The 125,165-nt window shown below is 44.6% G+C and overlaps 3 protein-coding genes, 1 non-coding gene and 2 pseudogenes across 4 annotated transcripts; 3 read left to right on the forward strand and 3 right to left on the reverse strand.

The window, feature by feature from the left end:
• Positions 1 to 29,612: 29,612 nt before the first annotated feature.
• CMKLR2 (chemerin chemokine-like receptor 2) lies at positions 29,613 to 30,700 on the forward strand. Its single transcript, XM_049773281.1, has one exon. It carries the CDS (start codon positions 29,613 to 29,615, stop codon positions 30,684 to 30,686), a length of 1,074 nt encoding a protein of 357 aa, XP_049629238.1. The 3' UTR covers positions 30,687 to 30,700.
• An 11,974-nt stretch (positions 30,701 to 42,674) lies between these two features.
• On the reverse strand, positions 42,675 to 45,565 carry EEF1B2 (eukaryotic translation elongation factor 1 beta 2). The gene is made up of 6 exons (XM_049773298.1): positions 45,410 to 45,565; positions 44,775 to 44,897; positions 43,984 to 44,110; positions 43,657 to 43,723; positions 42,996 to 43,121; positions 42,675 to 42,884 (listed from the first exon to the last, which is right to left on the reverse strand). Exons 1-6 carry the CDS (start codon positions 45,487 to 45,489, stop codon positions 42,730 to 42,732), a joined length of 678 nt encoding a protein of 225 aa, XP_049629255.1. The 5' UTR covers positions 45,490 to 45,565; the 3' UTR covers positions 42,675 to 42,729.
• Positions 43,440 to 43,564, reverse strand: LOC126009967 (uncharacterized; annotated as a pseudogene).
• LOC126009958 (small nucleolar RNA SNORD51) lies at positions 43,796 to 43,872 on the reverse strand. Its single transcript, XR_007496108.1, has one exon. It is a non-coding gene; the product is annotated as a small nucleolar RNA SNORD51 (small nucleolar RNA).
• A 530-nt stretch (positions 45,566 to 46,095) lies between the features above and the next one.
• On the forward strand, positions 46,096 to 78,684 carry NDUFS1 (NADH:ubiquinone oxidoreductase core subunit S1). Its single transcript, XM_049773334.1, is given in 28 exon segments — positions 46,096 to 46,131; positions 52,556 to 52,620; positions 54,211 to 54,302; positions 56,642 to 56,651; positions 56,654 to 56,756; positions 57,920 to 57,988; positions 59,349 to 59,430; positions 59,616 to 59,652; positions 59,655 to 59,680; positions 59,683 to 59,747; positions 61,245 to 61,430; positions 62,003 to 62,085; positions 62,088 to 62,136; positions 63,945 to 64,059; positions 64,848 to 64,993; positions 65,504 to 65,632; positions 69,485 to 69,619; positions 71,077 to 71,226; positions 72,817 to 72,886; positions 72,888 to 72,929; positions 72,931 to 72,954; positions 72,956 to 72,977; positions 73,518 to 73,529; positions 73,532 to 73,663; positions 73,666 to 73,691; positions 75,436 to 75,570; positions 75,658 to 75,730; positions 78,369 to 78,684. Coding segments are annotated over 27 exon segments (2,166 nt in total). The 5' UTR covers positions 46,096 to 46,131; positions 52,556 to 52,559; the 3' UTR covers positions 78,461 to 78,684.
• LOC126010353 (uncharacterized) lies at positions 72,201 to 72,405 on the forward strand (annotated as a pseudogene).
• Positions 78,685 to 125,165: the final 46,481 nt, after the last annotated feature.

The following is a 125,165-nucleotide window of genomic DNA, read 5'->3' on the forward strand; positions in this document are numbered from 1 at the left end:
ATGCACTGACCCAGGACACACTGTGGTTCAATCCTTGGGGTCCCATATGGTTCCCCAAACCAGGAGTCATTGCTGAGCACATAGCCAGGAGTAACCTCTGAGCAAAACTGGGTGTGGCCCAAAAACAACAACAACAAAACAAGAATATTGGAAGAACAAAAGAGAAACCAAGTAACATTGTCCAACTATGAGACCAACTCAAGCATGAATTAGACATTCTAAATACTTATAACAAATAAAGAAATTAAATTAGTAAAATAAAATCCCACAAAGAAGGAAATCTCGGAACTAGAGGCTTCATTTATAAATTCAATTTAGCATTTAACATAGCATAACATAGTTAGCATAACACTAGCCTGGAGCCATAGTGATAGCACAGCAGGGAGGGCATTTGCTTTGCATGTGGCCAACCCAGGTTCGATCTTTGGCATCCCATATGGTCTTCAGAGCCTTCCAGCAGCGATTTCTGAGCCCAGAGCCAGGAGTAACCCCTGAGCACTACCTAATGTGCTCCCCCCAAAAATAACACTAACTCTTCACATAATCTCCAAAACCCAGGAAGGAACTGGAAAGAGTACAAGGGTCATGGTGCTTACCTTGCATTCACCTGCTAATCAGTTTGATCCCTGGCTCCACATGAGCACTTCTGTGAGTGACCCCCAAACACAGAAGTGGGAATATGGCCCAGCACCAGCAGGTGTGGCAAAACAATCCCTTAAACAATTGTAAGGAATATTTCCTTACTAAGTCTGGACTTTCAGTTATGAGGCAGATAGAACAGCAAAAACAGGGGCTGGAGCTAGAGCACAGTTTGAAAGCATTTGCCTTAGACATGGCTGATTCAGGTTATATCCCCGGCATCCCATTTGGTCCCCCGAGTCTGCCAGGAGCAATCCCTTCAATGCAGAGCCAGGATTAACCCTTGAGCACTGCTCTGTGTGGCCCTCAAAAAAAACAAATGAACAGAAACAGCAAATAAACAAATAAACAAAAAGTAAATACATCACAGGAGAGAAAGCTACTGATTACTTCTAGTCTTTATAAACAAAAATTTTTAATTTTCTCAAAAAGTATTAGCAACAAGGGGCCAGAGCAGTGGCACAAACAGTAGGGCATTTGCTTTGCACGCACTAACCTAGGATGAACCTAGGACAAACCCAACGTCCCAAATGGTCCCCCAAGCCAGGAGCGATTTCTGAGTGAATAGCCAGGAGTAACCCCTGAGCATCACCTGGTGTGGCCCAAAAAGCTATATATATATATATAATATATATATTATATATTAGCAACACATATATAGCACCATATCAAAAAAGTAATACACCGGACTCTCTACCCAGCCTCCAGACCATTTAGATTCCAGCCTTCCTTCCCTCTGACAATCCAGACTGGGCTCTGACTGATTCTTTTCACTGGTTGATTTGGAGGTTGAGGGTTGGTTTTGAAGCCACACCTGGCATCACTCTGGAGTTACTCCTGGCTCGGCACTCAGAAATTGCTCCTGGCAGGTTGGGAGACCATATGGGATGCCGGGGACTGAACCTGAACAGGTAGCAGCAGCAGCAGCAGCAAAACACCCAGTGGGCCGGATAAATGTCCTAGGAGACCCACACGTGGCCTGTGAGACGTAGTTTGAGGACCCCTGCTCTAGAGATCCACTGAAACCCAATCCAGAGTCATGAGAGAGGTATCACACATAAACTCTGTCCCAAACCCATTCATCCCTTCTATGTCACTTTCAGGATGTCACTGTTTCTTATTTTTCCATGTGGGTTTGGACTGTTTTATTTTGACAGTCTGCTGAGCAAATTTATTCTCTTTTCCCAGTCATCCAATTACCTGGGGTTATGACTTTAGTTAGTCCATCAAGGTGATGATTCAATGGCTGCTTTTTTCAGAATTCCGGCCTCAAATTATCATAAGTATGTTGATCATAATGATTCGTGTTATTCATCTGCATTCATTGACTCCAAATAAAGGTCCTTTTAAGCATTTCATTTGAATTCTTTTCTTTCTGTTTTGTCACTGTTAATACTTTTTTTTTTTGCCTTGAAGTCTATTTTTACTGGTACTATGTTTGTTTTTAATTTTACCACTAATTTTGCTATTGTTGGCCTTTGCCAGATTTCTTATTGTTCATCCTTTAACTTTCTATTTTACTGTGTCCTTGTGTGTTTTCTTGTAAATGAAATCCTCATGGATTTTGTGTATCATGCAGGCTGGCCAGTCTTGTACTAGCAAAGTTTGTCAGTTTACATTTTTTTGACTAATACTACAGATAGATATGTTTCTAACACCTTAGTTTGTATTTTCTTATTCTCCTCTTATCCATGTGTCTTCTTTTCTTGGTCTCTATTAGTATGGAAATTGCATACTCTAATTTTATTGTTTATGAGTTACTTAAGTAAGTATATACATGCTTAACTCAGAAATGTTTAAACTTAGTCACTAAATTGACCTTCCTCTCAAAAAGCAAATGGCTTAATAATGCCTTAAGGCTGACTATTTTCCTTGATTTTATATCTGATGACTTTTATTTTGTATTTTGACTCTTTTCCGTTGCTTTTAAACTTCACAATATATATTCACATATATTATTGAGGTCAGAATATAGTACAGGGGGTAGGGTTCTTGTCTTACAGTAGCCACCAAGGCCAGCATGTTTGATATTTAGCATCCTATATGGTTCCCCAGTACTATCAGGATAATCCCTTAGGGTAGAACCCAGAGTACCATTGGGTATGACCAAAAAAATTGGACAAAATAAAAGTTAATTATAAATTATTATCATATCATGTTTATTTTATTAATCCACCTGCCTTTTCCTTCACCATTGCTTCTAGCTTTGAATTAAATCTGAACCATCAATTTGTAATTTTGGGGAAAGCTTACGTGATTTTTTTAATACAATCTGACTGGTGTGGCCGATAGTGATAAATCTAAGGGTTAGAGTTAATTCCTGACCCTAAACAAAAGAAAAAAAGTAAATTTTTTTTTTTATTGTCACACCTTGCAGTGCTCAGGGTTTACTTCTGGCTCTATCTCAGAAATCACTCCTGGCAGGGTCAGGGGACCATATGGAATGCTGGGACTCGAACCACCAACCTTCTGCATGCCTTACCTCCATGCTATCTCTCCAGCCCCGAGAAAAGTAATTTTATAATAGTGACTTTTTTTCATGAACTGTTTCCATTCTTATTTCTGTATTTAAACATATAAACATGCTTAATTCTTAATTTGAGAAACTCGGTCTCTGAAAACTTGGTCAATCTGATTCTGTTGGTAGTTGTTTTTCTGTTTACTTTTCCTAATGACGCATTCTCTTGTCATGTAATTTGCATTTATTTTTAGCCGTAAGCTTATATTCAATTGAGAAAGAGGTTGAAAATATGTTCTTCCAACATTGATTTTTTCCCCTGCCATTTGGCAGGAGTCCAAGGACATTGATGATTCAGACCTATTTCTACTTTGTGCTAGGCTTAGAATCCTGTGTAAATGTGTGTGGAGCTTGGAATCAGAGCCACAGTTTCACACATGCAAAGAATATGCTCATCCTGAGTCACATCTTAGCCCCTCATCTTCGGCTTTTTTCAAGCAATAATTTGACACGAGAAAAGAGTCCTAGTAACAGTTTCAGGGGACAAGTTTTTTGTTTTTTGTTTTTTTGTTTGTTTGTTTTTGTTTTACTTTAACCTAGTTGAAGTAGTCAGGAAATTTTACTTGCCATACTTCTTATGATAATCAGTTTTTCTGACTCTCAGTGATTTCTATTTCATTCAGGGGTCCCTGGCCTTGTGGCCTTGTAGTCTGGGTGTCCCATTACCTCTGGATGCTATTTGCAAAGGTTCTTTGGGCTCTGGGGTAGCTAAGTGTTCTGGTGTTCCTCTGGATCCTTGCTTCTGCTTCAATACAGGCCAGGAAGGATTTTTTTTTTCTTGTTAGCCATTTATTTCAAGAGTTATTATAGCTTTGCTCACCAAAATCTCTCTTTTTGTTGTTTTGTTTTTTCCTTTTATTTAAACATAGTGATTACAAAGTTGTTCCTGATTGAGTTTCACTCATATAATGTCCAACAACCTTCACCAGTGCTCATTTCCCACCACAGTGTTCCCTGTTTCCCTCCTACTGTCTTCCTGTCTGCCTCTGGGGCAGACAGTTTTCTTCTCTCTCTCTCTCTCTCTCTCTCTCTCTCTCTCTCTCTCTCTCTCTCTCTCTCCCTTTTAGACACTGTGGTTTACACTATTCTTTTTGTTTTGTTTTTGTTTTTTTGTTTTTTTTATTTTGGGGTCACACCCGGCAATGCTCAGGGGTTACTTCTGGCACTACGCTCAAGAAATCACTCCTGGCAGGCTGGGGGACCATATGGGATGCTGGGATTGGATCCGCCGTCCTTCTGTATGCAAGGCAAATGCCCTACCTCCATGCTATCTCTCTGGCCCTGGTTTACACTATTCTTACTGAGAGGATATCATGCATATCACTTTCCCTCCTTTCTGCACCCAGGGTAATCATCCCCAACTCTCACTATCAAATGCTCCCTTCTCTGCCCTCAAAGAGCACTCCTTGACTTTTTGTGGCAAGCTTCCTGCCAAGGATTTTTCTGATTTTCTTGCCAGCTCAGATACACATTCAAAGATGCCTTTTTACATTTAGTCCAGTACCTTAGGGAGTCTTGCAGTGGATTTTTTAGAAAACTATCTAGATGTCAGGGAGAGAGAGACAGAGAGAGACAGAGAGACAGAGACAGAGAGAGAAAGAGAGAGAATACCACACTACCAAAACAAAAACAACTCCACCCCAGCTTTGAAGCTCTGACTCCATGTTCTTCAGAAGGGCCGATTTACACTGTCATTTCTGATCTAAATATAGAGGAGCAGGGTTCCACAGAATGCAGCCTCACATTTTCTGGATTTCCAATTTCCACCCCTCACCCTGTCCTGTTTCTGTAGTGACTCTCAGACTCCTTCCTTTAGCAACTCCAGAAATGTGCAATGCCCCTTTCCTCTGTAGCTGATTCTTCCTTCCCACCTCTTTTTCCAAAAACCTCCCCAAAGTCCATAGTTTTAAAAATTAATTTGAGGTTGTTGAGAGAATATAGTGGGTTAGGGGCTTGCCTTGCACATATTCAAACCAGGTTCAATCCCCAACAACCTATTTGGTACCTGGGGTCAAGCCCCTCCAGGAATGATTCCTAAGCACAGAGCCAGGAGTAAAACCTGAGCACTGCTACCTGTGTCCCAAACCTTCCCTCCAATAAAACAAAATTAATATACTATGAAGGCTTTTATTATTTTAGCATTATTGAAAAAGAACAGACATACATTTACAAGTATTTCTTTCTTTTTTTGGGGTGGGGTCACACCTGGCAGCACTCAGGGGTTACTCCTGGCAGGCTCGGGGGACCATATGGGATGCCAGGATTCGAACCACCGTCCTATCTCTCCGACCCCCAAGTATTTCTTTCTTTCTTTCTTTCTTTCTTTCTTTCTTTCTTTCTTTCTTTCTTTCTTTCTTTCTTTCTTTCTTTCTTTCTTTCTTTCTTTCTTTTTTCTTTCTTTCTTTCTTTCTTTCTTTCTTTCTTTCTTTCTTTCTTTCTTTCTTTCTTTCTTTCTTTCTTTCTTTCTTTCTTTCTTTCTTTCTTTTTTTTTTTTTTTTGTTTTTTGCCACACCCGGTAATGTTCAGGGGTTACTCCTGGCTATGCGCTCAGAAGTTGCTCCTGGCTTGGGGGACCATATGGGACGCCAAGGGATCAAACCACGGTCCCGTCCTAGGCTAGCGCTGGCAAGGCAGACATCTTATTTCTAGTACCACCACACCGGCCTCCCCAAGTATTTCTTAATTTTACAGAAGATCTTAGAGCCATGGTCCTGGGACTTTCTGAAGTGAGTTTTCCCTTTCAACTCTATTCTTCGGGGGCTGAGGGTTTGGGGCCTTACTTGTTGGTACCAAGGGTGGAGGAGAAAAATAAATGGTGCTGTGATTTGAACTAGGTCACAAACACAGTCACCAGTACCTTACTCATTGTACTCTCTCTCCAGTCCTTAAACTCTATATTCTCTTAAGGAATTGCTGCACGGGCCCCTGCTTTATATAAAATGTCTCTTTGCAGGTTCAGAGAGTTAGAGCATACAATTACTTTTTATGTCCATTCTGTTGGGTGGCAGCAACTCATGCCTCCACAGCATCCAGAGCACTGTTGGGAGCCATCTCCAGGTCAGAGTTAAAAGAAACCCCAGTAGACCCCCCACTTTCCAAAGGCTCTTTTTTTCCAAACCAGAGATGAACTCAAGCATCAGCATGTTAGCACCAAACAGCAATAGATGTTTGTCTTCTTGCCAGAAAACACTGGAACCTCTGAAAATTACCAAACTAAAAGATAATCAAGTCACTCATCCTCTGTCCTAATAAGGAATATTAGGAGCTTTAGCTAAGCTATGCTCATTGGTTCCAATATGTTCAAAACACTCTAATAGAAATTAGATTCTGAGTGTGGCCCACTTTTACCCACCTTGTCAACTCAAGCCTATATCTGGAAACTTTGGAAACTTCAATAGAAGTGAACCCTTACTCTCTTCTCCAAAGTATACCACCCTTTCCATCAGATTTATATTTATTTTCTTCCTAGTTCTCTCTCATGTCACCTTTTGGGCAAGTTTTTTCGTTTTTTTTTTTTGTTTTGTTTTGTTTTGTTTTTGTTTTTGGGCCACACCCGTTTGACGCTCAAGGGTTACTCCTGGCTATGTGCTCAGAAATCGCCCCTGGCTTGGGGGAACCATATGGGACGCCGGGGGATCGAACCGCGGTCCTTCCTCGGCTAGCGCTTGCAAGGCAGACACCTTACCTCCAGCGCCACCTACCCGGCCCAAGGGCAAGTTTTTTCCATCTGCATGCTAAATTCCATTCTTTCTTCACCTGGGGATGTTATTATCTTAAGCATTCATTAAATTCAATGTTTATATTGAGATTCTACTTGATTTTTTTTATTTTTGGGGGGTTTTGGGCCACACCCGGTGATGTTCAGGGGTTACTCCTGGTTATGCACTCAGAAATTGCTCCTGGCTTGGGGGACCATATGGGATGCCGGGGATCAAACTGCGGTCCATCCTAGGTTAGTGTGTGCAAGACAGATGCCCTACTGCTTGTGCCACTGCTCCAGCCCCCTACATGTTATTTTAAAAAAAACTTTCAAATGTACATGTTCTCCCTAAAATCCTAGTGGTTTTACCTTTCGTAGTTGTGTCTTTTTAAAATTTTTATTCGGGGGTTTGTTTCAGGGCTAGACTCTCTGGTGCTCAGGGTTTACTCTTGGCTCAGGGGACCATTCCTAGTGGTATTCAGGGGGCCATACGGGGTACCAGAGCTCCAGGTTTAAGCACATGCAAGGTAAGCACCTTGCCTGCTGTACTGTCTCTCTGGTCTTTGTTGGTTTTAAAGATAAATTTAGGGGCCAGACCAATAGCCTACCTTACAGTGGTAAGGTGTTTGCCTTGCACGTGGCCAACACAGAACATACCCCAATTTGAATCCCGGCATCTCATATGGTCCCCTGAGCCTGCCAGGAGCGACTTCTGTGCGCAGAGCCAAAAATAACTCCTGAGTACCACCAGGTGTGACCCAAAACCAAAAAAATAATAAAATAGGATTAATAAGGTTGAAGGCAAGTTCTTTTTTAAAAAAAATAAAGAATAAAGATGAACTTAGAATTGCTAAGTTTTTTTTTACTTAACAAGTAAGAAAGTTCTTAAACATAGTTTTAGAAAGTGAGATCAGACTAAAGGTTTGAAATAAATGTTCTCATGTTACCTTTTGTCATGAGCAAAATATAAAATAGGAATCTGTTTCTTTCCTCCTTTCCTTCCTTCCTTAAGAGAAACATTAAAAAAAAAAAAGAGGAACATAAAAAGGAATTTGTGCTGCATGAGGCAATGTCTTCTCTCCCTATGTTATACAAATATAATCTGAAGAACAATTTAGGAGGTGTGGATCCAGAGTCTGGAAAAGTGATACAGATTTAACATGCAAATCTTGAAATCTTACAAACATGGGTCAGGAGTTTAAATTTTAGAGTCCAATATACCTTGAGTGAGATGCAGGAAACTTCACTGTGACCCTGACATTCCTGCTGTGCGATCCTTGAAGGCAGAGGAAAAAAAGAAAGAAAGGGGTGGGGGGCGTCCAGCTAATAAGAGATTTTCTCTCCACATTCTACAGCTGTTTGAGTACTGCTGCTTGTTTATAACCTTTTTTTTCCCCACAGATGTTACATTTTACAAAATGTGACTCATTAGGGTGGTTCTAATATCTGAGAGATGGAAATAAATCCCAGCGGGCCAAATGATTACATAAGTCTGGTTCACTCAAAACTTGAATTATTTTAATACATTTGTCCTGGATTTAAAAAAAATAAAAAAGACAAATTTATATGTGCTGTAACAAATAATGCTAAATAAATTTGTTTGTACTGCAAGTGGGTAGGCGAGGATGTGGGTGGGAAATTGGGGACACTGGTCACTTTGATGGTGGAGTTGGTGCTTGAACATTTAGTGATGGAAACATCTGTATTATGAACAATTTAGTAAATCATGGCGTTATAATGAAAGAAAATTTTAAGGCAATCAAACACTGCCCTATGTAAATGATTCCAAGAAACCAAGGATTTAAAGTATATTTCTGCATTTTTCTAGAAAAAATGAGGGATGGAAAAATAACCATGGAAGGGGGCCGGAGAGATAGCATGGATGTAAGGCGTTGTCTTTCACGCAGAAGGTCATCAGTTCGAATCCCGGCATCCCATATGGTCCCCTGTGCCTGCCAGGAGCAATTTCTGAGCATGAGTCAGGAGTATCCCCTGAGCACTGCCGGGTGTGACCCAAAAACCACACACACACACACACACAAAAATAACCATGGAAGGTTTTGGGTTTTTTTTTACAAATTTTTTTAATTTGAACAAGGCTTTTATTGTGGACCTTGGTTAAAATACATACATATTTTATTATATATGTACATATATACATACATACATTTATATGTGTATATAAATATGTATGTATAAATATGTATGTATGTATAAATATGTATGTGTATATATATATATATATATATATATTGGTTTTGGGGTTACACCCATCAGCACTTAGGAGTTACTCCTGGCTCTATGCTCAGAAATTGTTCCTGGCAGACTCGGTAGACCATATGGGATGCCGGGATTTGAACCACCATCCTTCTGCATGCAAGGCAAATAAATGCCATACCTCCATTCTATCTCTCCAGCCCCTGGTTCATAATTTTGTTCCAAAATGTATACTTTACCTGAACAGATTTTTGAATGTCCAATTCTACCACATCCTTGAATTTGGTGCTACTTGGAAGCATGGCAATAAGAAAAGAGCTAAAATGCATTGTCCTCCCTTTTTCTTTTCTTTATTTTGTTTTCCTAAGTCCTCCCCCCCCCCCTTTTTTTTTGTTTTTTTTGTTTTTTTTGTTTTTGGGCATACCCGGCAGTGCTCAGGGGTTATTCCTGGCTGTCTGCTCAGAAATAGCTCCTGGCAGGCATGGGGACCATATGGGACACCAGGGGATGTCGAACCAACATCTTTGGGCCTGGATCGGCTGCGTGCAAGGCAAACCGCCGCTGTGCTATCTCTCCAGGCCCATGGTCCTCCCATTTTTAAGGGCATCTTAAAAAGTTTAAAGTTAGGGATCAGAGAGATAGCTCAGCCAAATAGTGTTTGCCTTGCACACTGCTGACCTGGTTTTATCCCCAGCATTCCATAGTCCCCTGAGCCTGCCAGGAGCAATTGTCTGAACACAGAGCCAGGAATAACCCCTGAGCACCACCAGGAGTGGGCGGCGCCACACACACACACACACACACACAACACACACACAAAACAAAAACAAACAAAAAACAAACAAACAAAAAAGCCAAACCAAACAAAAAAAATTTTTTTTGTTTTGTGTTGTTTTGTTTTTTTGTTTTTGGGCCACACTCAGCAGTGCTCAGGGGTTACTCCTGGCTGTCTGCTCAGAAATAGTACCTGCAGGCACGGGGGACCATATGGGACACCGGGATTCGAACCAACCACCTTTGGTCCTGGTTTGGCTGCTTGCAAGGCAAACGCCGCTGTGCTATCTCTCCAGGCCCCAAACAAAAAAAGTTTAAAGGTAGGTCTCACCTACATTTTCCACACAACACAACTGGGGTCTCAAGTAGGTAATTCAAACTGTACAAGCTTACCAACTAGTAACATAGAAAACTAAAACCCAGAACCATCCCTCCTGGGTTCCAATAATTTTTCTTTTTCTTTTTTTCTTTTTCCTCTTCTTTTAAGAGGAGAGTAAAGGGAAGAGGGGAAAGAGGAGAGAAGAGGGAAAGGAGGAAGGGGAAGAGGGAGAGGACAAGGGGAGGAGAAGGGGAAGAAGGGGAGGAGTAGGGAAAAATGAAGAGGAGGGGAGGAAGGGGAGGAATCTTCAATACTGTTTCAACTTATCAAGCTACCTTGTGCTTCTGGCTTACATGGATTCAAGGTCACAACAAGGTTAGAAGTAAAGGGAGATATACTAAAACAAGTTCTTATTAGGCATCCAACAGAAATCTTAGTAATCAAAATTAATGCAAAAAAATATATATAAGCCCAGGCTGAATTAAGTACAAAAAATTTTTCACCCAAGGCAGCATCTCACCCCTGAAGTTCTATGATCTCATTATAATTTGCGTCATGGTATTCTTGGATCTACCATCATTTATTCTAAACTTTTGGTTGACCAAGCAGGAAAAACAAGAAAATATATCCATGATCTAAGATACTAGTAAATTACATTAGATGGTTACCAGGGATAGAAACTGGGCTTGACTGCACTCAAGGCCAGTGGATAATACCCTGTGCCCCTGCTTATAGAAGAGCTAGGAGAGAAGGTATTAGGAGATGAGGCCCTGGGGACCCTGCCCTGCTAGGCCTTGGTCCTTTCCTTGATTCTCCATACAGGACCCTGATGAACTGGTTAAGGACAAAATGCAATTCTCAGGCCTCATGGTGCAGTTTGATTGAAGGGCTTCAGCTAAAGTTAGAATCTAAAGGAAAATTTTTCTTCCCTTTTTCATTTTCTTCTATCTTCTCTGTGTTTTGTGCCTGAAGGATTAAGTCAAGACCAGGATGTACACTCTTTGAAAGAATCCTTGGTCTGAGAAGGCCAGAGAGAAAATTTCACAGTGGTGTCCAGGAGGAAAGAGGCCATGAGCAAAGGTCATCCTTCTATGTTCTTCTGTGTCCAGACTAACGAGCAAACAAAAAGGCTTTGGGGGCTTAAGCTAGTAAGCTGCAGAAAAGAACATTGCATTTTCATCAATGTTCTTAGGGAACCGGCTGCTAAGGGCTGTATGTTTAGGATCTTGGCCTAGAAAGCTGGTTCGCCTCAATATTTTGCAGTACTTGACAGTGGAGTCAAAACAACCCCAGAAATCTACTGAATTTTGGATAACCGCAGTATAAAGCTGTTCTAGGCTGATGAAGTCTGAAGATGAGGTTGGGAAGTGTTGAAGAAAGAACCAAAGTTCTTTCTTCAGCTGCTTCTTTCCTTGTTCTGAGCTTCCCCTCGGAGGCATCCTCATTTGCCAGGAAGAATGGCTTGTTTTTGTTTTGTTTTGTTTATTTTTCATTAGCTTAGGCACCCCTCTTCAAAAGAAAAGAGAATTATTCTCTAAATTATGCATCATGCTCAGAAACACCACTAGTATTGGAAACACTCTTTTGAAAGGGCTTCTATACTTCATGAAGGTTAAGGCTAAGAATAAGGATATTTTTACAAATATGGGAAACCACGCTAGCCATGTGGACAAAAGGGTGCTGAAGAGAAGGCACCGCAGGTAAGGCCTTTATCTTTTTCTTTTCAATTTCAACATCATGAATTTAATAAGCATAAATTATGCATAATCATAATCATAACAGGCCTGGTGCTATTGTAGTTACAGAGAAATTTGAGACAAGCAGTCTGCCTTTAAAGGCCTCCATTTTGAGAGTAAATATGAGATACAAAATTATGACATGGTGCGGAATATACGAGCCCTTAAAAGAAAATTTAAGATGGTCTTGCCACCTTGCCAACTGGATAGTTTCTAAAAATCCTTTCACTTTCTTTATCACGAGTCTCTCAATGACTAAAAAAGGGCTTAAAAGTGACACCCAAACTCCCTAATGCAGCCCAAGTTCTCCCATAAACAGGACTCTTACTTGCTCATCTCTGCATCTCAGCTTACTTTCTTTTTCACCTTGGAGAAGCCCAAGTTCTCTCCTGAATGCATTTTTTGGGGGGAGGGGTCACACCTGGCAGTGCTCAGGGATTAATCCTGGCTCTATGCTCAGAAATCGCCCCTGGCAGGCTCAGGGGACCATATGGGATGCTGGAATTCAGGATTATGAACCACATTCCGATACCGGAACTAGCTCCAAAGGACCCCCACTGCAAGAACTCTACCCAAGACCTCCCTGTCTGGACCCCACACCTCACAAGGAAATCTCAAAAGACAAGGGGGAACCCTATTCTTTCATCATAAGTATAGACTTATATAACATTACCTCTTATCCTGTTTCTCTCCAAATATAAAGTGATCTCCTGTATCACTTTCTCCCCTTTTTCTTTTTTCTTTTCTTTTTTATTCTTGTTAGATTCTTTTGTTTGTTTTGTCTTGTTTTAGTTTTTTTATTTGATTTGATTTGTTTTTGCTTCTTTTGGGTCACTCCTGGCGGCGCTCGGAGGGTGCTCCTGGCTCTATGCTTGGAGAAAGTCCCTGGTGGGCATGGGGATGCCGGGTTCTGAGCCACCGCCCCTCTACAGGAAGGGCAGACGCCTGATCTCCATGCTATCTCTTCTGGCCCCACTTTATCCCTTTACATATTTTATTTAATCTTTTTTTTGTTGTTGTTGAGGGGGCACACTCGTTTGATGCTCAGGGGTTATTCCTGGCTAAGCGCTCAGAAATCACCCCTGGCTTGGGGGGACCATATGGGACACCGTGGTCCGTTCCTTGGCTAGCGCTTGCAAGGCAGACACCTTACCTCTAGCGCCACTTCACCGGCCCCTCTTTTTTTTTTTAAAGAAACTTTTTTTTCCCTTTAGATATGTGTGAGCATATATATTCTTAGTTTTTGTCGGGAGTCTGTTTTCTTTTCTTTCTCTCCACCCCCAAAATCCACCAGCAATATAATGTAGCACCACTTCCTCCTGCAAAGACATATTAAACAAAGGGGAAATTGTACGTATAAAAACAAGCTCTTATTTACTAGGGATAAGAACTCATACTTGTTTACAACACAGGGACATCTCCCACCCTGAATGTATGTCATGTGGAAACAACTTAGGCTCCAGGGAACTAGACACTGACTGTTCAGCCTGAACTCCTGGATCCCAGACATAGATAAGACAGAGTTCTCCACAACAGCTCCAGGAACCAAATCCCCTCCAGGGCATTTACGAAGCTGCTCTGACACCAACATGAGCCAGTTCTAAATTGAACCACCTTCCGTTCTGGGTCGGCTGCGTGCAAGGCAAATGCCCAACTGCTGTGCTATCTCTCCGGGCCCCTCTTGAAAACATTCTTTTCCCTTTCTCTCCTCTCATATTTTTCTAATTCTATCTGTGTATCTGTTTGTTTGTTTTTGTTTTTTGGTTGTTAGGTTTTCAATACTTTTGTTATAAATAACTATAAGTTTTTCAGCCTACACAAGTAAATATTTGCTTTGATGACTTCATTTTTGAACCTCACCCCAACATTAGAATGCCATGAAATAAGTCTTTTTTTTTCCTCCTCTTAAAGATCTTGAAGACAGATGATAGTGTCGTTCATCTGATTTTCTCACTGGTGCCTTGGAACCATCAGAAAAGTCATTTGCAGCCACTTCATTCTCCCCAATACTTTCGCTAACATTGCTTTCGTTTGATAAGGTCTTCTCAAAGCCTGTCTCAGCTGAACTTCAGCAAACCTCCTAATATAAACTGACTGACAGATGGAATGCTGAGATGGAGAACTTTATTTTCATTGAAAAAAAAAAAATTAGTGGGGCCCGGAGAGATAGCACAGCGGTGTTTGCCTTGCAAGCAGCCGATTCAGGACCAAAGGTGGTTGGTTCGAATCCCGGTGTCCCATATGGTCCCCCGTGCCTGCCAAGAGCTATTTCTGAGCAGACAGCCAGGAGTAACCCCTGAGCACTGCCAGGTGTGGCCCAAAAACAAAACAAAACGAAAAAAATTAGAAAAAAAAAATTAGTGGCCATGATAAATATCTTCAAACCACTGTGAAAATGGTTCTCGAACTTTATTGTTTTATGATGATAAATGCATGCATCTCTCAACTGTGTTTTATTGTAGGTCCTACTATTATATTTATTGCCAGCTCCTTCCTATATTCTCTAGGAGGACAAAAAATAGATCAAATCATTTTAGACATAATTTGGAATGAACAGGAGGATTATAGAATTGTTTCCCTTAACACACACACACTTTTGCTTCTGTATTGAAAACCCATTATTGTTGCTTTTCAAACAAGTTACCCAGGCCAGAGTCATGGTATTGTGGGGAGGGCCTCTACTGACCCAGGTTCAATCCCCTGCACCCCATATGGTCCTCCGAGCCCACCCACCACGAGTGGTTCCTGAGTGCAGAGCCTGGAGTAACCCCTAAGTACTACTGGATTTGGCCCAGAACTAAACAAAACAAACAAAAACAAAAACCCACTAATTTCTCTTCCACCAGACTGATTTACCAAATTAATGTACTCTTCTCTGAATGATGACCTGTATTGTCTCATAAGTGGTTGCAACTTCACTGACTTCTACAAGTTCTTTGATGATTGTTATGTCTGGGAGAAAAGCTTTCTCTTTTTTAAGAAAGGTAATACCAGAAAAAAGGTAATGTCTTAGCATTAATGACAATATAATCATAATAGCTGTTAATCCAGTTTTCCACCATAAACTGGGAATTTTTCTTGGATTTCCATAATGTCATAGATAACAGACAACTGAGAACCAACATGTTATTATAATAATAAAGGAAATAAAGGTTGGTAGTTTCACAGACTTTCACGTATTGGTAAGTTCTGAAACATGCTTTTATCTACAGAAATTCAGGTCATGGGTAGAGATTTTGTGCTCTAATAATTAGGACCTTATTCAACCTTTAAACATATCGCTACATAATAATGTTTATGTTTGAGATGATGTATAATCTATTAGTTACTCTGTTACAACTGCTGTTTTCAAAGTCACACATTTGCAAACATAACAAAGCCAGGGAATATTTCAAAGGGCTAAAGCTTTAGTTTTATTTTTCAGTTTTTATGTTTGCTTGGTTTTGGTTTTGACTTTTAGGCCACACTAGTAATGCTCAGGTGTTATTCCTGGCACTGTACCCAGGAATCAGCCTGGTTGGCTCAGGGAACCATATGGTATGTGGGGAATAGAACCTGTCTGTTGCATGCAAGGCAAATGCCCTACCCACTGTGTTATCACTCTGGCCCCTAAAGCTTTATTTATATGAATTAAAATATCAGGAATATAAACTGAAAATTAAGATCTCCATTGTCTAGTCATTTTTTTTTGTTTTTGTTTTTTGTTTTTTGTTTTTGGGCCACACCCAGCGGTGCTCAGGGGTTACTCCTGGCTGGCTGCTCAGAAATAGCTCCTGGCAGGCACGGGGGACCATATGGGACACCAGGATTCGAACCAACCTCCTTTGGTCCTGGATCGGCTGCTTGCAAGGCAAACGCCACTGTGCTATCTCTCCGGGCCCTCTAGTCATATGTTTTACACACACACATCACACATACATATCACACACACACACACACACTCGCGCGCTCATGCAAAGTTCTAGAAATTCTTGTGACTTTCAATTCAGTCCCCACATTCTGCTGGCTAAAGACTTACTACATACATAAAAATTTCTTTTTAAGGAAATACGGACATTTCTCCCTACAATGGTCTTGGCACTGATGTAATACACTGTGAATAGTAGTGATTCTTTGCTAAGATGAAGTTGGGGAGATTCTGTAAAGACCTAAATACAGAACAGATTAGGTAACTCGTGGGCTGAGAGTTGGCAGAAAGCCTGTGTTCCCCCACCACACATAGCACATGGTCCCCCAGAGCGAGTAGGAGCAAACTTCAAGCACCAAACCATGAGTAGTCCCTGAACATTACTGGGTGTGGCCCCAAAAGACAAATAAAATGATGTAAATAATGTCCTATAATTGAGATAAAGAGCTACTTTTTTGAAGCCATAAGGACCATAAGATAAATGTATTATGTTGCAGTATTTATTCTATGCTCTCACCATTCCTCACAACATGGAGTCAAGGTCCCCCCCAATTAGGGTCAGTCTCAAAATATAGTTTTCACAAGAATTCACAAGGATTTTAGTGTTTTGTTTCGTTTTTAATACAAAAACCTGGAGCCAGAGTGATAACACAGTGGGAAGGGTCTTTGCATTGTATGAAACCAAACCTGGGTTCAATCCCTGGCATCCCAGATGGTCCTCAAGTTTGCCAGATGTGATTCCTGAGCTCAGAGCCAGGAGTGTGGCTTAAAAACAAATACACACACACACACTCACACACACACACACACACACACACACACACACACACACACACAGACTGAGACTTATCGATGTCCAATCCCAGTGATTTCCCCAAATCTGGTAATGGGGGCCTGTATTTATACTCTCCCAATAAGGGGAAAACAAAAGAAAAGAAAACAGGGAACTGAGAACTAGTCCAGGAGTTAGGATGTTTACCCTTCAGACATCCAACCCTGTTTCTATCTCTACATCACATATGGTCCCCTGAGCACTGGCAGGATGGATCCCTGAGAAGAGAATAAGGAGTAGCCCCTGAGCACGGCCAGGTTTGGCCCAAATCCCCTTTCCAACCCACCCACACCTGTCATTTACAAAACAAAATTTCTTTGTAGCTTTCTACTTAGAATCTGTCAAGCCCCCTAACAATGCACCCTGTTTTCTTTCTACTTACCACTCACGGATGGTATTCTGTGTGACTTTTTATTTTTATTTTTTCATATACTTGTGTATATATATATATATATATATATATATGTGTGTGTGTGTGTGTGTGTGTGTGTATGTGTGTACTTGTATTAGCACAGTGACTGGTTTGTAATAAATGCTCAATAAATTTTATTTTTCATTTCTATTTTTCTTTCTTTTTTTTTTTTAATTTTTGTTGTGACTAATGTGAATTACAAGTTTTTCACAGTTATATTGAAGGTACAATAGTGACAGTGAGTTAAGGCCATTCCCACCACCAGTGTTGTCCTCCTTCCTCCCATGTTCCCAGCATGTGTCCTATACCTCCCACTTTGCCTCCTGGAATGCTAGTGTAACCAGTCCCATTTGTATATAACTCATTGTAGATTGGGTATCTTGATTCTATTGTCATTGACTTTGGGTTTGGTATTTAGGTTTGATCATTTTTTATTTCCACTCAATGTTCATGTGAATTTAAAAGAAGAAAGGGGAAAGAAAAACAAAACAACAAAAAAAGGCAAAAAAAGGCAAAAAAGCAATGACTAAAAACACAACAGCAACAATAAACAACAACTAAATAACAACATTAAGGAATTAAAAAAAAGGAAAAGGAAGGGGGGCTGGTGTGGCAAGGTTTGTGGGATTTTGTTTGTTTGTTTGCATAGGCACAGTAAGTATTGGGGAAATTAGAAAGGGAATTCCCTTGACTGAAGAGATATAGAGTTTTTCCACCCTTGAAACATAATGTCATGGGTACAACTACAGGCTCATTGACGAACCCCAAGGTCTTTTTATGGTGTCAGGAAATGTTCTGCTCAATTGTGTTTGTCAAAAATCAGTCTTTTGTCATTAGAGATCTTGGTATTTGCACAGATCCTAGGACGAAGTCTAGGATAGAGTAATTTTAGTTTTATTATACTGGATTCCATTCTTTTCACATCCTAATATTCAATTGATCACAGTTTGTCTTTTTTATTTTCTTTTTGGGCCACACCCAGTGACACTCAGGCTATGCACTGAGTGGCTATGCACTCAGAAATCACTCCTGGCTTGGGGGACCATATGGGACACTGGGGGGGGGGGAAATCAAACTGCTGTCTGTCCTCGGTTAGTGCATGCAACGCAAACGCCAGACCACTTGTGTCACTACTCTGGCCCCAGACAGTTTGTCTTTTTTAACCTATGTTTTTATCCATTTTCCTAAAAATGTCTTTCTAATTTATTTCTTATGTCCCCATTGCTAGGATTTTATTTACATCACTAGAATTTTTCAGGCAAATTATTAGGCAAAAAATCCTTCATAATCATATATCTGACCACATAATACTACTTATAAAATCACCCCATACACCATATTTCCAAGCCCAGGTGAATGAATCTGAATCAGGGTCGCACATGAAATAATCCAAACCAGACTGAGGGTGAAACATGTGAAGTCTGGCAGTCTTTTACCATGTATCTCCAGCCAGCTGCCTGCCAGAACTGCCATTTTTATTGAGTACAGAGACCACCCCTGGGTGGGGCTGTAAGAACAGATAGCTCAGGCTATCCTGAGCCAGTCCCACCCAGGTTTACAAGTAAAACAAACTGTTTTGGGGGTAAAGCCCAGTAAACAAATATACAAAGGAACCAGGGATGATCTTTTTTTATGTAAAATTTGGTGTAACCTAACAACTGCTATCTAGAAATCTTACAATTTTCTCCTGTTCTAAAGATTCCAATGTCTTTTGTACAGTCGCCCTGGTCTGGCATCTGCTTTTTAATTCCCCTTCATCACTTCAGGTCCTGCCACTTAAAGCAGAAGTGGGGATCATATAGAGTCCTTCCTCTCAATGAGAACTGTGCAGTTAAATGTGTGTCCTCTTGACGTCTCTTCCCCCTTTCTGTGTAACTTTTCAATCTGACACTGGTGGCAATTAATAGCTATAGATATCACATGTTCTAGCCAGGTTCTAACCACTTTTTGAAAAATACCTTCTCATCAATATTCAGAATATTGAATTCGCAATTTTAATAGTTCCACTTGACAAGTGAGCAAACAGAGGTGTGGAAGGAGCAGGTGGTGTGCCCATGATTCCTCAGTGATTCCACTGAGGTTTCAAGGCAGACAGCCCGACTCCAGCACTCCTGGAACAACCTTCTGGCCTGATATTTGAATTATGCCTGGATGCTCCTGATCCTAACGGTTTGCAAAGCAATTAAGCCTAAAAGTTCCTTCCAGGCCCAAGCTTAATCATTTATTCTGTTTCCTCCTTGCAATCAACAGAGCAAAAGGACTGGACGAGTCAGCAGGGTGAAGCATCAAAACAACTCAAAGTAAGTGGGCGTTGGCGTTACACATTTTTCACACAAGATGCTGTGTTCAAGTGGCCTCAGAGAGGCAGGGCCAGGGGTTTGGACCTGAAGGCCGGCCAGAAATGCCTTTTAATTAAAAAAAAAGGCAATAACAACATTGATCCCCACAAAATAAAAAGGTATTTTGATTCTATTTTATTCCATTGCTGTTGCTTTTTTTTATAAAGGCAAAACTTTTGTCTCCCAACAAAACCCCTGGACTTTTTTTATTTTATTTTATTTTATTTTATTTTATTTTATTTTATTTAGATTTTGGGGCCGCACCCAGCAACACTCAGGGATCACTTCTAGCTCTGCACTCAGGAATCACTCTTGGCAGGCTGAGGGGTGAGGAGCATATGGAATGCTAGGAATTGAACCCAGCTCCATCCCCCATCATCAGCATACAAGGCAAACGCCCTACCACTGTGCTATTTCTTCAGCCCCACCGCTGGACTTTTAAATGAAATAAAACATTGGCAAGTCCATAATTAATGAGCTGTTCTGAGGTTGATTTTTAGTGCCACCTCAATTTAAAAAATTTTTATTGTAAAGATTAGACTCAAGTCCTGAAGGATTGAGCTAACCGTCTATTAATGTCTCTCATGGCTATCTCCCTTGTTTTGATTCTAACAGCTCTCATGGTCCAAGGCACTTTGGTCTTTCAGCTTCGTCTTTGCAATATTCTCTGAACTAATGTCCTTGCTTCCTTTCTCAACCTGTACCAGGACCACTCTTGGACTGGTACCAGATGATCTTGACAGAAACAGATGCACTCCCTGTTACAAACATTTTATTTTGCTCCCAACTGCCACTGAAATAAATTCCAAATACTTAGGCATGCCATTCAAAATCCTTCATTACAAAACATGCATGCCCTCTTTTTCAGCCCAACTGAAATATTTCCATTCTTTCCTGCTAAAATGGGAAATATTGTGATTTGTTTTAATGCCTGGTGTTCAGCAATAAGTGGCAGAGAGCACATATTGACACAGAGACACTCTTCTCGATTAAAAGATTCATTCTGCAGTACTGGGCACTAGAAGATACAATCTGATAATTACTGTTCTGCCACCTCCCAACCAGCAGCAGAAACCACAGCATCACTCCCAATCTTCAGGTCCAATTTAAACTCCTTCTATTCTCTTGGGTGAATAAACAGGGAATTTTTATATGAAACATTGCTGGACTAAATCACCTTCCAAGCAGAGGTCATTTATCCAAAGGGCAGTGAAGTATTCAAATATCTCCGGAACAACCTGGGGTAAGGGATATATTTGATAGTGAGAAACAACCTGAGCAATGACCCCAAATAACATCCTACTGTGCTCACCTGCTTCTCAAAAACCCCTCTTTCCTGTGAAGACAGACCTTGTGAACTCACTCACTGACCACATGTCTTCCAATTGGAAGCAGAAAATATGTTCCCTCAAGAACAGTTATGGCTTTTAGGAGACCAGAGCAATAGCACAGCGGGGAGTGCATTTGCCTTGTATGTAGCCGACCCGGGTTCGGTCCCTCAAGCCTGCTAGGAGTAATTCCTGAGCACAGATCCTAGAGTCATGCCTAGGAGGACCTTCAGGTGTGGCCCCAAATCAAAACAAAACAAAACAAAACAAAAAGAGCAGTTCTGGTTGCTGTGGGAGATATTCACACAGAATTATATTAAATTCTTAAGTTGGGGGCCAGAGAGGTGGTGCTAGAGGTAAGGTGCAAGCGCTAGCCAAGGAAGGACCACGGTTCGATCCCCCGGTGTCCCATATGGTCCCCCAAGCCAGGGGCAATTTCTTTTTGTTTTTTTTTGTTTGTTTGTTTGTTTGGTTGGTTGGTTTTTGGTTTTTGGGCCACACCCAGCAGTGCTCTGGGGTTACTCCTGGCTGTCTGCTCAGAAATAGCTCCTGGCAGGCACGGGGGACCATATGGGACACCGGGATTCGAACCAACCACCTTTGGTCCTGGATCGGTTGCTTGCAAGGCAAACGCCGCTGTGCTATCTCTCCAGGCCCCCAATTTCTGAGCGCTTAGCCAGGAGTAACCCCTGAGCATCAAATGTGTGTGGCCCAAAAAACCAAAAAAAAAAAAAAAATTCTAAAGTTGTATTCAATTCTTAAATTCTTTTTAACAGGGCATACGGGAATGCACTGCACAGAGACAGGCACATACCAGAAGTGAAGAAACAGCAGCATCAAACCTCTGTGGTCAAAACTAGAGCTAGGGCCAAAGATATGGCTCAATGGACTAAGCACATGCAATAATACCCTTGCTTCGCACCAGCGGGTTCTTTGCATGCAATCCTCTGCATGCACACGCTCCCTCAAACGCCTCTGAGGTGTTTCCTCCCAAAAGTAAATTACAGTTTAATTTTTCCTTAAGATGCCGTTAGTGCTATTTTGCAGTGCTATCTTTTTAAAAAAAAAAATTCTATTTCAATCAACATTATGAAATGAAATGAAATCCCTCTGCATTTGCCAAACATTCTGTCAAAGGAATCTTTTAATTTTTTCTTTTTTTCCTTTTTTGTCAAAGTAGATAAACAAACTCTTTCCCTCTGTGGCCAACCCTCATTTACAGCTACATAAAAATTTCACGAGGCTCATTTCTCCCAGATGTCCTTCCCCACCACCAAAATCATCTGGATTTTATACACCATTTATCTTCACACTTAGTGTCAGAACTCTTGCAATCAAATCTGTTTATTTAGAAGGGAATTTCAGATTTACCACCTATTAAATCCGATGAGATCAGAAACCAGTTTGTGGAATTCAGTAACTAGTTCTGTCCTTCAGCCCTGACAGTTGCCACTTGTCGCTGGAGTTCCTGTAAGCAGGAACATGATAACTCGGGCCCTCACGGCAGCTGAAACACTGAAGTAAACATCTCTCCCGGCATTCTCTGGACATCAGAGCCCCACTTTACTCTTTCTGGATGGTTCTCTGAACTCGGTCCACACCCAAATTTTTCACACATTTCTAGCAGGTTCGGACGGGCCAGTGCAGACAGTCATCTCTTCAGTGAGGCCCATCACCTCCTGAAGTGGCTCCTGAAAAAATTGTCAAGTCCTCCTGTTCATCTCCACACATCCTATTTCAGTCAAGAATTACTTCTCTGCCCTTCAGCTGCACAGTTGGTGGAAGAGGAGCCCAGTAGGCATTTCCTCCTTTCTGCCAAGTCTCCAAGCCCCCCTCCTGGCACTGTTAATGTTCTCTTCCTGGTACTTCCAAACTGAGCAAACTCTAGGATGACTCATGGCAGGCTCACTGCTAGTCAGGACTGGCTTAGACAGGCAATGTCTCCTTGAACCCTGGCTTTAAAGTGCACTGTCTGCCTGCTTTGTTTCCTTTCTGGGTACGGCACAACTGGCCAGCCAGCCTGCTCTTTCCTAAAGGGCTGTGGTTCCTTCAGTCTCCTCAAGAAATCCTTACACAGGGGCAGGAGCGATAAGCACAGAGGTAGGGCGTTCGCCTTGCAAGAGGCCAACCTGGGATGGACCCGGGTTTGATTCCCAGCAAGCATCCCATATGGTTCCCTGAGCCTGCCAGGAGCGATTTCTGAGCAGAAAGCCAGGAGGAACCCCTGAGTATTGGCAGGTATGGCCCCCCAAAACAAAAATGAATAAAAGAAAGAAATCCTTACACACATTCTCCCATCTCTTCTCCGAAGGAATAAAACAGCTAAGGTTTTGTTTGGCTCAGTGGAAATGCAAATCCCTCGTGTTGGGGTGCGACTCCCAGCACTGCACAGGGAAAGGGTATGTTTCTTTTCTGTTTTGTTTTGTGTGGAGGCCACACCCAATGAAACTCGGGTGAGTCCTGGCTCTGCACTCAGGCATTACCCCTAGTGCTATATCCCAGAAGATATCGGAGATCAACCTCAGGTTAGCGGTGTGCAAGGCGAGTGCCCTCCCCACTCTACTATCTCTTCAGGCTGAGAAAATATGTCTTGGGCCAGAAATATGGTACAGGTAGCAGATAGGCCGCCTGTCTTGATCACCACGAACCCAGGTTTCATCCATGGCACCCCATATGGTCCCCCTGAGCCCCACCAGGAGTGATCCCTAAGGGCATGTTCAGGAGTAACCAGGTATGATCACTGCAAAAAGTATGTGCAAAAAGCACAAAAGTATGTCTCTATGTATACATATGCATATGTATTTATACACATAACATGGCTACATGGAAGAGTCTGTCTGTGTGTCTTTGTGTGCTGAGAACTCCTAAGAAGTGCTCAAATGGTTGGACAATACTCAATCTCTCTGCTTAGTGCTTTGGCCCACGATGTTCAGCATACATGGGATCGTGTTGGTGCTGTACTCACGTGTGTTGTCACCCCCCACACTCACACATGGTGCCCGGCACATGTGGACATGTCTTCCCTCCTAAGATGTAATTTTCCTACTTTAACTTGCCTACTTTAAGCCCATCCTCTCTTTTGAGCCTGTTTCCTTCTTTTTCTCTTTCTTCTTTCTTTCTTTCTCTTTCTTTTTCTCTCTCTTTCTTTCTTCCTTTCTTCCTTTCTTTCTCTTTCTTTTTCTCTCTCTCTTTCTTTCTTTTTCCTTCCTTCCTTCCTTCCTTCCTTCCTTCCTTCCTTCCTTCCTTCCTTCCTTCCTTCCTTCCTTCCTTCCTTCCTTCCTTCTTTCTTTCTTTCTTTCTTTCTTTTTTCTTTCTTTCTTTCGTTTTTGAGTCACTCTCGGCAGTGTTCAGGGGTTACTCCTGGCTTTGCACTCAGAAATTGCTCCTGGCAGACTCGGGGGGACCATATGGGATGCTGGGAATTGAATCAGGTCTGTCCTGGGTTGGCTGTGTGCAAGGCAAACTCACTGTCACTGTGCTATCGCTCTGGCCCCTCTTTCTCTTTTTTTTTTTTTTTTTTTTTTTGGTTTTTGGCTGCACTTGAGTTACTCCTGGCTCTGCACTCAGGGAATCATTCCTGGCTTTGCTCAGGGGACCATATGGGATGCTGAGGATCGACCAGGTTGACCGCGTGCAAGGCAAATGCCCTCCCCACTATGCTCTTGCCCCATTCTCTCTGTTTCTTGTGCTCTCTCTCCCCTTCTTTAGAATGCCCAAATAAAACCTGTTTTCACTTTGAAATAAATAAATAAATTCACAACATTTTGAGGGGAGCTCCAGGACCATCTGAGAGGTGTTCAGAGAACCATATAGAGCCTGGGACTATGAGATCAGAACGTTCCCTGGCCTGGTAGACACTCCTGCCCTTGAAGGATCTTCCTGGGCCTCCATATTTCTTCTAGCTCTTGTATTTGTCTTTTCTCTCTTACACCACCAAAAACAAGCAGATGCATATTAAAAATGTCATCGAAGAAATATCCAAGTGTCAGGCTTTTGGGAAGCCACACCCTGCGCACTGAGGGAGGAGGGTTCTGGAATACATTCCTGGCCTTACAAAGTTTAAAAAGAGGTGAACAAGGGGCCGGAGAGATAGCATGGAGGTAAGGCGTTTGCCTTTCATGCAGGAGGTCATCGGTTCGAATCCCGGCGTCCCATATGGTCCCCCGTGCCTGCCAGGAACAATTTCTGAGCCTGGAGCCAGGAATAATCCCTGAGCACTGCCGGGTGTGACCCAAAAACCACAAAAAAAAAAAAAAAAAAAAAAAAAAAAAAAGAGGTGAACATTCTGAATTTTATTTTTAACTTGTTTGGTTGGGGGGCCACACCCAACAGTGCTTAGGGCTTACTCCTGGCTCTGTACCCAGGGATAATTCCTGGTGGGACTTGGGGAACCTAATGAGGTACCGTGTCTCAAACTCTCCTATAAATTACTCTGGTCCAAAGTCTTTCATTATATTATATTTTTTATTTTTGGGGCCACACCCCTGGCGGTACTCGGGGGTTACTCCTGGCTCTGTGCTCTGAAATCACTCCTGGCAGTCTCGGGGAACTATATGGGAGCTGGAGATCAAATCCGGATCTGTCCCATGTCAGATGTGCAAGGCAAATGCCTTACTGCAATGCTAGCAACATCTTTAATTTTATTTAATTTTATTATTTATTTTTTATTTTTTTGTTTTTTAGGCCACACTAGGTGACACTTGGGGTTACTCCTGCTATGAGCTCAGAAATCGTTCCTGGCTTGGAGAACCATATGGGATGCCAGAGAATGAACCGAGGTCTGTTCTGGGTCAGCTGTGTGCAAGGCAAGCACCCTACCGCTGTGCTACCACTCCCAACATCTTTAATTGAAAATTGGTAGAAATGTAGGATGTAGAGAAGGCCACATTTCTCCTGGAGCTTGCAGATATTGTGAGAAGTCTGGATCACCCATTTTAGTTTTACATTTCATTTTTGTTTGTTTGTTTTGTTTTTGTTTTTTTTTGTGGTTTTTGGGTCACACCCGGCAGTGCTCAGGGGTTATTCCTGGCTCCAGGCTCAGAAATTGCTCCTGGCAGGCACGGGGGGCCATATGGGACGCCGGGATTCGAACCGATGACCTTCTGCATGAAAGGCAAACCGCCTTACCTCCATGCTATCTCTCCGGCCCTGTTTGTTTGTTTTTTGGGGCCACACCGGTGACAATCAGGGATTACTCCTGGCTATGCATTCAGAAATAGCTCCTGGCAGGCTCGGAGGACTCCAGGGTATTGAACCTCGGTCCATCCTAGACTAGAGCAGACAAGGCCTTATCACTTGCGCCATCGCTCTGGCCCTGTGTAATATTTCTTATATGTGTCCTGTTTTAATTTAATCAGTGATTTGATTTATTATGGCACAGAGGCATAAGTTAAAAAATGACAATACTTAGGGCCGGAGCAGTGGTGCAGTGATAGGGTGTTTGCCTTGCACACTAACCTAGGATGAACCGTGGTTCGATTCCCTGGCATCCCAAATGGTCCCTCAAGCCGGGAGCAATTTCTGAGCACGTATCCAGAAATAACCTCTGAGCGTCACTGGGTGTGCCCCCACCCAAAAAAGGCAACACTCAACATCTTGCAACTCCAAGTGCTGACAGTGGTCTAGGAAGAGTGATTTGGGAGTGGTGGTCACCACAGCAATAAGAGCACCCACATGGGTCATCACAGAGACAGTACCAAGCTTACGGGATTTGCCTTGCACCACCCCACCTCACCCCCATCTGTTCCCCAGAACCACCTTGTCCTGCCAAGGTGGATGCACAGAAACAAGGAGCTGGAGAGCATCACAGAGCAGAAACAGCATTGAGTGCTCCCCAGAAGACTGGAACAAACCAAGGTGCAGTGACCGAACACTGGGACCCAGGAACAGGCATCAAAAACAAGCAGTACCCAATCCCTCCTGAATGAAAAGAACCGCTAAGTGTTCCTTTGCATTAAGAATAAAGTTCAGGGCCGGAGAGATAGCATGGAGGTAGGGTGTTTGCCTTGCATGGAGAAAGTCGGTGATTTGAATCCTGGCATCCCATATGGTCCCCCAAGCCTGCCAGGAGCAATTTCTGAGTGTAGTGCCAGGAATAACCCCTGAGCACTTCCAGGTGTAACCCAAAAACCAAAAAAAAAAAAAAAAAAAAAAGAATGAAAGGAGGGGGAAAGCACAATTTACAAAGTGGAGAGTACAGATGTAGAAATTTATGCCTCAATCAAGCAGACTTAGAAGCAGAGAGTTCTGAAAGCAAGGGGAGGCTCATTCTTCAGTGCCCCCGTCCCCTCTCCCTTGCTCAAGCAGCAGTAACATGGTCAAAGCTCCAAAGAAAGTGCTAGTTCATCTGGAGTCTTTATTTTGCTTTTCTCCTCCATGTCATCCTTGGGAACTCTAAATGAACCCCCCACCCCCAGCTAGAGTCATGTCCATCACATTTTGTTTTTCTGGTGGGAGAGTTATTCCAACTTTTAGATCCTGTCTACTTTATATAATTGTCAGAAAGCCAAAATAGGGGTCCCTCCAGAGGCCTGGAGGAGCATGAATGACATTGTAGGGTTCCTTCCCTAGGACATGGGGACCAATCAATCAGTCATTAACCAAAAGCCACTCTGAGTTTCTTTACTCATTCTTTTGTTTTGGTTTGGTTTTTGGGTCACTCTTGGTAGCTTTCAGGGTTTACTCCTGGCTCTGCCTCAGAAATCACTCCTGGCAGGCTCGGGGGACCACATGGGATGCTAAGAATTGAACTAGGTCTGATCAGAGTTGGTGGTGCTTGCAAGGCAAATGCCCTACCACTGTGCTATCACTCCGGCCCCTCTTTTCTCATTCTAATGTCTAGTTTACTCCTTCTCCCTTAAGAGGTTGCCTGCCTCCTAGGTTTGAATCTGTGCTGAGGGTTGCCCACAGCTGTTTTTGCTTTTAAACAGTAGCCTGCAAATTGGAACCTTTAAAAAATACATATAGCTATGCAGCCAGTCTTGTGAAACTGGCTACACTGAACCCTCATTTTCCACAGGGAACAGTTGCCGAGAAACGCAGCCACTAAACGCACATCCACTTCTCATCTGTCCATCGAAACCCCATTGTTTCCCTGGCCTAGACCATGCACCCATTAAAGCTGCCTGCTCCTGGTGACACTGAAATTATGAAAGGAAAGGGCAGAACATGTTTAATGCTACTGAAATAGTATCGGCCTAGTAAATCCCCAGAAACACGGACTATTATTATAATCATGGCAATTATTATTGCAATTATTTGAGGGAAAGTAGTTTTAGAAAATGTGGCACTTGAGCTGAATACTAAGAATTTAGATGTCTGCATCAAGTGTTGGGAGGATGTTATAAAATTCTTTTTTAACGTGATAGTACAAGAGTAATGTCCCCAGTACCTCAGTGTATCTTGAGCATCTCCAGGTGGAACCCAGGAGCCCTCCAGCTTCCCCAAGTATGACCCAGGAGACCCTAGAACACCACTGGGGTGACCCTGGTGGTCCCTGACCCTTCAGAACAACCCCACTTTCTGAGGACTACTTGGCAGTGGAAGTGCTTTTTTTCAGCGGTTGTGTTTCTGACCAATTGTTCCCCTGAGGCTTAGCATAACCAGAGTTCAGAAGAGTGGCTGGATAGCTATATATAAACTTTTTTTGTTTTTATTTTTTTGGGGGCCACATCCAGTGATGCTCAGGGGTTACTCTTAACTATGCTTTCAGAAATTGCTCCTGGCTCAGGGGACCATATGGGTCACCATGGATCATCTATCCTGGGTCAGCTGCATGTAAAGCAAACACTCTACTGCTGTGCTATTGCTTTGGCCCTATATATCTATATCTATATCTATATCTATATCTATATCTATCTATATCTATATTAAAGGTTCCAATTTGCAAACTACTGTTTAAAGCAAAACAACCATGAGCAACGTTCAGCACAGCTAAAAATCAGCGACCTGAGACCTGTCAGGCAGGCAAAGTCTTTTTCATGCTGATCTTTCAACAGAGGAGGAGGAAATTGTTCATTACAATGGAAATAGAGTGCTCTCTTGGGCTGCACCTGTACTGGACCGGAAATAGAAATCTAGTTGACCTAATATTGCCAGGGGTAGCCTCAGTACTGTTTAGGGGGATTTCCAAAACCAATGGGGAAATATATATATATTTACTTTACATGTAAAATAGTAAAGGAAACTTTTCAGGGCTTGCACATGAATCAAAGTAGGCTGGATTGAGGAAATAAGTTTGTCTAGAGTTTAAAGGGGCCAGAGAGATAGCACAGCGGAAGGTAGGGCATTTGCCTTGCATGCGGCTAACCTGGGAGGGACTCGGTTCGATTCCAGCATCCCATATGTTCCCCCAGCCTGCCAGGGACGATTTCTGAGTGCAGAGCCAGGAGTAACCCCTGAGTGCCACTGATTGTGGCCCAGAAACAAATTAACCAATCAATGAATTAAAAAAATTAATAAAGTTTAAAAATATATTAGAGTTTAAACAGTTCAAGTTCAAATACAGGTTTTCAAGTCAGCACTGGTTCATACTAACCTGCTTCCTTTTGCACCTTCCACTGAATAACAATGCACAGTAAGAATGTAACCTATGTTCAGTTTTTTGTGAACCCTAGAAGTCTTACAAAGAAAGATATTTGTCTCTATAGAATCCATCATTTAAATTAGCACATACTAAATATTTGGCAGAGCATTGTTAATAAACAGAAGGAATGCAAGACCCAGCAGGACTTCGACAACCAGAAATCCTATTCCAAGTTTGATCATGTTCATAAAAAAGAATATTTTCATCTGTGTGTTGTTTACCATTTGCTAAACATTTGATGTCTTTCACATTGCTTTCTCTTCACATCTGCTCCTGTAGAGTTCATACTTCTCTGCTTAGCAAGATCATGGAAGATCTCGAAGAAATTTTGTTTGAAGACTCGGAGAACTACTCCTATTTCCCAGACTATCGTAATGATAGTCCAGAGCAGGACTTGGAGGAAAGTGTCCATTTGGGGGCTGCCCACTGGGTCTCCCTGATGCTCTATTGTGTGGCCTTTGTCCTGGGCATTCCCGGAAATGGTGTTGTCATTTGGTTCACCGGATTCAAGTGGAAGAAAACTGTCAGCACTCTTTGGTTCCTCAATCTGGCTATTGCCGATTTCCTGTTTCTGCTCTTCCTGCCCTTCTACATCTCCTACGTGGCCATGGATTTTCACTGGCCCTTTGGCATCTGGCTGTGCAAGGCCAATTCCTTCATGGCCCAGTTGAACATGTTTGCCAGTGTTTTCTTCCTGACTGCCATCAGTCTAGACCGCTACATCCACTTGGTCCATCCAGACTTAGCTCATCGCCACCGCACCCTGAAAAACTCCCTCCTGGTTTCTCTCTTGATTTGGCTTCTGGCTTCTTTTTTGGGGGGTCCTGCCCTATACTTTCGGGATGTTCTGGAAGTCAATGACCACTTTATCTGCTACAATAACTACCACAAGGAAGATCGTGCCCTGGCTTTGCTGCAGTATCACATTCTGACTTGGGTGAAAGTCACTGTCGGGTATCTCTTCCCTCTGCTGACCATGAGCACTTGCTACTTGTGTCTTATCTTCAAGGTGAGGAAGCGTCATACCTTGATCTCCAATAAGCATTTCTGTACCACCTTGGCTGTGGTCATGGCCTTCTTTTTCTGCTGGACTCCTTTCCACCTCTTCAGCATCTGGGAACTGGCCATTTACCATACTGGCTCTTTCCACCCAGTGCTGCAGGCTGCCATCCCTCTGTCCAGTGGCTTGGCCTTTCTCAATAGTTGCCTGAACCCTCTTCTGTATGTCCTGATTAGTAAGAAGTTCCAAGTGCACTTTCGGGCCTCCATTGCCGAGATACTGAAGTACACCCTGTGGGAAGTCAGCTGTTCAGGCACAGAGAGTGAGCAGCTCAAGAACTCTGAAACCAAGACCCCGCATCTCCTGGAAACAGCCCAGTGAAATTACATTCTCCCCCAACCTCAAGCTAATATCAGGCACTTATGGGGGGGCCCTGACAGATGCTCTCAAGATGGTTTCGCTTCCAAGATCTACAGCTGACCCTGACTTGTTCCTGTTTGAGTCCATTTTTCTTTGGCAACCTCTTTTCTAAGACGCAAGCACAGGAGCAGACTTTTTTTTTGGCAGCTTCAAACATCTGTGCCATTCTAGCTCAGTGGACCAGGACTGGATTCCTCAGCATGGTGGAGAGTATCGGTTGTAGGTTACTTTAACTTAACTTTCTTAGATGTTTAAGGTTCTCATGACATAGATGAGGAATGAACTTAAAACACACTAAAGGATATTGCTGTACACTAAGAGCATCACCAATATTGAGCTGGGGTCTTCCACAAGTAAGGCCAGTGTTTTTTTTATACCACTGATATCATCTCTGACATCCTTAAAATTAAACTAGTGTCATTCATTTCTTTAGTTTGTGCAATTATTTCCTTTATGAGATGGCATAGAGACACTGAATTAGACTAGATGGTCTACTTGTTTAAGACAGTCTATGATTAGTGCTTAATAAATTGCCCCAATGAGGTGCTTGTCTTGCACACAGCTGACCTAGTTTTTTCCCTTCCTACCTTCCTTCCTTCCTTCCTTCCTTCCTTCCTTCCTTCCTTCCTTCCTTCCTTCCTTCCTTCCTTCTTTCTTTCTTTCTTTTTCTTTCTTTCTTTCTTTCTTTCTTTCTTTCTTTCTTTCTTTTCTTTCTTTTTTCTTTTCTTTCTTTTCTTTCTTTCTTTCTTTCTTCTTTCTTTCTTTCTTTCTTCTTTCTTTTTTCTTTTTGTTGTTTTTGGTCTTTTAGTTTTTGGTTCACACCTGGCAGCGCTCAGGGGCTACTCCTGGTTCTGAATTCAGAAATCACTCCTGGCAAACTCAGGGGACCATCTGGAATGCCAGAAACCAAACCTGGGTCCATTCCGGGTTGGCTGTTTGCAAGGCAAAGACCATGCCTCTGTACGATATATCACTTTAGCCCCTGACCTAGGTTTGATCTCCATATGATGCCTTAAGTCTCACTGAGAGTGATCCCTGAGCACAGAGTTAGGATTAAATCCTAACAGCTAGGTGTAGCCCTCCCCACACAAAAATCTTCCCCAAATCTAGTTAAGTCAACAATTTATTTTGTGCTGTTATTATTATTATTATTATCATCACTACTATTTTATACTTATTTTAGTTCACAATTCTGATGGCCAAACACCTTTCATCTTCATAAATGTCTGGATCCCGTGTTTACTGAACTGACCCAAATGATTGCAGTTTGGCATTGGGGGGACAGCTTTCTGAACATATTTCTTTCCCCTTCCAAGGCCTCCTCATACCCACTCTGCTGGCTTTCTCTCCCTTTCTTCTCTTCCATTTCTGCATATTTATTCTAACATAGTACTTCAGGATAGCCAGACAAGATTTCAAGTGGAAACCGCTCCCCTCCTTAAAGGTTAGGCCTATCTATGATCAATATTATTATTTTTTTATTTTTGGGTCACATCCAGAAGCGCTCAGGGGTTACTCCTGGCTCTATGCTTAGAAATCGCTCCTGGGGCTAGCTCTAGCTGGCATGGGGTTTGGGGAGACCCCATGTGAAAGGCCTTCTCCCTAATTTGTGTGCACTGGGAGCCTTGATAGGCCCCCAGCCTTCCCCTCTAGGGTGGGAAGGGCACAGGGTGTAAGGCGGGCAGATCCTGGCTTCCAGCTCTCTCTCGATCCTCTCTTGAGCTGGAGGCTAGCTCTAGCCGGCATGGGGTTGGGGGGAGACCCCATGTGGAAGGCCTTCTCCCTAACTTGGGTGCGCTAGGAGCCTTGATAGGCCCCCAGCCTTCTTCTCTTCTGCCCCCGGCCTCCAGGCCTTTTGGGGTGGCAGCCCAGGCAGCCAGAAATGGTTGGTCCTAACTTGGGGTGTGCTGAGTTTTGCTCGGTTGCGCTGTTTGTCACTGGCAATTTCTGACCACTCTGCATATGGGAAATCGTGTGGGGCGCTAGCCCCTGCGTGCACTGCATGTATTAAGAATATTCCTGGGGCCGGGCGGTGGCGCTAGAGGTAAGGTGCCTGCCTTGCCTGCGCTAGCCTAGGACGGACCATGGTTTGATCCCCCGGCATCCCATATGGTCCCCCAAGCCAGGAGCAACTTCTGAGCGCATAGCCAGGAGTAACCCCTGAGCGTCACCGAGTGTGGCCCAGAAACCAAAAAAAAAAAAAAAAAAAAAAGAATATTCTTTATCTTTACGTTATGTTTTGCGTATCCAGAATGTCACTTTTGTATTCTGCTCTTTCCCACACCCCTACAAAGCTCATTTTTACTCCTTAACTCTCTCACCCCCCCCCCCAAAAAATCACTAACCCACATTACTCTTTTTAACTTCAGTACTGCACAATCCTAATCACAGACCAAAGCTGTGCATTGTGTCAACCCCAAACTGTTTCAAAAGACATAAAAAGGACACGTATTTCTTTAGAATATTTTGCGGTTTTTCTCTGACAGCTAAAAGTCTTCTTACTAAATATTCTCTTATACAGTGACAATTCTAACCACTTTTTATCTTCTCTTTATGAGCTGTTCAACAAGGAATTTTGGTGAAAGAGTTCCCCAGGTTAATGCTTATGATTAAACCATGTCATGGGGATTGTTGGACTTGTTCTTACAGCCACCATATGCGACAATAACGCCACATGGCATTGCTCCTTTTTTGCATAGGCACATTAAAATTGGAAAATACTATACATACAAATAAGATCCTATCTAATAGAGATTGGAACACACAAACCTTGTAGTGCAAAGGGACCTTACACTCTGAACATTGACATAACGACCTGGCACAGACCTCAGAAGAAAGGGCATTTTCCATTCACCCCTGAACCAGGGAAGCCATCCACGAAACATCCAGGTTTGTCTATAACATCACCTGGAAGCAATCCTCTACCACAGAAGACACTACCACTGCTCAGACATCGACCTGCTCAAAAGAGACTTCCCTTAACACTGAGAAGACTTAACAACAACAACGACCTGCTTACAGGACAGGGCTCCCTGCATTGCCCTTTAATGGTGAGGTGAAACGAGAGGACACTCCACATCCTGACTTCAATGTAGGATATGCAGATTCCAGGATCTTTAATACAGAAACATGATACCAACAATAGAGACTGTGTGAAAAGTATGTTGGCACTACAGACAATGTCTTGGATTGGACAATCTAGCTTGCCTGGAGCCTAGAGTTGGTCTTATGCCAGGAAACTTCAGGGGTAGGGTCTCTTTGTATTTAGGCCAAGGTTATTCCTTTCCATGCCCATCATATTTTGGTGGGCCTATGCAAACAACAATTGCCACTCTAACACCGTTTTTTACTGTGCTCCTTTGACTCTAATCCTTAAAAAAAAAAAAAAACACTTAAAATTTGAGGTTAACTTAAGCTAATATGAATGTACATGGAAAAGTAAAAAATACTATGCCTCTAATGTTTAAGGAGTTACATAAGTTTTATGGCTTTAGATTGCCCTGTGTGCTGTTAAGAAATATTATAATGTGTTACAATCTGGGGACTTGAGGGACAAAGTAATTGTACATGGATTCTGTTTTATTTATCTTAATGTTCTTTGGCTGAAAGTTCAAAGTTAAGATATCAGCAAGGGGACTTCTTCTGAGAATTATGTTATGGGTGATTGTCCTTCCACTGTAACTTTACCTTGTCCTCTTTCTTTGCATCTTTGTTCTCATAATTAAAAATAAATAAAAAAAAAAGAAAGAATTCGCTCCTGGTAGGCTCGGGGGACCATATGGGATGCTGTGGTTTGAACCACCGTCCTTCTGCATGCCAGGCAAATGCCCTATCTCCATGCTATCTCTCTGGCCCAATCAGTATTATTTCTACCAAATTCCATTAGTCAAAGAGAACACATGATAACTTTGATTCAATAAAAAGCACAGACCCCATGGCACATCTTTACTTTAATGATAAATGTAACTTTTTTGAGGAGGCTAGAATTTTGGGTATGTACAAGTATATATAAGATCATTATACCAGAGGCCAAAGAGATAGCACAGTGGGGAGACATTTGCCTTGCACATGCCAACCAGGGTTCAATCACCAGCATCCCATGAGGTTCTTTGAGCCCTCCAGGTGTAATTTCTGAGCCTTTAACCAAGAGGAATCCCTGTACACTAGCAGGTGTGGCCCAAAAACAATTATTATAACAGAAAACATGAACTTCATGTTAGAATATTTCCCAGACTAATCTCAGAATGATTTCATAAAAGAAAAAACATACTGGGGTGGGGGTGAGGAGCAGGGTTGGTAGTTCAAAAGATTGGCATACAAGTCTTGAGTGCAGAGAGGCTGGGGCACTGCTGGAGTGGGTATTCCTCAAAAGTTGCTTTCTAAAAAATTACCTAACAGGGGCTAGAGCAACAGCACAGCGGGAAGGGCATGTGCCTTCCACAAGGCTAACCCCAAGATTTGATCCCTGACATCTCATAGAGTTCTCTGAGCCCACCAGGAGTAATTCCTCAGTGCAGAGCCAGGAGTAACCCCTGAACAAAAAAAATAATAAAGTAAAAAAAAGGTTAAAGTATAAAGAAAAGAAAGAAAAAAGAAAGATTAGAGTATTTGCGTCATAGATTTGAGGCCCTGGGTTCAATCCCTGGAAAAAATACCTTTATATAAAATTTTAGGGGAGATAATACAGAGGGTAAGGTGCGTGACTTGCACGTGGCAGACCAGAGATTGCTCGCTATCACTCCATATGGTTCCCAACCCCGCCAAAAGTGACCTCTGGGTGCAGGACCAGAAGTGAGCCCTGAATACCACTGAGTAAGGCCTCCCAAAAAAAATAACTACATAAAAATGTAAGAAATCCCTAGAAGCCAAGCTAAATCCTCTAATTTTTGTGGCTTCTGAAATAGCTGAGAATGTATTCAAGTCCACTAGCAGAAAGTAGCAACTTCCCAACAGGAACTGGGATTAATTTTGTTATTATCTGAAGAGAAGATGCAAAACGTAGCATAAAACTTGTTTGGATCCAGAGTTGGGAATCCCAACTCTTCCATTCCCGCTGAAATCTGATTAGTAAAACAACTCACTTGTGTCTGTGTTCATAAACTTATCTTTTCATGGTAGCAGTCAACAACAACAACAACAAAAAACACCCCAAGTATTCTTTAAGATCACAACATCTCTAGTGCTTCTGAATATAGTTGAGTTTATAAAATGTCATTGAGTTTACATGCTATTCAGGTGCCGTTTTCATGGAAGATAAAATGATCCTTTTCTTCCTTGCTTCCATTCATTTCTGTCTTTGTCTTGTCTTTCTCTGGCTTAGGATGACAAGACCTTCAAGGTCCACAAAGCATGAGTCAATTTTGACAACTGGATTATCTAATCTTAATCCAGGTCCTACCAAGTGCTTTACAACCTGCAAAATCCATTCAGACTGGTCTAATTGCTCTTTAAATCTCTAAATCTTTTACCTCCTCTCAGAAGCTTCTCCACCTTCTTCCCTCTACCTTCTCTTCAAATACACCCTTTTAAAAATACATTACTGGGCCTGAGTGATAGGACAGTGGTAGGGCATATGGACAACCCAGAACAGACCCAGGTTTTGATCTTTGGCATCTCATATGGTCCCCCAAGCCTGCCAGGAGTGATTTTTGTGTGCAGAGTAATGAGTAACACCTGATCAATGCTGGGTGTGGCCCCAAATCCTCCCCCTCAAAAAAAGATTACTGATTGGGTCAGAGAGGCAATATATTTGCCTTGCACAAGTCAACTTGGATTTGATCCCCAACAGCATACATAGAAGGTCCCCAAAACTTCATCAAGAATGATCTCTGAGCATAGCTTGCTGTAAAACTGCCCCCCATACAACAACAACAACAACAAAAAAAACACCCTCCACATTACTGTAAAAAATCCATCCAGTTCATTTTGCTTCTTCTTTAAAATTTTCTTTAATTCTAGCATTTGATTCTGAACTTCTGAGGTTTAACTTGCTTTGTCTCCCCAAATGGCTTTGATTTTTAATGATTGTATGAGTCTTTGAATCATCTTTATGTGTAATTTTGATTTTTTTTGTGTTTTAATAGCATCTAACTGTGCTATTGAATGAATCAATTTTGCACTCTTAACTGCCCAACCCTAAGGCTGAATGGATATGATCTGTTCATGCTGAATATAAAAATTAACATGATTTCTGTCACAGAATCACCTATGGAGTTCATGTGTGCAAAAAGTGCAAAAATTGGGCTCTATTTTTTTTCCTCTTCCATTTTAAAGCCAGAAAACCTACACACACACACACACACACACACACACACACACACACACACACACACACACACACACACTTCTCTCTCTCTCTCTCTCTCTCTCTCTCTGGGTACTGGGTAGGGGTGAGTGCATCCTCCTGTGCTCACAGCTTATTTGTGCTCTGTGTTCAGGAACAACATGAGGTTTGGCCATTTGCATAGAAATTGCCCTACCCATTGTACTATCCCTTTTTCCACAGAAAATCTTTTATTTTGTATATACCTATCAATGCCTTCTGAGTTCCTAAGCTTTTCTGTATCCAGCCTCCCTTGAAAATGTGAGCATGATTTTTAACAGCAAGACAATGAGAAGCAACCTAGAGAGCAAGTGGCAAGTTAAAAAAAGCCAACAGGTGATGTCACTTTAAAAATAGGTATATTGTTGGGACCAGAGTGATAGCACAGCAGTGGTGTATTTGCCTTGCATGCTGCAGACCAGGGACAGACCTGGGTTCGATCCCCAACATCCCATATGGTTCCCTAATCCTGCCAGGGGTGATTTCTGAGTGCAAAGCCAGAACTAACCCCTGAGCTCTGCCAGGTGTGGTCCCCAAAAAACAAACAAGCAAAAAACACTAAATAAATAAAATGAAAATAAATATATTGGGGCTAGAGCAATAGCACAGCAGGTAGGGCATTTGTCTTGCTTGCAGCCGACCTGGATTCGAACCCTGATATCCCATATGGTCCCCAGAGCCTGCCAGGAGTGATTCCTGTGTACAGAGCTAAGAGTAACCCCTGACCACCACCCGTGTGCCCCAAAACAAAAAAGGTTCATTTTTTAAATGTATGGTATGAAATAGTTAAGATACAATTTATCCGTTATTCCAGCCTGTTTTTAGGGGCCAAATGCAAGATGCAGACAGCATTTGTTGTATGTTATAGAAATCTTGGCTTAAGCTTATCCTGAAAAGATCGAAGAATCTGGTGATACTGGTCGTGTTTATGAAGGTGAACTGGAAGCCGGGAAGACAAGAAAGATGTCATTTATGTAACCAATTCAATTCTGAACTATATTAATGAATTGTTCTAAAATAAGAAATTATCATCAAATATTTCACTCTAGGTCGTGGGCTCTAAATTGACATCACATGGTTCATCATTCAATACTTATTTTACAGCTTAATTTGATTACTATTATTTGAATCTATAGCTTAATTTGATTACTCTAAAATTTCACATTCAAATAAACCTTTTTCTTTTTTTTTTTTTTTTTGGTTTTTGGGCCACACCCGGTGACGCTCAGGGGTTACTCCTGGCTATGCGCTCAGAAGTCGCTCCTGGCTTGGGGGACCATATGGGACGCCGGGGGATCGAACCGCGGTCCGTCTCCTAGGCTAGCGCAGGTAAGGCAGGCACCTTACCTCGAGCGCCACCGCCCGGCCCCAAACCTTTTTCTTAATCCATTTTACTATCAGTTTTGTTTAAGCTCTCTGTGACTCAATAGCTTTACTATATGCGATGGTGAATTCTTTTTAGTTACAGTTCACTGGATTCAGACCCTCTGTTGCAGTGCAGTGAAAGGAAATTTCCAGAAGCCACTCTTGTTTTCTAGAAAGCAACGGACTGCCCCCTGCTGGTTTACTTGAGTAAATACCGATCAGTGAAGATTTCATTCAATACTAGCAATCAAATTAAATTTTCCTTAGGAGTTAAACAATTTGCCATATTTAAGGTGTCACATATACATGAAATAAGATTAAGAAAAAATAAACAGGAGTCTGAAGTGATGGTACAGTAGGTAGGACGTTTGCCTTTTGGTGTGGCCTCAAAACAAAAACAAAACCAGAACAAAAATAGGGGAAAAGCAGCATCAGCCTTTTCTGCTTCTCTAAGAATTTTCTGATATTTATTTTTGGTCGACATTAACTGCAGTGAGATTATAACATAAAATCTTTAAGGTCAGATATTCCCATTCAACTTATTTTTATTTCTTTTTAGGCCACCCCTGACTGTGCTCAGAGATTATTCCTGGCTCTGCACTCAGGAATCACACACCTAGTGGTGCTTGAGGGGGCTTTATGGGATGCCAAGGACCAAACCAAGGTTGGTACTATGCAAGCCAAGCGCCTGACCCGTTGTACTAGCTTTCTGGCCTCTAACCCCACTCTAAAACTACTGTAAAAGAAACAAAAAACTGGGCCCGGAGAGATAGCACAGCGGTGTTTGGTTCGAATCCTGGTGTCCCATATGGTTCCCTCGTGCCTGCCAGGAGCTATTTCTGAGCAGACAGCCGGGAGTAACCCCTGAGCACCGCTGGGTGTGGCCCAAAAACCAAAAAAAAAAAAAAAAAAAAAAACAAAAACCTACTGTAAAAGGGAAGTTACTGGGGGCCAGAGAGATAGCATGGAGGTAGTGTTTGCCTTGCATGCAGAAGGACAATGGGTCAAATCTCAGCATCCCATATGGTGCCCTGAGCCTGCTAAGAGGCCCCTATTCAGTGCTAGGTTGACTGCAATCAAGGCAAGCACCCTACTGACTTATCCCCTTTCCAACAGTACCCCCAAAGGAACTGTTTCTGTGGATGTTTGTAGCATTTTACTACCACTTGATTAGATGTGCTGCCTCCACCTGAATTCTTTTGCATTTTTCATGAACACTTCAGTATTAGATGATGGGAAATTATTCCTATCTGTGGGGTTTGAGAGATGGGGGGCCATTTGGGACACCGGGGGATCGAACAGTGGTCCGATCGAACCTGGCCAGGCAGGCACCTTAACTCTAGCGCCACCGCCCGGCCCAAAAATGTACCTATTTCTGAGTGAAGATTTCCCAAGTCCTCATTTTTAGCAGCCTCATGTTAAGCACTTTAGGTTAATTGGTATAAAACTTTTCTCCTCAAAATGTTAAGAGTCAGGCCTGTCTACTGCAGAGTTCATAGAGGCCGTCTCTGAGCTCGAATTAACATGTATCTTAACTACGATACTCCATTATCTTAGACCCTCAACTTAAAGCAGTGGTTTATAAAGTGAGTTTATACTGGAAGCACTTAGTAAAACCACACTGGGGTTTCACTTCAACTCCCATCATTCTATCCTTAATGTTAGGCGAAAGTTCAGCACCTGATACTCCTGCCAGTCCCATCAGGTTGATTTCAAATTCAACCAAACTTCCCCTAAATTTAAGACCAGTCTAGGACTCAATGTAACTTACCTCAAAATGATAATGAGGGGCCGGGAGGTGGCGCAAGAGGTAAGGTGCCTGCCTTGCCTGCGCTAGCCTTGGACGGACCGCGGTTCGATCCTCCGGTGTCCCATATGGTCCCCCAAGCCAGGAGCGACTTCTGAGCGCATAGCCAGGAATAACCCCTGAGCGTTACCGGGTGTGGCCCAAAAACCAAAAAAAAAAAAAAAAAAATAAATGATAATGAAATCATTCTCTCCCTCAACTTCCAGGGGTTACTCCTGGCTCTGCACTCAAAAATTGCTCCTGGCAGGTTTGAGGGTCTATGTGGGATGCCAGGAACCGTACCCAGGTCTGTCCTGGGTTGGCCACATGCAAGGCAAACGCCCCATCACTGCCATTTCTTTGGCCCTGAAATCATTCTAATTTAAGGCTTAAATTCTTTCAACATCTTCCCAGATTATAATTCATGATTTTAAATGGGGGTGCATTTGAGTCATACCCAGTGGTTTTCCTTACCAATAGGACAAGGAACCAAGTCAGTCCTGTGTAAGTAAAGTGCTTAACCCTCAATACCATTACAAATTTGAGAGACCCTTCTCTGGCCAGGCTTTTTCCTTCCACATTAGGTAGAATTTTGTTTGTTTTTAGGCCACACCTGGTGACACTCAGGTTACTCCTGGCTATGCGCTCAGAAAATTCCTCCTGGCTTGGGACATCGGAGGTGGGGCTTGAATCTTGCCTTACTCCCTTGTGCCACCACACTGGCCCCACCTTAAGTAGAATTTTTTTTTTGTAGTCATGGTTCTTTAATATATTAAAACAGTAAGTAGATTTTTTACATAATTACACAATGTACACAACTACTGTAATACTTAAAATATCAGGTCTTTGGGCCCAGAGAGATAGCACAGTGGCATTTGCCTTGCAAGCAGCCGATCCAGGACCTAAGGTGGTTGGTTCGAATCCCAGTGTCCCACATGGTCCCCCATGTCTGCCAGGAGCTATTTCTGAGCAGACAGCCAGGAGTAACCCCTGAGCACTGCCGGGTGTGGCCCAAAAACAAACAAACAAAATATATATATATATATCAGGTCTTTGTTTTTTTTTGTTTTTATTTTTGGGCCACACCTGGTAATGCTCAGGGGTTGCTCCTGGCTTGGGGGACCATATGGGACACCGGGGGATCGAACCGCGGTCCATCCAAGGGTAGCGCAGGCAAGGCAGGCACCTTACCTTTAGCGCCACCGCCCGGCCCCAGGTCTTTGTTTTTTGGGTCACACTCAGCGGTGCTCAGGGGTTACTCCTGGCAGGCTCTGGGGACCATATGGGATGCCGGGATTCGAACCACCATCCTTCTGCATGCAAGGCAAATGCACTACCTCCATGCTATTTAAGTAGAATTTTTAAAGTGACAAGAAGCCCTTTTTGTTTTGGCCACACCCATTTGATGCTCAGGGGTTACTCCTGGCTAAGCTCTCAGAAATTGCCCCTGGCTTGGGGGAACCATATGGGACAACGGTGGATCCAACCCCAGTCCTTCCTTGGCTAGCGCTTGCAGGGCAGACACCTTAACTCTAGCACCACCTTGTTGGCCCCAAGAAGCCCTAACTTGATGTCAGATCACTTATCTACATTGGAAGTACAGAGAGCAGGGTGCTTGCCTTGCAGACAACTCAGGTTTTATTGAAGGCATCTCATCTGGCTCCCCTTACCTCTGTACTTCACTATCCAGCAATATGACCATCATGTATATAATTCAGTGTTCAAGAATTCCAAACCTTTCAACTAAGGAAAACCAGCTCAGAAATCACTCCTGACAGGCCTGGGGAACCATATGGGACGCCAGGCTTCAATCCACTGTCTGTCCTGATTGGCCATTTACAAGGCAAATACCCTACCGCTGTGCTATCTCTCTGGCCCCATCCATCCTGTAAATTAATGAATGCTCTGGGGAAAAATACCATTGCTATATATTATTATTATTTTTTATTTATTTTTTTTGGTTTTTGGGCTACCCCGGCGTTGCTCAGGAGTTACTCCTGGCTGTCTGCTCAGAAATAGCTCCTGGCAGGCACGGGGGACCATATGGGATACCGGGATTCGAACCAACCACCTTTGGTTACATATTATTAGTGAACTGAGCTACTGTACTAAAATTAAGATCACTTTTATGAATATTAATAAAATCTGCTCACACTTATGTTATACTCAGCTTATTAAAGGGCAGTTTGATCTTTTAGGTCTATATACTCAAGAATGTCAGCCTGTATTTCTATTATTTGAAACTGCACACAGTGAAACTTTCCTTCATAAGGAAAATGGTTCTATTAAGAATCAAGAGTTGGGGCTGGAGAGATGGCATGGAGGTAAGGCGTTTGCCTTTCATGCAGGTCATCGGTTCGAATCCCGGTGTCCCATGTGGTCCCCGTGCCTGCCAGGAGCAATTTCTGAGCATGGAGCCAGGAGTAACCCCTGAGCACTGCCAGGTGTGACCCAAATTAAAAAAAAAAAAAAAAAATCAAGAGTCCAGAAATGCCTTTCAAGCATTTATTGAAGAGCCATGGCCCTAAGATTTAGATCTTGTTGAAAGCAGCCACATCCATGGACTGTACGTAGTCCTCAAAAGCCGTGATCTGCTCCTCCAGCATGTCTGTCCCTACTTTATCGTCTTCAACCACACACTGTATTTGAAGTTTTTTGATTCCATATCCCACTGGTACCAGTTTCGCTAAAAAAGATATCAGGAAACCTCAAGTTAGAAAACTTTAGGCAACAATTGTTCAAAGAAACCACATGCCAAGCCCAGATGCCAGTTGTGGAAAACAAATACCGAACTTACAAGAGCCCCAAACCAAGCCATCAGCTTGAATGCTTCGGACGCACTCCTCCAACTTGGCCATATCTGTCTCATCATCCCAAGGTTTCACATCTAGTAAGATGGAAGACTTGGCCACAAGTGCAGGTTCTATAAAAGAAACACAATTATTCAAACCCTCTGGGGCCGGAGAAACAGCAGAGCAGTAAGGCATTCGCTTTGTATGCAGGACAGTGATTCGAATCCCGCATCCCCCCCCCCCCCAAAACAAAACCTAATTATTCAAACCCTCAATCATCTTAATTACATTTCTATTTTTGGGCCACACCCACCGCTTACTCCTGGTATAGGCAGGGGGACCACATGGGATGAAAACGCCCTCCCCACTGTGCTTTCAAACCGACCCACAAATCTATTTCTTAACCAACTTCCAATACTCACTAAATTCTATTTGAATTTCATTATCTCCAGTGTTTGTCACACAAGTCTATGCCTATTGTTTGGCTAAGAAAGACTTGTGCAACAATTTCTTTCCCACAGAGGAATGCCACAACAGCCACTTTTAGAGCAGTTGCAGACCAGTAGCCGTGGTGAGTTTGAAGACACTGAGCACCTCACTACATTGGGGAAATGGCTTTGTGGGGCAAGAATGCCAAGCTTTAAGATGAATTATACAATAACCTACTTTTGGCTTTCTTTGATTCATACTGTGCAAGGCGTTCTTCTCTTAGCTTTTTGGCTTCCTCGCTCTCCTGTAAAGGAAAAACAAAAGGAACTTCACAAAGCTGGCCGTTTCTCAAATGGTGTAACTACAGTAAAGACCACTGCTCTCAGAAAAAAAGCAAATCCATCAGGTACTCAGCCGAAAGATGGTGATTTGATTTTATTCATCATGAATCAGTGGAAACTTTTAAAAGGCAGGTTAATAGTGACTATGCCAGGAGGAGCCAAGTCCAGGCCATTTTAATTACTTAGCCTAAGCTCAACAAACACCTATCAATTTAAGCAATACCTCCTCGTCATCTGAGCCAAAGAGATCAATGTCGTCATCATCTTTACTGTCCCCAGCTCCACTTCCGGTGGTGTCCTCCACATTAGTAGGGCCATACTTGCCCAGTGCTTTCTTCACCCCTGGCAGACTTGGGTGGGGGAGGGGGGAAAATATGTAAATTCAAGCACATAAAAAAAAAAAAACCGACAGATCCTCCCGTTTCTAGACTACATAAACTTGCTCTCAGAGTAATTTAAGTAAATTCCCTTTTTGTACTACCAACTCACCCAGGTTAAAAAATGCTTTTGCTTACTCGACTCCTCACGAAACAAAACATTAGCAGTAGCACTTCAACGACAGTATATGCAATACTCACTATGGTTTACTCTTTCAGAATCAAAGTTTGAGATTTCGTTAAGTATGCTCAGTTCCATTCCTAGTTAATTGCAGTCCATTTCCCCAAACTTCCACCCCGGTTGGCAGTTTCAGAAGGAATGGCCAAAAACTGAATGAAAGAGCCTCTCTCACCCCTAAAGGGTGGGGAGCCCCGGACAGGGTGTAGGCAACTGGCAAGGCAGTGAGGGGACAAGTTTGCATGTCTGCTGTCCATGTTCTACCTGTTCTGTGGAGAAAACGGATGGCTTCAGTCTTTTGGCCTCCTAAACAAAAAGAAACTCTGCTTATAGTAAACCCCATCAAAAAAAATAGTAATAACCCTAAGGGGACCTGGGACCAATCCTGGCAGGTGGAAACCCTAATTCTTGAAGGTTTATAACACAAAAGACGATTGAGATCCCCAAAGCCAAGTTTACCTGGACTTTTCCTTCTCGAAGGACTTGATGTGGTTATACCAACGGAGGGCGTGACACAGGTCGGCAGGGGGTGGGCCGGACACAGCTTCGAACACAGCCACATCTGCTTGCGATGGGACATAGCTGTTGAGGGCAGGAAAGGTCAGCGCACACTCCCCCTTGACCCGCGTAGAATCTGGGCCATATGGGACGCTTAGCTAAGTGGCTCCTCCCTGGCCTTTTGCATTCATGAGCTCGTTAAGAACAAACGAGTAATCAGAACAGGGCCCGTGGGGCTGGAGCATTCGTCCAGAGGGGAGGACGTTTGAAGATTTGCAGACCGGGGTTCGATTCCCAGCTCCCCAGATGGTCCCGAGCACCACCATGGATTGATTCCTGATGGCACAGCAGGACTGGGCCCTGAAAAGTGAGATCTGGCCAGAGAATTAAAAAGACAAAACAAAACAAAACAAAACAACTAAACCCCAGGTTTGCATCTTCGCACTGGCTAGGGGGCACAGCACAATTTAGGCGTCCCCTAAATTGAACCCTGTAGGGCTGCCTGGGAAGCCAGGCGCGTGGATCTAGACGCTGCAATGAAGCCCCCCGGATCCCAGCGGCGGCGCCACGTGGTCCCCCCCCGCCCGGCCGCTCACCCCTCGATGTAGCTCTTGTCCGCCAGGTAATCGTTGAGCACCTGGAGGCCCGCGGTGCTCCTGAGATCCCCAAAACCCATGGTGCAGGCGCAGAATCGGACGCGGAGGGGCCGGAGAACGTGGCCCAGGGATCCGGCGCGAAGAGAAAAGGGCCTCACGCGGCCGGAAACGCCCTTATATAGACGCGGGAGGCGTGTCCCTCCGCAGCATCCGTCGGGTCGGAGGTCAAAGGGTCAAAAGCAATGCTCATCGTCGCCGCGAGACGTTCTCCATGCGAGCGCCAGTTCCTCTCCGGGAATGATTCCCCGAGGCCCTTTGTCTTCTCCGAGTCGGTACTCAGTGAGTGTTCTTCGGGAATAGTATTTCCTGAATATCGCCCTTCGCGCGGTCTCCGAGCACTACGTGGCAGACTACCGGAAACGATACGACGTCCCCGCTCACTTTCCGCGGAATGCGCAGCAAGGCTGCTTCCTTCGTCCGCGCCGTGATGTCTTAAGCCTTAAACCCGCTTCCTCTACGGCGGCCGGAAGGTGTCAAAACTAAAGCCAGCCGGCTAGCATCGAATGGCGAAAGTTTTTTGGTTCTCCTGGCTTTCCGTCGGCCGGCCCGGCAGACCGGAAACGCAGAGGCCGCCATATTAAACTAGCGGCCCCCGGCCTCGGTAGGAAGGGTCCGAGGCGTGACTTGGCTACCTGGGCGGCTCCAGCGGCTCTCTGGCGCAGGTGAGGCCGTGTTCGGGCCGAGGGTCGAGGGGCGCGGCTCCGGGCGTTTGCTTATGGGCCAGGAGGTTCCTTCCGGCCCTGGCAGCCCTTTTCTGCCCTTGTCCTTGACTGCACCGCGTCCCGCCCCTTGGCTGGAGAAGCCCGACCTCGGAGCCGGGAAGGAGAAAGAAAGGCCGGAGGCGCGCGGGCAGCTTTCGGGGTGCGGGGTACGGGGGCTGGCTGGGTCGTGCCTGGGCCTCGGGTGGGGAAACAGGCCGCGCGTTGCAAGCAGGGTGCAAGGCGCGCTGCAGAGGCGGAGCCCAGCCCCGGCTGCACCCAGGGTTCTCCCGTGCAAGGAGGGATCGACCTTTCATGCCGAGCGGAGGGCACCGTCCCCACCCCGAGAAGCGCGTGTGTGCTGGAAGGGCTCAAGGTGAACCCTGGCCATGAAATGGACTCGCTTTAGCAGTGTTTGGACTTGCCCTGGAACTAAAATCGTGACCCTAGGGGAGTCGTCAGGGAGTGTCAGACGTGCTGAGTAGGAGGAATTGGATCTGTCTCTGCCAGGAGGTGTTGTATTGGTTGTGGGGGGGGCCACTGGAGGACGGATCAGATGTGGTGCCTTGGTCCAAGCTAGAGTTGGCAACGCCCTTGGACCACTTCACTAGCTCCAGCTATTTGCGTCTAGGTTAAAATCCAAGCAGAAAAGTTTTGCATCCTTACGTGATGCCTACTGGGATCTTTCTAGTTCAGACTTTCTTTTACTTACTAAAATTCTTCAATTCACAATCTGTGATATCGAACTTTTTGCTTTCTTTAGGTTGGGGATGTGGGTCATACCCGGTGGTGCTCAGGCTTATTCCTGACTCTGTGCTTCAGGTATCATTCTTGGCAAGGGTTTGGGGGACATAAGGGGTGCAGAGGTATCAAAGCAAATCAAGGTTGGCTGTATGCAAGGAAAGCAGTCTGCTCACTCTACTATTGCTCCAGCCCTTTGGTAATGAGCTTAAGTGCATCAACTCTGTCATCTACCAGTGGGACTCTTGATGAACTTGAGTGTCTGCTTTATACATTAAGAAGAAAAATTGGGCCCCAGAGAGATAGCACAGTGGCGTTTGCCTTGCAAGCAGCCAGATCCAGGACCAAAGGTGGTTGGTTCGAATCCCGTGTCCCAGATGGTCCCCCGTGTCAGCCAGGAGCTATTTCTGAGCAGACAGCCTGAGTAACCCTGAGCACCGCCAGGTGTGGCCCAAAGAACCAAAAAAAAAAAAAAAAAAAAAAAAAAAAAATTAAATATTTCCTAGGCTATGAATTATTTAACGTTAAATCATTCGAGTCACAGGAGAAAAAATGTTTTTTCACACCTGGCAGTGCTCATTACTCAGGAACCCTATATGATGCCAAGGTTGCTATGTTTAAAGCAAGTTTCTTAACTCTTATACTGTATCTCTGCTGCCCCAAAGAAAAGTTTTTAAGTGTTCTTCCTCAGTCCCCCCTTGTCTTTACTATCAGAAGACACTGTATCTAAACTTTATTCTTCCTCCTCCCTCAGCTGCAGGCTAGTAATCAACTCCAACGACTCACTGACTCCTTTATGTTGAATGTTGAACTCTGATCATTTCTTTTTTTGGAGGAACTAGCCACTACCTTAGCAGAATTTATCATCAAATATGTCCTCCTCCCCAAGTTCCAGGATTAGAGCTCATGTCCCCTGAGAATCTAAGGGTGTTAAGCATCCAGGTCACCATAATTCGCTGCACTAGAGCAACCACAATTCAAAACCAACCATCAGTATTCCTAGCCACAGTGTGAAAACTTGAAAAACATCCTTTTGTTCCTCTCAACTACAGTAGACAAGCTGTGAGCACTGCCAAGAAGTCACACCCGATAACCCAACATCAGACATAATGTCATAGTCCCCTGGATAGAAATACAGAACTCTCAAGTGATGCACACAGGTCTCACATAGGAACAGAAGTAATCGGCTCAGATGGGGATAGTGTTCTCAAGCAGTTGTTTGGGATCCGTGACTGAACATGACTGACATGACACCCCACGGTCTCCCTGTAGCCCACTGCTGTTGGCTTCTCCCACCAAGAGTCATTCTGTTCCCAGTGCTGTACCCTCCTGCTTCACTGCTGTGAGCTCTGCCAACACCTGCTCTTGACCATCTCCTTCCTCTTTCCACTAGCTCTGGTCTCAGTGAAATCCTCTTGCCCTTCCCAGTATCTTCTTGACCTTTACATTTGGGCAAAGGACTGGAGCATTAAAGCCAAAATTACTGTATATAAAATACACAAAATATAATCTGTATATTACTATCTAATCTGTTTTAGCCAAAATATAATCTGTTCTGTACCTTTTGCTTTTTAGAATTCTTATTTATTTGGCTTTTGAACCACAGCAGTCTGCACTTGGGTTACTTTTGGCTCTTGGTTACTCTTGGTCCAGGCCTCATTCCAGGCTCAGAAGTAACCCCTGAGGGCTGGTGGGAGGGACCCCTCCCCCAGCAAACATCAAAAAAATATCAACTACACACGCTGTTGAGATTGCCCATTCTAGCTTAGTTCTAAGTTTTTTTTTAAAAAGTTCCAGAGTTGTAGAGTTCAGAGGGTCTGCTTACCTTGCCACGCAGCTAACCGAGGTTCAATCCCCAGCAACCCCAGACCTCTTCAGGAGTGGAGAGCCTGGCATAAGCCCTAAGTGTTACTGGTATGGCCCCAAAAACAAAAATATAAAGAACAAAAACTAAAGCTTAAAAGCTCAAGTGATCAGCAGGGAAAAAAGAAGTTCAAGTGATAAGTAATTTTTTTTTTTTTTTTTTTTTTTTTTGATTTTTGGGCCACACCCGGTAACACTCAGGGGTTACTCCTGGCTATGTGCTCAGAAGTTGCTCCTGGCTTGGGGGACCATATGGGACACCGGGGGATCGAACCGCGGTCCGTCCAAGGCTAGCGCAGGCAAGGCAGGCACCTTACCTTTAGCGCCACCGCCCGGCCCCGTGATAAGTAATTTTGATGTTTTAACTCTACTGTATTTTAATGCATGATCACCACAGATCTCATACTCCCCTTTTTCTTGGCAATTAAAAAAGTGAGTAATCGGTATATGATGCTTTTTCTTTTTCCTTTCTCATTTTTACAAGCTGTGTTTTACTTAAAAAGCAAGGTTCTATGATTGTCTCTCCTTTTTTTTTTTTTTGGTTTTTTGGGTCACACCCGGCAGCTCTCAGGGGCTACTCCTGGCTCTATGCTCAAAAACCGCCCCGGCAGGCTCAGGGGACCAAGATGGGATGCCGGGATTTGAACCACCGACTTTCTGAACGCAAGGCAAATGCCTTACCTTCATGCTATCTCTCCCGGCCCCCTATGATTGTCTCTTACCACCCTGCTACTGACATTTATACAGTAAAAGATGGTGATCGATTTTTTTTTGTTTTTGGGTCACATCCGGCAGCACTCGGGGTTACTCCTGGCTCTATGCTCAGAAATCACTCCTGGCAGGCTCGGGGGACCATATGGGATGTCGGGATTCAAACCACCCGACCTTCTGCAATGCAAGGCAAACACCTTAACCTCCATGCTATCTCTCTGGCCCCATGATCGATTTTTTGGGGGGGGCCACACCCGGTGACACTCAGGTGACACTCCTCGTTCTGCTCTCAGATATAGCTCCTGGCAGGTTCAGGGGACCATTTGGGATGCTGGGGATTGAACTCTGATCTGTCCTGGGTCATCTGAGTGCCAGGCAAACACCCTACAGCTGTGTTATTGCTCCGACCCCCTAAATTTGACAAATGAAATGTAGATATTAATGCTTAAACTAATTTTAATTGGTATTATATATATACATATATATTGTCATTTAGTCCCCTGGATTATAATCAGCAATTTAGTAATTCTTTTAGAACAGGATTTCTCCTCTTTTAAAAAATAAAGTTATTAATTGATTGATTGGTTGTTGGGCCACACCCAGTGGTGCTCAGGGATCACTCCTGGCTCTTTACTCAGGAATCACCCCATCCAGGCTGGGGGACCATTTGGGTGTCGGGAATCAAACTGGGTCCCTCCTGGGATGGCTGCACACAAGGCAAACGCCGTACCGCTGTGCTGTCTCTCTAGCCCCAGAACAGGATTTCTCATCTCTAGCTTATAGACAATTGGATAACACATTACAGCAGAACTGGCCTGGGATGTTAAACAGCATTCCGCTCACCGCTCCATCACCCCCCCCCCCCCCAAATACCTGTAACCTCATAGTCTTGACAGTCTGTACCAGGGGTGGCGAACAAGTTCAACACAAAGAGCCCACACCACACAGTGACCTGCCAAAACAAACACTCACACAAAAGCATATAATTTTAATAATAATCTATTAAACACACATTGCATTTTGCCATTTTGAGTGAGGGTAAAAATTCTGCAGTGATAGTGAGGATGTGCTGCGTCCTCCACACTCAGAACTAACAGCAAAGATGTGACCCAACATGTGACACACAGTCGTAGGGTATTTGCCTTGCATGCAGAAGGACGGTGGTTTGAATCCCGGCATCCCATATGGTCCTCCGAGCCTGGCAGGAGTGATTCTGAGCATAGAGCCAGGAGTACCTAACCCCTGAGTGTTGCCGGGTGTGACCAAAAAACAAAAAACAAACACAAAAAATTTTAAAACTTTTATTTAAACACCACTGTGTACATAGTTGTTCATGATACCGTTTCTGGCATTCCAGCACCACTTCCACCAGCAGCACGATATCCCCAAGCCTTGCCCCCTTGGCTGGCATGAAATAATTTACTTTATATTGATTTTTTTCTTATTGGATTTTGGTTTCACACCCGGCAGTGCTCAGGGTTTAACTCTTGGCTCTATGCTCAGAAATAGCTCTTGGCAGGCTCAGAGGGACCATATGGGATGCCAGGATTAAACCAGCGTCTTTCTGCGTGCGAGGCAAATACCCTACCTCATGCTATCTCTCCGGCCCCTTTATATTTATCTTTATTTTAAGGGGTCCATACCCTGCAGCACTCGGGTTCCTCCTGGCTTTGTGTTCAGAAATCACTCCTGGCAGGCTGGGGGGGGCCATATGGGATGCTGGGGATCCAACCCAGATTGGCCGCTAGTAAGGCAAAAAGTCCTACCCACTGTGTTATCATTCTGGTTCTCTATATTGATTATTTTTACAACTAAGTAGAAATGGAATTATCAGCAGATTGAAAGAAAATTTGTAAAAATCGTCATTTCAGTGGGTCATTAAGTCATGGAAGGCTTACTAAGCTGTTTGTTCTAGTTGGTCATTCTGTGTTACTGGTTTTGTTTGTTGACCTCGAGTGGCCTCTTTGACATCTGATTTGGTGGGCTCCCTACAGGGGTGTCAGGATTTTTGAAGTGTGCAGCCCGCATATATGACAAGGTATTCTAGGTTCTGAGGCTGACATGGCAGCCTGATACGTTGGATGCGTCTGTGGCTGGCTGGGCTGAGCTTCCAGAAAAATGAGAGTGGAGGCAGGGAAGAGACCACCTGCATTCACTCTAAAAAGACCCCAGAAATCTTAGCCCAAATACTGGCGTACTTGTGGTTGTGGTTATTTAGGTGTCTCTGCAGAGATAAATGGGTAAAATGGTGAAATTGGGCCATTGGCATGGCAGCAATTGTGGGTTGTGGGTGCAGCTGCTGAGGCTTTGGCAGGGCAGGGACTTGACCCACCTCTCTTATGAGCACTCCAGTTTGCAGCTGCAACGCACTCTGTGTACCTATGATTTTTTTGCAGCTTGGTTCAGGTTTCTCTTAAGAATAACATGAATCTATGTAGCTGGCCAACAAGACAGTGGCAGCTGTGGGATGTGTCAGGGCTTCTGGAAGCATCAAAGGGGAGTGGGGGTGGGGGCTTCCCACGTTCACTCTGGAAAGACCCAGAATAATGTAGAATTGTTAGAAAGCATATTAGTAGGCAGTAAAGCAGAAGTGGAGGCTTATTTTATATAACTTTATGTAACTACTAATCATGAGTTCCCTCATTATTGAAGTTTATTATATATTAAAAGTTTGTTCATTTATTGATAGTTGGGAACCACTAACGAAACCACAAACAAAAATTACCTCTTTTGGTTTGCTTTTGATTTTTGGGTCTAAACTGACAGTGCTCAGAGGCTATTTTAAGATGTCCTGGTGTGGTGCTTAGGGACCATATATTTGGCTGGGGATTCGAACTGGGTGCACTAAATGCAAGGCAAGCCCCTTAACTTCTACTTCATCTGACTTCAAATTACCCTTTACTCTAGCTTTTGCTTTGTTCAAGTCAGTTCATCTCTTGAGAGTGGCTGTTTTTATCCATCGGAAGTATTTGAGGGAAAGTTATTACTTGTATATACCTCGATGAAATGGCATGTGACATTTATGATTCATATTTATTATACCTATAATAATAGCTCTTTGCTTTGTTCTTAGGAACATGTTACGAATATCTCTAAGAAGGGTCTTAGTTGGCCTTTCTAAATCTCCTAAAGAATGTGGTAAGTATTAATGCATTGCTTTAATTTGTGGCTATAAAGCTTTCTCTATAAATCTCATAGGTATATAGCATATTTCTTGAAAATTTAAGGTCTTGTTTTTAAAAAAAAAAAGAATGAGATTAGATTGGACCAATAGTAAAGTGGGGAGATGTTTGCTTTTCATGCTGCTGACTTTATTTCAGTCCTCAGTATCATGGTCCCCTAAGCATGCCAGACCTATTGATCCCTGAGCATAGAGTATGTCTGAGAACTGCCAGTTGTGGACCAAAAAAACAATATTTTTTAAAGAAATGAGAAAGGACCTGAGCAATAATAGAGCAGGTAGTTTGCCTTTCACACTGGCAACCTAGGTTAATCCCCAGCACCACTCTGAGACCTTTCAGGGCTGATTCCTGAGCAGTGCTGCATGTGACCCCAAGAAACAAACTAAAAGGAATAGCACCTTAGCAGTGGGTTTGATAGGCTATCTTGGTACTCCTAAAATATACAAATATTTAGACTCAACAAATTTTTTTTTTTTTTTTTTTTTTTTTTTTTTGGTTTTGGTGCCACACCCAGTAACGCTCAGGGGTTACTCCTGGCTATGTGCTCAGAAGTTGCTCCTGGCGTGGGGGACCATATGGAACACCGGGGGATCGAACCGCGGTCCGTCCAAGGTTAGCGCAGGCAAGGCAGGCACCTTACCTTTAGCGCCACCGCCCGGCCCCAAAACGACTTTTTTTTTTTTTTTTTTTTGGGTCACACCCGGCAGTGCAGGGTTATTCCTGGCTCCGTGCTCAGAAATTGCTCCTGGCAAGCACGGGAGACCATATGACGCCGGATTGGAACCGTTGACCTTCTGCATGAAAGGCAAACACCTTACCTCCATGCTATCCCTCGGCCCCTAGACTCAACAAATTTTAAAGTTAAAAACATTTATAGAATTTGCCCATCACTGCACCAGAATGGGGGAAAAGGTTATTCTGACTTTTGAGAAAAGACTTTCGTAGTTGTATTTTCATGAATACTAAAGATGTTTAACTTAATTGCTATGTTTAATAACTGCTTTTAGCAGTCCTGGGGCCAAAGAGATAGGCGGCAGCAGTAGGTCATTTGCCTTAGATGCTGAAGGATGGTGGTTTGAATCCCGGTATCCCGTATGGTCCCCCAAGCCTGCCAGGAGTGATTTCTGAGCCTAGAGCTAGGAGTAACCCCTGGTTACTCCTGCCAGGTGTGACACAAAAAAAAACCAAAAACAAACAAAAAAAGGCGAGTCCTATATAAGTAGTAAAAGAAAAAAAAAGGAAATAATTTTATTTTTGTTTGTTTGGTTTTTGGGTCATACCCAACAGTGCTCAGGGATTACTCCTGACTCTGAGCTCAGAAGTCGCTCCTGGCAGGCACGGGGGACCATGTAGAATGCCGGAATTCAAACCACCATCCATCCTGGATCTGCTGCTTGCAAGGGCAACCGCCCTACCACTGTGCTATCTCTTCAGCCCGAGGATAGAATTTTAGACGTGTAGGGTTTAATCTAATTTAATCCATTATTCTTCTTTGTAATAATTCTAACTGCTCATTTATTTTTTGGACTGTATTTTGGGTGTCCAGTTCGAACAAGTGCCACAGAAGCAAGCAACTTGATCGAAGTATTTGTTGATGGTCAGTCTGTCATGGTGGAGCCTGGCACTACTGTACTCCAAGTAAGTACATGGTTTGTTTCCTTTTACGTCCTGATTTAAAAACCAAGAAACAAAACCCACAAAAACCAGCTTATTTCCTTTATACAGTTAAGTCTAAAATTGTATTTATTCATTCATTTTGTTTTTGGAACCACACTCAGCAATGCCCGTGGATCACTCTTGGCTCTGTATTCAGGAATCACTTCTGGAGGTGCTCAGGGGACCTTATGGGATACCAAGAATCAAGGCATGCAAAGCCCTACCTACTGTATTATTGCTCTAGCTCCAGTCCTGGAGCAATAGAAATTTTTTAGTATTAATTTGATACTCAAAAATGGGCTCAGATGGTAAGGGTTAAGGTTTACCTCTAGTTAGTTAACTACAGTTTACCTGGCATGTAGCAATCTCTTGTTCTTTCCCCAGCCTACAGACACATAGTCCCCTGAATTCTGAGCCTGCCAGAGCTAGCTGTCACCCCAGCATCGCCAGTTGTGTCCCAATACCCTCCCTATACCCAGATATATAGGAGGGGAAACTGGGTAGGAAAATTATTTGAAAATAAATTTCCAGGGTTGGAGTGATAATGTAGAAGGTAGGATGTTTGCCTTGCACATGGCCAACCCAGGTTTAATCCCCAACATCCCATGTAGTACTCTAAGCCTGCCAGGAGTGACTTCTGAGTGCAGAGTCAAGAATAGCCCCTGAGGACCACTGGTGAAAACAACAAATAACGTATTTGCTGGCATATAAGACGACCCCTAACTTTGCAGTTAAAACATAGGTTGAGGCCTATATTCGCTGTATCAGACAGAACGTTCTGTGCTGCAACTGTATGTACCACAGTGAGCCAATCACAACAAGCAAAGGTTCAAAGGTTATACTGTAATAGACTTCCTCTCTGACTCTGACCAATCTGAGCAGGCTATTGACAGTGTAGATTCTGGTGCAGAACATTGTCTAATTTTCATGCATAAAAAGCCTGCTTGGATTTGGCTGAGTTAGAGAGGTGGTCCGAGCAGCCTTGTAGTGATTGGTGCAGGCTTGAGTTGGAAAATTCGTTTTGTGGCAATATTCAGACAATTTTCGTTTAGCGGCATATTGAAACATTTTCGGAATATACTCGGCGTATAAGACAACCCCCACTTTTCGGTTAACTTTTTTTTGTTTCAAAAGTCGTCTTATACGCCAGAAAATATGGTAGTTCCCTTTTAAAAATCCTGACATCTGGGCCAGAGCCATAGCACTGCAGTAGGGCATTTGCCTTGTACATGGTTCAACACCGGATGGAACTCGGTTCGTTTCCTGGCATCCCATATGGTCCCAACAAGCCTGCCAGGAGCGATTTCTGAGTGGTAGAGCCAGGAGTAACCCCTGAGTACTGCTGGGGGTGACCCAAAAACCCCCCAAAATAAAAGAAATCTTGACATGTAAGGACCATAGCGATAGTGCAGAGGCTAAGGCAATTGTGCTCATCTTACCTGGGTTCAATCCCTGACAACACATAGGATCCTCTTAGCCCAGCAGGAGTGATCCTTGAGCACAGAAGCCAGAAGTAAGCCTGGTATGGGTCAAAACAGAATCCCCTTGCCTGCAGTCACACATCAGAATGAGCTTTCCTCCTGGCTTTGCTTGGCTACCCACATTGCCTGAATTGGGCTCTTCTGTGCCAACTATTGCTCCAACCCGATGTAACTATTCAGCTCCAAAAGGGGAGATTTTTGTAGATAGTGATTCAAAGAGGGAAATGGGGAGAAGCGGGGCCAGGCGGTGGCGCTAGAGGTAAGGTGCCTGCCTTGCCTGCGCTAAGCCTAGGACGGACTGCGGTTCGATCCCCCTGAGTCCCACATGGTCCCCCAAGCCAGGAGCGACTTCTGAGCACATAGCCAGGAGTTAACCCCTGAGCGTCACCAGGTGTGGCCCAAAAACCAAAAAAAAAAAAAAAAAAAAAGAAATGGGGAGAAGCTTTCGGGACTATCTGCAGCTTCTTTATTGTATATTATGCAGGTGTATATGATACTAAGGATCCTGAAAGAAGCAGCACCTTAGGGCAAACCGTAAAGAAAAATCTGTGAATAAAGAGAAAATGAACAAGGTGTATTTATAGATAGGAGCAGTGGTAAAGGTCAGAATGAATAACCTCCTTTTAAAATGTCCCATGTTGGGAGCCGAAGAAATAGCATGGAGGTGGGGCATTTGCCTTGCATGCAGAAGAACGGTGGTTGGAATACTGGCATCCCATATGGTCCCTTGAGCTGGTGCCGGGTGTGACCCAAAAACAGAAATAAAAATGTCCTGTGTTTTAGCAAGACAAAGCTAAGGTAAGGTCATTGCAGTGTTTTTCTTCTTCTTGGTCCTGACAGGCTTGTGAGAAGGTGGCATGCAGATACCTCGATTCTGCTACCATGAGAGATTGTCTGTTGCCGGAAACTGCAGGATGTGCCTGGTTGAAATTGAAAAAGCTCCGAAGGTATTGACACCTCATATTCCACAGCGTGCTGTAGAGAGGAGAAAATTGTGAATCTGGCAGCAAACTTTATTTAAATTCATATTGCTGTCGTAGAGAATTGAGCTGTTTATTTCTACCTGTAAAATTGAAAAAAAATTTTTCTTTTTCTGTGATTTGTTGATTTTTGTTTTTGTGTTTTGATTTTTGGGCCACACCCGCCAGTGCTCAGGGGGTGACTCCTGTCCCTTCACTCAGGAACCACTCCTGGTGGTGCTTGGGGAGCCACAGGGAATAAACGGAGGTTGAACCTGGGTCTGCCACATTTGAGGGAAGCATCTACCTATTGCACTATCACTCTGGCCCTCAATTTGTTGATTTTTATCTTGGTGGGTTTGCGCTACAACCCTGTGGTGCTTGGGCCTGTCTCTGTGATTCATGGTGGTGTTGTGTGAAGAGAGGGCCTATAAAAGTGCTATATAATTTAAAAACAGGGGGCAGTTTTTATTCTATGGTTTTTGACAGTTATTGGGTGTTCTGTCGAGAAAACTTCTTAGAAGAAGAACGTGCTGAGTTCTGGCAATAGAGCTCAGCACCTCTGAAGCCCTACCACCAAAATAGGTCAAGATTATCTTAATTTTCTCTATCTGCTACTAGAAGAAATGAAGTAGAACATGCTTTTTGTTTCCAAAACAAATAGAAAGTGCCATATAATTGTATTGTGCCTATAAAATACTAAACCCTTTTTTCTTGGGTCCACAAGATGACTCTGTCATTGGGTTGTGAAGCTACTGCCTGCTGAGTGCCAGGCTTCCTTCTAATTCAAGCCCAAACCTGGGCCTCCCTCCTCAACTCACAGAAGAGAGCCTGGCATAGCTCCTTGATTGGCCTTGACCCTACAAAAGGGACAATAGAACTGAAGCAGCCGGTGGGGAGGGCACATAGGTATACCCCAGCAGACTCCGCCCCACAGAGCCCTGGCTGCAGCATCACTGCAGCCTCAGGCATACTGTTGACAAAGGTTGCCATAGGGCCCTCCAGATCTAATAGCTGCTTGGGGCTACCCTCATCCACACCTTATTTATTTAGGAAAAAAAATCATTTTCAAATTCATAACATACCTTGGGGTGCTTGTAATTACCAGTAAGGAAAACTACTTAGGGATTTTTTGGGGTTTAAATTCCAGGTTGTGGCTAGCTTGTGCCATGCCAGTGATGAAGGATGGAACATTCTGACCAACTCAGGAGAAGTCTAAGAAAGCCAGGTAATTAATTGACTGGCTTTGCAGAGCTTTTCTCGTATTGGTTTGGTTGGTCTTACCTAGTGATGCTCTGGGCTTGCTCCTGGCTTTGTGCTCAAGGATGATTCCTGGTGGTGCTTGGGTTGCTTAGTGGGTTGATGGGGATCCAAACCTGGGTTCTAGACTAGTGGTTTATCAGCTAAACTGTCTCTTTGAACCTCAGCATAACTTTTCCTAGAGCAAAATTTTGCATTTCAATATTTAGAATTCCTCATAGCTGAGAAATTTGGTATAAAGAAATTAGCATGTTCTGCCTCTTAAAGCAGTGAAAATAAGTACACTCTAGGAGGTGAACTTCGTGTTTTTGGTATTGATCTTAGTGAGTTCAACACTAAAAACCCATGATTAGACCGGAGAGATAGTACAGAGAAAGGCTTTTTCCCTTGCATGTGGCCAACTCAATTCAAACCCCAATACAGTTTATGATTCGAACCCCAGTATACACACACCACATCCACACACACACACACACACACACACACACAACACACACAAACACACACACACACACACACGATCTCTGATCCACCACTACTCACCTTGCATGTGGCCAACACAATTCAGATGCCAATACAGCTGACACACAACACACTGATTACCACTACTTATAATCCAAATACACATATAGATACATACATGCTCTCATAGCACCACTACTTACACTATTTATGACCCAAACACATCCAACCATGATTAGTGTTGTGTTTTGTGCAATGGATCTGGGAAATGTGTTGGGTTTTTTTTTTGTTTGTTTTTGATTTTGGGGCCATACCTGGTGATGCTCAGGGGTTACTCCTGTACACGCTCAGAAATCGCTCCTGCCTTGTGGGACTACATGGATATGACGCTGGGGGAGTCGAACTGCGGTCCGTCCTAGGCTAGCGCCAGCAAGGCAAACAGACACCTACTGCTTGTGCTACCTCTACGGCCCCATTGATATGGGAAATGTTTTATTGCTCACTTGAAATGATTGTGTTTTGTGTTCGTTTCAGTTGATTTGAATATTTTGTGAGGACCTTTTGTCAACTAGTCAGAATTTACTTTGGATGGGGTGACACAGAATTTGATATTTTTGGGTGGGTTTTTTTGGCCACACCCAGTGATGCTCAGGGGGTTCTTTAAGTTCTTCAGTGGTACCATCTTATAAAAAGTATTATACATAACTTAATAACTACTAAAATAATTACATTGCTATTTCTGATAACTTGAAAGTAATGCTACTTAATAGAACATATATCTCTGAAGGTTACTTAAATAACCTATGTGGAAACCTTCTAGTAGCAGCAGTATGTCATTGTATATATGTTTATAATTCTCCTTGCAGAGAAGGTGTGATGGAGTTTTTATTAGCAAACCACCCACTGGACTGTCCTATTTGTGACCAGGGAGGTGAATGTGATCTGCAGGTAAGGAGGGTGTATGCATGTGCGTGTGTGTGTGTGTGTGTGTGTGAGAGAGAGAGAGAGAGAGAGAGAGAGAGAGAGAGATCTGCAGGGTCGCGGTGGGGTGGGTGCTCTGCCAGGGTGGGTGTGGGTTATCTGCCTTGTTATTTTTTTTCCGCAGTGTTAAATTAACTTTTACCTCTCTCAAGGACCAGTCCATGATGTTCGGCAGTGACAGGAGCCGATTCTGGAGGGAAAACGAGCTGTGGAAGAACAAGAACACTCGGCCCATTGGTCAAGACCATCATGACCAGATGCATACAGTGTACGCGCTGCATTCGGTAATCTCTCCGTTTTTTACTAGATTAGTATTAGGAAATTTAATATTCACAAAATTTGGTAGAGTTAAAAACACATGGAAAGGAGCCGGAGAGATAGCATGGAGGTAAGGCATTTGCCTTGCATGCAGAAAGATGGTGGTTTGAATCCTGGCATCCCATATGTTCCCCCCGAGCCTGCCGGGTGAGATCCTCCTCCTCCCCCCAAAAAAAACCACATGGAAAGGATGTAGTAAACTTTAATTTATCATGAAAAGAAAATGTTATTTTCCCACAAGCTAAACTTCATTTACATTTAAAAATCAAAATTAGGGCCAGAGTGATACACAGCAAGGAGAGCATTTGCCTTGCACACAGCCAACGAAAGTTCAGTCCCCGGCATCCCATATAGTCCCCCAAGCCTGCCAGAGTGATTTTTGAGCACAAAGCCAGTAATAACTCCTGAGCACTGTCAGGTGGGGGCCCAAAAACAAACAAAATCAAAATTAACGAGTATGTATGTGTATTCATGTCAGGAGTTAATCCACATGATGTGTTCAGTTTTCTTGTGTTCTGCCTCAAATATAAACTTTTATTCAGGTTTGCATTGAAAAATATATGCGTGGGTGATGGAATAGCACAGCTGTATGGCATTTGCTTTGCACACAGACAACCCAGGACGGACCCGGGTTCAATCCGTGGCATCCCATATAGTCCCCCGAGTCTGCCAGGAACAGTTTCTGGGCACAGAGCCAGGAGTTATTTCCTAAGTGCCACTGGGGTGTGGCCCCCAAACCAAATTAAAAAAAAAAAAGAGGGCCAGAGAAATAGCACAGTGGTACGCCGTTTGCCTCACATGCAACTGATCCAGGGATCCAGGACAGACTGGTTTCGAATCCCAACATCCCATATGCCCCCCACCCCTCACCCCCAACCTGCTAGGAGCAATTTCTGAGCGCAGAGTCAAAAGTAACCCCTGAGTGCCGCTGGATGTGGCCCAAAAAATTACAAAAAAATGTTTTTAAATAAAAAAAATATGTGCATGTCTTCAGTAATTAGAAATTATTTTCTGGGGCTGGAGTGGTGGCATGGAGCAGTAAGATGTCTGCCTTGCCTGTGCTAGCCTAGGACGGACCGCGGTTCAATCCTCTGGCGTCATATTTATATGGATCCCCAAGCCAGGAGCGATTTCTGAGCACATAGCCAGGAGTAAGCTCTGAGTGTCACTGGGTGTGGCCCCCCAAAAAAGAGAAAGAAATTATTTTCTGGAGGCCGGAGTGGTGGCATAGGGCATAAGGCATCTGCCTTGGTGTGCTAGCCTAGGACGGACCACGGTTTGATCCCCTGGCATCCCATATGGTCCCCCAAGCCAGGAGCGCATAGCCAGGAGTAACCCCTGAGCATCACTAGGTGTGGCCCAAAGCCCCTTTCCCCCCAAAAAAGAAAAAGAAATTATTTTCTATTTGTAATTTTAACAGTTTCTTTCGCTGGATGTTACTGGTGGGGCCTTTTTATCTGCAGGTTTGCAAGTGAAATCGCAGGAGTGGATGACTTGGGCACGACAGGCAGAGGGAATGACATGCAGGTCGGCACATATGTTGAGAAGATGTTCATGTCCGAGCTCTCGGGGAACATCATTGACATCTGCCCTGTTGGTGCCCTGACCTCTAAGCCTTATGCGTTTACTGCCCGGCCATGGGAGACCAGGTACTCCTTCAGCTTTGAGTTTGGAAGTAGTGTCATTTGCCCTTTCATCTGCTATTCTAAAAACTTTTTCTTCTAATTATCTTAGTCTACAGAAAAAATTTAATTAACAATATATTTAAGTGGGGGCCCGAGAGATAGCATGGAGGTAAGGCATTTGCATGCCTTGTATGCAGAAGGACGGTGGTTCGAATCCCAGCATTCCATATGGTCCTCCGAGCCTGCCAGGAGCAATTTCTGACTGTAGAGCCAGAAGTAATCCCTGAGTGCTGCTGGGTGCGACCCAAACCCCCCCCCCCAATTTTTATATAAATATAAATATATATATAAAATATATAAGTACCATGATTGCAAACATGTTTATAGTTGGATTTCAATCATAAAAAGTACACCCACTTCACCAGTGCAACTTTTCCACCACCAATGCCCCCATCTCCCTCCTCCCTATTAATATCAACTAATTTGTAAAACCAGTGTCTAAGATATTAAAGAAATTTAATAAAAAAACATTTTGTAACAAAAACATTGTTCTTATTCTCAAAATCAGTACCATAAAGATGTTTTTATTTTCACAGAAAGACAGAATCTATTGATGTCATGGACGCGGTTGGGAGTAATATCGTGGTGAGCACCAGAACAGGCGAGGTGATGAGGATTCTGCTCGGATGCATGAGGCCATCAACGAAGAGTGGATCTCTGATAAAACCAGGTGTGGGCCCTGCTGCTACTCTTTTTTTTGGAGGGGTGGGGTCACACCTAGCAGCGCTCGGGTTACTCCTGGCTCCACGCTCAGAAATTGCTCCTGGTGGGCTTGTGGGACCATACTGGATGCTGGGATTTGAACCACCGTCCTTCTGCATGCAAGGCAAACACTATCTCTCTGGCCCCCCTGCTGCTACTTTTAAAGGAACACTGACCCTAGTTTCTTGCTGTTTTCTTTTGCACCTCTACCTGTGCTCACGGCTTCCCAGGAACCCTCAGAGTCCTCCTGGGAATGATGGTCTCGGTGTCCTAGGGCCCCAAGAGTGCCAGGGATCAAGTTCAGGTCTCCCATGTGCAAGTCATCAGCTTGCAAGTCTGTTAGGATGTATCTCTCCAGTCCATTGGTTCTAACTTGAAAGGATTAGAGCATATTTGCAAATTAGCTAGTGAATATAGATTATTGGGAACTACTGTTTTTAGAGAGAATTGGATAAAGTTGATTGATACTAATAGCCCTGGATCTGTATTGGGCTTTTATATGAATTTCACGTGATAACCTCTTTTCTTCCAAATTGGGAAAAGGACATGTAAAGTTTGAGCTTACATGACTTTGATAGATAGAGGTACTAAAGTTTATAAGTAAAAGGTGATTTCTCAGGGCTAGAGTGATAGCACAGTGATAGGATTTTTACCTAACACGTGGCCAACCCAGGACGGAACTCGGTTGATCCTCAGAATCCCATATGGTCCCTGAGTCTACCCAGGAGTGTTTTCTGAGTGCAGAGCCAGAGCAACCCCTGAGCACTACTGGGTGGGTGGCCCCAAAAACCAACCAAACCAAATAAACATAAAAAAGGTGGTTTTTCTTCTCAGCTACTGTTGTATTTTAAAGATTACTTAGGTAGTTGAAAATACAACACTTTTTTTTTTTTTTTTTTGGTTTTTGGTTTTTGGGCCACACCCGGCGGTGCTCAGGGGTTACTCCTGGCTGTCTGCTCAGAAATAGCTCCTGGCAGGCACGGAGGACCATATGGGACACCGGGGATTCAAACCAACCACCTTTTTGGTCCTGGATCGGCTGCTTGCAAGGCAAACGCCGCTGGATACAACACTTTTTTGACAGCACTCTATTTTTTTTTATTGTGAGTGATCATAAAAGCATTAGTTTGGGCCGGAGAGGTAGCATGGAGGTAAGGCGTTTGCCTTACATGCAGAAGGATGGTGGGTTCAACGGACATCCCATATGTGCCTGCCAGGGCCGATTTCTGAGCATAGAGCCAGGAGTAACCCTTGAGCACTGCTGGGCATGACCCAAAAACCATTAGGTTTATCTCAGAAAACTCGAGCAGGACTGGGGCCCGGAGAGATAGCACAGCACAGCGGTGTTTGCCTTGCAAGCAGCCAATCCAGGACCAAAGGTGGTTGGTTAGAATCCCGGTGTCCCATATGGTCCCCCGTGCCTGCCAGGAGCTATTTCTGAGCAGATAGCCAGGAGTAATCCCTGAGCACTGCCAGGTGTGACCCAAAAACCAAAAAAAAAAAAACAAAAAAAACAAAAAAAAAAAAACTCAGGCAGGACTATATAATAGTTCAAGGAGAAAAGCACACAGCTGCTGAGTTGGAGATATTGCCACTTGGCCCATCCCTGAGCACATCCAATTCATCCAACTGAATGTGGCTTGCTATAAAATTTTAAAAAGCAAAACCCTATACTAATTTCAATCTAGATATTATGTTTTAAATATAGGCTTGGAATTAGTAGTTGCCTCTTCATCAGATTTCCACATTACAAATGATGTCATTCCCGTTGTCTAGGTTTTCCTATGATGGGCTGAAACGCCAGAGACTCACGGAGCCGATGGTCAGAAACGAAAAGGGGCTTTTAACCTACACCTCCTGGGAGGATGCGCTCTCTCGTGTGGCAGGAATGGTAAATGCGAAAATAGAATATTTGTGATATTCAGAGCCCATTTTTATAGTAAAGAGGGTATTTGTGTCTGTTCGCGTCACTGCTCTTTTACGAAAACTACCTTTCAACTTAATCACTTAATGAAAAACCATATGCCAATAGTTATGCTTGATACAGTGATAGATAAGACTTAGCATTTTGGTTCCCACCTCCCACAGCCTTCTGGTAGGGAAGATGCAGAACTAGGCAGTTACCATATGTTATTCTGAGTAGTGCAAGAAATTCTCTGAAAGAGCATGTAGGAGGGATGCCTAAATGGGGTGGTTCTTTGAATACGCTTGCCAAAAGTGGAGAAGGTGCTTTGGAGAAAGACAATATATGGAAAAGACTAGAGGGAATAGCAAACAACTCAAACTCATACTTAATATTTAAGTCCACAGTATTTTGTTCCCCATGCTTCTTTTTGTCACTCTGTTCGTAATTTAAAGAAACATCCCCAAAACCGGTTGTTAATAGCTTTGGCCTCAGCAAGGCCCATGCTAATCGATTTTAGATTAATTTAAGTAAAATCTTTCATAGGACTTTATATATATTCTTACATGAAAACGAGTTATTTCTGTTTAACTTTCTGGTACTCAGGTTTTGGACCTCCCAGGTGAGCAGTGCTCAAGGCTCACTCTGACCAAGCTCATCAATCATGGGAGTGGGGAGAACAGGGATCCAACTATCGCTTGTGCAAGGCAAGCGAGCCCTTTATGCTTTGTACTAGCTTTCCGGCACTGGGGACACTTTTTTGGTCTATTTTTTAGCTCCAGAATTTTCAAGGCAAAGATGTGGCAGCTATTGCCGGTGGCTTGGTGGATGCAGAGGCGTTGGTAGCTCTTAAAGATTTACTGAATAAAGTGGACTCGGACTCCCTATGCACGGAAGAGGTCTTCCCTACGGCAGGAGCAGGGTGAGGAACAGTAGGGTTTTTTTTTTCCTCTCTTTCAGTCGGTTAGAAGACCTGAAAAATCCCAGCTGTAGCATCAGTGACTTGCATGTATTTCCCTGGTACCCATGAATCAATTTTTCACATTTAGATCCAAGTTTGTGATCAGAGCTTTAGGAGCTATGGAGAATCTAATTAAAGTGTCTGAAACTTCATTTTCATTTTAAAATTTTACCTAAGAAAATTTAATACAGATATTTATTTTTGAGTTTTGGGGCCACACACCTGGCTCTGCTCAGAAAATTGCTCCTGGTGGGCTCAGAGGACCATATGGGATTCATGAATCAAACTCGGGTCTTTCGTGGATTGGCTTTGTGCAACGCAAATGCCCTACAACTGTGCTGTCGCTCTGGCTCCTGAAACTCTGTCAGTTCAGAATGCTTTGAAAATTTCTTAACGAGTAGTGTAGTCTATAAATTGTCATGTGTATCAGTGTGAAAGGAAGCTGATATTTTCCCCATTTTGTACTTCTAGCACAGATTTACGTTCCAATTATCTTCTTAACACGACAATTGCTGGTGTGGAAGAGGCTGATCTTGTCCTCTTGGTGGGTACAAATCCACGCTTCGAGGCACCGCTATTTAATGCTAGAATTCGAAAGAGGTTAGTGATGATATTCCTCATTTTCAAATATTTATAGCCAGAAATGTAGCTTACTGGTAGAGCATTTGCCTTGTATGTAAGAAGCTCCATTTGCATTGCCGAGATATGAGATATATCTGCACAGAATCATTCTTTTTTTTGTTTTTGTTTTTGTTTTTGTTTTTGGGTCACACCTGGCAGTGCTCAGGGGTTACTCCTGGCTCCATGCTCAGAAATTGCTCCTGGCATGCTCAGGGGGACCATATGGGACGCCAGAATTCGAACCAATGACCTTCTGCATGAAAGGCAAACGGCCCTACCTCCATGCTATCTCTCCGGCCCCACAGAATCATTCTTATGAGACAGTTATTTGTATGTATAAAAACTGATTCCTAGTCATGATGGTGGAAAGTGAATCCTTCACTTTTTTCAACTTACGTTTTAGGGTATTTGTGTATTCTTTTTTTGGACCATACCTGGTGGTGTTGGTGTTCAGGAGCCATTTCTTGCTTCTGTGCTAGGAGGTGCTGTGGGACTGAGCACTGCCAGGCCTCAGACCTGTGTCGGCTGCATCCACTGCAGTGCCCTCTCCCCTGAGCCATGTCTCACGTAGTGGATGTTTTTATAATGTTCAGGATACTTAAAATGATCTTTGTGTACCCATTCTTGTTGCCATTCACCCATATTAGCCAGTATTAATATTTGGACATACCTATTTGCTTTGTTTCCTTTCAGTTTGTATATATGAGTGAGTGTAAGTTTTGAGACATTTGTTTTTTTTGTTTTTGTTTTGTGTTTTTTTTTGGTTTTTTGGGCCACACCCGGTGATGCTCAGGGGTTACTCCTGGCTATGCGCTCAGAAGCTGCTCTGGCTTGGGGGGACCATATGGGACACCGGGGGATGGAACCGCGGTCCGTCCAAGGCTAGCACAGGCAAGGGCAGGCACCTTACCTCTAGCGGCCACCCACCCGGCCCCGTTTTGAGACATTTGAATGTAAGTTACAAGCAAGCCCTTTTGTCCCTAAATATCTTTATGTGGATTTTTTTTTTTTTTTTTTTTTTTTTTTTTTTTTGGTTTATGGCCCACACACGGCAGTGCTCAGGGGTTACTCCTGGCTTTCTGCTCAGAAATAGCTCCAGGCAGGCATGGTGGAAACCATATGGGATGGCCAGGGATTTGAACCAACCCACCTTAGGTCCTGGGTCCGGCTGCTTGTAAGGCAAATGCCGCTGCTGCTATCTCTCTGGCCCCTAGATTTTTATTTTGTCTTTGTTTTCGTTTTTTTGGGTCACACCCAGCGGCAACTCGGGTTACTCCTGACAGACATGGGGACCCATATGGGATGCCGGGATTCGAACCAAATCAGCGGCGTGCAAGGCAAATACTCTACCACTGTGCTATGTCCTCCGCCCCCTCTTTGTGTGGGTTGTCTAAAAAGCCAACATTCTTCTTCAATAGTAAAATGTTTTTATTGGCAAGGTTTGGGGGTGGGATTGGATCATATTTGGTGATGCTCAGGAGCAACTTCTTACTGTATTTTAGTGCTCACTCCTGGCAAGTGCTCAGGGAAGTTCCCATCTGTGGTTCATGAATGGACTAGAGCAGACTACATGCAAGACAAATCTTAATCTCTGAATATGTCTCTCAACCTAGATATATTAGTTACTGCAGTATTATATGCCTGAATCACTGCTTATTTTCCAATTTTTTTTTTAGTTTATTTTGTGATAATTTTTTCCTTCCCAGCTGTTCATTGTGGAGTCTCAACTCACATGAATCCTCTCTTTGATACTTTTGTGAATAAATAGCACACACAAGTTATTTTGTCGCATCCCTGTTCTCTTTCTTAGAGATAAATGAATAACAGATTGACTATATCTTTCTTCTAAAGTAGAATATTGCTAAGTGGGAGGGGGGGGAGTTAGTTATAGCTAAAAACCAACTCTGTCAGACAAGTCAGAATATATAGTCATTTATAACTGCATTTATTTATTTATTTATTTATTTATTTATTTATTTATTTATTTTTTGTTTTTTTGGGGGGGCCCACACACGTTTGGTGCTCAGGGGGTTATTCCTGGCTAAGCGCTCTCAGAAATTGCCCCTGGCATGGGGAGACCATATGGGACACCGGGGGATCGAACCGTGGTCCTTCCTTGGCTAGCGCTTGCAAGGCAGACTCCTTACCTCTAGCACCACATCTCCTGCACCTATAACTAACTGCATTTATAACTATTTGGAGAAACTTGATCCGTATTTCTCTGTTTTCGAAATGAATAGTAATGAATATTTAAATTTCATAAACTTATTTTTCTTGAGGGGGCCAGGTTTAGAGTCATACCTGCCCATGCTCTGGGCTACGCTGGCTTTCACCAGCCAAATGAGGGTTGGCACTTGTTAGCAAGAGCATTAACCTATATTAATTTGCTAAATGCTGCCGTATTATGTAAAAATCAAGTATTATACACTATTTTTTTTCCCCACACCTGGTGATGCTCAGGGGTTATTCCTGACTATGCGCTCAGAAGTTGCTCCTGGCTTGGGGGGACATAAGGGATGCCAGGGATCTAACTGAGGTCTGTCCTGGGTCAGCTGAGTGCAAGGCAAACGTTCTACCGCTTGCGCTATCGCTCTGGCCCCAGACAATCATACACTCTTTTTTGTTTTTTTTGTTTTGTTTTGTTTGTTTTGGTTTTTGGGTCACACCCGGCAGTGCTCAAGGGCTACTCCTGGCAGGCTCGGGGGATCATATGGAATGCCAGGATTCGAACTACCATCCTTCTGCTGTGCTATCTCTCCGGCCCCCACAATCATATACACTCTTAAGTTTAATGTTGTTTTGTAGTTGGCATTCTTACAACTTTTTTTTCTCCCGTTTTTTGGGGGTCACCACCCGGTGGTGCTCAGGGGTTACTCCTGGCTCTGTGCTCAGAAGTCACACCTGGCAGGCATAGGGGACCATATGGGATGTTGGGATTCGAACCACCATTTGTCCTGGATCGACTGCATGCAAGACAAACTCCTTACTGCTGTGCTCTTTGGCCCCCACATTCTTTGTTTTTTTTTTGTTTTTTGTTTTGTTTTATTTTTTGTTTTTTTGGGCCACACTGGCAATGCTCAGGGGTTATTCCTGGCTCTGCGTCTCAGAAATCGCCCCAGCAGGCTCGGGGGACCATATGGGATGCTGGTATTTGAACCAGCGACCTTCCACATGCAAGGGCAAATACCTTATCGCTGTGCTATCTCTCAGGCCTGTTTGTTTTGGTTTTCTTTTTGTTTTGTTTATGAAATGTGCTGGAAGATTTTTTTTGGGGGGGCGTAACACCTGGCAGAGTTCAGGGGTTACTCCTGGCTCTGCGCTCAGAAATCGCCCCTGGCAGGCATGGGGGACCATATGGGATGCGGGGATTCGAACCAATGACCTTCGGTATGAAAGGCTTTAACTCCATGCTATCTCTCCGGTGGCCCCCGCATTCTTATAAAGTAACTTAAAAATTTTTATGTGTATATTTTTTAAACCGGTATATAATAAAACTATATCTATTGAAAGGTCTTAAATTATCCAAAGTATGCTCATCTTTTTTGTTTTGGAGCCACACCCGATAACACTAAGAAGTTACTACTGGCCCTGGCACTAGGAATCACTCCTGGCAGGGACCTTGTGGGATGCCAAGGGAGCCAAGGTGTATTGATTGCATACAAGGCAAATGTCCTCTTCACTGTGTTTTTGCTTCAGCCACTGTGCTCCTCTTTCTAACATCTATTTACATGTAGATTTAGTAGTTAGCTGTGAACTCGCCAAACGTGCTTGAGAAATAGGCGCAGGAATCTTTTGGGTTTGTAAGCCACACTGGTTTAACTTTCATTGCAGCTGGCTGCACAATGACCTGCAAGTGGCCCTCATAGGCAGCCCAGTGGATCTCACTTACAGATACGACCACCTGGGGGACTCCCCCACGGTTCTTCCAGGGACATTGCATCTGGCATGCCATCCCTTCAGTTCAAGGTCTTTCCTAGTTCCATTCATTGTCTCTGAACTCTTTGTTTTTCTGTGGTGATTTATAACCATGTGGGGTTTCTCTATCAAGCACAGCTTTGGGAAGAAAGATGGGGACATGGAATATGCCACAAGTGGTTGTAACACAGCTTTGGTGCCCGAGCCCCAGTCTGATGTTGTGCACCAGTGTCCCCTGAGAACTGTGTGTGGTGTGGGGAAACAACCCCCAGTTTATGGGGGAGGTCCAAAAAGGAAAACAAAGTAATCAAATCTGGGGCACTACCCAGCATTCCAGGCCCTTTCCATTATCTCAAAGGACTCCAGGCAACTTTAGTTTTCCCTTTTCCAGTGAGGAGTCATTTTTTATTTCCCCAGAGGCTTTTAACAAGCCTCTCTGGCTTGCATTTTCCTTGGGGATTCATCGTTGTGAAATAAATGCCCTGGTTAGCATCTGGCCTTATTCTTGTGCTGGCTCCAGAGTGAATGTCACTAAGGCAGGCCAGAGTGTGTGCTGTGCGTGTCTCGAGAGCTGGTTCTGTGTGTTTCTTTTCTCCAACCTACCTTTCAATTGCTCTTGAGTGTCCTCCCCCCCCCCCCACACACACAGGCATTGCATATGGTCCCCAAAACACCGCCAGATCTAAGTCCTGAGCAAAACTAAAGAATACTCAAAACCCAGAAAGATTGGGGGTGGTAGTGGCAGCGCAAAGCTTAAGGCATCTGCCTAGCGTGCACTACCCTAGGACAGACCTCGGTTCAATCCTTCGGCTTCCTATATAGTCCCCCAAGCCAAGAGTGATTTCTGAGCTCGTGGCCAGGAGTAACCCTGAGCGGCACTGGGTGTGGCCCTAAAACAAACAAACAAACAAACAAACAAAACAAACAGAAAAATTAGTAAGGAGGGCCCATAAAGTTTTGGGTATTTTTTTATTGTGATCCAGCAGTTATACCTTGCTTCTGTGGGCACAGTAGAAAGGACACACAGTAGACATGGTAAAGGGACAAAATCTCCTTACAGGTCGTTTTTCTTGGTACTTGATTATATACCTTGTGACTTTATCACTCAGTTCACTCCCAATGTTTACTTCTTTCTAGAACATGCTGGGGGGTATTTTGAATTTGTGGTGGGGGGGAGGGGAACACTCAGTGGTGCTCAGGGCTTACTTCTGACTCTGTCCTCAGAAATCATTCCTGGTAGGCTCAGGGGAATGACCATATGGGATGCAAGAGATTGAACCCAGGTTGGCCATATACCAGGCAAATACTCTACCTGCTGTGCTGTATTACTCTCGCCCCTAGAACATCTGTTTTGTCTGTCATTTGTGTGTCTATAACACCTGGTTTTGTGTCCATAAGTAACACCAAAGACCTAGAACTTGGGACAAAATATTCTGGCTACAGACATTTTTTTGGCTTATCTTGTATATTAATTGAAATCTTTTTAACAAATTCCATAGGTCCTAAAGGGATGCTAAAAAGCCGATGGTGATTCTGGGTAGTTCTGCTCTCCAGAGAAGTGATGGGCAGGCAATTCTGGCGGCTGTGTCCAGCCTTGCCAGAAGCTCGATAAGCAGTGGAGTAGCTGGTGACTGGGAAGGTTATGAATATACTCCACAGTGGGTTGGGTCATTGGTTCTTGATGTGATACAGTGCAAGGGCCTTTGGGTGTGAATGTGTTCCCTTATGCTTCACACTGTAATGTAGGTATTACTAGATTTCAGCTTAATTTCAGCAGCATTGTGTTTTGTAGTCGAAATCCCCAGCATTCCATGTGGTTTTCTGAGCCCGCCAGGAGTGATCCCTGAATGTCTCCAGGTGTGGCCCCAAACCACCACCACCACACCACTGAATGTTAATTAGGGGCAGGGGTGTAGTTCACTGGTAGAGTACAACTTTTGAGGTCTATACACAACATAATAATACTGAAAATGACATATTCCTGTGCTTTGGTTTTACAATTTGCAGTTGTCTAGCTTTCATGAAATGATACCGTGAAAGCTGTCACAAGAAACCATTGGAGGTTCAGCTTATTTCCTGATTTCATTTAGTAATGCAAGATGAGATTGGAAATTTAGAGAAATGAGCCAGAGCAGTAGCAGCACAGTGGGGAAGAACGGCTCTTGCCTCACATGCAGCTGACCTGAGTTCAGGCACTAGTATCCCATGTGGTCCCCCAAGCACCGCCAGGGAAGAGAAAAAAAAATCCCACAAATTGAAATTATCCTTTGTCTACACTTTGCAGATATTAACCACAGCCCCAGTAATTTTAATTACATAGTGTTATGATCATATTGTTTGTGCTTTAGTGATTTTTTGTTACTGTTTTTATCACTTGTTATTACCAAATAAGAATTTCCTACTATCTCCTGTGATTAAAAATTCTTTTTTCTGGGCCCAGAGAGATAGCATAGCGGGCGTTTGCCGTTGCAAGCAGCCGATCCAGGACCAAAGGTGGTTGGTTCGAATCCCGGTTGTCCCATATGGTCCCCCGTGCCTGCCAGGAGCTATTTCTGAGCAGACAGCCAGAGTAACCCCTGAGCTACCGCCGCGGGTGTGACCCAGAAAACCGAAAAAAAAAAAACTTTTTCTACTCGCTTCCTCGGCCTTTTGCTAAGATCATGTGTAGTAATCCTTATCAGTTTAAGTATATGATACGTCAGTATATCTGACCAACAGATATATTAAATGGATTTTTGGCACTAGGAAATGAAATAAGGAAGCTTGCTCTGTCCCATTCCACGTACGCACATATCGAGCCGTGATATTGCAATACCTACAGGAACGGTGTACGAAAAGAAATTTCTTTTTCTTGGGGCCGGGAACAATAGCATAGGCCTTAATGCGGCTGATCCAGGACGGAACTTGGTTCGATCCCCGGCGGTCCCATATGGTCGCCCATGCCAGGAGTGATTTCTGAGTGTGTAGCCAGAAGTAACTCCTGAGCGTCACAGATGTGACCCAAACCAAAAAAATATATATATATATATATATATATATAATATTTTTTTTTATTTTTCTTTCTGGAGCCAGAGTAGTAAGTAGCACAGTGAGTAGAGCATTTGTTAGGTACCCCCTCCAAAAAAAGAAAAAGGTGTGTAAAGAGGTCTCTGGCAGCGATGGACTGAAAATGAGATATTCTAGACTCATAATTTTTCTTATTATAGAAACACTTCCAATTCTGTTGAAAACTAGGTATTGTTTTATAGGGTTGCAAGCCAAGTAGCTGCTTTGGACCTTGGCTACAAACCTGGGTGTGAGGCGATCCGGCAGAACCCTACCCCAAGTGCTATTTCTGCTGGGAGCAGATGGGGGTTGCATTCACTCGGCAGGATTTGCCCAAGGATTATGTGTTTCATTATTTACCAAGGTAAGTTGAGCACACTGGGACTCCAAGACAAGAGCTGGGGCACTATCTAGTGCCCCAAGACTTTGGGTAGGTATAGTGGCAGCGTTTCAACGAAACTATCTCACACATCGCTCTGAAAAGCAGACCCTGGAGGGGCAGTGAAATACTAGTAGGGCCAAACTACTTGCCTTCGTGTTGACATGCCAGTTCAGTCCCTGGCACCGTATATGGTCCCTGAGTACTGCCAGCATGGTTAAAGACAATACTCATTCCACTATGGGAGCACTGATTTCCTGTGTATTTTTATCTATATATTTCAATATTTGTCCTTTTAAGATTTGTCTTATTTCTGTTGACTTTCCACCTCTGCCAATTTTAGGCCTGCCAAATTCAATAAGTGCATGTTTGCTGTTTCTACATTGAGTTACCCAGAGACATAGAGGTGACCTAGTGTACCACTAAGAGATGTGCAGTCCTCAGAGGGAACCTTAGGGGAGACCTGCTGTGTTCCTCACCTTTCACCGAACATATGTTCTTGATATCCCCCTCTCCCCCACGCAGGACATCATGGTGATGTGGAGCTCCCATCGCGGACGTTATCCTTCCTGGAGCTGCTTCCACTGAGAAATCGGCTACATACGTCAATACCGAAGGCCGAGCCAGAAAAACCCAAGTGGCCGTGACACCTCCGGGCCTGGCAAGGGAAGACTGAAAATTCTAAGAGCCCTCTCTGAGGTACTATCTCCTAGAGATGCAGAGCGTAAAAGGAATTTTAGGGATATTGTGCTTGATTGATGTTTTTTTTTCAGCATAAAGAAAAAGGCGAAGTTCTGAAATGGCAGAGACAGTACTTTTTTTTTGTTTGTTTTGGGGCCCATACCCAGTTGACGCTCTCACGGGGATGTACTCTCCTGGCTATGCACTCAGAAGTTACTCCTGGCTTGGTGGACCATATGGCACATCGGGGGCTGGAACTCATTCAAGCAGCCCTATTACTCCGGCCCCCGGCAGAGAGACCTTTGAATGATGTGTACAGGAAACAGGAATTGGGATTTTTGTTTTGTTTTGTTTTTGGGTCACACCCAGCAGCACTCGGGTTACTCTACACTCTAAGATTAGAAATTGCTCCTGGCAGGCTGGGGGACCATATTGGATGCTGGGATTAGAACCACCGTTCTTTCTGCATGCAAGGCAAACGCCTTACCTCCATGTTATCTCTCTGGCCCCAGGAATTTTATTTTTGACTAGTCTTTTACCCCAAAACATGTTTTTTTTTCTTGCTTTGCTGTAAAGTGAAGCATTGTGAGGTTTAAAGTAATTATGTTTGTCTGCTAGCTTGTATATTCTTAATAATAGGTTAGCAGAAACATTTAGGTATAGTATAGCATCATATTTTCTTTAGTCATTTAATTTCATAATCAGTCCTGTTTTCCCTAGTGCTTGAGTATTGACCCTAGTAGTGCTCTGTTGGCTGGTACCTGGGGCCCTTTTGCGTTCCAGCTAATCCTGTGTGTGGGTGTGTGCTGGGGTTTGAACCTAGGCTTCATGTATGAAAAGAAAGAATTTGAGGGAATTATTTCAGTGGAAAAATGACTAAAGAATGATAATAGCATCCAAACATGTAAATTTTTCAAATAGTGCTTCTGATATGAATTATCAATACTGTTTTGAAGGAATCCATCGTTTTGGGTGGCGGACTCCCCCCTCCTCTTCTCTCCTTTTTCCCTCCCTCTCCCTTCTGCTTTAGGGCTTTTGCCTGGCAGCATTCAAGAGATAATGTCAGCACAGCGGTAGGGCATTTGCTTTGCACGCAGCCTATCCAGGACAGGGTGGTTCAAGGTGGTTCCAATCTAGGCATCCCATATAGTCCCCTGTGCCTGCCAGAAGCAATTTCTTTCTTTCTTTCTTTCTTTTTTTTGCTTTTTGGGCCATACCTGGTGATGGGTAACATACCCAGTGATGTTTAGGGTTTATTCCTGACTCAGCATTCAAGAATCACTCATGGGGGCTGGAATGGTAGTGCCTTGTGCGTGCTAGCCTAGGACGGACTGCCGTTATCCGGCGTCCCATATGGTCCCCCACTTGAGTGGCGATTTCTGAGTGCATAGCCAGGAGTAACCCCTGAGTGTCACCGGGTTTGGCCAAAATATATATCACTCCTGGTGAATTCAGGGAACCATATTGGGTACCAGAGATTGAACCTGGGTCAAGTCAGCTCAAGGCAAGCACTCTACCACTGTACTATCTGGACAATGCTTTTTTTTTTTTCCTGCTGAACTACATCCTCAGCTACTGTTAATCTATTTCTAAAGATTTTTATGAATTAGACTTTGACAGTTCCATTCTGCACTTAATCATTTTATATATAAGCTAATGAATAATAGTAGCTTTTTAAAAATTGAATCACATTGCTTTGCCCAGAGTTTGAAATGTTTTGAGAACTAAAACTTGTCTAATTGCTGGTATTGATTTGTTGTAGATTGCAGGTCTAACTCTTCCGTATGATACTCTGGATCAAGTCAGAAACAGATTGGAAGAAGTTTCTCCTAATCTTGTGCGATACGATGATGTCGAAGGAGCTAATTATTTCCAGCAAGCAAATGAGCTCTCCAAGGTAAAAAAGAATTACCTGTTTGTCATTTTTACAGTGATGTATCCACTGAAAGAATAGCTACCTGTACTCTTGTCTCTTTTCTTGTAGCTTGTGAACCAGCAACTTCTTGCTGATCCCCTTGTCCCACCTCAGTTAACAATAAAAGACTTCTACATGACAGGTAAGTAATATTAGCGGGAAAGGTCTGAGGGAATAAAGATCATATAAAATCACTATTATGGGTCAGTTTGATGATAGTACTACGGGTAGGGTACTTTGCATGCGGCTGACCCAGGTTCAATTTCTGGCACCCTATATATAGTCCCCCAAGTCTGTCAGGAGTGATCCCGGAGCACAAAACCCTGAGTTTACCCTAAATACCACATGGTGAGGCCCAAAAACCAAAAAAATTTTGAACTTTTAAAAATTAAATTATGGGGCCGGAGAGATGGCATGGAGGTAAGGCGTTTACCTTTCATGCAGAAGGTCATCGGTTCGAATCCCGGCGTCCCATATGGTCCCCCGTGCCTGCCAGGAGCAGTTTCTGAGCACAGAGCCAGGAAAAACCCCTGAGCACAGCCGGGTGTGACCCAAAAATCACAAAAAAATAAATAAATAAATAAATAAATAAATTATAATTACATGTCAGATTAACACTAAGAATTTAGAGGGAATTATTCTCAGTGGAAAATGACTAAAGAATGATAATAGCATCCAAACATGTAAATTTTTCAAATAGTGCTTCTGATATGAATTATCAATACTGTTTTGAAGGAATCCATCGTTTTGGGTGGCAGACTCCCCCCTCCTCTTCTTCTCTCCTTTTTCCCTCCCTCCCCCCTCTGCTTTAGGGCTTTTGCCTGGCAGCATTCAAGAGATAATGTCAGCACAGTGGTAGGGCGTTTGCCTTGCACGCAGCCTATCCAGGACAGGGTGGTTCAAGGTGGTTCCAATCTAGGCATCCCATATAGTCTCCCCTGTGCCTGCCAGAAGCAATTCCTTCCTTCCTTCCTTCCTTCCTTCCTTCCTTCCTTCCTTCCTTCCTTCCTTCCTTCCTTCCTTCCTTCCTTTTTTTGCTTTTTGGGCCATACCTGGTGATGCTCAGGGGTTACTCCTGGCTATACACTCAGAAATCGCTCCTGGCTTTTGGGGGACCAAATTGGATGCTGGGATTGAACCCAGGCATCTCCAGGGCAGCTGTATGCAAGGCAAACGCCTACTGCTGTGCTACTGCTCTGGCCCTAGAAGTGATTTCTGACCACAGAGTCAGGAGTAACTCCTGAGCGCCGCCAGGTGTAACTGAAAAAAGAGATGATGCCCAATCTCAGGGAAAAAATTGTTTTGGCTTTGTTGAAGCTTGTGGTCCAGCCTACTTCTGACTTTTCTTAGAATTCTTAGGTATTTTGTAAGTTATATATTCTTTTTTTTTGGGAGGGGGGGGAGTGTTGGGTCACAATCAGCGAGTTACTCCTAGCTTTCTACTTAGAAATCACTCTTGGCAAGGTCGGGGGACCATATGGGATGCTGGGGATCAAACTGGTGTCTGTCCTGGGTTGGCCACATGCAAAGCAAACACCCTATTCACTGTGCTATTGCTCCAGCCCCCAAAGTTACTACATGCTAAGCCCTAAAGTACAAGGAAAAATCCTGTGATCCAACTACCCAGAAATAACTATATGTGAGTTGTCCTTTTCCCTACATATATTTATTGAAACAACAAATCTGGTCAGGGAAATAGTAAAGGAAGGAGGTGCTTGTCTTGGATGTGATTGACATGGCTTAGACCCCAGTACCTCATGATCTCCTAAACACCGCCAGGTGTAACTTATTAGAAAGCCCTAAACATAATCAAAATAAAGAGATTTTCCATTTACTTTTTTTAAAAAATGACTTTATTGAAATATTCACATAGCATAAAAATGGCTCATTCCACATGATTTTATGAAATTTAACTTACTTGGGGCTGAAGAGAGAGCATGGAGGCAGGGCTTTTGCCTTGCATGCTGAAGGACGGTGGTTCGAATTCTGGCATCCCATATGGTCTCCCGAGCCTGCCAGGAGCGATTTCTGAGCATAGAGCCAGGAGTAACCCCTGAGTGCTGCTGGGTGTGACCCAAAAACCAAAATGAATAAATAAATAAATAAATAAATAAATAAATAAATAAATAAATAAATACATAAAAATAAAGAAATTTAACTTACTTGCCAGTTTGTGTTGTTGTTTGGGTTGTATAGTTTTTGTTGTTTGGCTTGGGGCCATACATACTCAACTGGACTCAGGCTGTTATGCACGTAGATGACATGAGTTGGATGCCCTGAGTACCAACAGGTGTGCTCCTATTCATGGTGATGTGACTCACTCTACAGTATAGTACATGCCTTGCCTTTGTGAGGCCCTGGTTTGATGCCCTTTACTGTAAAAGAACGAAGGGAAGCAAATAAGGGACTTACCTTCTTAACCTCTTGGCTGAACTTATAATTGACATAAAATAGCATAGAATTTTATAGTGCATGTATTTGTTTCTGATTGTGTGCCAGCGAAGAAACTTTAATGTTATTTTATAAAGTTGTGTTGGGACCAGAGTGATAGCAGTAGGGCCTTTGCCTTGCACATAGCCGACCTGGGATGAGCCCAGTTTCAATCCCCAGCTTCTCATATGGTCCCTCGAGTCTGCCAGGAGCGATTTCTGAGTGCAGAGCCAGGAGTAACCCCTTAGCACTGTCAGATGTGGCCCCCAAACCTCAAAATAACAACAACAATAATAATAATGATGATAAAGTTGTATTATCAAAATGCATGTTTTCTTGCTATTTTGCAGATTCCATTAGCAGAGCCTCACAGACAATGGCCAAGTGTGTCAAAGCTGTTACCGAGGGTGCCCAGGCTGTAGAAGAGCCATCCATATGTTGAAACGTCTATTCGGGACCCAGTTTTGCTACATATAATTAATGGACAATTATGTAAAGTGATCACTCAGAGGTTTATCTCCTAAAAAATAATCTCAGTGATGTAATATTTAAAGTTCTACCATGCTTATTTGAAAATATTGCAGTTATCAAAGAACTTGGAGATTTCAAGCACGTGTATTGTGTGAGCATTGTTAGGTGTTTTAATAAATATGCATACTGATGCTCTTCAGTGGAAAATAATGGATAATCAAGACATCTACAAAGAAAAGTCACAATGAGAATTTTTGTTATTTAGATCTGTTATCTTTATAAAATGGATGTGCTAAGAGCTTACTGAGAATGCACTAAATTTACACCCCCAAGAGCATTAGGCCATTAATTTACTTGATTCCCATCTTCGTGGGCAGTTAAGTTTATGTCATACTGGGTATAAATAGGAGCTATACATTACATGTATATCAGCTGTCAGTCTTGAACAACTAGAATTCAGCATTTTATGTGTACTCTGGGTATCCTAGTTTGTTCTTTCCACTTTATGATAAAGTGTTTTATTTTAATAAGAAGTTGGGGCCAGGGGCTGGAGAGGTGGCGATAGAGGTAAGGCATCTGTCTGCCTTGCAAGTGTTGGCCTAGGATGGACTACGGTTCCATCCCCTGGTGTCCCGTATGGTTCCCCCTAAGCCAGGGGCGATTTCTGAGCACATAGCCAGGAGTAACCCCTGAGCCTCGCAAACAGGTGTGCCCCCCCCCCCAAACAAGAAGCTGGGGCCAGGGCCGAAGCAATAGCACAGTGGTAAGGCATTTGCCTTGCATGCAGCCAACCAGGACAGATCCAAGTTTGAATCCCGGCATCCCATATGACAGTCCCCTGAGCGATGTTGGGTTTGACCCAAAAACAAAAAGTTGGGGCCGAAGTGATAGCACAGCAGAGTGTTTGCCTTGCATGCAGCTGACCCAGAATCGATCCCCAGCATCCCATATGGTCCCCCAAGCTTGCTAGGAGTGATTTCTGAGTGCAGAGCCAGGAGTAACCCCTGAGCACCCCAGCACCCCCTGTCATGACCCTAAAATTAAAACGATAAGGAAGAAGTTGAAGCCCAGGATCCTACCTAAGTAGTTTGTCTAAGGCCAGATAGCAAGATTGTCAGACTCAAATCTAGTTCTCTCTTGACTCAGAAGTGGGGGTTTGAGAGGGTTGGAATATTTTACATTTAGAACTCAAACCCATTTTTGTGTTTAAGGAGAATGAAAAATGACTGGTAATCATGTAGACAATGCAAGTAAACATACAGGAAAAAAGGGCTTGTCTGTGTGATTTTTAGAAAGCCACTTCAATGCTCAGTTTCACAGCATAAAATTGCCTGAACATACTTCTTTCTCATACACCTCTGTCTGGTGCCCTTGAAATCTCAACCCGTCATTGTATCTTGCCTAGGTCACTGGCTGGTTAAGATTGAAGAATAGAACAGGGCCATGATTACCTGGTGGGGCAGGATCTCAAGTGTATGAAGTCTTGAGTTTAGGCCCTAGCACTGCAGAACCTCTACCACTATTGGATATGACCATTACAATTAAGCTTTCACATACAGTTGATACAGTATCTTATTTTCTTTTTTGTTATTGTTTTGTGTTTTTGGGTCACATACTCGGGTTACTCCTGGCTCTGCATTCAGAAATCGTTCCTGGCTTGGGGGACCAAATGGGAAGCGGAGGGATCTAACTGAAGTCTGTCCTAGGTCAGCCTTGTGCAAGGCAAACACCCTACTTCTATGCCACCGCTCCGACCCCAGTGTCTTATTTTCTTTAATATTTTACTTCGTGCTCTTGACATACCACTCAGGTGTCATAAATTGCAAGATTTTATATTTATGTAGCAAACTATGGTAATCATGATAATTAGTGTTATACTTACATAATATTTATTACAGTAATGTGTTATGTCACATTTTCTTTACATATTTTACACATTTTTTTTACCTATCACTGGACACTAGGATTGATTCTATAGAGAACATGTGTCTTAAATCTTATACCTTTTTCAGTTTTGTTTCCCCCTTTTGATCAAAACCTAGAAGATGAATTGCTAACCCATGTCATAATTCTATTTAAAATGTTTTTATTTGGGGGCTGAAGCTATAGCACAGTGGTAGGATGTTTGCCTTGCACACAGCTGACCCAGGACAGACCTGGGTTTAATTCCTGGCGTTCCATATGGTCCCCTGTGCCTGCCAGGAGCGATTTCTGAGTGCAGAGCGTCATTGGATGTGATCCACAAACTGAAAAGGAAATTTTATTTTGGGAACCGGATCAATAGCAAGGTTTTTGCCTTGCACATGACCAACCCATGTTCTATCCCTAATAGCCATATGGTGCCCCAAGCCTGCTAGGAGTGATTTCTGAGCACAGAGCCAGGAATAACCCCTGAGCAATACTAAGTGTTGCCCAAGAAAAACAAAACGTATTTTGGTTTTATGTTCAGGGCTTGTTTGGCTTTGCGCTCAGGGATCACTCTTGAGGTATATATAAGGGATTGTACCCAGGTGCCCTACACCATTGTTCTTTCACTCTGGTCCTATTTTTAATTTTTTGTGGTTTTGTTTAGAGGCTACAACCACAGTGCACAGGGATTGCTCTGGGTGTTACTCAGAAACCTTGTAGGACCAGGGATCTGACATATATAACATGAGCATAGGCTTTGGAGCTGTCTCCCCAGCATCCTATTGTACACTTTCGGAGGCATCCTCAAACTTCTCCATAGTTACTGCTAATTTACTTCATATGGAATTAGGACGATTCTAAGAACTGAAGGAATAAACAATGAAAACATCTTCAAAGCCAGGTTTTTCTGAGTGAAAAATGTAATCTGGAAACTTGGTATAATATTATTAGACTGGATTTAAACTATTAGCTTAACACTTTAAATGTGACATTTGGGGGGGGGGGGCTGGAACAATAGCACAATGGGTAGGACATTTGCCTTGCATGTGGCCAACCTGGGTTTAATCCCCAGCATTCCCTGTAGTTTCTGAGTGCAGAGCCAGGAATAATCCCTGTGAACACCACTGTGTGTGCCCCCCCCCCAAAATAATAAATGTCAAAAAATAAATTTTACGTTTTTCACAAAACATTGCTAGTGAGAGTTGGAGAGAGAATTGAGGTGGGCTCTTCCCTGGCACACAGCTGACCCAGATTTAATACTCTGAAACTACATTTGAGATTCTGTGAGCTGCCAGGAGTGACCTCTGAGAGCAGAGCCAAGAATAAGCCCAGAGCACAGTGAGTGTGGGTCCCCCCCCCAAAAAAAACAAACAGCATTTCCAACCATAGATATTAAGACCCACGAAAAGAGATATTTTGGAACACACATGCTCACAAAGACTCCAGAAATGTTAAATAGTTGCCTGTGGTTGCTGAGAATAGATAAGGCATTTTTAATCAAGATATTTTTACTGCCTGTGTTGCTCCAAACCTTTTGGACAGCTGGGAAAATTGAATATAGAGAATGGAGAGAATAGAGCAGTGGAGGTGTTTGCCTTGCACATAACCAGTGTGGGTTTAGTCACTGGCATCTCATATGGTTCCCTGAGCCTATCAAGAGTGATCCCAGAGGCCAGAGAGATAGCACAGTAGTAAGGCGTTTGCCTTGCAAGCAGCCAATCCAGGACAGACAGTGGTTTGAACCCTGGCATCCCATATGGTCCCCTGTCCCTGCCAGGAGTGATTTCTGAGTACAGAGCCAAGAGTAACCCCTGAGTGCCGCTAGGTGTGATCTTCCCCCAAAACAAAAGGAAAATATGTAACATCTTAAATTCTTTATACAGAATTTATCGAAATTTATTGTGACTCATTTTAAGATACCTGGGTTTTTTTGGGGGGTGGGGTGGGGGGCACACCCAGCGTTGCTCAGGAGTTACTCCTGGCTGTCTGCTCAGAAATAGCTCCTGGCAGGCACGGGGGATCATATGGGACACCGGGATTCAAACCAACCACCTTTGGACCTGGATCGCCTGCTTGCAAGGCAAACACCACTGTGCTATCTCTCGGCCCTCATTTTAAGACCTCCTTATTAGTCCCTCTTGAGGCCTGCTAGAGCAGATACTTCGCATGTAGGCCAGAGTTAGGTGTCTAGGATTGAATCTAGTCCCGCAACACAGGAATGACTGACTGAGCACCTCTTGGTATGGCCCTACAGCATGCAAAAATTATGCCTTCATAACAATACTCTGTCCAGTTATTTTATTGCTGAGTTGTTTAGATAGTACTTCTTGCAAGGCTAGACATCTCAATGTTAGAGCACTTAAAAAAAATCAAGTTCTTTTTCGGTCAGAGAGCTAGAATAGTGGTTAAAATGATTGCATACCACTGACCATGGCTCAACACCAGGCACTAAACAAGGTCTACAAAGTACCATCAGGTTTAGCTCAAAATCAACCTTAGAAATAATAACTATTGCCAACCTCATAGGGCTGGTGAGAATGAAAAAGCCTATAAAATTCTTGACGCATATGCTCAATATGCTTTTAATAACCATCATTATAGGAAAATACATGCTCAGAAGTCTGCTTGATAGTTTTCGAAGGTGGCAGCTAAAACCTTCATGGGATCTTGATTGTCATCGTTCTAAGTAAAGGAAATCGTGTCTAAGATTACCACCTACTTCCATTCTAAAAACATTTTTACTGGGGCTGGAGTGATAACACAGTGGGGTAGGGTGTTTGCCTTGTACGCACGCCACCAACCTGGGTTCAATTCTCAATATCCCATATGGTCCCCCAGGCCAGGAATGATCCCTGAGTGCAGAGCTAAGAGTAATCCCTGAGCACAGCTGGATGTGACCCCCAGAACAAAAACCTATTCACTGTCCAACACAAAAACTGTTCCATTCTTAAGATAAAAGGGGTTAAGCAATGCAATCAGCAGAACCCCACTACAGAGAACCACCAGGCTGTGAAGTTATGCTTTGGCTAGTTTTGTGGTGCCAGGGCTCAAACCTAAGGGCTCACACCTGCAAGGTAAGTCTTGGATACTGAGTCATATGTCTCTGCTTTATTGGAAATTGGTTTTGAGCTGAGTTCTTTTGGGCCAATCTGGCAGTGCTCAGGGGCTATTCCTGTCTCAGTTCTGGGTGGGTTATGGGGAGAGGCATTCTTGATGATGCTTTGGGGACAAGTGTTTGCAGGGCCTAAACTTTTCCTGCACAAAAATGTACTTTCAGCCAACTGAACTACTTCTCTAGCCCTTGGTTGGAAGTTAATTTTACCAGCCAAAAGATCCCCTGATACTGGGTCTATCTAGCTCAGTGAAGGCACTTGCCTTCCATGTGGGATGCCCTGGATGTGATTCCACAGCACTGTAAGAGAAAAGTTTACTGATTTTGTTTATTTGAGATTTGTGCATGTGTTTTGGAGGGCTTGGGGTGTGAAATCTGATCCAGGAAGAATATACTCCTATTTATAGAGAATTAAACAGTGGTGAAGAGCTGAAAGATAATTTGTCAAAGATAGTGAGTGCTGGGCCAGAGCAATAGCCTTGCACACGGCCAGCATAAGATGGATTCCGGTTTGATTCCTGGCATCCCATATGGTCTTCTGAGACTGCCAAGAATGATTTCTGAGTGCAGAGCCAGGAGTAACCCCTGAGCGCTGCCAGGTATGACTCAAAACCAAAAAATAAATAGAGCTTTGAAGGAAGTCTAGATCCCAGTCCTGGTGCCACAGGGTCCCACACCACTGCCAGAATCAGACCCAAGCTGCTAGTACCAACCCACTGTGGTCTCCAAAAAATCAACAAAAATAACAGTGATAACTGACACCTTCCAGAATTTTACTCAAGCCCAGAGTTAACCATGATCTGGGGAAATAGATATGCTTAGGTTGTACAAAATCCATATAAATTGTAATGTTTAGATAATATTCAATTGTAAGATTTATGTTAATGCTAAACATTTTTAAGATGTAGTAATTCCATGTCCTAGGGATTTATTCTAAGTGCAAACTTATATGGATAAATTTGCGGGGCCAGAGAGATAGCATGAAGGTAAGGCATTTGCCTTTCATGCAGAAGGTCATCAGTTCAGATCCTGGTGTCCCATATGGTCCCCCGTGCCTGCCAGGAGCAATTTCTGAGCCTGGAGCCAGGAATAACCCCTGAGCACTGCCGGGTGTGACCCAAAAACCACACACACACACACACACACACAAATTTGCACATGGATTTGTATATTACCTGCATATTACCAGAGAAAACCCAAAGTCATCAGTCAATAGAGGCTGCTTCAGATGTGTTGATATGGGGTTGGGTGTGTGATTCAGCAGCAGAATGATGAGACCTAGGTTTGAGCTCCAGCACTGCCAAAAACAAAAGAAAATGTTTCAGTATGAGCCAAAAATGAAATATGGAGATATTTGAAAGAATGAGTTATATATCTCAATGGTGCTGATAAAGAATGGCTCCAAACTATATTAAGAGAATGAATATACAACAGTATGTATAGAACCAGAGTGATAGCACAGCGGTAAGGCGTTTGCCTTGCACACGACTGGGGACGGACCTGGGTTCGATCCCTGCCATCCCATATGATCCTTTGAGCCTGCCAGGAGCAATTTCTGAGCACAGAACCAGGCGTAACTCCTGAGTGCTGCCGGATGTGGCCCAAAAAAAAAAAAAAAAAAAAAACAAGAACTCAAAACAGTACCAGTTTATTACTGAGAAATATCTTAAGCATATAAGAAAACTGAGTGTTACTCTATATTTCAGTTATCTTAAGGAAAAAGAACTTAGGGCTGGGGAGATGCCCCTTTTGATAGTAGAGCTAGATATATAAGGATTGTTTTTGGGGGGCTTGGGCCACACTTGGCACAATGTTATAGGGTCCCTTCTGGTGGTGCTGGGAACCAAAACAGCCTCCCTTATGCAACATATACTCCAGCCCAAGATGCTGTCAATCCCTTTTCAGGCTATTTATGAGGGAAATGAGTCTCTTGTGTTGCTTACAGATAGTCCACATTGGGCAGCAGTGGATTCAGTAGCTAAGTATGTTTCTCCAATAACATAATATCATTCTTTTAATATAATAGTGGAGCCCAAACTGTGTCTTCAATTTTCTCTTTACAGAATTGATCATTGTGAAAATAAACAGAAAATTTTGGGGGCCACCCCTAGCAGTTCTTGGGGGAGCTCTATGTAGTGCCATGGATGAAATCCAGGCCTGCCACAAGGCAAGTGCTTTTCCATTGTACTAGCTCTCCAGTCCCAGAAATCTTTTTTTTTTTTTCCGTTTTGGTTTTGGGCCACACCCAACTGCACTCAGGGGTTGCTCCAGGCAGGCTCTGGGGACCATATGGGATGCTGGGAATCAAACCTGGGTCCTTCTTAGATTGGCCACATAAAGGGAAACACCCTATCGCTGTGCTGACCCTCCCAAAATAATTTTTTTTGTTTTTTTTTGTTTTTGGTTGTTGGGTCACACCCGGCAGTGCTCAGGGGTTCCTCCTGGCTCTAAGCTCAGAAATTGCCCCTGGTAGGCTTGGGGACCATATGGGATGCTGGGATTTGAACCTCCGACCTTCTGCATGCAAGGCAATCACCTTAACTCCATGCTATCTCTCCGGCCCCATTTTTATGTTTTTTGTTTGTTTGTTTGTTTGTCCAAATGAGGTTAGCAAATGTAGTTTCTTGAATGAGTCTCTGAACTACAAGCTCCAACTTGATGTGCATCTTAGACAGGAAGTGATGTCGCTTCCCAGCCTAAGAAAGGAAGTCCTCTACCCACCTGCAACGCGAAAGGTTATTTTAAGGAGGTGTGAACTTGGGTTTGAAATGAGTACTTGGCTGGATCAGGTCATGAGCATGCATGTCCCCAGCTGCCTTTTGTTGTTCTTCAAACAAACAAACAAAAACACCAACATTTTTTGTGATGAAAAAACTGATTGGGGGGGTGACTGATCAACATTCTAAAGCAGTTTAAACTCCCTAACAGGCATGCTTATGACATTATTAGTCTGAATGATCTTCAGAATTTAAAGAGTAGCCACTCTCGAGGACAAACTAGACTAGGAACTGAGTGGGTTGAGATCCTTAAACTCTTGTAAGACCAGGGATTTTCCCCACAGTTCTTAGGGCTAGGAACTGACCTTTGGCCCATTGTTCTAGAACTGCTGCAGGAAAGCAAGATTAAATTTCACTCATCTCCACTTCCCCTGTGGAGGGGAATAAAGGCCAGATGTTTGGGGTTGGTTTGATTTTATTTTTTTCTGTTTAAGATTGGGAGCCACTGATGTCTATCAGAGGTCACGTGTGGACAGAGTGAAATCATCGAACAGATGTCTTCCTGGAGATCCCGAGAACTCAGCTACAAGTCCCATAAAACAAGAAGTGGAGGGAGAGGTTCTGTAGGCCACACCCCTTCGGAGAGCACTTGTTTCATTAGTGCATACCTGGAGGGAAAGGGGGAGGGGTGCAATATTCCTCCAATGTCACCCAGATTCTTTTTTTTTTTTTTTTTTTTTTTTTTTGGTTTTTGTGCCACACCCGTTTGACGCTCAGGGGTTACTCCTGGCTATGTGCTCAGAAATCGCCCCTGGCTTGGGGGGGACCATATGGGACGCCGGGGGATCGAACCGTGGTCCTTCCTTGGCTAGCGCTTGCAAGGCAGACAGACACCTTACCTCCAGCGCCACCTACCCGGCCCCGCCAGATTCTTTACTGGGCTGACTCAGTTTCCCAGGCTGAGGTCCAACGACACCCAACTCTGCTCTCTAGAAAATGAGTCTAGCTCAGGGGACTAATGCCATGTTATCATATAGGCCAGAGGCTCAGTCTTGAGCTCTGCTGCCACATGGACCCCTGAGTACCACTAGGTGTGTCCCCCGCCCCCCAAAAAGGAAAGTTATTAAAATAAAAAATAATGGGCCTGGTGAAATAGCACTGCAATAGGGCATTTGCCTTGCACATAGCTGAACCAGGATGGATCCGGGTTAGATCCCCAGCATACATATGGTCCCTGAGCCTACCAGGAATGATTTGTGAACACAGAACAAGGAGTAACCCTTGAGCACTGCTGAGTGTGGCCCAAAAACCAAAAAGAAAGAAAGGGAAGAAAGGGAAGAAAGGAAGGAAGGAAGGAAGGAAGGAAGGAAGGAAGGAAGGAAGGAAGGAAGGAAGGAAGGAAGGAGGAAGGAAGGAAGGAGGAGGGAAGGAGGGAGGGAGGGAGGGAGAGAAGGAGGAAGGGAGGAAGGAGGGAGGAAGGAAGGAGGGAGGGAGGGAGGGGGAGGAAGGGAGGAAGGAAGGAAGGAAGGAAGGAGGAAGGAAGGAAGGAAGGAAGGAAGGAGGAAGGAAGGAGGAAGGAAGGAAGGAAGAAAGGAAGGAAGGAAGAAGGAAGGAAGGAAGGAAGGAAGGAAGGAAGGAAGGAAGGAAGGAAGGAAGGAAGGAAGGAAGGAAGGAAGGGAAGGAAGGAGTGAAAAGGGAAGGAAGGAGAAAGGCCAGTCTACTGGCTCTCTTCCCTGCCAGGAAGGAAGGAAGGAAGGAAGGAAGGAAGGAAGGAAGGAAGGAAGGAAGGAAGGAAGGAAGGAGAAGGAAGGAAGGAGGGAAGGAAGAAGGAAGGAAGGAGGGAGGAAGGAAGGAGGGAAGGAGGAAGGAAGGAAGGAGGGAGGAAGGAAGGAGGGAAGGAAGAAGGAAGGAAGGAGGGAGGAAGGAAGGAGGGAGGAAGGAAGGAAGGAGGAAGGAAGGAAGGAAGGAAATAAATAGGGTGGGCTCCTTAAACTGTTTGTTGTTCTAGATCTAGACACTGACACAAGAACTGCTCTGCTCTGCCTGTCCTGTTCTCAGCTGGTCCTTCCTCCCCCGTGCTCAGCTGTACGTGAGATGCATGTTCTTTCTTCAGGCTCAAATCAGTCCTTGGCCTCTCAACTTAAAAAAGTGATAAACATCTGACTGAAGTTGACTTGTTCTACACCTTTCTTTCCTTATGACTCAGCACACAAAAATAAACTGGGGCAATTCTCACTCCAAACTCTAATAATCAGGGGCGGGGCTGAAGCAATAGCACAGAGGGGATGGCAACCGGGGTTCAATCCCCAGCATTTCCCAAACCAGTCTGGAGCATGTGGCCTCAAAATAATAAAAACAAAGCAAAAGCAAACTGTAATAATGGGCCAAATCTTTTGTGGAAGGAGTGGTTTTAGGCAATGTAGCACTCTGTGAAATTAGTGTCCAACAAAGAGAGGCCTGGTTGCTGTTTTTTTCATGTTTTTGTTTGTTTTGGGTTTGGTTATTTTGGGGTTTTTTGGAGCCATACTTGGCGGTGCTCAAGGGTTATTCCTAGCTCTACACTCAGAAATAGCTCCTGGCAAGCATGGGGGACCATATGGGATGTGCTGGGGAATCGAACCTGGGTCTGTCCATGGTCAGCCTTGTGCAAGGCAAACATTCTATGGCTGTGCTATCACTATGGCTCCTTGTATTTTTTGGGGGGGAATGGGATTGGGCCATACCTGCAGCACTCAGGTATTACTCCTGGCTTTGCTGGCTTTGTGTTCAGAAATTACCCCTGGGGGCTGGAGCGGTGGTGCAAGAGGTAGGGTGTTTGTCTAGCATGCGCTAACCTAGGACGGACAGTGGTTTGATCCCTTGGCATCCCATATGGTCTCCCAAGCCAGGAGCAATTTCTGAGTGCATAGCCAGAAGTAACCCCTGAGCATCACAGGGTGTGGCCCAAAAACCAAAAACAAAACAAAAAAAAAATACCAAAAAAAGAAAAAAAAAATAAAAGAAATTACATCTGATTGGAGATTGAACCTGGCTTGGCCATGTGCAAGGCAAACACTCTACCCACTGTGCTATCGCTAAGGCCTCCTGATTGCTGGTTTAATTTTATTGGTTGGGGGCACTCTAAGGAGTGCTCAGAACTTACTCCTGACTCTGTGCTCAGGGATCAATCACTTTTGATGGGCTTGGAGGACCATATGCGATGCCAAGGATCACACTCAGATCAGCTGATGCAAGGCAAGCTCTGACCTAATTTTAATTTTTTAATTAGAGATGCCTGATTGTTTTTATTTGCTAGGGAGAGGGACACTGTGGTTCTGTGTTCAGGGATCACTCCTGACAGAACTCAAGGGACCTATGGGGTACTGGAGATTGAACCGGACGGCCAAGCATGAGGCAAACGCCCTAACCACTGCACATCTCTCCAGATGGAGACCTGTTGTCTTCACTAAAAAATCCGGGTCTGAGAAGTTCCATCTTGTCTGTGCGCATTCTTTTTAAATGGAAACTGGTTCTTTTATGTCTTGTAGTTTACCTCAATAAATCCAAGTGCACGAAAAAGCAGTTAAAAGCAGATTTAAAAGAAGATAATAGTAAAAGGGGCATAAACGTGTTTCTGAGTGAACCACAAAAGAGTTTATTCAGTTTCTCTCTCTCTCTCTTTTTTTTTTATATAAAATCTTTATTTAAGCACCATGATTACAAGAATGATTGGAGTTGGGTTTCAGTGATAAACAGAATACCCCCCTTCACCAGTGCAACATTCCCACTACCAATGCCCCCTTTCTCCTCTCCCACCCCTGCCTGTATTCGAGACATGCAATTCAGTTTCTCTAAGACTCACCCTCCCAGGCAATAGCCCTGAAATCTGAACATTGCTACCTTGAGGATGATGCCAGAGTCTCTGATCTGAGAAAAGAGACCCCAGCTTTTCATGCTTCCCAGGCGCTGAGTTGCTGATGAGGATACAGAGGAAGGAATCGTCCTATGGGCCCTGCCACCAAGGAAGCCAGTCCCTTTCTTTGCCTCCAGGAGCACCGCCCTCAGAGAGAGTGACTCACCCTCAGACCCTGCTGGATTAGACACAATAAACATTTGGGAAACTGTAGTCTTTGGTCCAGTTTCTGGACCCTTGACACCTGTCTATACATTAGTGATGGAAGAGATGAGAGTTTTGTTTCCAACAGGACCAATGGTTCTTTCCCTGAACCTGCCAGCTAAGCTAATTCCACAATCTACTTTCTCTGGAGCCCCAAGCCTTCTCCTGGCCCCTCAAATGCTGTTTCCATCAGAACTCAAAATTGCTGACCTGATAGACAGTCAGCAGGCAGGGTGATTGATGTCTTTGCATGAGGCCAGCACTCCCAAACAAACATAATCTAAGTGTCTGACTGTTTAGAGCATTTAGTATCCTCATTTTACAGATGAATAACAAAAACTAGAACTCAACATTAATTAACTTATTTTGCTTTGGGTTCACACTCTGCAGTGTTTAGGCCTAACTCCTGACTGCACTCAAGGATCACACCTGGCGGTGCTTGGAGGACCATATGGGAATCTGGGGATTGAACCCAGATCAGCTGTTCTCTCTCCAGCTCACAGAAACCATCATTTACATCATACCTGAACTATGGTGCCATGGACTCCTGCTTGAAGTGACATACATGAACCCCAATCTCTTGGCTTGGGCCATGCTGAGCAGTACTAAGGTTTACTTCTGGCTCTGCTTGGGAGCTATGCTCTGCATATTCAAGGGACTCTGGTTCTCAGGACTAAACCCTGACATTCTGCACATGGAATACATGATCAGCCTTCCAAACATGCTTTTACTTGAGTCAAGGACAGGAATTCTGTAAGGGAATGATCTCTTGGATCTTGACTCCATTTGGGGAAGGATGATGAGGACTTTTTAGTACTTAACACTAGTACCATTTTTAATAAGTCAAGAGGATTTGTTGCTGTGGATATATTCTGAATGTGGGGCTCCAGTCTGTGAAGTAGCAGATTATGTATGCACAAGTACATTTATTACTGCCTTCTATCAGAATTAAAGCCTTAACTAGCGCATCTCCTGTACAGCCCATATAAAAGAGCAATATCACATAATAATTGGTATCCCCACAGTTTACAATGCTATGTGATCATAGGGAAACTCCAGCCCTATCTAGACTCATTGTTTTTGGTGGGAGGTCTTCCCAATAAAGCTTGGGGAGCCCTGGGCCACTGTCGGCACTGCTCAGTCAACTGAAAATGGACAGCTCAATGCAGGGTCCAAGGTTGCAGGCTGAGGCTCTCAGACCCCACAGTGCTGTAGCCATCAGGGTCACCTTGATGGTGATGGGGACTCTCAAGGTTAGAGCTGCAGATGCTCAGGTGACCTTGTAGTGCCATTTCAAACCTGGGTCCAGGTGCCCACAAAGCTCTGAATTAGCTCCCTGTTCCCAATTACTTCTTTTTTTTTGTTTTGTTTTGTTTGTTTGTTTTTGGGTCATACCCGGCAGTGCTCAGGGGTTACTCCTGGCTCTATGCTTAGAAATTGCTCCTGGAAGGTTCGGGGGACCATATGGGATGCCAGAATTCGAACCACCGTCCTTCTACATGCAAGGCAAACGCTTTACCTCCATGCTATCTCTCTGGCCCAGTCTTCTTTCTTTTTAAAAAATATTGGGGTTCTGGACCACATCCGGCAATGCTCAGGGGTTACTTCTGGCTCTGCACTCAGAAATTACTCCTGGCAGGCTTGGAGAACCATATGGGATGCTGGTGATTGAACCCAGGTCCGTCCCAATTCAGTCAAATGCTCTACCACTGTGCTATCACTCTGCGCCCCCACCCCAATCACTTTTTGCTAACTGAGAACTATCTATTAAAATCTGTGCTATTGGGGACAGAAAAAAAAGGGGGGAAGCAGACAGACAGTTACTGTTCTGGAGGATAAATGAAAAGGAACCTTCTGTTCATGAGAGATGGACATTTATTTTTGCGAAGGACTTAGAGATATGAAAATGAAGAGGAAAATGAAAAATGGGCACTTCTTAAAAGGATCTTTTCCTAGGACCTGATTTCTCCTAACTGCTTGTCACACTGATTCTATTTCATTCACGTTGGAGGCAGAACAGAGGCTCCCACAGCTGTCCAGCATCCTAATACCCACAACAATGAAGATGTTGCCTCACATGGCAAAGGGATCTTGGTAGGAGAGATTTAGAACCTGTGACAGAGATATGACTATGAGGTGTCCACAGTGTAACAATGGCCACATTGCCAGCAGTTGCCTCCTTAGAAAAGGGAACAGGAAGGCTGGAGTGACAGCACAGCAGGGTGGGCGTATGCTTTGCATATGCCAACCTGGTTTGATCCCCGGAAACCCGCATGGTTTCTTCAGGCTGTCAGGAGTCCGAGCCAGGAGTAATCCATGAGCACCACTTGGTGTGGTCCAAGAACAAAACCAAACCTGGTGGCGCAAGTGGTAAGGCACCTGCCTTGCCTGCACTAGCTTATGATGGACCGTGGTTCGATCCTCCAGTGTCCTATATGGTCCCCCAAGCCAGGAGTGATTTCTGAGCGCATTGCCAGGAGTAGCCCTTAAACATCACTGGATTTGCTCCCCCCCCAAAAAAAAAAACCAAACTCAAGATGTTTCAATCCTTCCTTTTCTCTGCCCCACATTCATATGACCCAGACAGCATTACATTCCTAACAATTGTGGTAATGACAGTTCCAAACACTGTTCATTTTATGAGGACAGGTTCGAACCTTTTCAAATGGAGGTTATCATGCCATCCCACCCTCAAAGTGCAAATCACCTCCACCTCCACCTTCCTCCCTCCACTAGCTTCACCAGTTGGATAGATCTGACTCCTGTGATTAGGTTAGATCATGCGGCATGGCTGAAACTGAAGAAACAGAGATTATTAGTTTGGGTTTGACCTCATCTTAGGAGCCTGTAAAACCTAGGTTTAAAAGGACAAGACTTGTGGCAGGGAAGCGTGTCAGAGTGATCCCTGAGGGGCTGGAGTGACAGGGCAAGGTGCATGCCTTGTTTATGGTTGACTCAGGTTCGATCCCTAGCATCCCATATGGTCCACTGAGCATAAGGAGGGATTTTTTGTTTTTATTTTTGTTTTGGGCCATACCTTGTGATGCTCAGAGGTTACTGCACACAGAAATTGCTCCTGGCTTGGGGGACCATATGGGACGCTGGGGGATCAAACTGCGGTCAGTCCTAGGCTTGCACAGGGAAGGCAGATGCCTTATCACTTGCACCAACGCTCTGGCCCCATATGGAGGGATTTTTGAGCACTGAGCCAGGAGTAACCCCTGAGCACCACTGGGTGTGTGGACATTAAATAAAAAAGGTGATTCCTGAGGACAGAGCAAGGAATAACCCTGAGAACTGCTGCTTTGGCCCCCAAATAAATTGCAACAAAGCACACTATAAATCAGCTCTCTCTAGAAATGAATTACTCTTTTTCAGGGGCCACATTCTGGCTTAATTCAAAAGCCATGTCCTGCAGTGCTCAGGAGATTGTGCAGTGCCAGGGGAGGGAACCAGGCCTCCAGCTCAAGTTCAGTCCAGGGAGCCTCTCTCCAGCCCCAAGTCTATAGAGGCTTAAGCAACTCACTTGCTACAACTTGGTTCCCAACTGTTAGGTAACAGGAAAGCCTGTAATATGTCTTTGGTTCCTGGGGTGAAAAAAAAATAACTGTGCTGCTTAACGTTTTAACAGATGCAAGTTGATTTTCCTCGGAGAGAGCTTATTCTGTGGGGATTTTTGTTTGTTTGGTTTATTTTGGGACCACTCCCGGTGGTGCTCAGGGGTTACTCCTGGCTTTGTGCTCAGAAATCACTCCTGGCAGGCTCGGGGGACCCTATGGGATGTTGAGGATTGAACCCGGGTTGACTTTGTGCAGGGCAAATGCCTTCTCTGCTGTGCTATTGCTCCAGCCCCTGGACACAATCTTTTAACAGCTTAAAAATAAAATGACCATTTTAGAAAATTCCTGAGTTCACCAAGATTAAAAAAAAAAAAAAAAAAAAAAAAAAAGGGAAACAGCTGGAGAGACAGTTTGAGGAGCTGAGTGCATGTTCTGCATACCAGAGGCCTAAGTTCAATTCTTTGCACCCCAGCATTGCCAGGAGCAACTCCTGAATCCAGGCCAGGAATAGCCCCTGGGGACTGTCATGTGGTCCCCAAATTAAAACAAATAGAAGACAAGGAAGAAGCAAACAAAGCTGAGGAAGGCACTTGCCTGCTGACTCTGGTTTGATACGTGGTGGCATGTATGGTCCCCCAAGATCTGCCCAAAGTGAGGGGCCAGAGGACAGGGGATAAGGCATTTTGCCTTACATGAGGCTGACCCAGGTTCTCTTCCTGACATCCCATATGGTCCTCTGAGCACTGCCAGGAGTGTTTTCTACAGTCTATCTGGAATAGCTACTCCTCTATTCTGGGGGGATACACTGTCATCCAGGCCCAAGAGCATGTGTCCATCACTGGCACAAAATAAGAAAGTAACTGAGTAAAGAGACTATCAATGATGCCAGCCAGTCCTGGAATCCCAACAGTTCCATACAGATCCCTAATCTTTGTAGTAATTTTATCTTCAGAGGGGCCTCCTGACTTATCTACATCTAACTGTTGGGATTATGTATTAGCCTGGTTTTTTTGGGGGGGAGGGGCGTCACATCTGGCAGTGCTCAGGGGTTACACCTGGCTCTATGCTCAAAAATCGGTCCTGGCAGGCTCAGGGGACCATATGGGATGCCAGGATTCGAACCATGCAAGGCAAATGCCCTACCTCCAGGCTATCTCTCCGGTCCCATGGTTTTGTGTTTCTTTTTTTGGGGGGGAGGGCACACCCAGTGACACTCAGGGGTCACTCCTGGCCATGTGCTCAGAAATCGCTCCTGGCTTGGACACCGGGGGATCGAACTGCGGTCCCTCCTAAGCTAGCGCAGGCAAGGCACCACCGCTCCGGTCCCAGTTTTGTGTTTCTTGAGTAGTGGGGAATACTCATCAGTGCTCACTGCTTTATCCTGGCTCTGTACTTAGAAATCACTTTTTATTTTTATTCTTTTTTTTTTTTTTTTGGTTTTTTGGGCCACACCCTGTGACGCTCAGGGGTTACTCCTGGCTATGCGCTCAGAAGTTGCTCCTGGCTTCTTGGGGGACCATATGGGACGCCGGGGGATCGAACCGCGGTCCGTCCTAGGCTAGCGCAGGCAAGGCAGGCACCTTACCTCCAGCGCCACCGCCCGGCCCACATGAGCTAGATTTTTAAAAGTCCATGTTTACAAACTCAGGTGCCATGTCTGTATCTGGCCAGCTCCACAGACTCACCCAGTTCTGAAAAAGATCTAAACCAAGTTGTGAAAAATCATGACTACATTGGCCATACCATAGAAAGCTGGCAATCTTGGGAGGAGACAGCAGGTCAGGTTCCCATCCTGCCGAAGCCACATTTGCTGCACCGACCACATACAATCACCACTTTGCCAATGTCCCTGATTCACCACTCCTCTGCAGCCTTTGCAGAGACACCAATCTGACCAAAACTCCAACTGTGTTAATACTTGGGCTGATTATCACCAGGACTTATTTTTGTTTTTTGTTTTTTTGGGCCACACCCGGCAGTGCTCAGGGGTTACTCCTGGCTGTCTGCTCAGAAATAGCTCCTGGCAGGCACGGGGGACCATATGGGACACCGGGATTCGAACCAACCACCTTTGGTCCTGGATTGGCTGCTTGCAAGGCAAACGCCACTGTGCTATCTCTCCGGGCCCTCACCAGGACTTTTTTGGAATTAAGTGCAGGCACCTTCCCCTTGCTCTCTTGTACTTCCAGAAGCACTGGCAGCTGAAAACATGCTTGTCACAAGCCACAGTATCAGCATTAGTGCTCGGAATTTCTGGACAACTCCAGTTTTGTTTAATACTATCATGTACCTAGGAACACACAAGTGTAGCTGAAATCACCGAATGTTCAAAAACAAAAGAGATAACAGAATGATCAACTAGCAATAAGAGCTTACTAAACTTTATGACAACGACTTAATGACCTCATTAAAGATACAATAATCTCCACAATTTTGCTTGTCATTGTATTTCTTTTTCTTTTGTTTTTGTGCCACACCCAGGGCCACTCAGGGCCACTCTTGGCTCTGCACTCAGAAATCACTTCTGGCAGGATTGAGGAACCATATGGAATGCTGGGGATCTAATCCAGGTTTGCAGCATGCAAGGCAAATGTCCTATCTGCTGTGCTATTGCTCTGGCCCCTTCTTTTTCTTCTCTTCCTTCTTTTCTTCTTTTTTTTTCTTTCTTTCTTTTCTTCTTTTTATTTAAAAAAATAATTGTGCTCCCACTTATCTGGAAACAAATGTAGTATGATCAATTATGTCAACTATGTGATATATACTCTTTGAAAAAGTCAAAAAAAAAAAAACTTCAGGCTGGAATGATAGCACAGCAGTAAGGCGTTTGCCTTGAACATGGCCAACCCAGGACAGGCTTGGGTTCAATCCCCAGCATTTCAGATAGTTAGTTTCCTAGACCTGCCAGGAGCAATTTCTTAGCAGAGTCAGGAGTAATTCCTGAGTGCTGCTGGGTATGCCACCTGCGCCCCCCCAAAAAAAGTCCTGACATCCTCCAGGTCCTTCTCATCTGACCTATCTGAAAGTTGTATCTTAATTATCTAGTGGTCGCACAGCGAGAATAAGGCTTGGGAACCACATACCTCATATTCAATAATTCCACAAGCAGTGTAATTTTGTGTGGTTACTGGTCCAGATGTTAAGTGAACAAAATACCTGAAACAATAAAACTAAGCAAACACAGACACTGGCCTTCATGGAGCTGATGTTCAGAAGGAGAATCTAGAAATGGGAACATCTCTACTACTGGTTGCCTCTCCATCCCCCTGCCACAGTGCCATAAAAGAGCCAGTGAGGCTCCTTGAATAATTAAACAGCAGAAGGACCTTTATTATGGGGGAGGGGGGGTAAACCTGGCGGCACTCAGGGGTTACTCCTGACTTTGCTCAGAAATCACTCCTGGAAGGCTGGGGGAACCATATAGGATTCGGGAATTGAACCCTGGTGTGTCCCAGGTCCGTCACATGCAAGGCAAACACCCTACCTCTGTGCTATCACTCCAGCCCATGGACCCTTTTTTAAAGTACAATAATGGCTTTTTAGGGTCTGTTATGTCTGTTGGAAGTTTCCAGTGTGGTTTTCAAAATTCAAATAGGGCTCCAACCTGCGTGACTTCCCACTTTTCCCCAGCAAACCCCGTGTGGTGTTAAAGACCCACTTGTTCTGACTCTCATATCTTTCTTCTACTGCGAATCTTTCAAAATTCTCCTCCTTTAGGATCAAAATTCTATTTTAGATTTAGATCAAAATTCTCCTCCTTTACCCTCCTCTTTCATAGAACCTTGGGACATGAATTACTTTGTTTTACTTCAAATTGAGAAAAAAAACAAGAGAATGGGGCCAAGGGCCAAGTGATCTCAAGTACATTGTTGGAGATAATAAAGAACAGAACTAAATATCCAAACCAAAATCAACAACAATAGAATCAAGAAACCCAAACTATAACGATCTAAACTTTAAATGGGCCTGTTACAGGGGCAAGCTGGGGGCTAAGGGTGGTGGTATAGGATGCACACTGGGAACTTTGGTGGAGGAAGGTCAACACCGGTGGTGGGAATGGCCCCAAGTCAGTCAATATATGTCTGAAATCCAACTATGATGGACTTTGTAATTTACAGTGGTTTCAATAAAAATTAAAAAAAAAAAAAAAAACCCTTCTCCTTTAGATCCATCTGAGGAGCTAAACACAGGCTTTGAATGTAGGACCCCCACCCCACATGGCTCCCCAGGCACCAGTAGGTGACTCTTTTCCCACCCTCAAAAAAAAAGAAAAAACAAACAAACACACCAAATCCCCAGCATCAGAGAGATAGTACAGGGGATAGGCCTTGTACTTGGTCGACCCAAGTTTGATCCCTGGCACTGCAGATGGTCCTCCTGGGGTGACCACCACTTCACATGGTCACCAGGAGTGATCTTTGAGGACAGCCAAGAGTGGTCCTTAATCCTTTACTCAAAGAAAAATACCAGAATTTCTGTTCAGCTAAACTGCTTACTTCCCTGACTTCACTCCCAACACTATCTGTGAATTTTCCCAAGCAGACTGGTCCTAGGAGTCCAAGTTTTTTCTCTCTGGTGACCAGAAAGGCTTCTTGGTGAGACTGAGGGCTAGCAAAGGGGAGCTCAACTGCCTGGACAAGCGACATTTTGAGGAGTTAGTCAGGGTCCCACATTTTCATCAGCCACAAATGCGTCAAGGTATGTTCTGTCTGGCAGAAGTTGGCTAGAGTTTTCACAGTCCAGTGTGAAAGGCTTCTGCTCCTCTTGGGGGCCATTTCTAAGAGGCTTTTTGGGCCATTCCTAGAGACCTCTCAGGGCAGTTGAGGACTCTAGACCCCACCAGAGAGATAAGGAAAAGAGGAAGGAGATCTCTGGTGTATGTCTTAAGTGCTGAGGGATGCAGCAGGCAGGTTTCAGCCTATTAGCCAGTGCAGTAGTACAATGGGTAGAGAGGCTACCTTGCATGAGGCTGAATTGGGGTGCTGGCCAAGAAGCCCTGAGCATCATCAGGTATGCATACATCCTCCCACCCCCAGTATCCCTTAAGCAAATAAAAAACAGTAAGAATGGGGCGGGAGGAATGGCACAGTGGAGAGGCGTTAGCCTTGCACACAGCTGACTCGGGTTTCATCCTGGCATCATATATGGTCCCTGAGACTCAGGAGTAATTTCTGAGTCCAGAGCCAGCAAGAACCCCTGAACACAATCGGTATGGGGCCCCCATCTCCCCCCAAAGAAAACCCTTAAAATGCATTTTTCAGATTGTCAATATGTAAGTATTCAAAAATAGCTGAAGAAAAAATGAAAATCAATGGATTATATCTGTTTAAATTTACACATCAGGAACCATGACCTTCTTCCATCTTTTCTGCCTTGGCCCCAAAGTATAACCCATGCAACTAAGTCCACAGTCTTGGTGGTGTTTAGAAACAAAACAAGTCAAAAACAAACCCAAACAGCACTCCCAACACTGGGCAGTACTGGGCACTGGAAAACAGCCAAAAGCACAGCCCAGCTTTCTGCAGCACGGCCTGAGAGCTAAAGGGCTGGCTTGAATTTTACTGGTGTTAGGTCACGCTATCCTCACAGACCCACAGGGGAAATTTTATTATTATCCCTTTTTCACAAAGGAGGGAAAGGGGAGATGTGAAGAGATGTAAGATATTGAAGAAAGAAAGAATAAAATTACAGGGATGAGGCCGGGAAGGTGGCGCTAGAGGTAAGGTGTCTACCTTGCAAGCGCTAGCGTAGGATGGACCGTGGTTCGATCCCCCAGCGTCCCATATGGTCCCCCCCAAGCCAGGAGCGATTTCTGAGTGCATAGCCAGGAGTAACCCCTGAGCGTCAAACGGGTGTGGCCCCAAAACAAAAACAAAAACAAAACAAAAAAAAAAAACCTACAGGGAAAGATTTTGTTCTTTTTTTGGGGGGAGGGGGTTTGGGCCAAGCCTGGTGATACTCAGGGGTTACTCCTGGCTATGCGCTCAGAAATAGCTCCTGGCTTAGGGGCCATATGGAATGCTAGGGAATCGAACCACGGTCTGTCCTAGGTTAGTTCGTTCAAGGCAAATGTCCTATTGCTTGCACCACCGCTCTGGCCCCAAAACTTGTGTCTGTTCATAAGCTTTTCTATTGTAATTTTTTTTTGGGGGGGGGCACACCTGATGACGCTCCTGGCTATGCGCTCAAAATTGCTCCTGGCTTGGGGGACCATATGGGATGCCGGGGGATTGAACCCTGGTCTGTTCTGGGTCAACCACATGCAAGGCAAACACCCTACCACTATGCCATCACTCCAGCACCAAGATTTTGTTCTTTTATTTTTCTCTTGGAGGGGGTGTGGAAGGCTTCACTTGGCAGTGCTTTGAGACTACTACTTTGGGGGGTTGGGAATAACTCCTTGTCGTGCTACAGGGTTGAACCACAGTGTTCTTACAAGGTGTCGAAATCAGTGGCTGAAGTGATAGCACAGTGGTAGGGTGTTTGCCTTGCATATGGTCTATCAAAATGCACCCAGGTTCAATCCCCGGAATCCCATGTGATTCCCCGAGCCTGCCAGGAGCTATTTCTGAGTGCAGAGCCAGGAGTAACCCCTGAGTGCTGCTCAGTATGGCCCCAAAACAACAATAACAACAACAACAACAGCAACAACAACAAAACCCAACAAAGTACTGAGATCAAACTCCAGGCTCCTACCTGCAGAGCCCATTTGAGCTGTGCCCTGTCCAGCATCAAGCCTTAGATGCCCAAGGTGAAAGGACTTAGACAAGAAGAGCTAAGAATGTGGCTTAGCAAGATAGGAAAGACCACGGTTTGCTTCTGGGTACAAAAAAGGGCATCACACTAACAGATGAATGGTCTATTTTTGTGTCACACTCAGCTATGCTCAAAGGTTACTCCTGGCTCTGTGCTCAGGGTCCCAAAGGGGATGCCAGGGATTGAACCCAGATCTTCCATGTGCGACACAACTGTGCTCCCTGTTGTACTATTGCCCTGGGCCCCTCATATATGACTTGTTTTTGTTTTTATTTTGGGCCACAACCAGCGGTACTCAGGGGTTACTTCTGGCTCTGCACCCAAAAAATCCTGACCACAGACCGGGCAGTCTTGAAGCACCCTGTCAGATACACCCCTCAAGCCAGAGCATATAATGTAACTATTTGTTGCCAAATCATGTTGCACTTAAGTATGCGTAAAAGAAATACCAGGTAGGCTAGAAAGAGGGGACAGGGGTGAAGACCTTTACCTTGCATGTGGCTAACCTGGATTTGATCCCTGACACCCCGGAGAGTTCCCCCAACCCCTTCTAGGAGTGATGATCCTTTAGAACTGCTCCAAACAAAACCCAACAAAAGTCAAGAGCACTTGCCCAGCATCTGGAGGCCCTAAATTCCAATACTGGCAAGACACCCCCTCCCCCAGCGGGGGACCCTTCTTCCACAAAAACAAAAAGAAAGGAAGGAAGGAGGGAGGAGGGAAGGAGGGGGGAGGAAGGAGGGAAGGAGGGAGTGAGGGAAGGAAGAAGGAAAGAAAAAGAAAGAAAGGAAGGGAGGAAAGAAAGGAAGGGAGGAAAGAAGAAAGAAAGAAAGAAAGAAAGAAGAAAGAAGGAAGGAAGGAAGGAAGGAAGGAAGGAAGGAAGGAAGGAAGGAAGGAAGGAAGGACGGAAGGAAGGAAGGAAGGATAGAAGAAGGAAGGAAGGAAGGAAGGAAGTAAGGAAGAAGAAAGAAAGAAAGAAAGAAAGAAGAAAGAAAGAAAGAAAGAAAGAAAGAAAGAAAGAAAGAAAGAAAGAAAGAAAGAAAGAAAGAAAAAGTTGGGGCCGGGCAGTGGCGCTGAAGGTAAGGTGCCTGCCTTGCCTGCGCTAGCCTTGGACGGACCGAGGTTCGATCCCCCAGTGTCCCATATGGTCCCCCAAGCCAGGAGCAACTTCTGAGCACATAGCCAGGAGTAACCCCTGAGTGTTACCGGGTGTGGCCCAAAACCCCCCCCAAAAAAGAGAGAGAGAGAGAGAGAGAAGAGAGAGGAGAGAGAGAGAGAGAAAGAAACGAAGGAAGGAAGGAAGGAAAAGGAAGGAAGGAAGGAAGGAAGGAAGGAAGGAAGGAAAGAAAGAAAGAAAGAAAGAAAGAAAGAAAGAAAGAAAGAAAGAAAGAAAGAAAGAAAGAAAGAAAGAAAGAAAGAAAGAAAGAAAGAAAGAAAGAAAGAAAGAAAAGAAAGATCATCTGGGCCTCAAGCAATAGCACAGTGGTAGAGGTGTTTGCCTTGCACGCGGCTGACCTAGGATGGACCTGGGTTCAATCCTCAGTGTCCCATAGGGTCCAAGCCAGGAGTAATTTCTGAGCACATAGCCAGGAGTAATCCCTGAGTGTCACTAGGTGTGGCCCCAAAACAAAACAAAAAAAAGATTATCAGTTTAGGGGGCCAGAGAGATAGCAGACAGCACAGCAGTAGGGCATTTACCTTGCATGTAGCTGACCCGGGTGGGACCCGGTTTGATTCCAGGCATCCCATATAGTTCCCCAGCCTGCTATGGGCAATTTCTAAGTGCAGAAACCAGGAGTGACCCCCGAGCATTGCTTGGTGTGACCCAAAACCCAACCAATCAATAAAGTTAAGAAAAAAAGATTATCAGTTTAGGGGCTTGGAAGAGAGCTCAGAGGTCCTGGGCTTGCATCTGTGCTGGGCATGAAGGATGCTGGGATTCAATTCCTGGCACCAGTGGAAGTAGTTCCTTAGCATTGCCTGGTGTGGTCCCCAAACCAAAGTGAACCAACAAAACACAGGAGTAAGAGATCCAGCCCAGATGATTCCAGCTCTGCTGTCCCCTTTGCTCTCCAGGACATAAGGAGGCAGTGCCAAAGCCCTGGGGATCCACCTTGTGGGCCCTCCCAGAGACCTGCTGGCCTCAAAAATCTCTTAGCCCTTGAACAAAGTCCAATTCCTTCCGGTTCCTGGCATGGTTTCAGGCAGTAGGAATTCCTGGGGCTGAAGGTTCCAGAGTGAGGGAAGCACTTTAGCTTGGATTGAAACAGGATGAAACTCGGGTTCCGAAATCTTTATTTTGGGGTCAGAGAAATAGCTCGGAGGTAGGGCATTTGCCTTGCATGCAGGACAGTGGTTCGCATCCCAGCATCCCATATGGTCCCCTGAGCCTGCCAGGAGCGATTTCTGAGCATAGAGCCAGGAGTCACCACTGAGCGCTGCTGGGTGGGACCCAAAAAACAAATGGACGAAATCTTTCTGTTGTTGTTTATGTTGTTTGGCCACACCCAGGGGCGCTCAGGGGTTACGCCTGTCTCTGTGGTCAGAAATCAAGCTCGGGGGAACCTATGGAATGCCGGAATTCGAACCACTGTCCATCCTCAACTGGCAAATGCCCTACCACTGTGCTATTGCTCTGGCTCGAAAATCTTAAAACTCAAGAAGCAGGGAGGAGACACAAAGAGCTCAACGCTTGGTTTGTATGTCGTCGACCTGCAATTACTAAAGTTACTCCTGAGCACCACTCCAGTAGGCCCCAAGCATCAAGCAGGGAGTCGCATTGCTGGGTTCGGGCCCAATAAAACCACAACTACCAAACACAACAATAACTCCACAACTACCACAACAAAACGATAACCCAGAAATTCCACACTTGTATGACATGGATACTTGAGTGTTGGTCAAAAGAATGTGCTCAGGGGGAGAGGACAGACAGACCTCAAAGATATGTGGCACTGGGTTTAATTCCTAGAATCATGTTACAACCCCTCTACCACATACATACACATACACACATATGCACATGCACGCACAAACATTCTTGCCAGTAGTCACAACCTTTGTTTTATCAGAAATGACAGTAACCCGGGGCCGGAGAGATAGCACAGCGGTGTTTGCCTTGCAAACAGCCGACCCAGGACCTATGGTGGTTGGTTTGAATCCCCGGCGTCCCATATGGTCCCCTATGCCTTCCAGGAGCTATTTTTGAGCAGAAAGCCAGGAGTAATCCCTGAGCACTGCCAGGTATGCCCCCCCCCCCCGCCAAAAAAAAAAAAGAAAAGAAAAAGAAATGACAGTAACCCTTGAGACCTTTGGGAGTAGACAAGTAGACAAGAAAAATACATGGACTGGAGAGATAGCACAGCAGTAGGTCGCTTGCCTTGCATGCCTAAGGATGGTGGTTCAAATCCTGGCATCCCATATGGTCCCCTGAGCCTGCCGGAGGCAATTTATGAGCGTAGAGCCAGGAGTAGCCCATGAGCGTGGCAGGGTGTGACCCAAAAACCAAAAACCAAAAACAAAACAAAAAAAAAAAAAAAAAAAACCATACAAAATCTGAACACAAAAATGACTTAAGCCTGGGGATGTAGGTTAGCAATTGAGCACATGCCTTGTATGGGAAAGGCCCTGGGTAGATTCCAAGAAGGGAAGCAAACTTAAAATTTCCCTGAGCTGGGCTGACAGATGCAAGCTGCAAGAGGCACTGCCTTTAGAATGTTTCCAAAACAGAGGAATAGTACAGTACATAGATGGGGGTGGGGTGACCAAGGATCAGCAGAGGAATAATGTCCTCAAAGAAAGCAAAGAGGGCCCGGAGAGATAGCACAGCGGCGTTTGCCTTGCAAGCAGCCGATCCAGGACCAAAGGTGGTTGGTTCGAATCCCGGTGTCCCATATGGTCCCCCCGTGCCTGCCAGGAGCTATTTCTGAGCAGACAGCCAGGAGTAACCCCTGAGCAACGCCGGGTGTGGCCCAAAAACCAAAAAAAAAAAAAAAAAGAAAAAGAAAGGCAAACGCCTTACCTCCAGCCCCGCAGTTATTTTTCTAACTGTGCTATCTTACCACTCTTTGTGGTAAGCTTTATATCAGGGATTGTTCCTTCCAGCCTTCATCTGTATTGTCTCTGGATATTATTACCACCAGGAGTAATTTCTGAGCACAGAGCCAGGAGTAACCCTTGAGTACCACTGGTGTGCCCTTCACCCCCTAACCCCCAAAGATATAGTCCATGAAATGAGGGCAACTTTTTTTTTTTTATGGTTTTTGGATCACTCCCTATTTCTGGCTCAGTGCTCAGGACTTTTGTGGTACCAGGGATTGAACCCAGAGCACATGGCCCGGTCTCCTGAACTGTCCCACCCCATAAATACAGCTATGAATAGCAATTAATAAGACTGATCTATGAAAGTTTTCAAGGCAAAATGGTGGAATTTTTTCTGACTGTTCAGCTCAGCTAGTGGAGAAACATGAATTAGAGCAGTGTGGTCAGGGCCCGGAGAGATAGCACAGCGGCGTTTGCCTTGCAAGCAGCCGATCCAGGACCAAAGGTGGTTGGTTCGAATCCCCCGTGCCTGCCAGGAGCTATTTCTGAGCATAGAGCCAGAAGTAATCCCTGAGCACTGCCGGATGTGACCCAAAAACAAAACAAAACAAAACAAAAGAGCAGCGTGGTCAGAGTCCAACTTGACCTAGGAGGGGCCGGAGAGACAGCATGGAGGTAGGGCGTTTGCCTTGCATGCAGAAGGATGGTGGTTCGCATCCCGGCATCCCATATGGTCCCCCGAGCCTGCCAGGAGCGATTTCTGGGCGTAGAGCCAGGAGTAACCCCTGAGCATGCTGGGTGTGACCCAAAAACAAACAAACAAACAAACAAACAAAAATACCTGACCTAGGGAAGGGCACAGAAGCTAAGATTCTGGGCTGTCCCCTGAGAGAATCATGCAGACAAGGGGCTTGACGGTGAGAGTTACCCTTTAGGGTGAGTTAGAAGCAAACACAGACACCTCAATTTGTTGGAAAAACTCAAAGTATATCTGTACAAGTCATGTTTAAACCCACCAAGTTGCTCAAAACACGTTTTTCAAGTCCTTGGAGAGCCAACTTCAGGGAAGCCATTACCTGGTTGCAACAATGCATTTGAGTGACAGAAGAGGGGCCCGGGGCGCAAGCTGGTGCTAGCCTAGGACAGTGTTCCATGTGGTCCCCCAAGCCAAGAGCGTTTTCTGAATGTATACCAGGAGTAAGCCCTGAGCGTCACCAGGTGTGACCCAAAAACCCCCCAAAAAAAGGCGTGCCAGAAGAGCAGGGTTACAGGCGATGGCTGAGGTTAGATCCCCATGCCCCTAAGTGTTCCATCCGCCTCACCCTCTCCACCCAGCCCACCAGGAGTAATCTCTGAGCACAGAGCCAGGAGTGCCCTGAGCACAGTGGAACGTGCCCCCCTCCACCCCCAAACCAAAAAAAGCAACAAATCCAACAAATAACAACCAGCAAGATACAATGTATCTGATCTTTGCAAGTTAAAAGAAACTGCAAAGGGTCTGGAGAGATAGCACAGGGAGAGACCTGTATTAGGCACAAAAGGGGGAGGGGGGAGCCTCCCAAAATACCAGTGGATATGATCCCAAACCCTAATCTCTCCACACACACTCCCAAAAAAGTGCAACTGTTAAATAGAACACAATCTCACAATTTATAAGCACACAACTTTATAACCGAAACTTTCAGGAAGATAACCGGTTGATTTGCCTATTTGTGGACTGTGTTCCAATTCAGATAATAAAGTCAACATCCAAAGAATAAATGAATGAAATAATGAAACGAATTAATGAAATGACCGAAACAAAAAAATTCTTTGAAGTCATGTTCCCAAGTTTGTAAAATTTCAACATTTCAGAAAGCCAGAAAAGAAAACTCTTTAAAGTGGTGTGAGTTTTCTGAAAGCTTTGTAATTTAAACATATTACGTGAAAAGTTAGTGTTCTACTCCTTTTTTTTTTGTTTGTTTTTCGTTTTTGGATCACACCTGGTGGCACTCAGGGGTTACTCCTGGCAGGCTTGAGGGACCACATGGAATGCCAGGAATCGAACTAGAGTTCATCTGGTGTTGGATTGGCAGCGTGCAAGGCAAATGCCTTCCACTGAGCTATCGCTCCAGCCCCTACGCATTTAAGGTACTAACGTGACACGTTCCTTCTCACCCTGAGAGGCCACATGTGGCAGAGACAAACACTTTAAATCTAAGTTGCAACTCCTCCTGCTCTGTAGCCCCGGCAAAGAGACCCTCACTCAGATCATCTCCTAGAATTTTCTCTGATTTCACTGACACTGAAAAACAGGTCCTGCGGTCGGACCCCGTCACCTCAATAGAGCCCAGAATTTGAACGCTCTTCTACCCTGGGCTGCGCTCATGAAAACACCCCTGAAACCATCACCAGGCAAAATGTCACTGCACGGGCAAGCACATTGAGAGTCCTGAACCGAAAACACTTCAACTCAAATACAAACAAGTCTCACTTCTGTAACGCCAAGGATTGGACAGTAATGCGTGAATAAATAACTTGTAATGGACACACGTTCTTACCTGCATCTCAGTCTGGGATGTGTGTCTCCTTCCTTGAGCTTCCCGGTCTTCTCTTTCTCTTCCTCACTTTCACATCTCTCCTAAAGAAACAGGATACAGGGCCCGGAGAGATGGCACAGCGGTGTTTGCCTTGCAAGCAGCAGCCGATCCAGGACCAAAGGTGGTTGGTTCGAATCCCGGTGTCCCATATGGTCCCCCGTGACTGCCAGGAGCTATTTCTGAGCAGACAGCCAGGAGTAACCCCTGAGCATCGCTGGGTGTGGCCCAAAAACCAAAAAAAAAAAAAAAAAAAAAAAAAAGAAACAGGATACAATTCTTCACATGCAAATCTACTTACACAAAATTCAAAGCTGTATGAAGATCCAGATGCCAGTCCAAGAGTCTGAATTCATGGGGAGACCTCAGGAGAATTAAGGTTTTCAGGATGGTGGTCAATTTTACTTTCACCGAGCAATGATCTCAGTCCTTACTTGCACTAGGAAAAAAAGAAACAGCTCTCTCCTGCCCTACCGAACTGAACAGTCAATCCGTTTTAATTACAATTCATTGAAGGCAGGAAGCCAAGAGATAAAAAGACATCCCTTTACAAATCTTAAAAAAAAATTTTGCAACCTGTTTGAAGGAATACAACACATGCATGCATCAACAAACATCAAGATCTCTCTAGACAAATCAAGTTAGCTATGAAGCCTTCTGAAAAGTATCAATTCAGAAACCACCAGTCCCAACACAAAACTTCCAGAACTATGCAATACAGAAGAAAAAAAAAAAAAAACAATATCACCATCATCTTGAAAAGAAATAAAATCAACCTAACACAGGAACAGACGCAAGAGAAAAAAGAAAAGCAGAATCACGGGGGGAAAAAACTATGTTTGTCTTGTGACGATTTCTTTCCATCTTTAAGAAGAGGCAGAAACATTTTCCCCTCCAACCCTGGTGCAAATGCCAAGGGGGTTCTGTCTCGCAGATGCCCATTACCCAAGATTCTTCCCAGCTTCTAGCGCACCTCCCAGGCGCTGTTGTAGTAGCAGAGACGGCCCGGGTGAACCCTTCCAAAACCCCCAAAGACGTGCCCTTTTTCGGGGGGCGCCGGTGCACTTGGGGCCGGGGCCCCCCGAGGCCGGGCCTCCAAGATGGTAGGAGAGTTGTCGTTTCGCAGGGCCGAGCGGGCTGCGCTGCTATGTCCCCGCGGTGCCTGTAGTGGTGCTGTCGGAGGCGGCGGCCGCGCGCACTGCAGCTCCGCCAGCTCCGCCAGCTCGGCTGCACCGTCGGCGGCGTCCCGGGCTTCCCCCTTCCTCCTGCGCCCGAGGCCCGGGGAGCACTTTGGAGTTTGCAGAAATTAAAAAAAAAAAAAAAATGAGCCTGAGCCCTCGGGCTTGACCGGGAAGGGCGCTCCCGGAGCTCCCCGGGTCCAAAGGCAGCGCCCGCCACTTGCATCTGTCAGCCCGGCCCAGGGAACTGGGGGGAAGGAGGAGCAGGAGGAGGAGGAGGAGCAGGAGCAGGAGGAGGAGGAGGAGGAGGAGGTGGTGGTGGTGGTGGTGGTGGTGGTGGCGGCGGCGGCGGCGGCGGCGGAGGCGGAGGAGGAGGAGGAGGAGGAAAGAAAAAAAATTGGGGAAAAAAAAGCAGCTGCAAGGTAAGCGGAGGCGGCCCCAGGCCCGGCCCACATCCCCGGGCTCCCGTAGGGCGGCGGGCTGGGCCGCGCGCGCAGGGCGGGCGGCGAGCGCGCGTACGTGAGGCCGGGGATTCGCCCGCCGCGCCAGGCCCCGGGCGGAGCATGGGCCGGTGAGCGGGGCCGGGGCTCCGGGGGGCGCGCGGGGGACCCTCGAGGAGTGCAGCCGGGCCGGAGAAGGCGGGCCGGGGGGACTCGGAGCCGGGCCGGGCCGAGGCGGGCGGCGCGGCCTGCGCGGGCCGACGGGGCTGGGCGGGGGGCCGGCTAGGCCTCGGGCCTCGCCCCTGCAACCCCGCGCCCCGCTCCCCTGCGCCCCGGGGACCTCCGAGCGGGACGGGAGCGGCCCTGGAGGCCCGGGGAGCGGGCGCCGATCGCGGGGCCTGGGAGCGCCGCGAGGGGTGCGGGGCGTGCGCCCGCCCGGCCGCCCCTCCCGGGGTCCGGCCCGGCGCGCCCCAGTTTGGGGGTCCCGGGAGCCGTTCCCCCCCCACCCCCACTCCCGTGCGCTCCGGGCGGCCGGCCGGCCCAGAGCGGGGCGGGCGGCCTGGCGGGCGCGGGGCGCCGGGTGTTGGGGCGGCACGGAGTCAGGTGCAGCCGCCGGCCCCGAAACTTTCCTCTCCTCTCCTCTCTCCTCCTCTCCTCCTCTCTTCCTCTCCTCTCCTCTCCTGGGGCTGCCCTGGTTTCGGTGAGCCCCGTGCCGAGCGCTCGGGACCCCGCCGAGGGCGGGCGCGGGGGTCGCGCACTTGGCTATTTGGAAACTCTCGGACCAGTTTCTGGGCATCCGAGGAACCCCGCGCCCCGCGCCCCGGGCCGGCCACACGCTGGCTCCTCCGGCCGGAAAAGTTTCCCTGCATTTTCCCAAGCTCATTCGTTGGGTGGCTGGCTACCTCCGGGTCCAGGTGGGATTGCTCCCCACCGCCTCCTCTTTTTGTTCGTTGGCAACCCCAGAAAGGCGGGGTGCTCTCTTGAGCCCTCTGCTTCCATCCCAGACTCTCTGTTCACCCGGAACTCGTGGTAGTGCAGTCGTGGTGGAGGTGTTAGGGCAGAGGTCCTCCAGCACCCATTTTCCCTTCCCCTCCTCTCCTGGACTCCCCTGGTCTGGGGAATACACCCGGGGAGCATGGGGGAGGAGAAGGGGCCGGATTTCGGGGTCCTCCACCCCCAGCCCCCGACAGCAGAGTTTTCTGTCCTGTTGGGTCACTCCCAGGTGGTGGTTGGAACACGTGTGAATGGAACCGCCGAGGATCGGGGTACGGGGTGTGGGAAGACCCGACAGACCTCCCGAACTTAAGGGGAGAAAGGTGGGTCGACTTAGACTGACAAAACCCACTCTGGTCATTGATTCTGATAAGCAGTACTTGGGGTGTGTGTCCCAGCCTCTGCTATTGCATCCTAGAAATAGGAAAAGGGGGTTTATAGAGGAGCCGGTGTTGGTCCTGATTCCCCTCTGGGAGCTGAACGTTGGGGACACTGTGGTCGGGCTCTGTTCCTCCTCGGCCCATTTTAGCTGTTTGGGGACCAGGAGCCCTGAAAGTCCAGCACAACTCAACACACACGCTCACACACGTAGAACACCCAGCGTTTCAAATCTGGATTTCCTGGTTCTGGGGACGGGATATTTCCTGTGGCCGAGCTTCCCTCCTGTTTTCCGTTTGCATGAAGCTTGCAGAGCCGGTGCACGGCATTGGCATCCTAGGGTGCGGCCCTTGGCAGGGGCTCCTTTTCTTTTTTCATGGTAAACTTATTTTGTCAGTGTAATTTACTGGTGGGGGGCAGGGAGAGGAGGTTTGGGCCACAACTGGTGGTACATCGGGCCTCTTCTTGGCTCAGAGGCTTCAGAGGAACACCCCTCAGACAGCTCAGGTGACTACTCATATTCAAACCAGCTTCCACCAACTAGTGGCTACTTGCAAAGCAGTTGACTTAACCTTCTGTACCTTCTCTCCCTCCACCTCCCGCACATTTTCTTCCTTTCTTTTTTAAAGTAGACTTGGGGCAGTGTGGAGAGTGGTTGTATGTCCTTGCCTTAAGAGCTAGTTGGCTGGAGCTGGCTGGCAGAAGTGTTCCCCAGCCTTACTACCCGGCCCCCTGGTACACTCTCACCCAGGGTACAGCTGGCATTGGCTAGAGAACCCTTTGATGGGTCAGTGCTGGTTTCTGCCCAGGCTGGAAGTGAGATGCCTTCTATGATTCTTCTTAAGTGGCTTTTCTTTTCCTTTGACCTGCCTGCATACATATATTTCTCCACTTAGCCTTTTATTTTACTTAAGGAAAACTGGAAATGGTTATGGGTTTCATACCAAGATGCAATTTCCATTTAGTGGTGGTTTTAGCTTTACTGATTGATTGAAATCACGTATTGATGTGGATGTTTTTGCATACCAAAAAATGTTAACTTCTATTATAGTCGCCTTATTTTTAGATCAGATTAGATGAAAGTGAGCCAAGGCTCTACGTTTTTTTGCCCTGTCCTAAACATATATATCACTTTACTCATCGCGTTGCCCTAGTGGTTTCTTGATTCTGAAGGAATGGTGCTTTTGGTATTTTTTGTTTGCTTGTGTGTGGGGGGGGTATACCCCTAGTGTTCAGGGTCTGTGCTTAGGGATCACTCCTGATGGTGCTCAGTGACTATACAGAATGCAGGGAATTGAACCACGGGGACTAGATGCAAGGCCTTCACTCTGCCTGCTCCTGGCTTTGGTATTGTTTTTTGGTTTTTGGGCCATACCTGGTGATGCTCAGGGGTTACTCCTGGTTATGCACTCAGAAATTGCCCCTGGCTTGGGGTACCATATGGGATGCCGGGATCGAACCGTGATCCATCCTAGGTTAGCAAATGCAAAGCATATGCCCTACTGCCCGTGCCACTACTGCCCGTGCCACCGCTCCAGCCCCAGTATTGTTTTTTTGTTTTTGTTTTATTTTGGTTTTGGGGTCACACTCAGTGACACTCAGGGGCTACTCCTGGCTATGCACTCAGAAATCGCTCCTGTCTTCGGAGACTATATAGGACGCCAGGGGATCGAACCCTGTCCTAGGTTAGCGTGTGCAAGGCAGACACCCTACTGCTTGCGCCATTGCTCTGTTACATTTTAATTGAAAATGGTCAAAAGACTTTCAGAGATATTGAATTAATCATAACTGCAAAAGGAAATGCCTTTCACTATTAGATATATTAGTTTCAAAATTAGATGTTTCGTATCATTTGGAAGTCTGGCATCTTCTTTTCCTCCTGAGAGATTTTGTAAGGAAATTTGTGAGCAAGGCCCCAACTCATTTTCTCCACAAACCATGTGGCTCCTAATTAAAAAAACAAAAATGGAACTTCTTGTTTAGACAGATTGAAAATGTGTAACTCGGGCACCGCCAGTTAGTCTTTTCCAGGAAAGGCTGATCCCTTTCTTCTTAGCTGAGATGCTCCCTGTTGTTTTGGAGCTGTTGTTCTGGGTAGTGAGTGGATCAGCATAGCTAGTAAACCCATGTTCTCACACTGGAATATTCCATCTCTCCCCACAGCACACACCTAGACACTTTCAAACAACAGAAGAGGTGAGGAAGGTATGAATTGTTCCCCAGTAAATTGTCCTAAACACTGACACTCTTCTGCAGGTACACTGGAGCTCTTGAGTCCTTTGACCTGACAATAATGCCATTCTGTGCTGGGACAGCCAGCTTCAGTGGAATCCCCTTCCCGGACCCCGCTTTTTGTCTGTGAGCCCTGAATCCCTAGCTGAGTTCAGACACTGCTTCTGGCTATTTGGAGACACTTTTAGAGACTCCTGAGCAAGGTTAAAGTCAGCACTAGTTTTCTCTCTTCCCTCCTGGCATTGAAGACCCCAGGCTTATTCTTTTTCTTACTCTTCCCCAGAATGTGGTTTATTTTTAGGGGTAGGTTGGGAGGATCTTTCCTGGCAGTGCTTGAGGATTATACGGGAGGCCTTTTTGGGGGGACCCATGTTGGCCTCATGCAAAGCCAAGTATCTAACCTACTGGTCTCCCTCTCTGTTCCCATGATTGTTTTATTTTTAATTTAATTTACTATTTATTTATTTGATTTTTGGGCCATACCTGGTGGTGCTCAGGGTTACGCCTTGGCTCTGCACTCAGAAATCACTCCTGGCAGGATCAGGGGATGCTGGGGATCAAACCTGGGTCTATCTGGCAAGGCAAATGCCCCACCGTACTATCGTCCAGCCCCTTTTAATTTTTCTTTTTACTAGAACCATTGTGATTTACAAATTTCTTTATAGTTGGGTTTCAGACATACAATGTTTCAGCACCAATCCCATCACCAGTGTCAACTTCCCTCCACCAATGTGCCCAGAGTCTATAACAGGCCTATTTTAAATTTTGGTTGTTCAAGTATGGGTTTCAGATTTTATTGTTGTTGCCTCTGGCTTGTATATTTAGTTCTTTTCTTCCTTCCTTCCTTCCTTCCTTCCTTCCTTCCTTCCTTCCTTCCTTCCTTCCTTCCTTCCTTCCTTCCTTCCTTCCTTCCTTCCTTCCTTCCTTCCTTCCTTCCTTCCTTCCTTCCTTCCTTCCTTCCTTTCTTTCTTTCTTTCTTTTTTTGGTTTTTGGGTCACACCTGGCAGTGCTCAGGGGTTATTCCTGGCGCCAGGCTCAGAAATTGCTCCTGGCAGGCACAGGGGACCATATTGGGCGCCGGGATTCGAACCGATGACCTCCTGCATGAAAGGCAAACGCCTTACCTCCATGCTATCTCTCCGGCCCCTCTTTCTTTCTTTCTTTCTTTCTTTCTTTCTTTCTTTCTTTCTTTCTTTCTTTCTTTCTTTCTTTCTTTCTTTCTTTCTTTCTTTCTTTCTTTCTTTCTTTCTTTCTTTCTTCTCTCTTTCTCTTTTTCTCTCTCTCTTTTTCTCTCTTTCTTTCTTTCTTTCTTCTCTCTTTCTCTCTTTTTCTCTCTCTCTTTCTCTCTTTCTTTCTTTCTTTCTTTCTTTCTTTCTTTCTTTCTTTCTTTCTTTCTTTCTTTCTTTCTTTCTTTCTTTCTTTCTTTCTTTCTTTCTTCTTTCTTTCTTTCTCCTTCCCTCCCTCCCTCCCTCCTCCCTCCCTCTTTCTTTTTTCTTTCTTTCTTTCTTTCTTTCTTTCTTTCTTTCTTTCTTTCTTTCTTTCTTTCTTTCTTTCTTTCTTTCTTTCTTTCTTTCTTTCTTTTTCTTTCTCTGTCTGTCTTTTTGGTTTTGGGCCATACCTGGTGATGCTCAGGTGTTACTCCTGACTCTGAACTCAGAAATTACTCCTGGCAGGCTCTGAGGACCACATGGAACGCCAGGGATGGAACCTGGGTCCGACCTGTGTCATCTCCATGCAAGGTGAATGCCCTACCGCTGTGCTATTATTGTTTGGCCCAATTCTGTCCTTTCATAGTCCCTGTCCCCTATCCTTTCATATTTGTGTTTTTCTTCCTCCACTCAGTTTCTTTCCTCTTGTTATACTCTAGGACCTAGTATTTTTGTTTGTTTTTGTTTTGGAGCAACACTCGGGGGTGCTCAGGGGTTACTCCTGACTGTGCTCAGAAATCACTCCAGGCTGGCTTGGGGTACCAAATGGGATGCTAGAGATGGAACCTGGGTCTGCCCGGGTCGGCCATGTACAAGACAAATGCCTTATTGCTGTGCTATCACTCCTGTTCAGAATATTTTTTTATTTTTTTATTTTTATTTTTTTTGTGGTTTTTGGGTCACACCCGACAGTGCTCAGGGGTTACTCCTGGCTCCATGCTCAGAAATTGCTCCTGGAAGGCATGGGGGACCATATGGGACACCAGGGTTTGAACCGATGACCTTCTGCATGAAAGGCAAACGCCTTACCTCCATGCTATCTCTCCGGCCCCTGTCCAGAGTATTTTTATTTGTTTGTTTGTTTGTTTGTTTATTGGTTTTTGGGTCAGTCCTTGCTGGCTCCATGCTCAGAAATCGCCCTATCAGGCACAGGGGACCATATGGGATGCTGGGATTCAAACCACCGACCTTCTGCATGCAAGGCAAACCCCTTACCTCCATGCTCTCTCTGGCCCCTATTTTTTAACATTAGCTTTTAGGTTCCATTTTGCTTGTACATGGGACCTGCCAGCAACTACATGAGGGTTGGACTTCAGATTCCATGTCCACTCTGGCAATAGTCCAGTTGTTCAGTTTTTTTTTTTATTTTTTTATTTTTGGGTCACACCCGGCAGTGCTCAGGGGTTATTTCTGGCTCCAGGCTCAGAAATCGCTCCTGGCAGGCATAGGGGACCATATGGGGCGTCGAGATTTGAACCGATGACCTCCTGCATGAAAGGCAAACACCTTACCTCCATGCTATCTCTCCGGCCCCCAGTTTTTTATTTTTTCATCAGTGAGATGGAAGGAATTTTTTTTGTGGGAGGACCAGAGCACCTGCCAATATAACCCAGGACCACCTGCTGGAAGTTGTTTGCTCGACATGAGAGCCCTTGGAGTAGAGAGAAATTTTTGATATAGGATGGATGAGCTGGTTCAGTGTGTGGTTCATAGAAGGTGCCCAAGTCTATCCGTATGTCATTGTTAACCAGATTTCAGGACCATTTCTCTTGTCTGCTTCCCTCCCTCCCCACACCTGGCAGTGTTCAGAGCATTTTCTGGCTCAGTGCTCAAGAGTACTGCATATATGTGCTTGAGAAACCAGAGATTTGAGCCAGGATTGGCCACACGCAAGGTCAGCGCATTATGGCTTATACTATCTCTCCAGCCATTGCTTGCTCTTTTTCTTTTTCCTTTTCTCTTCTTCTTAGTTTTTGTTTTTATTTTGGGGCAATACCTGGAGGTGCTCAGGGGCTATTCCTAGCTCTGTGTTCAGGAGTCATTCCTACTTGGGTTAGGGGACCCTAGGGGATGCCAGGGATGGAACCTGGGTTGACTGTGTGCAAAGCAATTACCCTCCCTCCTGTGCTGTTGCTCTAGCCCCCCCACCCACTTTTTTATTTTTTGATTAAAAGTAAATTATGCTCATATTGACCCCATTCAGGAGATATTCATTGTAGGCATTCTGTTATATATGGATACAACCTAAACAGACTTTTTAATTGTAGTTGATTAGTTTGTATTAATTAAATGTTTCTGTCCTGGGCAAGAGAGAAGATTTTTTTCTTGATGTAGTTTTTAATATTCTGCATGTGAAATTTTCTTTTTTGTTTTTTGGGCCATACCTAGTGGCGCTCAGGGCTTAGACCTGGCTATGCACCTAGGACTTGCAGGCTTGAGGGAGCTATATGGGATGTCTGGGATGCCATGTGCAAGGCAAACATCTCACTGCTGTGTTATCACTCCAGCCCCTGCCTTTTCTAACAAGAATGAGTTCTTGATTCAGTCTCTATTAATAATATATCAAGTACTTGAGTACAGTTGGAGTATTAGAATTACCTTTATGATACATGTAACTAATTTTTTGTACCAGTGAAAAGTCAGCAGTTCATGTATAGAAAGTTGTAGCAACCTGGATTTCACTCTACTCTCTGTTGCTGAATTCTGTAATTTGATAGTTTATAAAGAAATAGAAAGCTCATCTCTGGGCAAAGACCTAGTCGCTTGATTTTACTCCTAACTCCTTCCTTTAAACTTTTTTTTGTGGCTGTTTTTTGGCCACACCCGGCAGTGCTCAGGGGTTACTTCTGGTTCTATGCTCAGAAACAACAGGCAGGCTCTGGGGTCTATATGAGATGTAGAGAATTGAACCCACGTTGTCAGCTTGCAAGGCTAATACCCGCCCTGCTGTGTTATCATTCTGCCCCCCCCCCCCCCAAACCTGGTGTACTGGAAAGTACTAAGCACCTTTGTGGGGGCTCACCTGGCTTCTAGAAGATGTTTTACCTGAGGACACGCTATTAGAGTTTCTCATATTGTGTTGGTCCCCCCCCCCCATGTTCTTTTATTGAACTGAGAAAAATTTCTATGTTCCTATTTTATTTTTTGGTTTGAATTTAGTATTTTAACTAAGGTGCTAGTGTGTGTGTGTGTGTGTGTGTGTGTGTGTGTGTGTGTGTGTGTGTGTGTGTATAATATATATATATATATATATATATATATATATATATATATATATATATATATAAATTTTGTTTTTTTTTGGTTTATCGGCCACTCCCGGTGATACTCGGGTTATTTCTGGATCTGTGCTCAGAAATTGCTCCTGGCCTGGGGGACTATATAGGACACCAGGGGATCGAACCACAGTTCATCCTAGGTTAGTGCGTGCAAGGCAAATGGCCTACCGCTTGCGCCACCACTCCAGCCCCTAGGGCACTAGTATTACAGAGACACATATTGTCTTGTAGAGTAAAATAAAATAGGGGCTGGAAGATAGAGAGAATATAAGGCATGAAGAATTTATTGTCTATTGGAGTTAAACAAAAATAGGGCCTGGAAGACAGGCTGAGGGTTAGGCATTTGCTTTGCATGACTATGACCTGGGTTCAGTCACACTGTCCCAGAACACATACACACACTCCCCAGTAACCTTGAGCACCATGGGGCATGGCCCCAGAACAACAAAACAAAGCAAAACAAAATCATTGGCACTTATTTTCTAAATGAATGAGAAATTTCCTTCCTTAAGGAAGGAAACTTATTTACTGTGACTCATATCAAGGTGTCTCTGCCCAAGAGAAAGGAATTATAAAGTAGGTGGGATCTCTCTCTCTCTCTCTCTCTCTCTCTCTCTCTCTCTCTCTCTCTCTCTCTCTCTCTCTCTCTCGATAGTGGGGGCTAAGGGAGTGGGATTCAACTGATCCCAATGAGTTGGGATTCTTTTAGACATTTAGGGGACCTGAGACCTTTTGCCAAGTTCGTTCTCTACATTTGACAGGACTTTAAATTGTACCTAAGAGTAGAATGAAAGGAAGAAAGTTACTAAGATACTAAGACAGGGGTTAGTTAGACCGGGGAGGCCCTGTTGAAGGGTCAGCAAGGGGTAACTTGCTGATAGAGGGAAAGTTGGTCTTTTTTGGCTGACCAAAAAAGGCAGATTGGAGATTTGTTTCCTTAGAGAAACAAAATAGTAGAAGTTAAAAAAAAAAGCCACTGAGTCATGGATTATCTTTTTTGTTTGTTTGTTTGTTTGTTTGGGGACCACACCCAGCTGTGCTCAGGATTTGGTCCTTGTTAGCATCCAGGATGACTCTGGGCTGTGTTGGGGGGGTGGTGTCATTTGGAAAGTGGATAGAACTGGCTGTACTATTACCCTGTGCCCATTATCTTTATTTAAAAATTTTCCCCCAAAGTCTGAGTCTAGCTTGCTTTTGCTTGTTTAGAACCTGCCAAACTTTAATGGGCCCTTCTTCAGAAAAATGCATTTACTTATGCCTGCTCACAGTTTTGAACTGTTGAATGGAAACCTGGGATAATGACCTCCTGTATAGTCTTGGGTGTATATAAAGTAGAAATTAAAAATGAAAGCCTGTAGTGAAATGTTTTGACTCATCCCTTTTGTATGTTTATGTGACTTAATCACTACTATTTTGGAGAGGAAAAACAGCTGTTGAAAGAACTTGCTCAAGGTCACACATTTTGAACTTCAGCAGTTAAAATGAGTTGCCAACCAGCACCTTTCATGGAAGAATTTGAAAACGCATCTTTTTTATTTGTTTATTTGGTGTGGGGGCCATATCTGATGGTGCTCAGGGGTTACTCCTTGGCTCTGTGCTCAGGAATCACTCCTGATGAAGCTCAGGGGACCTTATGGGATGTTGGAGATCCTATCCAAGTTGACTGCATGCAAGGCAGATGCCCTACCTTCTATAATATTGCTCTGGTCCAGGTATTTATTTATTAAATTGCCACAACTTGCTGGCAATGATCTCAATCAGACACCTTTGGTATAAGTCAAGTTTGCTTGTCTTGGTTCGATACAAGTGAGGTTTGCTTGTTTTGGTTTTATGTAGTAGAGTTTGCTCATCTTGCTTCGATTTAGTGCAGTTTGCCCATCTTAATTTGATATAAATCGTCTTGGTCTTGGTCTTGGTCTAATCTAAGTCAAGTTTGTTTGTCTTGGTCTCTGGATCAACCCCTTTCAGCCCATTTCATTTTGCAGATCTCCTAAATTAGGTTAAAGTTCGTCTTTGATATTCGAATATGGGGACCAGAAAGAAGTCAATGATGGCAGACAGAAAGGAGAGATTGTTCCAGATCAAGAGGGTCAGTCCGCACATTAGATCCTACAGAAGTCAAGTAAGGGTAGAAAAGTGTGCATTTAGTAACAAAAAGAACTTGCATTTAAGATTTTGCAAAGAACTTTTAGGACTGCAGCAACAAAGTGTCTGTAACAATTGAAAACAATAGGGAAAGAAATTCAGAGCATTGATTGATTGGGGTGTTGACTGTGTCTGAGCTGCTACTCATTCTGCTGATTTCTTGACAAGAGCAATAGATACTCTTATCAAATGTAGAAACAATTTAACCATGAATTCTAGGAAACAGTTTTCAGTGTGTGTGTGTGGGGGGGGGCTTCTGTTACCTTTTCACCTAGAAAGTGACAAACAGTGCTGGCCTGAGAGAATTCTGCTGTACCAGTCAGAAGGTCCGTAGCATTAGGAAATGCTCAGTAGATTCTAGATTTCAAGTCTAAAACCATTAAGGGGGGGGGGGGTGGTGGTGGTGGTGGCTGGAGTGATAGTATAGCAGGGAGGGCGTTTGTGTTGCATATGGCTTACCTGGGTTCCATCCCCGGCATCCCATCTGGTCCTCAGCCTGCCAGAAGAAATTTCTGAGCACAGAGCCAAGAGTAACCCCTGAGCGCTGCTGAGTGAGGCCCCAAAATGAAAACAAGCCAGTAAAAGACATATTACTTCTTTTTTTATTTTTTATTCTTTTTTTTTTTTTTTTTGGTTTTTGGTTTTGGATTTTGGGCCACACCCGGCGATGCTCAGGGGTTACTCCTGGCTGTCTGCTCAGAAATAGCTCCTGGCAGGCACGGGGGACCATATGGGACACCGGGATTCGAACCAACCACCTTTGGTCCTGGATAGGCTGCTTGCAAGGCAAAAACGCCGCTGTGCTATCTCTCCGGGCCCAGACATATTACTTCTAATAGCAGTTAATATTAGGGGACACTGAGCTAGACGTCTATACCCAGCACATTTTCTGAAATACATAGTTTCATTCACAGTAGGACTCAGTGGAGTACTTACTGTTACAATCATCTCATCTTCTTTTTCTCAGAAGAGAAAACTGAAACCTAAATAAGTTGTTCAGGACCATGTACCTAAGAAGTAAAAAGCAGAACCATGTTGGGGGGGGGGCATCTTCTTTGCTACCAGAGTCAACACCCTCAATAGCTACCCCAAAATAGCCTTTCTTTTCTAATAAGTACGTTAAAGAACTTAGCCAGCATAAGATCATTTTCGTTTAGGTGCATAAAGCAAGCTTCTTTGTTCAGTTTGAGCTATGAATGCATTGGCACACAGTACACACTCAGTAAGCATTATTATTTGTCAATTTGTCTTAAGATTTCCTAACTCGGGCCCAGAGAGATAGCACAGCGGCGTTTGCCTTGCAAGCAGCCGATCCAGGACCAAAGGTGGCTGGTTCAAATCCCGGTGTCCCATATGGTCCCCCGTGCATGCCAGGAGCTATTTCTGAGCAGACAGCCAGGAGTAACCCCTGAGCACTGCCGGGTGTGACCCAAAAACAAAAACAAAAGTTTCCTAACTCAAACTTCAGTTACCCTAAATATTTATACTTGGGGATAATAGATCATTTTCATCACTGAACTTTTCTTCAAATCCCGTGAACTGTAAAGTATTGTTTGTTTTTTGGTTTTTGGTGGGTTTTTTTTGTTGGTTTTTGTTTTGTTTTGTTTTTTTTTGTTTTGTTTTTTGGGTCACACTTGGCAGCTCTCAGGGGTTACTCAGATATGGGATGCTGGGAATCAATCAAACCTGTGTTTTCCTGGGTCAGCCGCATGCAAGGCAAACATCCTACTACTGTGCTACCACTCTGGCCCTAATTTTTTTTTTTTTTTAATTTTGATTTGGGGGCTATACCTGGCAGCTACACCTCAGCTCAATGCTGAGAGATCACTCCTGGTAGTGTTCAAGGGACCCCATGTGGTGCTGGAAATAGAACCCAGGACAGCTACATGCATGGTGTCTGCTGTTTTGTCCCTCTGACCCTAAGTTTTATTTTAATTGACTGACTCATTTTTATACTTTGTTTCATTTTTGTGCTTAATGAAGCTGTATTAAAACTTATTTAGGGGGCCGGAGAGATAGCACAGTGGTAAGGTATTCTTGCATACAGAAGAATGGTGGCTCGAATCCCAGCTTCCCATTTGGTCCCCCGAGCCTGCCAGGAGCAATTTCTGAGCATAGAGCCAGGAGTAGCCCCTGAGCGCAGCCAGGTGTGACCCAAAAACAAAAACAAACAAACAAACAAAAAAAACTTATTTAGGGGCCGGAGTGATAGTACAGCAGTAGAGTAGAGTATTTGCCTTGCAGGTGGCTGACCTGGGACGGACCTGGGTTTGATCTCCAGTATCCCTGAGCTTGCTAGAAGTGATTTCTGAGAGCAGAGCCAGGACTAAGTAAGCCCTGAGCACCACTGGGTGTGGCCCCCCCAAAACAAAAAATAACAACCAGAAAAACTTATTTCGTGGCTGGAGTGCTAGCACAGAGGGGAGGGCATTTACCTTGCACATGGCTAACCTGGGTTTTATCCCTGGCATCCCATTGGTCCCCAAGCACTACCAGGTGTAGCCCCTGAACACCTCCAGGTGTGGTCTAAAACCAAACACCCACTTTTTTTTTAGGGGCAGGTTTGCATGCCTGAAACCCAGGTTCAATCTCTGGCATTATGTGGTCCTCAGAGCTCAGAGAGTGACCCAAGCAATATGCTGGGGGTCCCTGAGCATTGCCTAATGTGACCCCAAATGCACTTATTTCCAAAACCAACAAGAAAAAAATAAAACAAAAAAAAAGGTGTAATGGAAGAGAAAACCTCCTTTTTTTGTTTTTGTTTTGTTTTTGGTTTTTGGGTCACACCCAGCAGTACTCAGGGGTTACTCCTGGCTGTCTGCTCAGAAATAGCTCCTGGCAGGCACGGGGGACCATATGGGACACCGGGATTCGAACCAACCACCTTTGGTCCTGGATTGGTTGCTTGCAAGGCAAACTCCGCTGTGCTATCTCTCCGGGCCCAAAACCTCCTTTTTTTTTTTCCATTTTTTTTCTCTGCTTTTGGTGGTATCAGATATCACACCCAGGTCTCTAGGCATATACTTTGCCACTAAGCTACTTTTTTTTAGGTAAATAATGATTCTTTATTTTATTTGTAGCTAAGCCACTTTTTGGCCCCAAGGGAAAACCCTTTATTTTAAGACTTTAATTTAAAGTGTGATGCTTTGGGAGAAGTTAGCATCCTCTTTAATCCTCTTTAAACCAGTGGAGGTTGGTGCTGGCTGAGAAAGAAAAGATCGTAGTTCTAGGCGCTGGAGAAGGGGCAGAATTAACGTTACAGGTGGGAATTGGGGAAACTGTGGCAGTGAAGTGAGCAAACCCTGAAACACGAGAACCAAGAGAACAGTCACTCGAAGTGCAGGTCCCAGAGAGGATGTTGCTCAGGCTCCTGCCAGAGAAGGGGCTTTTGGGATTGTTTGCTTTTGTGAAAAATCTGTCCCAACTTTTCTTCATTAGCATTTTTTCCTCTATATTGGGGGAAAAAAAAGAAAACTATGGTGATAAATTGTTTTATTTCTATTGCAAATCAGTATATGGTATTAAGGAGGATTGAAAACAAAATTTTTTTTAACCAATTAAGCATATTTCCTACTCTTGAATTCCAGGAGACTGTTATATTTTATTTGTTTGTTTGTTTGTTTGTTTTAGGACCACACCCGGAGGTACTCAGAGGTTACTTTTGGCTCTATGCTCAGAAATCACTGCTGGCAGACTCAGGATCATAGGGGATGCCAGGGTGTTTTTTTTTGTTTTGTTTTTGTTTTTGGTTTTGGTTTTTGGGCCACACCCAGCGGTACTCAGGGGTTACTCCTGGCTATCTGCTCAGAAATAGCTCCTGGCAGCACGGGGACGATATGGGATGCCGGGGTTTGAACCAACCACCTTAGGTTCTGGGTCAGCTGCTTGCAAGGCAAACACAGCTGTGCTATCTCTCCGGCCCCATGCCAGGGGTTTAATCTGGATCTGTCCCCAGGTCAACCACATGCAAGGCAAATGCCCTACCACTGTGCTACCATGCCAGCCCCTGTGGAAATATTCTCTCTTTTCCTTTTTTATGGGTGGTTCACACCAGGGTACTCGGGGGTTATACTTCTGGTTCTGCGCTCAGAAATCACTCCTGGCAAGCTTGGGGGACCATATGAGATGCTGGGGATCAAACCCAGGTTGATCAAACCTGGGTTGATCATGTGCAAGCAAAACCCCTACCCACTGTGCTACTACACACACACTACCCCCCTACCTGCATTGGCTCCCAGAGATATTCTTTCTATGACATTCTCAGCAATTGTTTATTTTGCCTTTTTTGAGGGAGGGGAGGAGTCATGAGTATAGATTCTGTGGTTGCTCTCAAGTGCTGAATTACGATGGAGCATAGATCTGGAGGAGTTATTCCACAGTTAAAGGAGTTTGGGCTGGCTTAGGCTTTGTCTTGGTGAGGATTTAAGGTCACATACAGCACTGTGCTCAGGGAATCCTGGCTCTGTGCTCAGGAGAGACCCCTGGCAGTGCTCAGTACATGGTTCTGTTGATTTGAATGTGGTCGGCTGCATGTAGAGGAAGACACTTACCTCCTGGATTTTCTGGTCTAGATTGAAAAAAAAAAGTCCTTGTGTTGAACGGCACAGTTTAGGTATTGCCTTTCTTAATGAAATAGAATATGAGGGTAATGAAATATTCGTGTCTATAAATTGTGTAGATTTGCTTATTTATATATCTCCTTTCTAGCTTACTGTCACCTAAAAGTAAAGGTGTGTAAACTTCATCATAGCTGAAGTACAGTGTAAAGAATTTGGCAAGTGGGAATTTGCTATAAAGGGTAAAAAAAAAAAAAAAAAAGTGGGGCTGGAGAGTTAACACAGCAGTAGGGCATTTGCTTTGCATTCGATCAACCCCGGATTAAACTGTGGCATCCCATTTGGTCCCAAGTGCATAGCCAGAAGTGACCCCTGAGTACGGCTAAGTATGGTCCTCCTAAAATAAAACAAAACAAATAAAAAGTAGGGTCCGGAGAGATAGCATGGAGGTAAGACGTTTGCCTTTCATGCAGAAGGACGGTGGGTTGAATCTTGGCATCCCATATGGTCCCCTTTGTCTGCCAGGGGCAATTTCTGAGCATAGAGCCAAGAGTAACCTCTGAGCACTGCCGGGTGTGAGCCAAAAACTAACCAAACAAACAAACAAACAAAAAAAGGAAACAAATGTAGGGATTCCCCTCTGATACCTGACACATGATCTCTTTAGGTATGTGAGAGATGGAACTTGAGTTGGCCAAGTGGGAGGCAGACACCGTCCCTGCTGTATCTCTTCTGTCACCTCAATTGAGTTTTGAAAAAGGGATTGGAGGGGCTGGAGAGATAGTAGAATGGGTAAAGGGCTTGCCTGGCACACAACTGACTAGGGTTCAATCCTTGGCAGCCCTGTCTCACCAAGAGTGATCCCTGAGTGCAGACCCAGGATATGGCCCCAAAAGACAAAAAAGGTGGGGGATTGAAAATGAAGAGCAGTTGGAAGTTGGCAAGTCTGCAGAAAATTCAGGTTGAACTGGAGTGGTAACACAGGAGTAGGGTGTTTGCCTTGCATGCTGCCAACCTGGGACAGACCCAGGTTCGATCCTCGACATCCCATATGATCCCCCGAGCCTGCCAGGAGCAATTTCTAAGTGCAGAGCCAAGAGTAAGTAACCCCCGAGGGCCGTTGGGTGTGACCCAAAAACAAAAAACAAAAAACAAAAAAAAGAAAAGAAAAGAAAATTCAGGTTGAAGGGAAGCTGGTTATAAGGTGTTGAACCAAAACAACTTTTTGTAATGATGTGGAAGTATGGACACCTCATGGCTAAGTCCTAGAGGCTATTGGGTGGACTCAGAATTCCAGAGGTTTTGAAAGAAGGAAGAAGTCAAGAGTCAGATTTAATCTGTTTTCTCTCTCTGACCCTCTTTTCTGATACCTTTTTCCTCTCTTTTTGAGTGACTAGGGATTGAACTTTAAGTCTGATGCCTACGAAGCTTGGATTTTCACTTGCCTCTGGCCCTACCTAGTAGTTGAGTTCTAAAAGTCATATGAAAGAGAAGGATATTGGGTG

This window comes from Suncus etruscus, chromosome 5 (assembly GCF_024139225.1).
Source record: "Suncus etruscus isolate mSunEtr1 chromosome 5, mSunEtr1.pri.cur, whole genome shotgun sequence".
Lineage (NCBI taxonomy): Eukaryota > Metazoa > Chordata > Mammalia > Eulipotyphla > Soricidae > Suncus > Suncus etruscus.

What these genes read in the sequence shown, in the direction of transcription:
- EEF1B2 (XM_049773298.1), bottom strand. Translation starts at nt 45,489, where the DNA reads ATGGGTTTTGGGGATCTCAGGAGCACCGCGGGCCTCCAGGTGCTCAAC. An exon ending in TTGGCTCAGATGACGAGGAG is followed by an intron (nt 43,724 to 43,983) that starts GTATTGCTTAAA and finishes TTTCCTTTACAG; the next exon opens with GAGAGCGAGGAAGCCAAAAA. An exon ending in TGAATCAAAGAAAGCCAAAA is followed by an intron (nt 43,122 to 43,656) that starts GTAGGTTATTGT and finishes TTTCTTTTATAG; the next exon opens with AACCTGCACTTGTGGCCAAG.
- CMKLR2 (XM_049773281.1), top strand. Translation starts at nt 29,613, where the DNA reads ATGGAAGATCTCGAAGAAATTTTGTTTGAAGACTCGGAGAACTACTCC.